At 48.1% G+C, this 142,304-nt stretch overlaps 2 protein-coding genes across 3 annotated transcripts; both read left to right on the top strand.

Moving 5' to 3' along the window:
• The first annotated feature begins 44,384 nt into the window (after positions 1-44,384).
• Positions 44,385-109,996, top strand: SAMD10 (sterile alpha motif domain containing 10). 2 transcript variants are annotated; one of them, XM_060277352.1, is made up of 5 exons: positions 44,385-45,521; positions 85,627-85,811; positions 97,479-97,647; positions 101,027-101,167; positions 102,148-102,381. In XM_060277352.1, the coding sequence occupies exons 1-5, from the start codon at positions 45,410-45,412 to the stop codon at positions 102,168-102,170; spliced, it is 630 nt and encodes a 209-aa protein (XP_060133335.1). In that variant the 5' UTR covers positions 44,385-45,409; the 3' UTR covers positions 102,171-102,381. The 2 variants fall into 2 exon arrangements, with proteins under 2 accessions (XP_060133335.1, XP_034979497.1); XM_035123606.2 differs by lacking the exon at positions 102,148-102,381 and adding an exon at positions 102,399-109,996 and having other exon boundaries at positions 44,391-45,521.
• LOC118089474 (large ribosomal subunit protein eL33-like) lies at positions 90,769-97,439 on the top strand. Its single transcript, XM_060277443.1, is given in 3 exon segments — positions 90,769-90,853; positions 96,538-96,918; positions 97,351-97,439. Coding segments are annotated over 3 exon segments (555 nt in total).
• Positions 109,997-142,304: the final 32,308 nt, after the last annotated feature.

Genomic DNA, 142,304 nt, shown 5'->3' on the forward strand with positions numbered 1-142,304 from the left:
AGGGTTCAATAAAAGTATCCAATTTCATCACTCCCTCGAGTAATCTATTTTGCTGAGCCCATTTCTCTTAAAAAAAAAAAAAAGGCAGTACAATCAAACCTTGGGACTTGAATGTAATTCGTTCCGGAAGACTGTTCAACTTCCAATTGGTTGCAAGAGCATCTTGCACTCAAGCGGAAGCTGCGTTGGGCATTGGAGTTCTGAGGAAAACCGGAACACTTCCGAATTTTCGGCATTCAGGAACTGAATGTTCTGAGGTTTGACTGTATTCATACTTACATCCACTCCCCCACCCCGTCCAGCGTTAACAGAGAGCTGAGGTTTCAGTGAGGAGCAGTTTCCAATGGGGCAGCCAGCAATACAGACACAAGGCTTTATTAAACAGTTGTTGTAGCTGCCCCATAAAAAGAGACAAGAAAACCCGACAGAAAGGTGTTATGAGCTGAGAAACAATACTGGGTCCAGGAAGACTGCACTGCTGGACAGGAACATCCCAGGTGGGGCTGCATGTTTTTCTCTTGGTTTTTTTTTTAAGTTTCTGTTTGCAAATGTGGTCTTTAAATGTGGGCAGTTTACAGTGAAATCTCAGGTCCAACCTACATCTTACAAGGAGCTCTATGCAACTTTCCTCCTGGGTTTTGTTTTTGTTTAAATGAAAACCGGCCTCTGGAGCAGAGGAAGGGGAAGCAGAGATGGGGCACTGTGCCACTTTAAGCTCAGTCACTTGACCTAGCAGTGCAGTGAAACTTACACCAGCTAAAAGGGTGTTGCAAGTCAAACTCTGTTTTAAAGGCCTGTTTCCCTTTTGCCGGGCTTGGCTTGGCTTGGCTCACCAGCAGCAGCTTCACTTCTGAAAGGCGTTTGGAATAGGGGTAACATAGTCCGTCTTAATTTAAGCCAGCATAAGTTCCACCAGCTTCCTATAGAATTACTCTGCCCATATCAAAAAAGACAAAACGGCAGAATAGTTTCATTCCTTCATGGAAGCCGGAAGTCAGATGAACAAGTGTTGCCAGCCCATAGAAAGTCTTGCCATTGGGAAAGTGGGGAACATAATGAAGTTTGCTGTGCAGTTACTCTCAAGGGCACGTTACCTGTTTTGTTCTCCCTGTCTTTCAACTCCCCTTTCTGTCCCCCCCCCCCCGTCTCTGTCTCTCTTTTATTTGAGGCTGTCTCTTACGGTGTCAAGAACTTCTCCATTTGAAATGGACCTTCTGGGAAATGGGAAGCAAACCAATTGAGCAAGCCAAGGTTCCTTAGGACTTAAATCTTCCAGAGGTCTTGGCTTCTTGAGATCACTCAAAAGCTTTTAAGAAAGGAATTAAAAAGCAGCTGTAGGGGAGAAGGAGAGGCTCCCTGTTCCTTAACCCATTGATCTATGGCATTCATCTTCCATCTGCAAATTGATTTTTGTCGAGAGGTGCACACTGATTTGGTGGTGGGACTGATCTTCTCTTCTGCTCTGAGGATTGATTGCTTTTAGCGAGCACCTTGATCCTTGCACATGCACAAATGCACCTGCCCAGCCATCTCCTCACCCCAAGTCCCGATGGAAGAAGAGTGTAGGAAAATATCTGGAAATGTAATTAATCAGGAATGAAGCGATGAGCTGGCAAGACTCACAACAGTAATCTTGGGGGTACTCAATAATTTAAGGAACCGGGTGGAATAGTTTGGCATCCATCTACCAGCCAACAGCCTTGAGATGGTAGATGGGCTTTGCTGTTGAGGGCTACAGGATAAGCTTTTTCAAAACAGCCTTTCAACAAAGCTGAAAAGATCCTTCATATCACAAACACACCCTTTTAGGACAGTGAATGGCAATGTTCAGGCTCACCCAGTTGGAGAGGGAGATGAAGATCCCCATAAATGCACTGACGAGACCCGTTGGTTGAATACAGCACTGCTGATCATTGCCCTGGCTTGGGTGTATATTTTTGGAACCCACCTATTTGTGTGATTGTAAGTTGTTTTAAACTGTTTTTAATATTGCGCTTTAATGTAACCCGCCCTTGGACCTTAGGGTGAAGACCAGGTAATAAGTAGTAATCATTGTGTACTTCCTTTACAAGCAAATCAGGATGAATTCCCAATCAGCAGGTCATCTGGGGGAACACTGAGATCTTTTGAACGTTTTTAATTTGCATAATGAAATTTCTTCCACCTAGTTTTACAAATACATTTTAACATGAGAATCAAAACTGCTGAAAATTCACCTCCACTTCAATGGCAACATTCTCTTTTAATAGTATTTGGGGTGTATGTGGGGTGGTGGGGAGTTTCTAACACACACACACTAGACTCATGTAGTTTTCCTCCGCAATCCACCTTAACCCGCCTTAAGGCTGCTCAGCTAGTACAGAGATGTCCTCTCCACTCCACTAAATTTGTCCTCTTCTTTAATTGCAAATTTCATGCTTTTACAAGTTAAACCCGGAGAGCTCGGGGCCTCTGATAGATGCACAAGAAGCCTGCAGCTGGATTACAATGTGGTTAATCTCCCTAAGCCCCCAAGAAACTGTGAAGCCCTTCATTTGATTGTGCAGTTATTTCCTGAGACAGGTTTCTGGTCCAAAGCAAATGAGAGAGACTGATGGAAGGCTCCCCAGACATCAGACACACACAATCCAGTTATGCATACTTATTTCTTGCTGTTCCTGGGGCCAATAACTATTGCCTCTTCCCCGCCCTGCCCCAACCACAGATCAAACAAATGCAAGGACGACATCATCATTGTCCTCCTCCTCATTTGATGCACCGTATGTGTCTTCCAAGGAAGACATTAGGAAGCAACTCACAGCAATGCAGTTTGCAAGCCCCTTCACATCCAACTGCATAAACCACAACTCAGTGGCAGAACATATGATTTGCACGTAGAAGGCCCCAGGTTCAATCCCTCTTGTCTCCAGGTAGGGCTATGAAAGGCTCCTTCTGGAGACCCTAGGGAGCCAGTGTGGACAGCACTGAGCTACTTCAATGGCATACGGTAGGCTTTCCATCCCTATTATTTCCAGGTAGGACTTGGCATGTCTCCAGTCTGAAACCCTGAAAAATTCTGCCGGTCAGTGTAGACATTGCTGAGCTAGATATACCAATAGTTTAACTCAGTTTAAGGCACCTTTCTATGCCCTATTTGGGGCAGATCTACTCTGAAATGAATGAAGTTTATGCTCCAGGGCCCCTGATCCCAGTGGGGCCCAAAAGCAACTTAATCCACATTGCCTAAGAATTTTGGGTCTGGTAGACCCAACTGGAGTCGCGTGACTCAGATTGATTAATTACCGTATTATTATTTGTATATATTCCAACAGTCCCAAAGTTTGAGAGCCTGGAGCACAGAGGTGTGGTGATCTGCCGTGGAACAACCCCCTTGAAGAAGGTTACAGTGGTTACGCAGACCTCACTGCTGGTTGTGAAGGGGCCCCCATGATAGTTCAAGCTCCAGGGCTCCCAAAATGTAGGTCTGCCCCTGTGCCCTAGACTACTTACGGCCAGAGGTCAAGGGCGAGTGGCAGCCCTTGGTGCAGCCAAGAAGCAAACACATCCTTGCTTTGAATAAAACTGCTGTGATTCCCAGGGGGAGGGCAGGATGCTTTTAAGCTTTCTGCCTGTTTCACACTGTGCTGCAAAGCAGCAGCTTTTTTAAAAAAGGCCGAGGTTGACTGTGATATCACAGGGTCAAGACTTTGGAGTCAAGGCATGGCTTGTTTATCTGGGGCACTACCCACCAGAATGTTGATTTCAGCAAGGCCTTTGACAAGGTGCCCCATGATATTCTTGTAAAGAAGCTGGTAAAATGCGGGCTAGACAATGCTGCCATTCAGTGGATTTGTAACTGGCTTACTGACCGAACCCAAAGGGTGCTCATCAATGGCTCCTTCTCATCCTGGAGAGTAGTGACTAGTGGGGTGCCACAGGGTTCTGTCTTGGGCCCAGTCTTATTCAACATCTTTATCAATGACTTGGATGATGGCCTTGAGGGCATCCTGAGCGAGTTTGCAGACGACACCAAATTGGGAGGGGTGGCTAATACCCCAGAGGACAGGATCACACTTCAAAATGACCTTAACAGATTAGACAACTGGGCCAAAGCAAACAAGATGAATTTTAACAAGGAGAAATGTAAGGTACTACACTTGGCCAAAAAAAATATGAAAGGCACAAATACAGGATGGGTGACACCTGGCTTGAGAGCAGTACATGTGAAAAGGATCTAGGAGTCTTGGTAGACCACAAACTTGACATGAGTCAGCAGTGTGATGCAGCAGCTAAAAAAGCCAATGCAATTCTGGGCTGTATCAATAGGAGTATAGCATCTAGATCTAGGGAAGTAATAGTGCCACTGTATTCTGCTCTGGTCAGACCTCACCTGGAGTACTGTGTCCAGTTCTGGGCACCACAGTTCAAGAAGGATATTGACAAGCTGGAACGTGTCCAGAAGAGGGCAACCAAAATGGTCAAAGGCCTGGAAACGATGCCTTATGAGAAACGGCTTAGGGAGCTGGGTATGTCTAGCTTGGAGAAGAGAAGGTTAAGGGGTGATATGATAGCATAGCCATGTTCAAATATATGAAAGGATGTCATATAGAGGAGGGAGAAAGATTGTTTTCTGCTGCTCCAGAGAAGCGGACACGGACCAATGGATTCAAACTTCAAGAAAGAGGATTCCACCTAAACATTAGGAAGAACTTCCTGACAGTAAGAGCTGTTCGGCAGTGGAATTTGCCTTCTTTGGAGGTCTTTAAGCAGAGGCTTGACAGGCATATGTCAAGAATGCTTTGATGGTGTTTCCTGCTTGGCAGGGGGTTGGACTGGATGGCCCTTGTGGTCTCTTCCAACTCTATGATTCTATACCCACTTGAGTGGCTCTGTTCAAACCCCTCTGTTGTTGTTTAGTCGTTTAGTCGTGTCCGACTCTTCGTGACCCCATGGACCATAGCACGCCAGGCACTCCTGTCTCGCACTGCCTCCCGCAGTTTGGTCAAACTCATGTTCGTAGCTTCGAGAACACTGTCCAACCATCTTGTCCTCTGTCGTCCCCTTCTCCTAGTGCCCTCAATCTTTCCCAACATCAGAGTCTTTTCCAAGGATTCTTCTCTTCTCATGAGGTGGCCAAAGTATTGGAGCCTCAGCTTCACGATCTGTCCTTCCAGGGAGCACTCAGGGCTAATTTCCTTAAGAATGGATAGGTTTGATCTTCTTGCAGTCCATGGGACTCTCAAGAGTCTCCTCCAGCACCATAATTCAAAAGCATCAATTCTTCGGCGATCAGCCTTCTTTATGGTCCAACTCTCACTTCCATACATCACTACTGGGAAAACCATAGCTTTAACTATACGGACCTTTGTCGGCAAGGTGATGTCTCTGCTTTTTAAGATGCTGTCTAGGTTTGTCATTGCTTTTCTCCCAAGAAGCAGGCGTCTTTTAATTTCGTGACTGCTGTCACCATCTGCAGTGATCAAGGAGCCCAAGAAAGTAAAATCTCTCACTGCCTCCATTTCTTCCCCCTCTATTTGCCAGGAGGTGATGGGACCAGTGGCCATGATCTTGGTTTTTTTGATGTTGAGCTTCAGACCATATTTTGCGCTCTCCTTTTTCACCCTCATTAAAAGGTTCTTTAATTCCTCCTCGCTTTCTGCCATCAAGGTTGTGTCATCTGCATATCTGAGGTTGTTGATATTTCTTCCAGCAATCTTAATTCCGGCTTGGGATTCATCTAGTCCAGCCTTTCGCATGATGAATTCTGCATATAAGTTAAATAAGCAGGGAGACAATATACAACCTTGTCGTACTCCTTTCCCAATTTTGAACCAATCAGTTGTTCCATATCCAGTTCTAACTGTAGCTTCTTGTCCCACATAGAGATTTCTCAGGAGACAGATGAGGTGATCAGGCACTCCCATTTCTTTAAGAACTTGCCATAGTTTGCTGTGGTCGACACAGTCAAAGGCTTTTGCATAGTCAATGAAGCAGAAGTAGACGTTTTTCTGGAACTCTCTAGCTTTCTCCATAATCCAGCGCATGTTTGCTATTTGGTCTCTGGTTCCTCTGCCCCTTCGAAATCCAGCTTGCACTTCTGGGAGTTCTCGGTCCACATACTGCCTAAGCCTGCCTTGTAGAATTTTAAGCATAACCTTGCTAGCGTGTGAAATGAGCGCAATTGTGCGGTAGTTGGAGCATTCTTTGGCACTGCCCTTCTTTGGAATCGGGATGTAGACTGATCTTCTCCAATCCTCTGGCCATTGCTGAGTTTTCCAAACTTGCTGGCATATTGGGTGTAGCACCTTAACAGCATCATCTTTTAAAATTTTAAACAGTTCAGCTGGAATATCATCACTTCCACTGGCCTTGTTATTAGCAATGCTTTCTAAGGCCCATTTGACTTCACTCTCCAAGATGTCTGGCTCAAGGCCAGCAACCACACTACCTGAGGTGTACGAGACCTCCATATCTTTCTGGTATAATTCCTCTGTGTATTCTTGCCACCTCTTCTTGATGTCTTCTGCTTCTGTTAGGTCCTTACCACTTTTGTCCTTGATTATGGTAATCTTTGTACGAAATGTTCCTTTCATATTTCCAATTTTCTTGAACAGATCTCTGGTTTTCCCCATTCTATTGTTTTCCTCTATTTCTTTGCATTGCTCATTTAAGAAGACCCTCTTGTCTCTCCTTGCTGTTTTTTGGAAATCTGCATTCAGTTTCCTGTATCTTTCCCTATCTCCCTTGCATTTTGCTTGCCTCCTCTCCTCCGCTGTTTGTAAGGCCTCGTTGGACAGCCATTTTGCTTTCTTGCATTTCCTTTTCCTTGGGATGGTTTTCATTGCTGCCTCCTGTATAATGTTACGAGCCTCCATCCATAGTTCTTCAGGCACTCTGTCCACCAAATCTAAATCCTTAAACCTGTTCCTCACTTCCACTGTGTATTCATAAGGGATTTGATTCAGATTGTATCTTACTGGCCCAGTGGTTTTTCCTACTTTCTTCAGTTTAAGCTGGAATTTTGCTATAAGAAGCTGATGATCTGAGTTACAGTCAGCTCCAGGTCTTGTTTTTGCTGACTGTATAGAGCTTCTCCATCTTTGGCTGCAGAGAATATAATCAATCTGATTTCGATGCTGTCCATTTGGTGATATCCATGTGTAGAGTCGTCTCTTGTGTTGTTGGAATAGAGTGTTTGTGATGACCAGCTTGTTCTCTTGACAGAACTCTATTAGCCTTTGCCCTGCTTCATTTTGAACTCCAAGGCCAAACTTGCCAGTTGTTCCTTTTATCTCTTGATTCCCTACTTTAGCATTCCAGTCCCCTGTAATGAGAAGAACATCCTTCTTTGGTGTCATTTCTAGAAGGTGTTGTAGGTCTTCATAGAATTGGTCAATTTCATTTTCTTCAGCACCGGTAGTTGGTGCATAAACTTGGATTACTGTGATGTTAAAAGGTCTGCCTTGGATTCGTATCGAGATCATTCTGTCATTTTTGAGATTGCATCCCATTACAGCTTTTGCCACTCTTTTGTTGACTATGAGGGCCACTCCATTTCTGCTACAGGATTCTTGCCCACAGTAGTAGATATGATAGTCATCCGAACTGAATTCGCCCATTCCCTTCCATTTTAGTTCACTGATGCCCAGGATGTCGATATTTATTCTTGTCATCTCATTTTTGACCACATCCAGCTTACCTCCACTCATGGTTCTTACATTCCAGGTTCCTATGCAATATTTTTCTTTACAGCATCGGACTTTCCTTTCGCTTCCAGGCATATCCGCAACTGAGCGTCCTTTCGGCTTTGGCCCAGCCGCTTCATCAGCTCTGAATCTACTTGTACTTGTCCTCCGCTCTTCCTCAGTAGCATGTTGGACGCCTTCCGACCTGAGGGGCTCATCTTCCAGCGTCATAACTTTTATATGCCTGTTGTCTTTGTCCATGGAGTTTTCTTGGCAGGGATACTGGAGTGGCTTGCCAGTTCCTTCTCCAGGTGGATCGCGTTTAGTCAAAACTCTCCACTATGACCTGTCCATCTTGGGTGGCCCTGCATGGCATAGCTCATAGCTTCTCTGAGTTATTCAAGCCCCTTCGCCACGACAAGGCATTGATCCATGAATCCCTCACAAAGTTCTTAAAAGTTCATATATCCTGCACTGCAGAAACCCTCCCCTCTGCCGCACTTGAAGCATCACCTATCAGTAGTTTCAGAGGTCTCCTCGTGCCCAGGCTTTCTCTGACCACCTGTCATGGACTGGCAGGATGCCAGGAGTGGTGGGATACACCAGCTTGGGAATCCCCAAGAGAACCCCCGGGGGAAGAAGGCCCAGAGCCCAGGGACTTGGTGGTGGGATCAGGATGAGTGTCAGAGGGAGAAGACTGTCAGAAGCTGAAGAGGCAACAGCACTTGGTGAGCAGGAAAAGGCTGTGGCAGAGGGCAGTTCAGACTCCGAGGCAGAAGCGGAGGCTGGAGAGGAGGGGGCCCAGGAGACAGAGAGGTCAGCTGTTGAAAAAGCCAGGGAGTCTCCCCCTCCTGCTGCGACCAGGCCTGTGCTGTTTTTGGTTTCTTGAATAAAGCGTTAACTTCACAAATGTTGTGTTTTTCTTTGATTGCTGATGTACATTTGACTCCGGGCTCCTGACACCACCATTCCAAAATCTGAGAAGGAATTCAGTTGTTGAGAATTCCAAAAGCAGCTCTGCTTACTGATGTGCTGTAGCAGGTATTTTCAACCTTTTTGGACCCAGAGAGCGCTTTTAACCCAAACATGCATTCGGGGACCCCTTTCAGAATCTTTTACCATATATTTGCATGGTGGTGGTGCTCCTGTTACAATCCACCTTGGGACGCACCAGGGGGTCCCAACCCACCCATTGAAAACTGGTAGACTATAGTTCACACGTTTTGCATTAAAAAAAAGGTCCTCACCATCTCAAGGAAATCCAGGAAAGACCCTTATCAGTACCCCTGGAGAGCTGCTGTCAATATGGACCAGGGTGGAGAACCTCTGGACCACAGGCCAAATTAGGTCTGGGTTTGGTCCCAGTTTGGCCAATGGATTTTATGCAAATGCATGCCCACATCCTTCCACACCTGATGGCCACATGAGACATCAAGTGAAGGGCAGGTGGAGACACAGCTGCCAGTGCCCAACCAGGAGCCTTAAAGTGCCTGTCAAAACAGTCCACCTGTCAGGAGTATGGGCAGGAGTCAGGCTCTGGGGCCTGTAGTGCTTTGCAGGACTGGGGCCTGCCTCAGCTTGTGCTGGAGAAGCAAGGAGTGGCCACTCAGGTGAAGACCTCAGCTTGTGCTGGAGAGGCAAGGAGTGGTCACTCAGGTGAGGCCACTTGATACCTCACTGCACCTGGTGGCAGGAGCTGGGAGGGATAAAAGCTCAGCATTTGCCTTCAGCTCTTGGCCACAGCAACGCTACCCCTGCCTGGTTGCTTCTGGCCTCTCGCTCCTTGGACCCTTGCCTTGCTGACGCCTTGATCCTCGACCCTTGGACCTTTGCCTTGCCGACGCCTTGCTCCTTGACTCCCAGACCTTCGCCTCTGCCTTGCTCCTTGACCCTGCGACTGCCTGCTGCTGGACCCTTAGCCCTGCACCTGTTCCTGCTTCTACATCACCATCTTGCCTCTGGTCCTGACGTCCTCAGTCAGGGCTTCAATCGCCCGCCGACCAGACCGTGACACCACCAAGGATGTGGGAACCCAGGATCGGCTCCACCAGCTGGATCCAGCTCCCTACCTCTGCTGTAGGTTCTGCTGAGCTAGGTAGCTACCTCTTCATGCAGTGCATTTACTACTCCATGCAGTGCATAGCTAACCTATGGGACTCGCTCCCCTAGGAGGCAGGGATGGCCACCAGCTTATATGGCTTTAAGAAAGGGTTGGAGACCAATTCATGATGGAGGAGAGGCTACTAGCCAGGATGCCTATGCTGTGCCTTCAACAGTCAGAGGCAGTAATGTTTCTTCTGAACACCAGTTGCTGGAAACCATAGGAGGGGAGAGGGCTCTTGTGCTTGGGTCCTGCTTCCCATAGGCATCTGGTTGGTCACTATGAGAACAGGATGCTGGACTAGATGGACCATTGGCCTGATCCAGCAGGCTCTTCTTATGTGGACCAACCATCTGGCTCTGTATAAGGTATAGTCCCTTGTTCCTCTTAGCACTTTAAGCTTTTGAGAAGCCTCTGTCTGGCCACTCTTAAAACAGTCGTGCTGGACTGCAAGGTCCTTTGGTCTAATTCAGGGGTCGGCAAACATTTTCAGCAGGGGGCCGGTCCACTGTCCTTCAGACCTTGTGGGGAGCAGGACTATATTTTTAAAGGGGAAAAAATGAACAAATTCCTATGCCCCACAAATAACCCAAAGATGCATAAAGCACACATTCTACTAATGTAAATACACACTGATTCCCAGACCGTCTGTGGGCCGGATTTAGAAGGCAATTGGACCGGATCTGGCCCCCGGGCCTTAGTTTGCCTACCCATGGTCTAATCGGTCTGTGCTCTTCTTTCCTTGTGTACGTTCCTAACAATCAGAGACAGTGCAGCGTTCAGCATAGCCACAGCTGAACCAGCCCGGTCTCTCCTCAACTGGGCAGGTAGGGTATAGAGAAAAACAATTTTTCTTGGACTTCTGAGAATGATTGATTTGCTGTAACCCAGAGGATCAATATGTCAATGGAAGTGATCTACCTGTTATGCCCAGATAAAAGAGGACAGCAGGGTATCAAAGGCAATTTATCTTCCTTCCTTCAGGCTGCCTTGTGGCTGCTCATGGGTGGGAGAGAAAAGGGAGTCGCTGTTTTGATTGCATTTCCGCCTCTGGTTCTTGCTGTAGTCTGATGTACTGATGAAAATATATTTATTGAAGGTAGAGCAACAGGTTCTCCTAGGCTTGCTCTTTCTTTCTTTCTTTCTTTCTTTCTTTCTTTCTTTCTTTCTTTCTTTCTTTCTTTCTTTCTTTCTTTCTTTCTTTCCTTCTTTCCCAAGGATGTTGATTTGGCCAATAGGCTCCATCCATCCTTATCCTCCCTCTGTGTTCAGATTCCTGCATTGCAGTGGGTTGGACTAGATGACCCTCAGGGGTACCTTCCAGCTTTACAGTTCTATGATTCTATGGTTCTGCGTCTGCCCTCATGTCTGGATCCTTATCTTCCCCACTGGTCATCTCTGATGGTCAGGGCTTCGGAAGCCCAGCGCACACCTTTTTAGCAGCTCAGGGCATGGTGCTTCTGAAGCCCCGCTGGTCAGCTGCTCTTATGGAAATCCACCATCGAATCGGTCTTAACTCACTTTTCAGCGTGTAATCTGGGCATGCTCCGAGATATACCTCTGTTGCTGGAGGTGCAGAGGCCCTTGGTGCCTAGGAATGCCTTTTACGAACTCTGGATGGTAAGACAGCTGCAGCCATTCCTGGACCAGGGTAGCTTGACTACACTTGCCCACCACTGGTAACCTCAAAGGTGGATTACTGCTATGTGCAGGACTATCTTTGAAGTTGGTCAACTCAAGGGTTTGCTACCAGCATTTAAGGCCCTGCACAGCTCAGGATACCTGAGAGACTCCCTTATCTCCTTATATCACTGCATTTTGCAGGATAGCCTTTTCCTGAATTCTGTCAAATATGACAGAATTCTGTCAAACAGCTACTCAAAGCAAGATTTCAGTGCAGCTGCCCTTCATTTGTGGAACAGCATCCCTGTTGAAATATGTCAGGTCCGTACTGTTTGTACTTTCCAAAATCAACTGAAGACTTTCTCCTCCACCCCCCAAAATGCCTTTTCAACTGGATGAAGGGTTTTTCTTTTTATGTTTCTGCCTGTATTGGTGTAGTGTGTGTGTGTGTGTGTGTGTTTAGTGGAGGGCTTTAAATCCCATTTCTAGTTGTTTTTTTATGATACTATTGTAAATCACATTGAGACTTCTGTTGAAGATGATTCATAAATATGTATTATTGCTGTACGACTCAACTATTGTTTGGGCAGGCTGCTTCTTCTGAGATGTTGACCTCTGCAATATTTAAGTCGCTTTTGAAGTAGCACTACCCCATGATGCAATGCAGGGCTCTGCTACGCTTGTGCTTGTCCCATGCCTGGAAAGCATGGGTCTGAGCCAGGCTCTCTTGGCATGGGTTCGAATGGTTTTGCCTTTCCCCCCACACTTCCCCCCAGAAAACCCGTTTGCAGGTGAATCAGAGCACATGTCACTCTGGAGAAAAGCTGGTTGACGTTTGCTCTGATTAAGCGGTAAACAGTGGGTTTTCCCCGGGGAAAGCGGCAGGACGAGTGAAAGTGTAGATGAGCCCACAGAGATGGAGAACCTGGTGCCTCCCAGATGTTGGACTCCAAGTCCCATCATCCCTGACCACTGGTCATGCTGGCTGGGGCTAATGGGAATTTCAGTCCAGATCTCCATCCTTGCCAAATGCCTTGCCAAATCCTTGACAAAAGCAATTATGTTTTGTCCTCCAAAGAAGGGTTTCCTCGCTCATGCTTTGTAAGGATTTGGGGGGGGGGGGAAACCAAGATGCGAGGTCTGGATCTGAAAGGTGTTGACACTCCAGCTTTTATTTCTTTCCCATCCAAGCCCCTGTTATGCAATCCTGCTCTTTGAACCTGTTGCCACTCTTTGCCATTTCAAAAGGGCTCCTCCTGCCATTTGAAGTCCTTTCCAGAACTATGAGCTCTGAACTTCAAGTGTGAGCCTGCTGTGGCAAAGATCAGCAGCCTGATTTCATAGGCTCGTAAAAAAGAAGACATTGTGCATTTCACGGTTCCTGCTTCAGAATGATTGTCTTTAAGTGTAAGGAGGGAATGCCCACCACCAAAATGATGGAGGAAGGGAAGAAGCCAAAAACATCAGCTTCTGGCCATAACATCACAGGACTTGTGTTAGAGGAGCTGATGTTCCAATGTGCAGGTCAGCAGGGAGTTACAGAACTGGAAAGGTCTGGGAGAGGGAATCCAGTGTGGAGCAAGGAACAACTAGGAACCAGGAGGAAGGAGCCAGATAGCAGGAACAGACCAGAGGCTTTCAGGCAGATGGTTATAGCGTGACTTTCCAGCACCATGGAGAGCTCCAAGAGAGCGCATGTGTTGCTCAGATGAAGGGCAAAGGCAGGCAACCTGGTCATCTGCAGATGACCCAGAATACAACTCCCATAAGCCCTTGCTAGCTTGGCCAAAAATCAGGGATGATGGGAGTTGTAGTCCAGGACATCTGGAGGGCTCCAGGTTGTCTGCCCCTGTGTTTAAAAATAGCAAGCTTAGGACTGGGCATGATTCTTTTTCAAGAAAAGGCAGCTGTGGGGCCCCTGATCTGGATCAGGTCAGCAATGTGGGGAGGAGGAGTTTAAGCTTAAACCCCTTCCCCTGATCCACTCCCTCCCCCCAAAAAACCCACCCCAAAGCCACTAGTTATTTCCAGCAGTGCTATTTGCAAATAGCTCACCCAAGAGCAAGCAGCAGCTTGGGAGGGGATATGTCTCAATCTGAAACAACTTGCTCTCTCTCCTCCCACTCCCAATGGGTGCTTTTTCTTAAGAGAGAGACATGCCCAGCCCACTGCTAGATATATGAAATTATTGTACCATGTTTGCCCAACGTGCTACAAAGCTAAAAGAAAACCAACACGCTTTTAGTGTTCCTGTGATTGTCCCCCAGGAATGTAGACAAGTTTAAGTCTGAGGAATCTATCTGAAGGACACATTCTGCCTTGTGCTTGTGCCAGTCACTGCCTCTCAGACTGACCTACCTCACAGGGTTGTTGTCTGACTCAGATGAAGAGCCATGCACACCACCTGTAGCTCCTTGGAGAAAAAGCTAGGCTATAAATATTGCAAACAAATAAAATATTAGGAGGAAGTGCTGACAAATTTTCACATGGAGTTTTGTAAAAAGAAATATTATTGCAAACTGATGCAGAAATGTGGCAAACTGAACTGACGTTTGGGAAAAATGAGAAACCGAAAGCAACATAATCTTGAACTCCTAACATGGCTCCCAAACCTCCTGCAGACTCCAGGAAAGTCTCTTTTAATTTTCCTTTAAAAAAATATGCATTCTTCAAAAATTGTAATTTTTAAACAAGCAAAACTCCCCTTAAAAGTTCTTATGCCCAAGCCTTGTTTTGGCCTGCTGTTTTTGCACTCACAAATCCCAGGCTAACCATCATCTCTGCATGGCCAATGCCTGGTCAGTTTTGGACTCTCCTGTTTGGATTCAGCACAGAACATAGTTTTCTTGAGGGCAGCTCTGGAGAAAAAAAAAGCACAAAGAGCTTTCTTTTCATACCAAATCTCATCTCTCCCCAGAGCTGAAAGCGTACCATATCTGCGTGTGTCAGCCTAGAGCAGGAAGGCCTCGGTGGAAATGCTTTCATATCTTCTCCACCAGCAGAGGAAAGAGATGCTAAGAAAGACAGGAGGGATGGAAATCAAGGCTGCCTGGCTCTTTCTTCTCTCTGCTCCTTTCCAGAGAGGCCAGCAGCCTATCCAGGTCAGCAGGGAGCCTGCCAGGCAGTGCTGAGCTCACAAAGTCCATCAAATGCAAAATCATTAGAAGACTCTTCTGCATCACAGAGAAAGCAGGTTCAAGCTGTTGCAGGAACTGCGGAGGTGACCTTACCTGTCTGCAAAGTCCGAGGAGGCTGGGAGGAAATTACAAGAAGCTTCTGTGTGTTTGTTTGTTTGTTTGTTTTTAAATAATTTTTATTAACTTTTTCCAAACAAACAAACAAAACAAAAACAATTTATTTTTATACAATTCATCTTATTATTCACCCATCTCAGTTCATTTTGCTCTGCCGAGCTGTGACTTCCCTCCCTCCCGTCATTCGGCTTTATTTCTCACTCTTATCTCGCAGTTCGTTTTTAACCACATTTTAAATCAGTTTGTAGGATTTATCTCAGTCCTGCAAGTGTCTTTAAACTTCTACAATTCTTCTCTATATAGTCAATGCATTTACTCCATTCCCTTTGGAACTTTGTCTCTCCCTGGTTGCGGATCCCGCAGGTCAACTTTGCTAACTCTGCATAGTCAATCATTTTCGTCTGCCACTCCTGAATCGTTGGTATCTCTTGTAGTTTCCATTTTTGGGCTAGTAGAGTCCTTGCCACGGTTGTGGCATACATAAATAATCTCTGGTCTCCTTTTGCTATCTCCTCTCCCATTAGTCCCAATAGAAAAGCTTCAGTTTTTTTGGGAAAGGTATACCTAAACATCTTTTTCAATTCATTATATATCGTTTCCCAAAATCTTTTTACTTTTTCGCATGTCCACCACATATGATAAAATTCACCATCTTTATCTTGACATAGAAGCTTCTGTGTGTTTGTGCGTATGAGTGTAAAACAGACAGATTGACAAAGTATCTGCCATTGCACATTTGAGACTTGCAGATTGGAGTCCTGACAGCCTTGTTAAATGTGACTGATAATTGGCGATGCTTCTTCTTTCTTCGACCCCCCCCCCCCCCGATTATCATCTTTCTGGCTGGTTAGTATTTCTGCCATCAAAAGGAATCTAGGAGGCCGTATCCCGAGCCAGACTGTCGGTCCCTAGGGTTGCAAGGTCAGGAACATTCAAGACCCTGAGGTTTCAGGGCCCAGTGATGTCAGCTGATGGTCAAGTGGACTTGGTTGGGGGGAAATGGCCTTGTAGGCCAAATTGGGCAACCTCCTAGGCCAGTGATGGCGAACCTATGACATGCGTGTCAGACATGACACGCAGAGCCCTCACTGCTGGCATGCGCCCCATCGGCCCATTCGTGCTGTTGTTGTTGTTGTTGTTGTTGTTGTTTTTCCCATTTGTTCTCCCGCTCCTCCTACAGCTTGTCTCCGCTGGAGCTTGTCTCCACTGTTAAAACCTGGACCCTTTTTTGTTGTTGTTGTTGCTGGTAGCCAGAGATTGGTTTTTAACCCATTCTGTGCTGGTTTTTTTGGCGCTTTGGCAGACTATGTCGGTGCTGTGTGTTAGTTCCAGCAAAGGTATTCGTAATTTATTTCTGTTCTCTTCCCCCCCCCCCAAAAAGCGCAGGAGCTTTGGGGCATCCCCCCCAAAAAAGAAAAGCAACTTTTGCACACACCCCCCCCAAAAACCTCCAAAACTTTGGTCAGCAGCTCCCCCCAGAAAAGCTCAACAACTCTGGGCACTTTGTGATAAATAAGGGGTTTTTGGTTTGGTTTGGTTAAATAATTAGTTTTTTGTTTATTAAATACAGTTATATATTACAATTATACATTTTTGTTATTTAAACTATAAATATCATGAAATTATGGGTTTTTTCTCGAAGTGACACACCACCTGTCACAGTGGCCGGAGTGGACTACTTCAGAGTAACGACGCTACGCAGCTCTGCATTTTATTCTTTTATTGGTGCTGCGTATTTACAGTGCTCAAGTCATTGCTATTTACACGGAGTGATGTTGTCAGTCGGTTTCAGAACCTCCTAATGGCTTTTGGCACGTCTTTCTCCAACACAAAAGCTTTGGCAGACCCATCCTCTTTCCCCTCCTCTTTCTGCGTAATTCCGGAGTTGGGGGGATGGGTCTCCCGCCCTTATTCGCCCCTTCCTGTCCCACCTGGGACCCTGGCTCCTCTACCTTGCCTGAGCCTCGGACACGACTTCCTGCTTCCCCACTGGAATCGGAACTCTCTCTGCTTCCCCCTGTGCTCGGGGATTGGCTTGAACTTAGGAGGGGAGGGACTTCGCGATATCCCCTGTCCCTCACATCCACCCCCCTCCCAAGCTCTCCTTCACCCCTCCCCAGGTCCCCCCCAGGTGTCGGTGACGACTGGAAGCCTAAGAACTCAGTGCTTTCCGAGCCCGTTGGCGTGAACACCTCCCCCCAGTCCTGCAAGCCCCCCCCTTCCGCCTGGGAGGACGGGAATCCCAAAAAGTCTGTGGCGTCAGAGCTGGTGGGGGTAAAAATGTTCTGCCAATCTGCTCCTTCCTCTGACTGGGTGGATCTCGGTGACACCCATACCTCATCCTCTGGTTCCTCAAACTCCGCTTCCCAGCGCCATGGTGAACTGCTCTCCCGTGCTTCCTCCCCCTCCCCCTCCCTTTCCATGTGCCAGGGCTTGGGTCTATGGGGGAAAAGGGCGTGAAATTCTTCTACCAGGAATTCCTCCTGTATCTGAGTGGCTGGGACCCATTCATTCTGGGACGGTGGAGCATCCTCCCATGCCATGAGGTACTCCAGGCCCCCCACCCCCCACCTTGAATCCAGGATGGCTGTGGCCTCATTGAGTTGCTCCCTGCCTTCCCTCTCCCCCCCTCCCTCAGGGGTTTGTTCGCTGTCTCGGAGCCTGCTGCTTTCCCTGTACGGTGACAGCAGCGATCTATGAAACACTGGGTGCACCCTCATGTCCTCTGGCAGTGCCAGCCTGTATGCCACCGGGTTGACCTGTTGCGTGACCGTGAAGGGGCCCAACCTTCTGGGCGCCAGCTTTTTGCATCGCCCTCTGATGGGAAGGCCCTCCGAGGACAACCAAACTTTGTCCCCCACCCTAATGACCTCCCCCGGTCGCCTGTGGCGATCTGCCCCCCTCTTGTACGCTTCCTTGGCTCTCTCCAAGTGTTCTCTGAGCTGCTGGTGCACCGTCTCCAGTTCCTCTGCCCAATCCTCAGCCTGTGGGCCCTCCTCCTCCTCCTCCCCCTCCCTCTCAGGGAAAGATCTGAGGTCACGCCCGTAATTGGCCTTAAAGGGCGACACCCCTGTGGAGACGTGCACCGCATTGTTGTAGGCAAATTCTGCCAGTGGCAGGCGATCCACCCAGTCCGTTTGCCTCTGGCTGACGTAGCATCTCAGGTACTGCTGCAGAATGGCGTTGACCCTCTCCGCCTGTCCATTGGTCTGCGGGTGTCTAGCCGTCGACAAGCTGACCTCCACCTGCAGGAGGTTCATGAGCCGCCGCCAGAACCTGGAAACAAATTGGCGGCCACGATCCGAAATAACCCTTAAGGGTAATCCATGCAGTCTGAATACGTGATCCACAAACAGTTTGGCTGTCTCTTCTGCCGAGACCGCCCTGGCACACGGTATAAAGTGGCACATTTTGGACATGAGGTCCACCACCACCAACACTGCGGTCTTGCCCCTGGAAGAAGGCAGATCTGTGATGAAGTCCATGGACACCACTTCCCACGGCCTGTGTGGCGTGGCTAAGGGCTCCAGCAATCCCGGTGGCGCTGCTCTGACCACCTTTGCCCGCTGGCAGGTGTCACAGCCCCGTACATAGTCTCGAACATCTTCCCGCACCCCTGGCCACCAGAAGTGTCTCATGACTAGGTGAGTGGTTTTGTCCCTCCCAAAATGACCCGCCGTTGGGTTGTCGTGCATCTGCTTGAGGACCGTACGTCTAAGCTGGGTGGTGGGCAGGTACAGTGCACCCTTGTAGAAAAGCAGCCCCCTGCGTTCTGCAAAGTCTTTTGCCTGCTCCCCCCCCTTCTCAGTTCTCTGCAGATGCGGTTGGCAAATTCATCCGCTGCCGTCAGTGCTGTGAGTTCTGCCTCGCTCACCACTGCTGCTCCGCAGGACCATGCTGACGGGGGGAAAATGTGCCTGGGTGCCGGTGGCGCCTCCTCCTCCATGTATTCTGGCTTGCGGGAGAGGGCATCCGCCCTGACATTCTGCTCTCCCGGGATGTAGTGTATGGAGAAGTTGAAGTTCGAGAAGAACTCTGCCCACCGTATCTGCCGCTGGTTGAGCACCCTGGCAGTTCTCCAGAACTCCAGGTTCTTGTGGTCTGTGCACACCTGGATGGGGTGCTTGGCGCCCACCAGGAAGTGTCTCCAGTGCTGGAACGCAGCGTGGATCGCCAGAAGTTCCCGATCAAACACTGTGTAGTTTCGCTCTGGCTGAGTCAATTTCCTGGAGAAGAAGGCACAGGGTCTCCACTCTCGGTTGGCGTCCAGTTGCAACAAAATGGCGCCCACAGCTTTATCAGAAGCATCTGTCTCCACGCGTAGGGGCGCGTCCTGAACCACGTGGAACAGGTTCTGGTCTGAGGCGAACACCCTCTTGAGGCTTTCGAACGCTGCTTGCGCCTCTGGTGTCCACCTGAACTTCTGCTTGCCTCTCAGGCAGTCAGTGATGGGAGCCGTAACGCGAGAGAAGTTCTTGATGAACTTCCTGTAGAAGTTGGCGAAGCCTAGTAGGCGTTGGGCATCTTTGCGAGTCCTGGGGCTGTGCCAGTCCAGGATGGCCTGCACCTTGTCCTTGTCCATCGCCAGCCCCTTGTCTGACAGCTTGTAGCCCAGGAAGTCCACCTTCTTGGTGTGAAACTTGCACTTCTCCAGCTTCACATACAGGTGGTTCTCCTTCAGGCGCTGCAACACCTCCCTGACATCTTTCACGTGCTGCACTGGGTCGTTGGAGTAAATAAGGATGTCATCCAGGAAGACCAAGCATTTCCTGAAGAGGAGGGACCCCAGGACGTGGTGCATGAAGGCCTGGAAGCATGCTGAGCCCCCTTGCAACCCGAAGGGCATCACCAGATATTCAAAAGAGCCCAGAGGCGTGAACATCGTGGTTTTCCATTCATCGCCTTCCCGGATCCTGATCAAGTTGTACGCCCCCCTCAGGTCTAGCTTGGTGAAAATCTTGCCCCTGCGTGCCGCTGTCAGGAGATCATCCACTCTGGGCATGGGGAAAGCCACTGGCTCTGTCACTGAATTCAGCCGTCTAAAATCCACCACAAGACGGCGCTGTTGCGTGTCTTTCTTGTCCACCCAGAAGACTGGGCTGCCCCCTGCTGCCTTGCTTTCTCTGATGAACCCCCGCTTGAGGTTCTTGTCGATGAAAGCGCGCAGATCCTCCAGTTCCTGGTCTGACATGGCGTACAGCTTGGCTGGGGGTATAGTTGCCCCTGGCACCAGGTTGATCTGGCAGTCAAAAGGCCTGTGTGGGGGTAGGTGGTCGGACTCCGCTTCGCTGAAGACCTCCTGCAGGTCCCAGTACGGCTTGGGTATCGCTTCACCCCCTTTGACGTGCATGGTGGCCACCGTGGCTATCGGAGGCCCCTCCCCTGGTTGGTGCTGCATGCAATGTTCCAGGCAAAAGTCCGATCCAAAAGTGATGCATCTCTGGTGCCAACTTATGGAGGGGTCATGGCGCGCCAGCCAGCTCATGCCCAAAACGATGGGGGGGTCTGAGATGGTGGTGACGTTGAATGCCAGTGTCTCTGAGTGCCTTCCAACCGTCATTCTCATGGGGGGGGGTTTGATGCGTGATGGCCCCTCCCAGCAGCTCTCTGCCGTCAATGGTTGCCACGTGCAGATGAAAATCCAGCTGCAGAAGCTGGATCTGGTGCTCTTCTGCAAAGTTTCTCGAGAAGAAGTTCGCTGACGCCCCACTGTCAATTAGGGCGAGGACTGTCAGGGGATAGCCATTTGGAAGCGTGAGCGTCACTTCTAGAACCACTCCTGCTCTGGGAGGGGTGGGCTGGCTCTGCTCCTCTCTGTGCGGGTGGGTGGGCTGGGGCTGTTGTCTGCTGACTGTGCCTGGCTGCCGCCCCTTGTCTCCTGCAGCCAGGCTTTCCCGTTTCCCTGCTGTGGTGCTGCGTCAGTGGGGGAGGGCACAACCGTTCCCGCCTTTCCTTGCCACTCCCTGCGATGTGGGCAGTCTCTGACGAGATGCTGGGGGGAGTTGCAGAGAAAGCAATTCCCACCCCTTCCCTCCTTGCGTCTTGGCGCCGCTGGGGTTTGAAAAGCCCGCGCGCGCGCGCTATCAATCTGCATGGGTTCCTGGTCCTGACTGGCCCCAGGCGTGGCTTGAAAGGGTTGTTGGGGGAGTGGCTTCTCCTGCGACCGTGGGAACCAAGCCCGCTTTGCGCGCGTTGCTTGCTTGGCGCTCCACCGGGATTCCTGTCTCACCCCCACCGCCAGAGCCGCTTTGCTCAGCTGATCCATATTACTGGGCTTTGGACCTCTCGAGAGCTCATCCTTCACCTCCTCATGCAACCCCAAGTAGAACGCCGCTTGCATTGGGGGGGACTCAAGTTCCCACCCCAATCTGTGCACCAGCATGGTGAATTTCGCCCAATACGCGCGAACTGTCATATTTCCTTGGCGTAAATTATGAAGTTCCTCCTTAGTCTGATCCATATGACTATCGGACGAATACATCGTTTTCAAACCTTCTAGAAATAGTTTGACATTCTTCATGCAAGGATTCCTTGTTGCAATTAACGGTCTTAGCCACTCCCTGGCTGCCCCGGTAAGGTGCTCCACAATAAACGCTACCCTGTGCTCATCATCAGGGAACTCATCGTGGTGCAGCTCAAGAGCATACACAATCTCAGTCTCAAAGCCCTGAAATTCCCTCGGGTCTCCATTGAACTTGCTTACTAGGGTCCCGGCTCTCCTTCCTGGCAGCACTTGGACTTGAGGTGCCCCTCCCGCCTTGTTTTTCTCTGCATCCAGCTTGTTTTGGAGGTCTACCGCCACCGCCCTTAATTGCTGCTCTTTTTCCTGAAGCGCTCTCACCTGTTCCGCAAGTTGTAGCCGGTCGTCCTGGACCTTCTTAGTCTCCTCTTTAGCTGCCTTCAATTCCCCCTGCGCCTGCAGCGACAGCTGCTGCAGTTCTTGCTGGGCTTGCTCCGCGATCTGCCGCCATTTCTCCGCCTCTGACACGCTCATCCCGGCAACTCCAAAGTAGCCCAAAAAGGATTAGGAGGTTGCTGTCACAGTGGCCGGAGTGGACTACTTCAGAGTAACGACGCTACGCAGCTCTGCATTTTATTCTTTTATTGGTGCTGCGTATTTACAGTGCTCAAGTCATTGCTATTTACACGGAGTGATGTTGTCAGTCGGTTTCAGAACCTCCTAATGGCTTTTGGCGCGTCTTTCTGCATAGTCAATCATTTTCGTCTGCCACTCCTGAATCGTTGGTATCTCTTGTAGTTTCCATTTTTGGGCTAGTAGAGTCCTTGCCACGGTTGTGGCATACATAAATAATCTCTGGTCTCCTTTTGCTATCTCCTCTCCCATTAGTCCCAATAGAAAAGCTTCAGTTTTTTTGGGAAAGGTATACCTAAACATCTTTTTCAATTCATTATATATCGTTTCCCAAAATCTTTTTACTTTTTCGCATGTCCACCACATATGATAAAATTCACCATCTTTATCTTGACATAGAAGCTTCTGTGTGTTTGTGCGTATGAGTGTAAAACAGACAGATTGACAAAGTATCTGCCATTGCACATTTGAGACTTGCAGATTGGAGTCCTGACAGCCTTGTTAAATGTGACTGATAATTGGCGATGCTTCTTCTTTCTTCGACCCCCCCCCCCCGATTATCATCTTTCTGGCTGGTTAGTATTTCTGCCATCAAAAGGAATCTAGGAGGCCGTATCCCGAGCCAGACTGTCGGTCCCTAGGGTTGCAAGGTCAGGAACATTCAAGACCCTGAGGTTTCAGGGCCCAGTGATGTCAGCTGATGGTCAAGTGGACTTGGTTGGGGGGAAATGGCCTTGTAGGCCAAATTGGGCAACCTCCTAGGCCAGTGATGGCGAACCTATGACATGCGTGTCAGACATGACACGCAGAGCCCTCACTGCTGGCATGCGCCCCATCGGCCCATTCGTGCTGTTGTTGTTGTTGTTGTTGTTGTTGTTTTTCCCATTTGTTCTCCCGCTCCTCCTACAGCTTGTCTCCGCTGGAGCTTGTCTCCACTGTTAAAACCTGGACCCTTTTTTGTTGTTGTTGTTGCTGGTAGCCAGAGATTGGTTTTTAACCCATTCTGTGCTGGTTTTTTTGGCGCTTTGGCAGACTATGTCGGTGCTGTGTGTTAGTTCCAGCAAAGGTATTCGTAATTTATTTCTGTTCTCTTCCCCCCCCAAAAAAAGCGCAGGAGCTTTGGGGCATCCCCCCCAAAAAAGAAAAGCAACTTTTGCACACACACCCCCCAAAAACCTCCAAAACTTTGGTCAGCAGCTCCCCCCAGAAAAGCTCAACAACTCTGGGCACTTTGTGATAAATAAGGGGTTTTTGGTTTGGTTTGGTTAAATAATTAGTTTTTTGTTTATTAAATACAGTTATATATTACAATTATACATTTTTGTTATTTAAACTATAAATATCATGAAATTATGGGTTTTTTCTCGAAGTGACACACCACCTGTCACAGTGGCCGGAGTGGACTACTTCAGAGTAACGACGCTACGCAGCTCTGCATTTTATTCTTTTATTGGTGCTGCGTATTTACAGTGCTCAAGTCATTGCTATTTACACGGAGTGATGTTGTCAGTCGGTTTCAGAACCTCCTAATGGCTTTTGGCGCGTCTTTCTCCAACACAAAAGCTTTGGCAGACCCATCCTCTTTCCCCTCCTCTTTCTGCGTAATTCCGGAGTTGGGGGGATGGGTCTCCCGCCCTTATTCGCCCCTTCCTGTCCCACCTGGGACCCTGGCTCCTCTACCTTGCCTGAGCCTCGGACACGACTTCCTGCTTCCCCACTGGAATCGGAACTCTCTCTGCTTCCCCCTGTGCTCGGGGATTGGCTTGAACTTAGGAGGGGAGGGACTTCGCGATATCCCCTGTCCCTCACACCACCCGAGTTATGCTAGGGTTTTTGGCGAATTTTGACACACCAAGCTCAAAAGGTTGCCCATCACTGTCCTAGGCCAAGGTTGGTCTGCAGGTTGGAGGTTCCCCATCATCTTCATCAATCATCATCATCATCATCATCATCATCATTTATTCCTTGTGCCCTGCCCATCTGAATGGGTTGCCCCAGCCACTCTGGGCAGAATATAATACAGTGAGGCCATTAGAGGGCGCTGTAGAGTGTGATGAAGCTAACAAACAGACTAATAGAGAGGCACATTTATTTATATATTTATTTATTTTTTGTTTAGTCGTTTAGTCATGTCCGACTCTTCGTGACCCCATGGACCATAGCACACCAGGCACTCCTGTCTTGCACTGCCTCCCGCAGTTTGGTCAAACTCATGTTGGTAGCTTCGAGAACACTGTCCAACCATCTCGTCCTCTGTCGTCCCCTTCTCCTAGTGCCCTCAATCTTTCCCAACATCAGGGTCTTTTCCAAGGATTCTTCTCTTCTCATGAGGTGGCCAAAGTATTGGAGCCTCAGCTTCACGATCTGTCCTTCCAGGGAGCACTCGGGGCTGATTTCCTTCAGAATGGAGAGGTTTGATCTTCTTGCAGTCCATGGGACTCTCAAGAGTCTCCTCCAGCACCATGATTCAAAAGCATCAATTCTTTGGCGATCAGCCTTCTTGATGGTCCAGCTCTCACTTCCATACATCACTACTGGGAAAACCATAGCTTTAACTATACGGACCTTTGTCGGCAAGGTGATGTCTCTGCTTTTTAAGATGCTGTCTAGGTTTGTCATTGCTTTTCTCCCAAGAAGCAGGCGTCTTTTAATTTCGTGACTGCTGTCACCATCTGCAGTGATCAAGGAGCCCAATAAAGTAAAATCTCTTTTAATTCATTTCCCCCCAAAAAAGATGCCAGAGTAGTTTACAATAATCGTACATGAAAACCACGCACACACAAAAATCATATAAAAAAGTTAAAACCAGGTAACTATTGTGGAAAGGTTTGTTCTCCATCGCCTGCACAAGCCAGAATTCTTTTCAGCAGGCGTTTAAAAGTCGACACAGAGGACACCTGCCGAATCTGTATTGGCAAAGCGTTCCACAGGACTGCGCTGACAACACCGAAGGCTTGTTGTTGTCAAAGGAGCCTCATCGACTTGGGGAATGTGACCAGCGACATTCCTACAGGCAATCTCAGTGATCAAGCTAGGATGTAATGGTCCAGGTGGCTCCTGAGGTACCCTGGACCTGAGTTGTTCAGGGCTTTGCAAATTAATACAGGCCCCTTGAACCTGGCTCAGTAGCAGATGGGCAGCCAATGCAGATGCGTTAGCAGTGGTGTCACAGGTTCTCAGCCAGATGCCTCCATCAGCAGCCTGGTGGCAGAATTCTGCGCCAGAATTCTGCACCAATATGCAGGCACGGCACGGCACGGGGTGGGGGTGGGGTGGATGAACACAGCCTGAGTGTTCCTAGTTCAGATAAGTGTTTGCCAAGAAGCTCCTCGCAAGATCTCTGGCTGGAGCTGCAGCCTCCTCTTACCAGGGCCATGTGCTCTCTCCCTACGTGCTCTCACACCCTTGATTGCTGAGTCGATAATTAATTTGGCTTTTCTTCAACAGCACGGGTGGGTAGGGATTTGGGGGACGGGGGCCTTGATGCAAAGCAGTTGCTTTGGAGACTGAGGGAAAATGAACTTTAGGTGTAGCATGGGGTGTTATTTTGACTACAGCAGTAAGAAATGTGCGCCTCTTGTCTGATGGGAGCAGGGTTAATACCTCCATATGTTAAAAAATAATTGCGTCAAATGATTCAGAGCAGAGAGGCGATTGATTTGTCAGAAACAACTGGGAATGTTTGGGGTTGGGGGTGCATTTGGGCTGTGTGATTATCAGCCATAACTTCAATTCAAAGCACAGGCAGTCTCTAGCCCAGGGAAACTTTTTCAGCAGGGGGCGGGTCCACTGTCCCTCAGACCTTGGGGGGGGGACTATATTTTGAAAAAATAATGATGAATGAATTCCTATGCCCCACAAATAACCCAGAGATGCAATTTAAATAAAAGCACACATTCTATTTGTGTAAAAACACGCTGAATCCCGGACCATCTGCGGGCCAGATTTAGAAGGTGATTGGGTCAGATCCGGCCCCCGGGCTTTAGTTTGCCTACTCTCTGGATGTTGTTGGACTCCAACTCCCAACAGCCCCAGCTAGCACGGCCAATTGCCAGGGTTGATCCGATTTGTAGTTCAGCAACATTTTAAATATTTTTTTCAAATTTGCCAGTGACACCAAACTGGGACAGGTAGCTAAATGCCACAGAAGACAGAATTCAAGATTACCATAACAGATTGGAGAACTGTACCCAAACTAACAAAATGAATTTCAATAGGGACAAATGTACGGTTCTGCACTTAGGCAGCTGCACAAATTTATAGCCAGCTGCACAATTTAAGATAGGGAACACCTGGCTTTCCTGTAGTACATGTGAAATCTAGGGGTCTTAGTAGACCGCAAGCTTAACACGAGTCAACAGTGTGATGCAGCAGCAGCAAAAAAAGTGGGTGCTATTCTCAGCTGCATCAACAGAAGTATAGTGTCCACAGCAAGAGAAGTAATAGCCCTGCTCTGTTCTGCCTTGGTCAGGCCACACCTGGAATACTGTGGTCCATTCTGGGTGCCACAGTTTAAGAAGGATATTGGCAAGCTGGAACGTATTCAGAGGAGGGCAGCTAAGGTGATCAAGCGTCTGGAAATGAAGACTTCTGAGGAATGGTTGTGGGAGCTGGGTATGTTTAGCATGGAAAAGAGGAAACTGAGAGGAGATCTTCAGACATCTTAAGGGCTCTCACATGGAAGATGAAGCAAGCTTGTTTTCTCTTTCTCTGGAGGGTAGGACCCAAACCTGTGGATTCGAGTTACAAGAAAGGAGATTCTAACTAAACGTCAGAAAGAACTTTCTGACAGTAAGAGCTGTCAGACAATGGAACAGACTGGAGGTTGCGGACTCTCCTTCCTTGGAGGTTTTTAAGCAGAGGTTGTGTGGCCACCTGCCACGGATGCTTTAGTTGAGATTCCTGCATTGCTGGGAGTTGGACTAGATGACCCTTGGGGTCCCTTTCAACTCAACGATTCTATGACTCTATGAACATCTGGAGGGCCACAGGTTCACCACTGCACTGTTGTAGAACTTGGCATTGTTCAGAGGCTCCAGGCCAGTTCCACCCATCCAGGCTGATCATTATGCCCCTCTTAGACAGGAAGGGCTGCAAAAGGCTTCCTGTTTGGTCTGGGACTTTGCCTGAGCAACAAATCCTTCCTGCCTCCAATGTGATTTTTTGGCTTTGCCTCTCAGCTCGGTGCTGACTATTGTTCAAGACTGCTGTGTTATTCTTGAGCCAACTGGAAGCAGGTGTGATTGAGTAAATCAGAATCTTGAGTCTGGGAAGTGCAGGTTTCAGCTGCTGCTGGGTTTCTTGTTACAGTATCTGAAATAGCCGAAAGACCACCTCCGCCCCATGGACTGTCTTGGGTGTTCAGGTCAACAAGGCGGGCTGTTTTAGAAGTTCTTGCCTGCCTTGGAAGTGCAGAGAAATAGTGGCCGCAAGGGGGGGGCATTCTGTGGGGCAGCCCCTAAGCTGTGGAATTCCCTCCCCTTGGAGGTGCACCTCACTCTGCCCCCACTAGTCTGCCCCCACTCATGTTCCTATACATGTTTTCTAAGGTCAGTGCTTTTTCTGGCAGCATGCAGCAGGGATTAGGGAGAGAGGCAGGAGGGCTGCAGGATCCTGCCAGATGTCTCACACCTCATTCCCAAAGCCCAGGAAGCTTCTACCTGGCCTAGCAATGGAGATGCAATGCTCTGGCAGGGTCCGAGAGCCCTCTCTTGCCTGGTGAGTACTGGCACCCTTTTTTCTAGAAAAAAAAAGCACTGTCTAGGGTCGCATCCATACCATATATTTAAAACACATACCGGTAGCTTCTCTCAAATAATCCCAGGAGCTGCAGTTTACTTTTCACAGATCTACAGTTCCCAGCACCCTTAACAAACTTCATTTCCCAAGAGACTTTGAGGGAGGTCATCTACTTAAAAATATGGCCTGGATGTAACCCAGAACTACTTCCGCCTGTTCTTGTACAGTTCCTGCAGTGTGTTCTCGTCTCTTCTGGAAGTGAATATTGTATTTGCTCGGGGAGGACAAAGTTCTGGCCCAAGTCCTGAAATCAGATCCATGTTTTGCAGGAAGACCTAACCAATTTATAGATAGTTTTAGGACTGTAGTTTTAATTGGGGCCCAGACAGAGAATGAGAGAGATGCTCAGTGCTCCAGCCATCATTCATTAGACACCCCTTGCAATCTTTACTTTCTTCCCTTGCCAATGACAACTGAATAGGGATGTTCCTGCTGCCCGCCTTTGGATCGACAAAAGATGAAATATTCATCACCCAGGGATGCAGACTCGGCTGCCAAGCATGATGTGATCTGTTTCTTTATCATGTTGGTGAGCTGTCGGAATCTGTGGAAGGAGCTTTCTTTGCCAGCTTCAGTCCTGGGAAGTGGCGCGAGCAGAAAGGCTATCTTTGTTAAGAAATACAGGACATGCTCCATTATTAAATGAGGTGATGGGTCCTAGGATCCGTGAAGCATCACCCCGACCCCAAAAGTGTCTGCCTTGCCTAGGTGAGCTGAGCACTTGATACTGCTGGTTGTTCTGGAGGAAATGAAATGCACTGTGATGGGAATGGGTGAGCCAACTTGGGAGGCAGTGTTCCTCTGCATACCAGTTGCCCTCATGTCCAGCTTTGGGGGCTTCTCAGAGACACCTGGTTCGCCCCTGCAAGACTGGGGTGCTGGACCTGATTCAGCAAGGATCTTATGTTTATGGGGTGTCTTTTGTACCTTCAGTGTGGCAGGCTGAAAGACCAGTTTCTGGGAGCTTCATTAACTACGAACTCACACATTTGGGATCCCCTCCAAACCCTTTGCAGGGTTTTGTAAGGAGCCATGTTTTGTAGGAGCCCCAGTTTGAGCATCAATTACTCACCTGGGGGTGGACTTTCAAAATGCTGGTTCACTACAAAACCCCTACAAAACAACTACAAAACTTTGGCACTGGTTCGGACTGAATGGGATAATGCTGGGTTTCTGAGGGATACTGTAAGGGGGAGGGATTATAGAGAACCCTCCCCCCTCATCAGAAGCGGCCCAGTCTCCCAGCAGTCATGAGAGCGAGGGGTATGAAGGGGTGAGTCAGGAAACGGAGAGGGAGTGCCAGGGCTCTGGCAACATCAAAGAGCCCCTGCTCCATAGGCAGGAAGAGGGAGGCAGAAAGAGTGGATAGGAATAGGTCAGACAGAAGACCCGTCCCCCCGACGCCGGAATTGAGAAGGAGGAGGAAAGGGAGGCGCTTCTCAGTTCCGAGGCTTTTATGCTGGTCCCGAACGCGGAAGGGGGTAGTGCAGGAATCTGACTCGAGTGGGTAGACATGAAATGAGCAATCCGTTACACTGTAAATAATGTGCACCAATAAAAACGTCTGAAAGACAAGCATGTGGACGGTCGTTACTCAAGAGTAGTCACAACACACCCTGACAGATACCTATAATCCCGGTTTGAGTATCAGTTTAAGGACCACAACAAAACATAGAGTTCATGCTACAAAACGACTGCAAAACAATGGCACAGGTTGAGAGTGAATTGGAGCATGTTGGATTTCTAGGTGTTAACTACAAGCCCCGGTTTTGATATATCAGTTTTTCAGTTTGGAGGCCCTACAGAACACAGGGTTCACACTACAAAACCCCACAAAATGACTACAAAACCCTACAAAAGGGACGTTGGGGTTCGTAGTTAATGAAGCTGTTTCAGAACATGTGGAGGAATTTGCACTCGGCTAGCTTCCCACAAGCGGGGAGTTGTGTGTGTATCAGTGCCTGAGTTTCAAGCAGATAGTCTGCAGGGTCAGGGATGCTAAGCTGAAAAGTCTCCTTCCTCCAACCCATTTAGGTCGGACACAGAAATAGAAAAAGGTCTTCTTTGAGTGGTTTAGAGTTGCATTGGTGGGTGGGAATGCTTCTTGATCTGGGCTGCCTTTGCCCTCCGATATTATCTGGCCAGTCTTTTCTGCCTAGGCTGCCACTTCCGAGTTGGGCATTTAGCCCAGTTGTGAGGCCTGCGACATTGGGAGGGTGGTTGGAATCTGTAAAAAGCAAGTGGAATGGCTGTCCCAAACAGGATGCCCATTGTGTCAGCGGGTGGCAAAGCGACCCTTTTCACCCCACACCCCCTGCCACCTTGCACTCTGCCAATTCCGCCCCCCAGCTTCCTGGTTTTGTCTGCCTGCCATCCGAGGAGAGGGCAAGGGCCTCTTGTGGTCCCTGTTCAGTGCCAAAAGCTGAAAAAGAATTCAGTGGGGTGGGTGATCTCCAGACTGCAAGTAATTCCTTGGACCAGCTTTCCCAAGGCGGAACGTCGTGCCGGAGTAGAGAGACAGAAAAGTTTGTGCGATAAAGAGGTTGTCGAGGGAGCAGCCTGCTTCTGGCATCAGGCTGGTGTTCGGGAGCCAAGATGTGACTCATCAGCATTGGCAGATGAAGGGAAAGCTCCCCAGACAAGCAGAAATGGGAGAAGGCAGCCCTTTGTGAACAAAAAATGACTTTTATCTGTTGATAACACCAGCAGGAAGCTCCCTGCTGTCTAACCCGTTGTATTTCTCTCTTACTTAGAGAGACCTTCCCGCACCTGGTACCCTCCAGATGTTTTGGCTACAAACCCCATTGTCACGGTCCGGTCGACGGGCGATTGAAGCCCTGACTGAGGACGTCAGGACCAGAGGCAAGATGGTGATGTAGAAGCAGGAACAGGTGCAGGGCTGAGGGTCCAGCAGCAGGCAGTCACAGGGTCAAGGAGCAAGGCAGAGGCGAAGGTCTGGGAGTCAAGGAGCAAGGCAGAGGCGAAGGTCTGGGAGTCAAGGAGCAAGGCGTCGGCAAGGCAAAGATCCAAGGGTCGAGGATCAAGGCGTCGGCAAGGCAAGGGTCAAGGATCAAGGCATCAGCAAGGCAAGGGTCCAAGGAGCGAGAGGCCAGAGGCAACCAGGCAGGGGTAGCGTTGCTGTGGCAAATAGCTGAAGGGAAATGCTGAGCTTTTATCCCTCCCAGCTCCTGCCACCAGGTGCAGCGAGGTATCAAGTGGCCTCACCTGAGTGACCACTCCTTGCCTCTCCAGCACAAGCTGAGGTCTTCACCTGAGTGGTCACTCCTTGCTTCTCCAGCACAAGCTGAGGCAGGCCCCAGTCCTGCAAAGCACTACAGGCCCCAGAGCCTGACTCCTGCCCATACTCCTGACACCCATCAGACCCAGCCAGCAAGTCCAGAACCACAAGCTTGGGATGGAAGGCCGACACATAGCAACAATAGTCTACAAAGCGGTTTTTAAAATAGATAATTAAAAAAGAAGTTCTAAAAGCAAAGGAGCTGGTGTGGCTCTACCGACCTCCTGGATCTACCTTGGCCTGTGAAGCCAGCTGACCATATTTGGGCCATGTGATTAACTGACAGTATCTAGAGAGACCAGACTGCTGGTGGTGCAAAGAGGGATAGTGTCAGCAGCAAGCCAGCTGTAAATCACACCATGCAAGTTGGCGTTAACTCTTGATTAGGAAAAACATGATCTGCATAGGAGTGCCAAGCCTAATAAGCACAGCAACCCATCCCCGGTAGGTCCTGCCCCCATGAAGCAGTTGCTGAGACTGAAGGTCCCCACCTACCAACAGTTGCCTAAGGCCCCTCCTCTCCAGGGTTTCCCCCCAGCGATCAGAGACAGTGTCTGCACACAGCCAACCTTTCCTCCACCCTTTTCATACCTCTTCTGGTTCTGGGAGACAAGTGGGGAGGAGAGCTTGTCGCAGCAGGAGGGGTAGACACCCTCGCTTATTCACCAGTCTGATTCACCTCTGCTTCTTGGTCTCTCAGCGCCGACCCTCCTGTTTCAGCTTCTGCTTCTGATTCTGAACCACTCTCTGCCACAGACTCCCTCCAGCAGCTGAACACAAACAGATTTGAATTTTGCAAGTTAAAAGAAAACCCAGTAGTATTCTCTGCTGCTCCAGAGAAGTGGACACGGAGCAATGGATTCAAACTTCAGGAAAGAAGATTCCACCTAAACATTAGGAAGAACTTCCTGACAGTAAGAGCTGTTCGGCAGTGGAATTTGCTACCAAGGAGTGTGGTGGAGTCTCCTTCTTTGGAGGTCTTTAAGCAGAGGCTTGACAGGCATATGTCAAGAATGCTTTGATGGTGTTTCCTGCTTGGCAGGGGGTTGGACTGGATGGCCCTTGTGGTCTCTTCCAACTCTATGATTCTATGATTCTAAAGCAATCAGATACTCAGAAAATACCTGGAGCATCTGTACTCAAAGGCTAGACAGGTGAGTTTAGCTGTCAGCCTAGAACAGTCTCTGGTGCCCTGCAGATAGTTTGAACCACAGGTCCCACCAGCACAGCAGATGGACAAGGATAATGGGATTTGTGGTCCAAAAATCTGAAGTGCACCAGGGCACGAGACTGGGAAAGGTTACCTAGAGGGAGAGATGAGTTAGCCATTTCCCCCCCCCCCCCCCGTGTCTATTTATTTGCATCTCTAACACATACGCAAATCCTGTTCCAGGAGCTTGAATATAAGTCTGGAGGGAAATTTTGTTCCAGAAAGGGAAATTCTTATGCACCCAGAGGGAAATTCGATGAGGAAAATCAATGCACACATCGCTGAAGGGCTATAATGGAACAAGCTGTTTCCTGCTTCTTTGGTTATACAGAGTGAGGCCCAGGGAGAGCAGAGGAATTGATGTGCAATCCAATCTCTCCTTTTGAAGAGGAACCCTAAATTGTAAGGCTGATTTTTCAAATCTGCATGTTTTGCCCCCCTTTTTTTTTGCCTATTCTGTTTTGGCTGCATTTGAGGTTTCTTGGAGCACTGTCATTTGCAAAATTAACTTGCACACAAGAGCTGAGTTTACTAGCCTCAAAAAAGAGGAAAGACATTTTGTAAGTCCAGATCCTCTCTAAGCTTATTAAAACGAGGCTTTGGGAACCGGGGTGATGGGGAGGAGAACATCGCTCCAAGATAGCAGCTTAGATAACCATTGCCAAACCTGAGCTGCACGGCTGGCAATCCTAGAGCGAGAACTTGGCAGGAGCACTGCCTTATGTAGTAAAGATTAGGAAGCCTAGTAACCACTCGTATTCCTGTAATTAAATCCTGCCTAAGAGCCATTATTCCAGAGCATGGGTAGGCAAACTAAGGCCCGGGGGCCAGATCCCGCCCAATTGCCTTCTCAATCTGGTCCATGGATGGTCTGGGAATCAGCGTGTTTTTACATGAGTAGAATGTGTCCTTTTATTTAAAATGCATCTCTGGGTTATTTGTGGGGCATAGGAATTCATTCATTATTATTTTTCAAAATATAGTACTCTGGCTCCCCACAAGGTCTGAGGGACAGTGGACCGGCCCCCTGCTGAAAAAGTTTGCTGACCCCTCTTCCAGAGGAAAGGAACCTGTGGTTCTCCAGATGTTGTTGGACTCCAAATCCCATCACCCCCTGCCAGCATGGCTAATGTTATACCCTCCAACAGGTTGAGGCCAAAAACCGGTACATGAGTCTTCCGGTACTATGCTCCTGCGTGAGTCACATGACATGTGTGAGAGCACAAACCCCAAAATCGTGCTTTTGGGGGCTCTGTGCTCTTGTGTGAGATCTTTTGGGCTCCATGCTCTCACATGAGAGTTCAGTGCCCCAGAACAAGATGTACCTACTTATTTGGGGCAGTTGAAGGGTATGCAATAGTCAGGGATGATGCGAGCCATACGCCAGAAGCACATGGAAACCCATTCCCCATCCCTTCATCATCCCTCAAATATATGAAGCTGCCCGTTTTACTGAGCCAGACGACCTAGCCCTTATCTCCTCCAGCAATGGCTCGCTAGGGTCTCAGGCAGAGACGTTTCCCTCTGGAAGGATCATAGCTGTGGCAGAGCATCTGCTTGGCATGCAGAAGGTCCCAGAGTCAGTCCCCAGCATCTTCAGGAGGTCTGTGATAGTTTCCCTGTCTGAAACCCCAGAGATTTGCTGCCAGTCGCTACAGTCCATATGGAGGCAGGTGGACCAATGGTATAATTTCCTATACTCCCACTGTCTGTTGCTACCAGGTTCTCTGTCTGTCCTGAGTTATCAGGGGCTGAACGAACGCAGGCAGTTTTGCATGTAAAGCAGGGGCTCAGATAGTAAGTCCTGATCTTGTATGGGAAAGCGCAGCCATTTCTAAATCTGCTGCATCTTGACTTCAGGTTGTTGGCTTCTTTTATTGTTGTTGATTTTAGGTGTGAATAATTCATCCCTGCTCGGTTTCCCCCCCATGCCGTTCATGCTTTCGTCAGCTCTCTATCAACTCCATCCTCCACACTCTCCTTTCCTCAAATCTAATTGCTTAGCCTTTTAAACTAGGACCGCAACATTTTCTTTTTCCTATTTGGCCGGCCTTCTTCTTATTGCATTTGATTGTATTACAGTCTGAATTCTGTGCCATACAATGGAAGGCAAAAATATATCCATAATAAAAGAGGCAATAAAAGTAACAATTAAAAATCATACACAATTGCTCTAATTGTTACGGCTGGCAAGCAAATCAATAAGCAATCCTTAAGGACCCTTTGCAATTTTCTAAGTAACACATTTTGAAGCAAGCAAAGCTATTGCACGTTGCCATCTCAAGAGAGGGGTCTGCATCAGACCATTAAGTCCAGACTTTAGCCATCTGCACTATTGACCAGAAGTGAGTGCCACATTCCAACTTCAGGCATGCCCGCAGACTGACTTAATAGCATGACAAAAGTTGATGGTTTGTTTCTGAGACCTTCTGAATGCAGCCTTTGCATTCTTCAGCCGGTCTGACATTTTCCATGAACTTTGGACCGTGAACCCAAAGTTTCATTCTGGTGCATCAACAGTCAATTAATTCAAATCCTTCGGTTTATTGTAGAAGGGGGAAACCCTAACAGTTGCATCATGCCACTATTTGAAAAGCCTGAGGAATAAAGTTGGGCTGGTCTCTCTTCAGGCTTTCTGATTTTCTTGACTCCCATCCAAAATGGGGGTGTGTATGACCCTTCCAAATATTTTTTATGGCCTACCTGTAACACCACCAACCCACCCTGTCCAGTTTTCTCTCTGTATTGGTAAATACCCGGTTTTTTAATTTCATTTACTTATTGCATTTACATTTACCACCTTTCCTTCAATGATCTCAAAGGTACATACCTCTCCCCTTTGCTCTTCTATTCTCACAACAACCCTGTGAGGTAGGCTCTGTTGAGATACTGTACAGTGACTGGCCTGGGGTCATCCCAGCTGATGGGCAGCGACTTCATCCCTTTCTGAGAGTTCAGCTGTGCAATTGAGCTCCCTACGTGAATCTCGTTCAGTCAGCAGATCCAACAGGGTTGACCTCACAAACTATATGTAGGATTTATTATTATTTAATTATTGCATTTATACCCTGCCCTTTTGTACTTCATCTTTGCCTGGTGCTAAAGAAGTCCCTCTTCACTCTGATAGAAGAATCAGAGACCCAGGGTGCATATTTTGATTTAATCCTGTTTCAAATATTAAGGGCATTCAACCTTTAGAAAGATGGGACGCATCACTGAATCGTTTTTATGTATGGCTCCTGTGCGCCTACATTTTATAAGCCCTGTGCTCTCTAGGCAATAAACAAGAAACCCTATCTAACCCCAAAGGCGGCACAAATGGTCATTAAGGATGTTGTTTTAGTCAAGGTTGGAGTGTAAATCCAAACTTATCCTTGAAGCTTCCTGGGAGATAGGAGAGGCAAGGGAAGTGAGATAGAGAAAGGAATGTCAGCAAGCCAGCTGGAGGCCGCTTTGCCAAGGGAACTATTATAAAAAAATGCAACATTTGAGGCCCAAATGGCCTGGGCCGTTGGGGCACTCCCAAGAAAATTGCAGGGAAGAAGATAGCAGTATGGAGCCATAAATGTTCACCATCCCATGACCTGTAACCTTTCTTTATGTATGTAGGATGTTTAAGAATTTTATATTTTGGTGTTTCGGGACCCTTTCTGTGCTGTGGCTATAAAACCCTTGTTCTGAAGCTCCTCGTGGCAGAACATTTTCTTAAACTGCTAGAACAACAATGTTGAGTTGAGCTCTGTCCTATTGCAATAACTAACCGGACACTGGACTTGCTTAAATTCCTCGGGTCCATGTTTTTTATTTAAGGGTAGTGTAGCGATGGGGTGAGCTCCCGTTGCTCAGTCCCAGCTCCTGCCAACCTAGCAGTTCGAAATCACGTCAAAGTGCAAGTAGATAAATAGGTACCGCTACAGTGGGAAGGTAAATGTTGTTTCCGTGTGCTGCTCTGGTTTGCCAGAAGCGGTTTAGTCATGCTGGCCACATGACCTGGAAGCTGTCTGCGGACAAACGCCAGCTCCCTTGTCCTATAGAGTGAGATGAGCACCACAACCCCAAAGTCGTCCGCTAGTGGACCTAACAGTCAGGGGTACCTTTACCTAGAAGCTAAATTCTTGCCACAATTCAAGGCTTCCTTGATGTTGTTATTTAGTCGTTTAGTCGTGTCCAACTCTTCGTGACCCCCATGGACCATAGCACGCCAGGCACTCCTGTCTTGCACTGCCTCCCGCAGTTTGGTCAAACTCATGTTCGTAGCTTTGAGAACACTGTCCAACCATCTCGTCCTCTGTCATCCCCTTCTCCTAGTGCCCTCCATCTTTCCCAACATCAGGGTCTTTTCCAGGGAGTCTTCTCTTCTCATGAGGTGGCCAAAGTATTGGAGCCTCAGCTTCAGGATCTGTCCTTCCAGTGAGCACTCAGGGCTGATTTCCTTCAGAATGGATAGGTTTGATCTTCTTGCAGTCCATGGGACTCTCAAGAGTCTCCTCCAGCACCATAATTCAAAAGCATCATATCATTGCCAATTAGCCTCTGGAAAATCTGCTGTGTAGAACAGTCAATGGGACTGTTTACGTTATGTATTTGACAGTGTAATTTGACGACTGGTCTGGGGTTATTATTATTTTTAAATTCATTTATTTAAATGAATTAAAGAAAGAAGTGCAAAATTTGGAATCCATTCACTGATTTCTGGGGTTGGAGGGTCGTGGGCGGTAATGGGCATCATACCTATTTAATAGACACATTTGGAGCCAGCACCAGATGGAATGAAATCACCAGTTTGTTTGGGCTGCCTGCGTGTTAATTAGACGCACGCTTAAATGTTGCAAAATGTGCGCCCACGTCTTCTCGGCTGTTCCTTCACACATACACATATGCACTCACACATCGCACATAGCGTCGCAGCTTCTTGAGTGTGCGAGGTGTGAAGTGTAATTGAAGGGAAAGAAACAGCCTGGGAAATGCTTCTCCGTGCAAATTGGAAAGTAAACTCCAGAGTGCTTGGGAGAGAGTGCGTTGTCATCCTCGACTGTAGATTTTGATCATATATTTTGCACCTGCTGATCTGCACCGCCGTTTCTTGCATTCAGGTAATAAGCCGCAGCGCCAAAGAGACGTTAGGAGGCTCATCTTTGTTTCAGCTGCTTTTTTTCCTCAAATGATTTAAATAAGCAAACCTGGAAACTTGTCTGAGCAGCTCCTGAATTAACACTTGTGGGAAGTATTCTTTCTCAATTATTGCGCAGGGCTGCTGCAACTCTCTGAAGGCAGGGTGGCCTATTTAGCAAAATCAACTGTGTATTAGGTAAACATTCTTCCTGAAATATTCATTGGTCCCAGGGAGGTACATCAACAGAAGGCCCTCAAGTCACAAGCTACCAACATCTGATTGCTTCTGCATGGGAAGTGGGTGGTCAGATCCGAGCAGCGAAAAACAAAGTGTGTTAGGAAGATGCAAGGGGGGGCCTGCAACAAAATGCTGCAGTCATGTTTCTCCTGTTCAGTTCCCTCCTGCAGGATACTTCATTCCTTTTCTCTCCCCCTGGTTTTCCCAGTGGTGTAGCGTGGTTTGCTGGTGCCTGGGGCGGTCATGAGTGCACCGGGAGAGCAGAACACAGAGGGTCACAGAGCCTGCCACGCCGGCCCTGAGCTGCTGGGATCTGAGCTGAACGATTTGACCCAGCAGAGCCAAGGAAGAGATTTCAAGGGAAATCTGGGCATTATAGCTCTTTGGGAGGAGTTAGGAGACTCCTAACAACTCTCAGGACCCTTAACATGCTACAGTTCCCAGGATTCTTTGGGGGAAACCATGACTGTTAAAGTGGCATGTTTGCACTTCAAATGTCTGGTGCATATGTGGCCTTTTATTTCTATGGACTTATGATAAGTAGGGGAACTAGCACCCGGAGAATGGCTCTGCTCACTTATATTCATCCTGAAAGAGTAAAAATAAGGATGTGCAGGAGACGGGCATCAGATAATGGGGCTGTCTCTGGTAAACAGGAAGAGTTGATCATCTGACCGAAGGGAGAGAAGAAGGCCAGCAAGATACCGTACAATTACACAAGCAAATTGAAGAGGAAAGAGTGCAAACAGATGCTGACCCATTAAGAGCTCATGAGAGAGGGAGATGGGGGGGAGAGAGAGAGAGAGAGAGAGAGAGAGAGAGAGAGAGAGAGAGAGAGAGAGAGAGAGAGAGAGAGAGAGAGAGAGAGATGGAGAGAAAATGTTGGTGAGTTGTCAGAGACCAATCTAGGCACACAACTCTGCATATCATTTACATAACTTTAAACAACCAAGTCTCCACAACAACTGTGGATCATTACCAAGGCCTATTTTTTATGGATTTTTTTTTCAGCTTCCACCCTCAGGAGCCAGGAAATCTGCTAGTGTCAGCTAATAGTTTACTTGGAATAATCGCCATTTGTGGGACAACTCAGAGGAAGAGGAGAGGGCACTCCATTTCCTGCCAGCTGTAATTCTAATAATAACCGTTTTGCCAGCTTCAGCAGTTTGGTTGAGAACTGGAATGCTGGGTGTTTTTCTTTCTCCTCAAGCTGGGCGCTTCAAGGGAGTCTGGGATTTCATGGAAGCAACGAAGTTTCCAAGATTTTGTGGTCGCAGAGAGAAAGCCTGGAAATAGAAACCATCAAGCAGCATCGAATTGTCTCCCTGGGTGTTTTTGCACGTCAGCCTTCTCACACTGGTGAGGAATCGGTGCGATTCGTTGACGACTTCCCTAATCACAGGTTTAAAAATACAAGGTTTTAATGTGCTTGTGGTTGAGGAAGGAAGAATCTGGCTGTTTCCTGAAATAGATAGCTATGTAATTGACATCCAACCAGAAAGGCCCGTTGACTCCCAACCAACTGGAACGCAGGGTTGCATCCAAAGCAGTGCTAACCATGCATTTAAAGCAAAACACTCCACCTAAAAAAACCCCCACAAAAACCCACAACCTAACAGTGCAAGGATTTCTGTTTGTGCAACAGGACTCTCCTCCTGTCCCCCCAATCTGTTCTAGGGGCTCACCAAACCAACTGAAGCACATCTGGGGAGAGGGATAGAAATGTTTAGTAAAATGATAAAATTTACATTTTTGTCCTTGGCCCTGCCCATCCTTGGCATGCGGCCCTTGGAAGGTTGCCCAGAAGGCAGAGTGGCCTTCAGTCTGAAAAATATTTCCCAACCCTGGCCTAGGACTGGTTCATGTAATGGAATGACCTTGCTGCAACAAATTCATGAAGGATAAGGGCTGTCCACTGGCTACAAGTCCTGATTTAGATCAAGGGAAGTAATAGTACCACTGTATTCTGCTCTGGTCAGACCTCACCTGGAGTACTGTGTCCAGTTCTGGGCACCACAGCTCAAGAAGGATACTGACAAGCTGGAACGTGTCCAGAAGAGGGTAACCAAAATGGTCAAAGGCCTGGAAACGATGCCTTATGAGGAATGGCTTAGGGAGCTGGGTATGTTTAGCCTGGAGAAGAGAAGGTTAAGGGGTGATATGATAGCCATGTTCAAATATATAAAAGGATGTCATATAGAGGAGGGTGAAAGGTTGTTTTCTGCTGCTCCAGAGAAGCGGACATGGAGCAATGGATTCAAACTACAAGAAAGAAGATTCCACCTGAACATTGGGAAGAACTTCCTGACAGTAAGAGCTGTTCAGCAGTGGAATTTGCTACCAAGGAGTGTGGTGGAGTCTCCTTCGTTGGAGGTCTTTAAGCAGAGGCTTGACAGGCATATGTCAAGAATGCTTTGATGGTGTTTCCTGCTTGGCAGGGGGTTGGACTGGATGGCCCTTGTGGTCTCTTCCAACTCTATGATTCTATGATTTCATAGAAATTGTAGAGTTGGAAGGAACCCTGAGGGTCATCTGGTCCAGCCCCCTGCAATGCAGGAATCTCAGCTAAAGCGTCCATGACAGATGGCCATCCTACCTGTGCTTAGAAATCTCCAAGGAAGGATAGCCCGCAACTTCCTGATAATGTTCATTCCACTGTCTAACAGCTCTCGCCTTCAGAAAGTTCTTCCTGGTGTTTGCTTGGAATTTCCTTTCTTGTAACTTGAAGCCATTGGTTTCAGTCCAGAGCAGGAGAAAACAAGCTTGTTCCCTCTTCCATGTGACAGCCCTTGAGATATTTGAAAATGGCTATCGCATATCTCTTCTCAGCTTTCTCTTTTCCAGGCTAAACATACCCAGCTCCTTCAACTATTCCTCATAATGCTTGGTTTCCAGACCTTTGATCATCTTGGTTGCAAACCCCTCTGCAAACGTGCCAGATCTCTACATGCTGTAGCTCTGGGATCGGAGGAACTGTGCCTCTGAAGACCAGCTGATGGGGAACAACAGCAGAAGGCCCTTTTCCCCATGCCCTGCTTGTGGACTTTCTGTGGGCAACTGGTTGTTCACTGCAGGAAGCAGGGTGTTGAACTAGATGGGCACCTATGGGTTGAATCCAGCACAACCTACAATTTCTGTTGGTACCTGCATAGGAACCCCCTTGCAAACCTGTGCGCCCTACCTTGGGTCTCAAGACGGAAGAAAGAGAAGTCCTTTAAAGCACATGATTCATTTATTATTACGGTTGAGGACCAGCTCTTAGAAGTAAAATAAAATAAAATAAAAATAAAATAAAAATAAAACGGATCCCTTTGAAAAACAGTTTCCGGGAGCATAACGTATAAAAGTTGCTTTGAACAAGATTTAAAAGAAAATTATTAATTATATAACAGTGCTAAAAGTTTAACCCTTAAAATAGTGGCTGCAGAAAGCTGAGCCTAGCTCGCTCGGGGTGCCATTGAGGAAAAAATCAGACGGGCTGGGAAGAAAGTCTGTGTCTGCATATTTGGGCACAGAATCTGGCGACCGCCCTTTTTAAAGCACATGGTTCCACCGTAAACGAATCCTGGGGACTGTGGTTAAGAATTCCCACCGCCTGTAACAAACTACAGTTCCCAGGATTCTTTGGGGGGGGAGTTGTGTGCTTAAAATATACAGTCATACCATACCTCTGGATACGAATGCTGCCGGTTGCATACAACACGGGTTACGAACGTGCCGAACCCAGAAGTAACGGAACGGGTTACTTCCAGGTTCGGCGGTATGCACAGAGACATCGAATGACGTCATGCGCAGAAGCGCGTTGTGTACTGCTCATGTTGCGAACAGGGCTCCGGAACGGATCCCGTTCGCAACCAGAGGTACCACTGTATGATGTGGCTTTGACCATAGCATTTAATCTGCTTTGCACAGGCAAATCTGGATGAATGGTCAGTAAACAGGTTGTCTAGAGGAGCCATTGGTTTTCCAGGGACTTTGCAGCTTAGTCCTGGCCGCTAGCACCACACCCGTTCCGAGCTGGTCCTGCCTTGACTTTGGGACAAATCCACGGCAGGTCAAATCCACAGCAGAGACCTGCCTGATGAGACATGGGTGGCAAGGGGAATGGGGACAGGAAAATTGTTGCATCTCCTGAAGGTCACCCATGCTAACACCCTCACCTCCTTCCTTGTCAACATCCTCCCCTTGCTGGGCATATCTGCGGTGACTGTTCTGTTGAGCTGGCTAGAACAACCTGTCAAAGCTGATGAGGTTATTCTCCTTCTGTGGCCTGTAGTGTACATTGCATGCTGATAAGATCATTAGCCACGGCCGGGATTCGTTATATTGGATTTCTTATTATGCTGAATTGGATTCATCTTTTTATTTTTATTTTTATCCTGCTCCCCTGGAATAAGCCTGATTAATTTTTTATGGGCCTTTACTGTCTCTCCAGTTATATGGTCAAATGAAAGGGGAGCGGGTTGTGAAACCTGGTGAATTTAAATAGAGTAATGGGAGCTCTTAACACTTTTGTCCCCAAACAATAAATTAAAAAAAGCAAAGCTTACTCCATCCGCTCCAAAATAGGGGGGAAAACTACGTAAAGGTCAATGGCTAGCACTGTCAGCAAAGAGGGTGGCAGCCATACAGAAGGTTGGGATGCATTTCGGAACACTTTAGAGCTGTCTAACTCCAGCGCTGCTGAGCTCAGCTTGAGGGCTTCTCACAGCCATGTGAAAACAAGATGCTGGATTAGATGGGCTTTCTGGGGAGAACACTTATGCTGATATTGCTAAACCAGTGTCAGAAATCCTTGCCTATCTCCCAGTAGACCCCAATCTGCCTTCTCTCCATCCATAACAGAGGACTAGATCTGCTGTGCAGCGTTCGAAATTCGTTAAGTGCCAGGAGCATTTTGCCCCTGATGTCTCCACCGCCTAGAGGTGCATGCCTGGGGACCATCGGATCCTGACTGTTTTCACACACTAATGGCGCATCCTGTAGAATTCTATCTGCGATACTTTATCTGCACAGTCGGAACAAATTTCAGGAACCCCAAAGTCGTATGGAAAAGTACGGGTTTGGAGTTGCTTGGCCCCCAAATGGCAACTCGACATTCCGCTTTGGCAACTATAACCCTGGTTTCAGGAGCCACTTGGCGCCTAGCTCATATATCTGAGTTTCTAACATGCTGCTATGTGTCCACCCTACAGCTTATCAACCCCACACCCCTTGTCTACCAGCAGTCTTATCCTCAGCCAGAAGTGACCCCATGGGGCATGGGTGAAATACCTGAGGGGACATAAGCCGTGGTGTGGGAGGATGTTTGGCACCCTTGACCACACACTACTTTTGCTGTAAAAACAGGACCCCCTTCTTTTTATGTGGGGCCCAAAGATATGAAACAGACACCCTCTTACCATTTTTATGGGTCAAAGAAGCCATAATATGTCACCCACTAAAGTCTATTGCTGCTTTACGGTTTTTCATAGAGGCCTTCTGCAATATTCTTGCATACTGGGAGTCATTGCACTGTATTTTCATCACCCGTGCTCCCGTCCATATGCTCGCTACAAATGGTGTGTTCAATAATCCACAAGTGGAGACATAATAGGTCACTGGAACACTCGGCAGTGACTCTTGTTGCCTGAATAAGTAATCCAGGGCCTTCTTTGTATAGCCCAATTTTTTGCTCTCGGGGTCACTTTAGCAAAGCAGTCCATTAAATCTTAAATCTTCAGGCATACCAGGCCTGACCAAACTTGGCCCTCCAGCTGTTTTGGGACTACAACTCCCACCATCCCTAGTTAACAGGACCAGTGGTCAGGGATGATGGGAATTGTAGTCCCAAAACAGCTGGAGGGCCAAGTTTGGCCATGCCTGCCCCAATATAACCAGACTTCCACAGCTCTAACTGCACTTGTGCAAGCCTGCATCCCTCACAGTGTTTCCTTCCTTCCTTCCTTCCTCCATTAAGGAAGAGCTGTAGTTCAGGGGTAGAGCAATGGCCTTGCATGCAGAAGGCTAGAGCACGAGACTCTTAATCTCAGGATCATGGGTTCAAGCCCCGCCTTGGGCAATAGATTCCTGCATTGCATGGGGTTGGACTAGATGACCTATGTGGTCCATTTCAACCCTACAATTCTATGATTCAATCCCAGGCATCCCCAGGTGATGCTGGGAGAGACTAGGAGAGCTACTGCTGGCCAGTGAAGACAGTCTTGATTAAGATGGGCCAATGGTCTAACTCAGTGCAAGGCAGTTTCCTATGTTCTTCTATTTCCTATGTTCCTCTGTCTTCCCTGCTGTCAAGGCACAGTCTCTCAGCTCCTCAGGAGGCAGCTACTGGCAGTTCCTGGTCTCTCTGACTGCTGTTGTCAAGCACTGCATACATGGATGGCACCCGTCTTATCCCTAACCGACTAGCTAATAGCAACCATTAATCAGGGGGGGGGGCAAGGAAAGCAAAGGACCAAGAGAGGAAGGTTTAAAACAGGCAACTCTAGAAAGACGTTGGCATATGGCTACAAATATATAATAGCTGGTCCCTGTCCTGTGGTGGCTTGAGGCTAAATGACAGGTGAGCTTCCTTCTGATCTCAGAGTATGAGAAGCAGCTTAAGAAAAGACAGTCTGTAGTTTAAAACACCCCCCAAATAGCAATAAAGCCAAGGGCCTTTATTATAGGGCCTTAATAATAATAATAATAATAAACTAAAAGATTAATCAATTCTACCCTCTGGATGCCTACACGGAGCTCCAATAAATTCGATTGGGTTGCTCTCCGAGGTAAGCGTGCATAGAATTACTTGGGAGTAAGCCATTGACCTGGTAGATATGCATTAGTATTGCACTGCAAAAGGCGTTGGATAATAAATAAATAACACTAGGCACGGCTGGCAAAACCAGCCCAACTAGAGGCAGAGCAGGGCGAGGCGGATCGGGGCGTGTGCGCAGTGGGAGCACGTGCGCGCCCAAGCGCAGGGCGACGGCGGAGGGCTCCCCGAGAGCGCCCTTGCGCGGCAACCGGCCAAGCCGAGAGCCCTTCGGGGAAAAGCCAGCGGCGGGATGGGTGGGATCGCGCAGGGAGAGCTGCTGCTGCTGCTCGCCGAAGCTACCCAGGACCCGGCCGGATGGTGCCCACGCTGGCCTGGCGACCGAGAGGTGGCCCGCGAGCCTTGACCTCGCCTCCAGCCATCTCGATCCGCAAACGCCGCCAACGCGCCCTCGCCAGCCGCGTTACGAAGCACTTCCCGGTCGGGCACGCCGTGCGGCTCCCGGCTCCTTTCCCCGGCAGGTTGCAGGCCCGATCCCGGCGGCTCCTGCCTAGCGCGGCTCCTCCTCCTTTCGCAACCTCGCGGAGAGCTTCTTCTCCCTGCTGGAGCCGGGGTCGTGCCTGCTGGGCCCAGCCTAGGCGCCGCTGAAGGGCTCCCGGCGCGCTGGAGACGCGCGCAGCGGCGCTCCAAGGCGCGCCGCCACCACCAGCACCACGCCTCGCCTGCTTGCCGGGCTTTGTCCGGGACTTGCAGGCAGCCGCTGCGTCCGCGGCCCTTCCCCGCCCAGCTCGGGGTGGGAGACCAGCGGCGAAGGCGAAATGATCGCCTTGTTGTTGGACTCTGCCGTGCGCCTTGCTGCGCAACGAGGCAGGGGATGGGCGGCGGCGAGGATGACCTTGCAGGGATGTCGGCGAGGGGCGTGTTTGAGCTTCGTCTTCCTCCGATCCGGCAGCAGCACCAGCGTCGTCGGGTGACTTGAGAGTAGGGGAGAGAGAGAGAGAGAGAGAGGGAGGAAGAGACAAAAGCGAGAAGGGAGGAGGGAAAGAGGAGGAGGCGGATTTGCAGTGATAGGCGGTGCGCAAGGCGAGCGCTGGCCACTTTGCCGAAGTGTCTTGAACGTGGAGAGGAGGAGAGCGCCGGGGTCCGTCCACACGAGCGGCAGCAACGCGGGCTCTTGTCCTGCCCCGCCCAGCCCGGACCTCTTTGCGCGAGACCGCCGATCGTCTGAATCCCGCTGCCCATCCCCGCGCCTCGGGCCGCATGCGCTTGATGTTCGCGGAATTCCGCTCCAAAGGCAACCCCTTGCCGGACACGGGAGGGGGCCATGAACGGGCTCTGGCGATGAACTGCGGCGAGACCAAGGAGATGGAAGGTAAGGAAGCAGTGGGGGTGGCCGTCACGGGGCGCCTGGGCAGCTTTGGATACCTGGCGACCCTCGCCTGTGGCTCTCAGGTGAGCGCGGGGGGGGGGCTCTTTGTTCTGAGTCCGGCTCGAGGGCTTGGCTGATGCCCTCCGTGGCTCTTTTCTAATCATCGCGTGCAAGCTGGGACTCCGGAGGGCGTTTACTCGACCTCCATGCTAAGTTAGGCGCGCACGGCGTGTGGATGAGGAAGAAGAGCATAAGAGATTGAGAAAGGGAGGTGAAGGGCTGGGGATCGCCAGCTATTCTTCCGTCTTGCGGGTGAGGATGAAGGATGAAGGACGAGCATGCCTGAGGCTCTAGATGTGCGTAGGTGACTGGGCAGAAGAGGTGGTATGGGGCTCGGAAGGTGCCCCGATGCTTGCGAGTAGCTTCATGTGCCCGTGTAGGGAATGATTGCACGGACTCTCCCGAGCGGTGGGTTTCTGAAAAGATGTCTGACCTGGTAGCCATCCCCTGCTGTCTAGGTAGGTTGCTGTAGCTTACTCCCATGCTGGCACGGGAAGCACTCTGCACAGGCTCAGTGTTTGACTTCTGATTCCAATGTCAGAAGTGAAAAATGAGGCTCTGTGACTTGGGTGGGTGGGGGGCACTGCTGCTTTTGTGGTGGTGGGTGCTGTCCTGGGCATCTTTAAAGTGAAGAAAATGAAAAGCTGGCATCCCTGGGCATATTTGCATGGGAGTCCGCTTCCTAATTGACTTGTATGGGATGGGACGTGTTTGAGATTGCCAACTGACAGCAGATTTAAGGAGGGAGGTTGCCGCTGGGAATGATTGTATCTCAGGCACAAGGAACACTGTGTTGGGGTGGATGTTTTAATTTCTTTTTTTAAAAAAAAGAGGTTGTGGGGGTTAAGCCTGCTAAGCCACAGTCTCTGGCCTGGGTACCCTCAGATGTTGTGTAGAGGTTATTCAGTGTGGGAGCGACTGCCATTCTGCACATGGTCAGGAGTACTCTTTGCTCTGCAGGTGCTTTTTATATTCCTGAGTTTTGCCAAATTGCTGAAAACCATTCCCAGCCCTTAATAGAGGCTTCGCTTCTAATTAGACCTTCTGTGGAGTGCTGTGAGTTTTCCAAAGCAGAGTACTGTATATACTACCTGTCCAATGTGAGAGCTGTAAAGTGTGATAAAAGAGAGAAACAACAGCTTTGCATCCAGTTAGACCAGCTGTGCTTGATGAGACTGATAGGATTTGAAGTCCAAAATATCTGGAATTCTCCCAGTTGTTGGAAGCACAGGGCAACTAAATAATGTTGCAGCTCATATGCCAGCCATGTTTACTAGGGAGTAACTCCCACTGCTTGCAACAGTACTCATTCACAAGTACGTGCACTGAGCATTGACAGACATTTCCTAAACAAGGAGGCTCCCTTTATACTGAGTGTTGGTCCATCCAGCTCGGTAATTTGTCTCCTTCAGGCGGGAGTTTCTCGCAGCCCTAACTGGAGATGTCATTGGGAATTGAACCTGGGGCATTTGGGTGTGATTCTACCACCAAGCTACAGTTCTTCCAGTAAGCCCCACTGAATTCAGCAGGATTTAATTCTGAGCACACATACATGTTTAGGGACAGATACCCATTGACCTTCCTAAACAAAACCACCCTGGGAGCAAGCCTTGAGGACTGTGTGTAAACAGCATTTCCATGCAATCTTCCAGACTGAATAATTCAGAGTAAATGTGGGCACCCGATTCGGAGACTCACAGGGGCAAGGAGAAGGCGGTAGAGGAGCAATCTCAAGATCCCCACCGTGTTATCCCTCAACATTCTTTAATGACCTTGTCAAGCTCTGAGTGGTGAAAGAGTGGTCTCCGGTTCTCCCCAACCTCTTTCAACTCTTTCAAAAGGAGCAAAATGGGTTTCCAATCAGCGTTTTGCAACTGCGAGGAAGGAGCCTGGGGTGGGAGTTATTCCGCAGTGATTCACAATAACGGCAGTAGTAACGCTGTCACATTTACACGGTGCTTTAAAATGTACAAAGAAGTCCGTGTTCATTCTGGGCTAGCCCAGCACACTATGCAGAACAGGCAGCTACTATATGTGGGGCAAGAGTGCAGGCCCTCTAAACTAATTGGAGAAAATCCTTTGGGGTGAGAGTGGGGGGGGCAGCTGGGGCCCTCCAGATGTTGAGGCACTCCCACTAAGCCCAGCCAGTATGGGCAGAGGTCAGGGCTGGTGGGACTGTACCCCAATATTTTTGACGCCTTGTGGGAAGGATCCAAGGACATACCAGAAATCTAGGCTTCCACAGTTAAAGTGGATTTAAAGCACTCTGTTGCCCTAACACAGTAAATTAACTTTTTGTATTTTGAAAAATGACTTTTGGTGGATAGGAAGCTGGCAGGGAAACACACTGCAAAGGGGTGTGTGTGAATGAATGATTAACAGGAAGATGTAGAAAAGTAAATAAATAAAGCAGGCAGCAAGCGAATCTGAATGAATGCTCACTGTCATATAATTGCCCCATAGGCAGATAAGAATGAATGAGTAAAGCCCACATAAGATTTGGGAAAGCAAGTACTGTAAATGGTTTTCCTGGAGGAGGCCAGACAAAATCTGAAAGGCTGCATGGGCCCCATAATATCCTTCCTGGGCCCTTGGGATGTCATATTGGGGGGTGGGCCAATGAGCCACCCCCATTTCCACTTTCTCGCCTTCTGCATAAGCAAATGGAGCAGAAGTTCCTCCTTTTTGCTCCATTCACTCCGATGGAACTGGAAAAGAGGTACCAGGAGAAGACAGAATTGCTGCTCGCCACTACTTTTGCGCTGGGAGACAGTGTATCATAGTGGTTAGAGCCGAGTTTCAGACTTGGACCAGGGCAATCTGGGGTTGGACCACCCCCCATCTCAGACATGAAACTGAATGGAGTGACTTGTCCTAATCACCCGCCCACCCCGCAGGGTTGTTGTGAGGCTGGATTGGTGGATGGGGAACATACATGCTGCTTCTATATGGGGTTGGGCTAGATGACCCTTGGGATCTGTTAGGGAATTTTATAGGGGGGGGCACCCAAACGAGGCTTCATTTGGGAATCAAGATTGGCACTAATGCCCTCAAGGGGACCCCATTTGATCCTACAACACCACTCTAGTATCGCACCAACACGAACCCCTCAAGATCAAGCCCTGAGTAATAAAGGCTCCCTTTCCTACCCTTTCTCTGTTGCCTGAGACTCTATGTAACCATATTTCTTTATGAATGAATACAGTGTATCTTTATTTCTAAATGAAACCTCCTTTTTGCGACTCTGGCCAAGGGCTCTCAGGGATGCAGGGAACAGCCATAATCCCTTAAGCAAGAGGTCAGGTAGCCAGGGTGGTGCTCCTCTGCATATCCATAATCCATTCAGGTACCATCTCCTGCCATTCCCAACCCTCCGAAGCCAGAGGCAATACACACAACTGGACCCATTGTTTCCCCCCACCAGATACTCAAGGATCCCTTCCCAGATACTTACTGGTACTTGCTTAACAATGTCCTGGGACATCCTTATGCTAATCCTGCTTACCTCCTGTTTACCTGTATGCTAATGCCCCTTGCACCTTCCCCTTTTCTGACGTTTTACCCTGTCACAAGTGATGTATGTATGATGCTTTCGATGTGCATTATGGGATGGTGGTGGGAAGTTTTAAAAGTTCTTGCAGCCCTGTTCACGGTGTTCAGTCTGGCATTGAACCTGCTGCGCAGTAATAAACCTTGCTGTTTGCTCCGGATCATGGCTGGACTCCTTCCTTTTATACTCCGCAACGACCACAGGCCCTTGCCTGATGAGCTGGGTGGCTGAGCATTCTCGCACCCAGAATTTTGCCCTAACAGGATCCCTTACAAATCTATGAATCTTGGAGGAAGGACAGGATACCAATGTAGCGCTTGAGTAAGTTCCGTTGAGCAACACCCTCGTGAATAGACAGGCAGAGGCTGGTTGTTGTTGTCCGTGAGTGCTTGTCTAGGTTGAGATTTGAACCTGGGACTTCTTGGGCCCCTCTGGACCGATGTCTTTTTGTGGACGTATCCGCCCAACATATCATTGACACAATAACGGCACATTAGCTGTGGATTTATCCTTCACCACCCGCATGCCCTTCTGCTTTATTAGTTCTGCAACACTTCTTACCGCATAATTGCTGGAAAGAAAGCCGTATGTCTACCCTGAAACTTTTGCAGATGCAGAGGGCATTGGAAGCAGGTTCACGTATAACTGCCCAGTTAGTGTCACGAGCAGAAATCATCAGGAATGCAGAAGGAAAGGGATCTCTGCAGGGACCCTTTCTTCGGTTACGGCTCAAGCCAGGCACACATGACCTTTCAGGCTGCTCTCCTGTACAAAGCATGTAGCACTTTGGTTCGTTCTTTCCTGGAGTGGTTCACGTGCAATATCTCAGCTGTCGCAGAATTGTAGAGCTGGAAGGGACCCTGAGGATCATCTAGTCCAACCCGCTGCAATGCAGGAATATGCAGCTGCTCCATACGGAGATCGAACCTGCAACCTTGGGGTTATCAGCACCACACTCTGACCAACTGTGCTATCCAGGCATTAGCCCTCACGACAGTCTTGCAAGGAAGGGATAGTTCCGTTGACAAAGCATGAGACTCTTAATCTCAGGGTTGCGGGTTTGAGCCCCACATTGGGCAAAAGATTTCTGCATTGCAGGGGGCTGGACTCGATGACCCTGGGGGGACCCATTCCAACTCTACGATTCTATGATTCTAAAACTTCTTGCTGGTGGTTCATGTAAGGCAGAGGAATGGCGATGACCCTTGGTAGCTTGAGACAAGGGGGGCACCTGTGGGAAGGGATCCTGCTGTAACGAACGAAAGCAACACATCCACATCAAACCAAACCAATATAAATTCGCCTTTCCCCAAATCAAGTCACTAGTCCATTGGATCTGTGAGCCACTTTGGTTTGCTTCTGGGCCAGATGTGTTGGCAGCCGCCCCAATTGTTTAAATAGCAGTGTGCTCTACTTACAACACTAAAGAGGGGGACGACGGTCTCGGTTTGGTATAGGTGCGGGGAATTGTAGCTCTTAAATTGTAGTGCACCGCGCACAGAGCTATAATTCCCAGCACCCTCAACAAACTACAGTTCCCAGGATTCTTTGGGGGAGCCATCTGCTTTATATGGATGGTGTGCACACAGCCATAGTCTAGCGATCTAACCATTGTGACACGCTGCCTCTCTAGCATGGAAGGGGGGCTGGGTAAGCAGGTTGGGGAAGTAACAACTTTGGTCAGCCCCTGCCATCAAAACATTTGCAGCTGTTTTGCTTCAAGTGCTGAAAGCTCTGGGTATTTCTCTCTGCAAGAGCCAGTGTAGTGTAATGGTTAAGAGCGGTGGACTCGTAATCTGGTGAACCGGGTTCGCTTCCCTGCTCCTCCACATGCAGCTGCTGGGTGACCTTGGGCTAGTCACACTTCTCTGAAGTCTCTCAGCCTCACTCACCTCACAGAGCGTTTGTTGTGGGGGAGGAAGGGAAAGGAGGATGTTAGCCGCTTTGAGACTCCTTCTGGTGGTGATAAAGCAGGATCTCAAATCCAAACTCTTCTTCTTCCGCGGTTCATGCCGCTTCCCAGTTGAGCAGGTGCCGATGTCCTTGCATCACATCCTTGCTGTGGTTTATGCTTAGCAGCCCATCCTAGCCTTAAAGGCTGAGGCAGGACAGCCAAGCCCGTGACTCAACTCAGTATTATTCCCATTTTACAGATAAGGAACCGAGACTGTGAGAAAGTGACTCACCCATGCCTCCTAGTGAGATTGCGTCTCGCCAGAGATTTGTGAACTCCAAGATGCTGCTGTAAGATTTGGACCTGGCTGCTAGCCCAGCTGGCTTTAAAAAAAGGCAAGGATTATGTCAAATTCATTGCAACTAAAAATATTTTGAGCAAGTTCAGGCCTGACAGAAGCTGCATTATCTTTTTTGGCAGCTTTTACTTCCAGATAGGCGGGAGCTGTTCTGATTACTTGCTGAAATGCACTTTGCACATGCTCATTTTTATTACTCGCGTATTCCATAGCCAAGCCCCAGAACAATAAGTTCTGGGGCTGAGCATTGGCTCAAGTGTAGCCCCGGAAAAAAAGACTATTGATATAAGGTCTGTATAGTTAAAGCTATGGTTTTCCCAGTAGTGATGTATGGAAGTGAGAGCTGGACCATAAAGAAGGCTGATCGCCGAAGAATGGATGCTTTTGAATTATGGTGCTGGAGGAGACTCTTGAGAGTCCCATGGACTGCAAGAAGATCAAACCTATCCATTCTGAAGGAAATCAGCCCTGAGTGCTCACTGGAAGGACAGATCCTGAAGCTGAGGCTCCAATACTTTGGCCACCTCATGAGAAGAGAAGACTCCCTGTAAAAGACCCTGATGTTGGGAAAGATGGAGGGCACTAGGAGAAGGGGACGACAGAGGACAAGATGGTTGGACAGTGTTTTCGAAGCTACGAACATGAGTCTGACCAAACTGCGGGAGGCAGTGCAAGACAGGAGTGCCTGGCGTGCTATGGTCCATGGGGTCACGAAGAGTCAGACACGACTAAACAACAATAACGTCCCCATCATGTTTTACAATGTAACAGTGATTTGAGTGTCTTACCCCTCAAAAAAGAAAGAAAGAAGGAAGGAAAGGTTGTCATAACAATTACGCGGAGGAGACTGACGCCGGGAGCTGGCGAAGCAAAATGTCGTGGTTGCAAAGTTGTTTCTTTCACATGGCAAGGTGAAGAAAGGGGTCAAGTTGTTCTTTCTGATCACACCTCTGGGCTCAGTCGGCAGACACAGCCCAATTGTTCTCTTTGCAAAAAGAGAGAGAGACCTCAGCCGGGAAGGAAGGCGATCTCAACATGGGCATGTAAGAATAGTCTGAGGACCTGGAGATTCTTTCCACTGTGTGGGCCCAGGGTGGAAATGAAACGTTTCTTCTCCTGCCTCTTTTCCAGTTGATTTGAATGGCCGCTGGAGAGCATTTCTTCCTCTCCTCCCCAACCCAGATCCTCAACACATTGATATAAAGGACTTGTCACCTGCAAAAGGAGCCTAACAAATTCATCATGTGGTTTCCCTCTCCTCCAAACCCTCCTGCCTGGTCCTTCTCTGCTGTGTATGCAAATTCTTTGGGAGATATTCCAAACCACACAGATCAATCAAGTTCATAGTGTTAGTTCATTGAATGGTTTAAAAAGCAGGGGAGGGCCTTTGGATTGCAGGGTGCACTAGCCTTCCTTATCGAGTGAACTCACGGGAGTAAGCCACTTCTCTCTCATCCCTCTCTTGCTCGGTATCATCATCATCATCATCATCATCTCCCTCCAAAACTCTCTCCTTCCACTTGTTTTGATTCTCTCTGGCCCCTTTGAATCAGGCCAGGGGCCAGCAAGCAGGATTTGAACACAGAAGCAGCACTCTTCCTTCCTGTGGTTTCCAGCCCCTGGCATTCAGAAGCATGGCTGCCTCTGACCCAGTGGAGGGCAGAGCATCATCTTCATCTTCATCTTCATCATCATCATCATCATCATCATTTTATCTGTATGCCGCCTTTCCATAGTTAAAACTATCCTCAAGGCGGCTTACAACAGGACAAGGTTTACATAATGACCAGCATAACAAAAGTCATAAACAAGAAATAAAACGCATCGAAAGGTACCCAACCAAAACAATTTCCATATAAATCATAACATCTAATACTAAAAATACAACATTAATATCAATAACCATTTAAAATGACATAGATAAATAGATAAATAAATGGATAAAAAATAAAAACAGTATTAAAAAAGGAGCCCTCTCTGTTGAGCCTGTCGGGCCCTGCCCCAAGCCAGGTGGAGAGAAGCAGTGCAGGGCGCTTTGGATCCCAGCAGGTCAGTCCCGGGCATAGCCATCCTGGCTAGTACCGTGTTTCTCATAAAATAAGACACCATCTTATATTTATTTTTCCTCAAAAAAAACAACACCACGGCTTATTTTCAGGGGGTGTCTTATTTTTTTACATTTATTCAATTATAACTAAGGTGCGCTGAGGCTCCTGCCGGCTTCTGCAGGGTCCCGGGGCTTGGTGCGGTGCGCGCCGAGGCTTCTGCTGGGTGCCGGGGCTTCGCACGCCGCGCGGTGAGGCTCCTGCCCAGTCCTTGCCCTTTGTGCGCTGTGCGCTGAGGCTCCTCCCGGGTCCTGCTGGGTCCCGGGGCTTTGCGCGCCGCACACCGAGGCTCCTACCGGGTCCTGGGGCTTTGCCTCTTTCTGGGTCCTGCTGGGTCGGGGCTTTGCATTGCACTTCTCTGGGTCCTGCTGGGTCGGGGGTCGGCTGCGGCACCGCGCGTGCTGCAGCTCTTGCAGGCTCCTACTCTGTCGGGGCTCCATGTGGCAGCAGTATCCGGTTCCGGTTGCCGACCGGCATCTTCCTTTTCCTCTTCCTGCTTCCATCCAGACCTGCTCCCACCACTACCCGGTACGGCTTATTTTTGGGGTATGTCTTATATTTTTTCAACTCAGGGAAATCCTGCCATGGCTTATTTTGTAGGTATGTCTTATTTTATGAGAAACACAGTAGCTATTGATAGCCTTCTCCTCCATGAATTCGTCCAATCCTCTTTTAAAGCCATCCAAGTTGGTGGCCATCACTGCTTCCAGTGGAAGTGAGTTCCATAGTTAAACTATGCACTGCATGAAAAAGTAATTTCTTTTATCTGCCCTTTCACATCCTTCTCTGTGGCCCTCCGGACTCTCCACAGGCCACACCCCCTTCCTTGAGCACTTCTGAACTGTGATATTAATGCCTCTTGCTCACCTGGGAGGGTGGAGAGATTTATTGGTTGTGCGGGGCGGGCTGTAAAATCCTGTGAATTTTTGAATAGGTGTTGTACAAAGATTTTTTAAAAAGTTATATCCGTTGCTGTGCCCCCCTTTGCACCTGACCCTGGCCAACACCGTGATGCGGGAATATGGCCCTCAGGCCTACAAAAGTTTCCCACCCCTACTTCACAACTGGCCTGAGCTGCAGAAAGGAAAGGATTTTATCGCTGCATCTAAAGCTGTCTTTCTGCAGGAGGAAAGCGACACTTGTTAAATTTGCCAATTAAGAATCCACAGGATGCAGCAAGGTCAAAGGGTCTCGGCTGCAACCACAAGTTGTGTAAGGAAATGGATTTTTCGTAAAGGCACTCCAAGGCTGAGTTTGTTCCCTCCTAAACTTATGTGCCACCTTTGGGGACACAGCCCACCTTGGGCGACTCATGTTGCCGTGAAAACAAAAAATACAATGGTCTCAAATAAGCAAAGCTAACCAAGGCAGCGGCCTTAACAAGGATTAAGAAGTCCAGTTTTTCAGTCTGCATGTGGTGGTGACTCTGTGTGTGTTTGAAGAATGGCAAGTACGGTGCCTGCTGCAAAGTTCTTCTTAGATCCCAGGATTCTACCTGGAAGGGGGAGCAGGAAAGATTGCCACCGACAGAGGAAAAAGGCTCTGTTTTCCTCAGAGGAATAAACGACAGTGACTCAAAGTTAATTTTTTAAAAAGGATAGTAAGGGAAAGGGAAAGGGACCCCTGACCATTAGGTCCAGTCGTGACCGACTCTGGGGATGCGGCGCTCATCTCGTGTTATTGGCCGAGGGAGCCGGCGTACAGCTTCCAGGTCATGTGGCCAGCATGACAATGCCGCTTCTGGCGAACCAGAGCAGCACACGGAAAAGCCGTTTACCTTCCCGCTGTAGCGGTTCCTATTTATCTACTTGCATTTTGACAAGCTTTCGAACTGCTAGGTTGGCAGGAGCTGGGACTGAACAACGGGAGCTCACCCCGTCGCGGGGATTCGAACCGCCGACCTTCTGATCGGCAAGCCCTAGGCTCTGTGGTTTAACCCACAGCACCACCTGGGTCCCTTGCAAAAAAGATACCGGTAGTAGTCAGCATCTAAAACTAGAAATCGTTCTGTGGTCTGCTGCCATCACTTTCAGCAATATTCACGTGGTACAGTGCAGAGTTGGGAGAGAATTTTGGAGGCACTAGCCCTAGCTGGCTAGTTTTCTATATATTGATGCAATATATATATATATTGCATCAATGGAGCATTCATTTGCCTGGACAGTCTGAAGTGCAGATCCGTCAGTGAGGACTAGTCCTAAGACCCAAGCTATATCGTGCCCTTAATTTGGTTTACTTCAGTTCGGAATTAATTCCTATGAGGCACCCCGAAATGATTTTACAATATAACAACACACACACAAAGTTGCATATAGAAAAGCGACTTTTCATAGAATCCTAGAAAGAACCCCGTGTGTCATCTAGTCAAACCCCCTGCAAAGAAAAGGTTTTAACAACAACAGCACATACATAGAATCAGTTAAAATCCAGGACAGATGCCAAGCGGGATAAGGCTTGTTGTGCAAGAGGAGCATCTTCAGCAGGCGCACCGAACTGCCTTGCTCTCTTGCACCCGCGCTGTGCTTGTGGGGTTCCCAGAGGCATCCGGCCATCATCCTCTGTGGGAGACAGATTGCTGGACCAGATGGGCCTTCAGTCTGATCCAGGAGGGCCCTTACGGATGCTGCAGCTCCCATCTCCTTCCGCATCATGTGAGACTCTTAAGACAGGCATCTTCTCCTGCGCTCCATGTATTTATCGTGTTTTTAATATTCTATTGGGAGCCACGCAAAGTGGCTGGGGAAACCTAGCCAGATAGGTGGGATATAAATAATATATTATTATTATTATTATTATTACTACTACTACTATGGCTGTCTACAACAAACATGTTTTTTTTAAAGGCAAGATCAGCCTGAGAATTTTCTGGACCACATAGAATTATGAATATCCTAATGTTTCTATATCCTGCTTTTCCTCCAAGGAACTCAATGTGGCATGTGTGATTCTCCCTCTCTTCATTTTATCATCACAGAAACCCTGTGATATATATATATATATATTACTTGATTTATTAAAATTCAATACAGAAAAAATAAATCATAAATTATATACAACCAAATCATATGTTATTAGAAAGAACTTGACTTCCAAATCACAACACATCACTTATCTTTCCAATTCTCTTTAACTTGCGTCACTTTTTTCCAATTATAATACAACTCTAATACATTTTATATTTTATTTTCCCCTCCTCCTTCTAATTCCCCCCCATGACTACCTAATTTAAACAGACCATCAATTCAGTTCTTATATCCTTTTTCTTAAAATACTCTTCCACCAATCCCCATTCTATTTTGGATTTTTGTATTGAAATGTTTCTAATTAGAAACCCTGTGATATATTTGATGCCGAGACAGTGGCTGGCGAGGTCCTGTGAGGTTCATGGCCATGTGGGAATTTAAATCCTGGTCTCCCGGCTCTTAGTCCCACAGTCTAACCACTACGCCAGTGTCTCTCTGAAGCTCCTTCTTGCATCTCAAGCGAGACGTTGAATTGAACTTCCCCCACCCCTACCTCCCAGAGTCCAGAGGAAACCAAATATATATATACCGTAATTACACTTGCACAATAAACATCACGTCCAGTTTGACTCTTAAGAACCCAACAATCTCTCTTTTGGAAGGAAAGCAGCTCTGCTAATGATGCTCCGAGTTTGTTATCTCTCACGGAAGAGGGATTAAAACCAATATGTCCAGCCGAAGAAAAGAAGTCAGACCACAGCAAGCGTTCCTTCCCGCCTGGTTCTCTGATCAAGTACAGCTAGTACATTAAAAAAAAAAGCTGCTGTGGGGAGGCGCTGGATTCATGTGATTGATTCTCCTTTCCAAAGGAATCCCAGGGGACTCTTGGTTTTCTTTGTTGCCTGTTACTGAAGAACATGCACCTAGCTTGTCGTTCCTGACCACAAATCCATTTCCCCGCCTGGAGATAAATAGCTCGTGGGATCTGGAGGCTAACTGGCCTATTTCCGAAGCACTTTAACATGATATGTTGTGCGAGTTGCACTCAGCAAGGAAGTACGTGTCTCAGCTTTGCGACCCGACCCGATCCTATGTTCGTTTACTCAAGGACTGCTTCTCCCCAGATGAACTGACCCGGACCCTGAGATCATCATCTGAGGCCCTTCTTCACATGCCTCCTCCACAAGGGTGCCGTAGTGTGCCAATAAAAGAATGGGCCTTTTCTGTGGTGGTCCCCCACTTGTGGGATGCTCTCCCCAGGGAGGCATGCCTGGCACCTTCCTTGCATATCTTTAGGTGCGAGATGAAGACATTTCTCTATAACCAGGACTTTGAAAGGAAATAAGCAACTATCCTACTTTTAGAAGACATCTGAAGGCAGCCCTATTTAGGGAAGTTTTTTATGCTTAATGCTGTATTGTGCTTTTAATATTCGATTGGGAGCCGCCCAGAGGGGCTGGGGAAACCCAGCCAGATGGGTGGAGTATAAATTATATTATTATTATTATTATTATTATTATTATTATTATTATTATTAGTGACTAACATTTCATGGCCTTTTAAATGTGCATGTGGGAGGGTTTTTTATTTATTTTTGTTTAATTGTGAATTTTGTGTTCTAATTTTATATTTTTATGTTGTGAAGCACCCTCTGATCTTTGGATGAAGGGTGGTATACAAATTTAATAAATAATAATGTAATGTTTGTTTTGTTTGTTTAGTCGTTTAGTCGTGTCCGACTCTTCGTGACCCCATGGACCATAGCACACCAGGCACTCCTGTCTTGCACTGCCTCCCGCAGTTTGGTCAAACTCATGTTCGTAGCTTCGAGAACACTGTCCAACCATCTCGTCCTCTGTCGTCCCCTTCTCCTAGTGCCCTCAATCTTTCCCAACATCAGGGTCTTTTCCAAGGATTCTTCTCTCCTCATGAGGTGGCCAAAGTATTGGAGCCTCAGCTTCACGATCTGTCCTTCCAGTGAGCACTCAGGGCTGATTTCCTTCAGAATGGATAGGTTTGATCTTCTTGCAGTCCCTGGGACTCTCAAGAGTCTCCTCCAGCACCACAATTCAAAAGCATCAATTCTTCGGCGATCAGCCTTCTTTATGGTCCAGCTCTCACTTCCATACATCACTACTGGGAAAACCATAGCTTTAACTATACGGACCTTTGTTGGCAAGGTGATGTCTCTGCTTTTTAAGATGCTGTCTAGGTTTGTCATTGCTTTTCTCCCAAGAAGCAGGCGTCTTTTAATTTCGTGACTGCTGTCACCATCTGCAGTGATCAAGAAGCCCAAGAAAGTAAAATCTCTCACTGCCTCCATTTCTTCCCCTTCTATTTGCCAGGAGGTGATGGGACCAGTGGCCATGATCTTGGTTTTTTTGATGTTGAGCTTCAGACCATAATTTGCGCTCTCCTCTATAATGTAATACTAATAATGTAATACGGAAAAGTAATTCTCTGTCTCTCTCACACCAATGTTGTTTACTTCATTCCACCCCAATCAGGTGCCTTCCAGATGTTTGGGGAAGCAACTGCCATCAGCCCCAGCCGTGAGACATCTGGATGGCACCAGGTTGCGGAAGACTAGTGCAATGGTTTGATTGCTAGACTAGAACCAGGGAGACCGGGGTTCGAATCCCCGGTCAAGAAGTCCACCTCTCAGCCGAACCTGCCTAACAGGGTGGTTGAGAGGAGGCAGGAGAGAAGAAGAATGGAAGTTGCAACAAGGAACCAAGTGCTGCTCAGTGAGAAACAAGAAGTGCAGGGCTTTCAGCAGATGACTGTAGCAGCTGGCGGATCCTGGAGCTTCCACTGTCACTCAGAGGCTTCCCATTGCTCTCTGCTCCTGTGGTTCCCAGCAGCAGGTATTTAGAAGCACTGAATTTCTTCAGCAGCTGCATCACAGCAAGATATTCAACAGGTGTAGCTTGCTCCTTCACTCCATGCTGCAAAAAGCTTCATCCATTGAGTGTGTATTATGTAGTGCTGTGCCTGTGTCAGGGGCGGAATACCCTCCAATGTGTCCTGGCCAAAAACCGGGACATGCATCTTCTGGATTAGACACCCGCATGAGATCACAGCCGCTAAAAAGGGGCGCTTTGGGGGGGTGAGATCACTTGAGACCCTGGCACCCCAAATAGCTGCCATGCTCTTGCATGAAAAACAGAGGATGTCCTGGTTTCCCCAGGGCATTTGCGGGGTATGGGGTGGTGTGGAGATGCAATCCTTGATGTCAGGGGAAACTTTCCTTTTCAAGATTCTCTTCTCTCCCCTCCTCCTCCTCCTCCTCCTCCTCCTCCTCCTCCTCCGTGGGGCTTGGCAAATTAAAGAACTTTCCTTCATAGGAGCGGTGAAATTGAGTGTTTATGAAGCCATCTTGGGTGCTTTGACCTGAACGCATTTGCAGAAGTGCTGAGTGGTGTTCTGGTAATAAAGGGGCTAATAAATCAAAGAGAGTTGTTTAAAGGCGTTGTTTTCGTTGTTTCCCCACCAACACCTCTAGTTGCTTAATTTATTCATTTTTTGTAGGAAACTCCTGGAGAGCAGCAGCAATAGAGGCTGCGCTGTTGTCTGCTGAAGGTGAGAGGGGAGCCTCGTTGTGGTTTTAATTTTATGGTTCGGAAGTGGTGTTGATTGTGTTGGAAATTAGGCATGGCAGAAAATGCCTGGGGGGCAAAAGTGACAGCTTGGCAAAGTGGGAGCCAAAATGTACATCACCTGGCCAGGAAATCGCAGAAAGGATTCAGTGTGGCTTACTGCCCTTTTCAGTTGTTCTAAGGGCCTAAGTCATGGGTGGGCAAACTAAGGCCCGGATCCGGCCCAAACGCCTTCTAAATACGGCTCGTGGACGGTCCAGGAATCAGCATGTTTTTACATGAGTAGAATGTGTCCTTTTATTTAAAATGCATCTCTGGGTTATTTGTGGGGCATATGAATTCATTCATCCCCCCCCCAATATAGTCCAGCCCCCCCCCCAGGTCTGAGGGACAGTGGACCGGTCCCCTGATGAAACAGTTTGCTGACCCCTGGCCTAAGTCGACAGGTAAATAGGATGGTGAATTTTATCATATGTGGTGGACATGCGAAAAAATCAAAAGATTTTGGGAAATGATATATAATGAACTGAAAAAGATTTTTAAATACACCTTTCCCCAAAAACCGGAAGCTTTTTATTAGGACTTATAGGACAAGAGATAGAGAAAGGAGATCAAGTATTATTTATGTATGCGACAACTGCGGCTAGGACTTTGTTAGCCCCAAAATGGAAAACCTGGGAGTTACCGACGATTGAAGAGTGGCAGACGAAAATGATGGACTATGCGGAATTAGCATAGACTAGCAGGATCCGAAACCAGGGAGAGGCAAGGTTCCAAAAAGATTGGAGTAAATTTTTGGACTATATGGAGAAGAACTGTAGAAGTTTAAAGACACTTGCAGGATTGAAATAAATCCTACGAATTGACTTTTAAGTAGAAGGAATAAAGAAACTGTGGGATAGGAATGGATAAGAAAACCGATTGGGGGGAAGGAGGGAAGTCAAAGCTCGGCAGAGCAAAGAAAATTGTAATAATTGATTAGATGTTAAGATGAATTTTTTTGTGTTTACTATGTTTATGTGTTGTTGTGTTGTGTTTGAAGTTGCATGGTTTGTTTTTGTTTAAATGTGTTTAATTGGAAAATTTAATAAATTGTCTTCTAAGTCGACAGGTAAATAAACGTGGCTTCTGTATTTAGCATGCAGGGTAAGGTCGCTCTTTAACAAAGTGCATAAAAGCATAAGAAGAGCCCATCTATATATATTTTTTCTAGTCTAGCATCCTGTTCTTACAATGGCCAACCAGATGGAAAACCCACAAGCAGGATCTAAGCACAAGAGCATCTCCTCCCTCCATCAGCAACTGATACTCAGAAACAGTGCGGCCTCCAACCGTGGAGGCACAGCAAAGCCATTGCGGCTAGTAGCCCCCGAGAGCCCTCTCCTGTAGGAATTTGCCCAGTCCTCTTTTAAAATCTAGGTTGGCGACCATTCACTGTCTCCAGTGGCGGTGAGTTCCATAGTTTCATTACATGTGTGATGCAAGCAACATAAACTGGGATGGGAGTTATCATCGTCAGAACAGGCTTGCAGAAATAACCTTTTTCCTGTGATGCTGCAGTCCTGAGGGGAGCCAATCACAGAATTGTTGAGTTGGAAGGGGTCCCGAGAGTCATTTAGTCCAACCCCCTGCAATGCAGGAATCTCAACTCAAGCACCCATGACAGATGGCCACCCAACCTCTGCTTTAAAAAAAACCAAGGAAGGAGAGTCCACCACCTCCCTAGGGAGACCGTTCCATTGTCGAACAGCTCTTGTTGTCAGAAAGTTTTCCCCGATGTTTAGTCGGAATCTCCTTTCTTGTAACTTATGAACTGCTTGTAACCGCCTCTGAAGCTAAAATTTTGCTGTGTATTGGGGGGGGGGGGAATCCCAGTGGGTGTCTAAGGCAGATTTCCTCCCAATGCAAAGAGTCAATTTGGCTAGGGGGACCACAACCTCAGGACCACAGCAAGGGGAAGGAAGGAAGGATGAAATTGTGCCTCTACACCTGCAAGGATTCTGATGGTTATCAGCCAGCCACAGACAAACACCCAGTTGATGCTATTTACATTTTGCTTCAAGTGGATACAGTGAACCTGTGCGGGGATGGCGAGGTCCAGTCTCAACCTGTGCACCTTCACTGGGTCAATTTTCACCCATCGGCTGATGGCAGGGGCTGATGGGAGTTCTGGTCCATCAACATTTAGAGGGTACCCTGTTCACTTAAGGAAATCAGCCCTGAGTGCTCACTGGAAGGTCAGATCCTGAAGCTGAGGCTCCAATACTTTGGCCACCTCATGAGAAGAGAAGAATCCTTGGAAAAGACCCTGATGTTGGGAAAGATTAAGGGCACTAGGAGAAGGGGACGACAGAGGACCAGATGGTTGGACAGTGTTCTCGAAGCTACGAACATGAGTTTGACCAAACTGCGGGAGGCAGTGGAAGACAGGAGTGCCTGGCGTGCTCAGGTCCATGGGGTCACGAAGAGTCGGACACGACTAAATGACTAAACAACAACTGTTCGCTGCCCCTGCATTAGAATGTCTGCGGAGAATCCCTCCCTCCACCACACATATAGGGCAGATCCTGCCATCGCAGAGCTGATTTCATCCCTTCCCCTGAGTTGATCGTATTTGTTATTTTAAAATGTCTATGGTGCGTTTCAGGGCAAGAAACCTCCCAAGATGTCCTGCACGTATAAATAAAACGTAAAATGCAAAACTAAAACCTCTTCTTCCAATAAAACTAAGCTGTTAAAACGGCAGTTTAAAATCATTTCACGGCACAACACTCATATAACACCAATTAAGGCAATCTAGAGGAAACCATTTTAAGAGCCGGAGAGGTATAAAGCATGAAATCGTCAAAAATTGCACCCGCTTACAGCATCTCAAAAGACTCTTCTCTGTGGTGTCAGGGCGTTAACGCCCCCTCCCCTTTTTCTCTGTCACGCAGTTTGGTGTTAGGTTGCCAGCTCAGATCTAGACCCAAAAATGGCTCTTGGAGTATAGCTTGAAGGAGAAGGAGAAGGAGAAGGAGAAGGAGAAGGAGAAGAAGAAGAAGAAGAAGAAGAAGAAGAAGAAGAAGAAGAAGAAGAAGAAGAAGAAGAAGAATATTTATATCCTGCCCATCTGGCTGGGTTTTCCCAGCCTCTCTGGGCATAAAACTGTTCATTATAGTTATTATTATTCCATAGAAGACAGAGCTCACAGAATCAAAGAACTGCAGAGTTGGGAGATACTGTACTCCCAAGGATGACCCCAAGGATTTAGCCAAGGATGGCTAAATAATAATAATAATAATAATAATAATAATAATAATAATAATAATAATAATAATTTATTTGTACCCCACCCATCCGGCTGGGTTTCCCCAGCCACTCTGGGCGGCTTCCAACAAAGATTAAAATACATTAAAATGTCACACATTAAAAACTTCCCTAAACAGGGCTGCCTTCAGATGTTTTCTAAATGTCAGGTACAGTGGTACCTCGACTTAAGAATTTAATCCATTCTGAACGGACCTTCGTAAGTCGAAAAATTTGTAAGTCGAAGCCAATGGGGGGAAAAATATTAAAAATTCGTGAGTCGAAAAAATCCTATCTAAACCGCATCCAAAATGGCGGACGGAACTCCATCCGTAACTCGAAACATTCGTTAGTCGAGTTATTCATAAGTCGAGGTACCACTGTAGTTGTTTATCTCTTTGACATCTGATGGGAGGGCATTCCACAGCGTGGGTGCCACTACCGAGAAGGCCCTCTGCCTGGTTCCCTGTAGCTTGGCTTCTTGCAGCGAGGGAACCGCCAGAAGGCCCTCAGCGCTGGACCTTGGTGCCCGGGCAGAACGATGGGGGTGGAGACGCTCCTTCAGGTATACTGGGCCGAGGCCGTTTAGAACTTTAAAGGTCAGCACCAACACTTTGAATTGTGCTCAGAAACGTACTGGGAGCCTATGTAGGTCTTTCAGGACCAGTGTTATATGGTCTCAGCGACAGCTGGTCATCTAACCTCTGTTTAGGAACCTCCAGCGAAGGAGTGTCCACCGCCTTCCGAGTTGCATGGAACAATTCTCATGTATCTAAACCTAACTGATCAATCCATTAATTACCTAAACAAATGGTGATAAATAAACCCCAAAGCATTTTTGCAGCCGGGCCCAGCATCAGCACCCAGCACCTGTGAGTAGCTGTCAGTCACTGGCCCAGCAGGGCAGGCTGTCACTCTGGAGCCAGACATCTGTGTCTACAAACCACTGTTTAAATTTCTCACCGTGCCCCAAAATTATCAGGGACATTGCTGGAAATTTAAAGGGTCACATGATGGCCTGGCACCAGGTAAGCTCATTACTTTGGTGGGTAGAGGGGCGCACCAGTATAAATGGAGGTGCATTAGAAGCCCTTTGCTGTCAAACCTGGAGCCAGCCTCGTTTGCAGCCCTTCAAATTAGGTACATTGCAAAATAATCAAATGAATCTGGAAGCAAATTTGCCCAGATATGTTTCTTCCCCTGATTTATTCCCACATTTCTGCTAGTGTGAAGGAGTCTTTGGCTGTGTTCAGACAGCACTTTATTCTTTGAGGTTTGCTCACCCATAATTCCCAAACTTTATACGATCTTTACTTTATACGATCTTTCACACGACATGAAGGTCTCTTCTGGAAATCTAGCTTACAGTTTAATGCCCATCTCTGTGATCATTGCTTCCCGAAAAAATCCATTCGCAACCACATGAACCTGGAGTTTTGTGCTGCAATTTCCTCACTGTTTCCATTTATTCAGTTATCACATTTACGTCACACCTTTCCTCCCAAGAGCTCAAGGCTCCCCATTTTGTCCTCACAACAGCCACGTGAGGTAGGTTAGGCTGTGGCTGGCCCAAGGCCACCCAGTGAGCTTCATGGCTGAGCCGGGATTTGAACCCTGGTCTTCCAGGTCCCAGTCTGATGCTCTAACCACTGTACCACACTGTGGCTCTCTTTCATGGATCACGCCGTGCGATGAATTTGGGTGTGGTATTGATGGGGGAACAGAGGCACGAATGCTCCTCGAAGGTGACAAAGCTGTCTGCTGTGTCACACTGTGCCTACTGGTACGAATGAAATTTTATGCAGTGTGGAGGTATATCTGCCGGAGAGCCACAGTTCCACAGTGCAACAGACAGGGGCAGAGGAAGGGGGTGCGGTAGGTGCAGGCCGCCCCAGGTGTCACCACTTGGGGTGAAAAAATGCCGGGCGGCACTCATAGAATCATAGAGTTGGAAGAGACCACAAGGGCCATCCAGTCCAACCCCCTGCCGAGCAGGAAACACCATCAAAGCATTCTTGACATATGCCTGTCAAGCCTCTGCTTAAAGACCTCCAAAGAAGGAGACTCCACCACACTCCTTGGTAGCAAATTCCACTGCCGAACAGCTCTTACTGTCAGGAAGTTCTTCCTAATCTTTAGGTGGAATCTTCTTTCTTGTAGTTTGAGAGACGCGGTGGCTTGGGCGCGCTCAGGCTCCACGCTGCCCAAATTGTCTGCCCATTGCCTCCCCCCCCCCAGCTGTAGGGCGGCTGAGTGGGAGGAGGCGGGCAGACTCCGGAGGCCCCGCGGTGCACCCCACCCCATGGGCGGCTCTCCCTCCCCCTGGGTGCGCTGCCCCAGGCGCCCGAGCGGTTTCCTCCGCCGCTGGCAACAGGCAATGCAGCGTAAAAGGAACATCAGAAACCAGGGCAGAGGTGGTAGTATTATAACCAGGAAAGCTACAGCAATCAGCCCCACGTCTGACTGCACCCTCGGAGAGCAGAACTTTAGGGACTCCCATCGGACAGGCGTGTCACGCAGGCAGTAATGAATGTGTCTGCAAGGGTCCTTCAGCCTTGCTCATCTGGGTGTATGAAAGACCCTGGAAATCCCCACTTGACATGGGATTAAGAGGGGCTGAGCTGCGGAAGTGGGCAGCAGATTTAGAAGTCTGGTGGCGTTTGTGGATTAAGCTGTTTTCCAGCCCTTTGCATTCTGCCTTCGTTTTGCATGGCCCGCCTTGAGAGTGAATGAAACCAGCGAGGGGCTGGGGGAGAAAGGGATTATCGGATGGGGCGGACAATGAGGCAGGAGGAGGGGGGGAGCTCCCCTAGCCAGCGGGAGAGTGTTGTGTGTGCACGCAAAGGATGCCAAGCTCTTAATCCCCCTCTTTTAATTACAAGGCCCAGATAGGTAGCTTCCAGGAACTCAGGGGCACGGGAAAGAAGCTGGGGACAGACTGTGGTTTGTGCAAAAAGACGGAAGCAGCAGTCGAGGGAATTGCTTGAAGCGTTGTGAAGAACGGGAAAAGAAAAGAAGGCACTATGCATTCTCTCACACTTTGCCATCTTCCCTTTATCCCTCTTTCTCTCAAGATTTCCGACCCGCCAGCATCTCAGCGGCCCCAACCAATCAGCGTCTGAGTGGCCCAACCATTAAAAGTGTGTTCTACTAACAGAACCATAGCCTAAACAGCCAGCAAATTCCAGATTCTGCAAGCTCCAACTGGAACCTACTAGCAGAGTGCCCAATATATATATATGTATATAATTTTTAAATGGGTAGTGTAATTTGTGAGCTTGGACCCGTCATGCCAAAAAAATGGGCCGAGTCCATCCAAAGTCACATTTGGGCCACCATCTTGATTCAAAATGTCACCCAGCATCCAAGCATCAATGAAGACTTCTGCCCCCAGCTCAGAAACCCTCGTGCCAAATTTGGTGACTATATCTCAGGAGCTGGCCAAACCTATGTCAAAAAATATGGGCATAGTCGCACCAAAATCACATTTCAGTGTGCCATCTTGAAATCAAAATTGCACCCAGCATTGAAACATCAACAAAGACTCTCCCCACCTCCCTATAACCCTCATTCCAAGTTTAGCGATGATATCTTAAGGGGCAACCAAATCCATTGGCCAAGTTGTACCAAAGGCACGTTTTGGGATGGATTAGGGCAAACGAGATGAGGTTAGTTCCAAGGAGGTTGTTGCGGTCGGGAGATTGCCTACTCCACAAGGTGGTCTCCAACTGGCCTTAGGTAGGGTTGCCCTCTCCGTTAAGAGACCAAGTGGGCAGATTGGGACTGCAACTAGACTCTGCGATAACTGGTGGTAGCCAGAAATTCCCTTCACCAGCTTCATAGCAGCCCTGCATGGAGAGATCTGGCCTGTAGACTTTGAAGGCACCCCAAGGGTCAACTAGTCCAAGAATAAGGCAAGAATAATCCATGTTCCGCTCATGCCCAGCTCAGGTTTGTCATTCCCTGTAGGTAGGGCTTCTTCTAAAGACAACCAGGAAACTTAATGCCTGCTGCAAAATGTGGCCATGAAGAGCATTTCTTAAGAGTGGTACCCTATAGATACATTAGAATAACATGCATCTTTATTTAAATCTCTTTTTTCACATTGCAGTTCCCGTTTACAAAAAGGAAGCGGTTCAGGTGGCCACCTCCGCTCCGCACAACCCCGCCCAGCATTTGGTGTAATGAAATCAGGATCCCTGATGGATCGACTGTGCGCTCCCATTTGTTCTGCCACTGTTCCAAACTGGAACCCTTTTGCCCTGGAACGAAACGTTCCCTCCACCCTGAATGGATGTGCAAATTGTATCTCCTGAGTTTGAGGCTCCGCACCCTGTTGTGTCGTATAATGAGAAAGTCTGATCTGGCAAGTTGACCAAAGGCTCTCGAGGCCTGTACTCCTCCATCAAAGTGCGAATCTGTTTACCGTTCCCAAAATCCCTCTTTATGTACGCCTCCATTTCCTTCCATCTGCTCCTGCTGTTGCTCAGCCAGCCTGCTGCTTTTCCATATTTTTAACTAGTCCAAAAATCAGCAGTTAGCTTTAAAAATGAGAGTTCCCCAGCGCTTGGTTACTACTCATGCGATGATACCGATTTATTCGGTAAGGTGCCGATTTTTTTTAAGTACCTGTACAAGGTATATCCATTTCAACACCCTATTTAAAGCACACATGCAAAGAATCCTGTGAACCCTCATTCATCCCTCCTGGAACTACAGTTCTCAGCAGCCATAATGAACCACAATTCCCAGAATTCTTTGGGGGAAGCATTGTTGTCATGTTTCGGCCCTTTCAGTACCCTCAACCTCTTCCCCTATAGCACCGCCAGCTCTCCTTCCGGAGGCTACTGGGGCTGCTTGCTCTACCCGGGGAAGGGTCTGGCTATACCTCTATGGCTAGAACAGGGATTTTAAAACACTTCTTTAACTGGTATCGCTGCCACCACCCGGGGGGTCCACTTAAAGACCACCGGGACAAAGTATACACGTTCTGCCTGGTAGGGGCAAAGCAGCCTAGGACTGGGTTTAGCAGTGCGACCAGGAAGGACCAAAATCCACAAGAAATCTCTTTTAACTATTTATTATAAAATAGCATAACAAAGTATCATGCAACAGTTCTCAAAACAAAGGGAATACAAAGATAAAACAAGAAAGCATAGCTAACTTACAAGTACAAACTTAGAATAAAGTTGATCCAAGACTGCATCTCTCCATCCGGCAAATTGCAGTCAAGAGCCACGCAGACCTCAGTCTTTCTCAGGCTCTTTGAAGATGAGCAGGACAGCAGTACCTTGCTGGGTCATTTTGCAAGACAAAAGAGGACAAAGACCCTCATCTCTAACAGACTTAAATCCCCAAAACCCTTGAGGTGTTCCACGTGGGCTTATGGCTCATTATCCAATCTACGTTAGAGTTGAGGTTTGAATAATCCAATCAAAGAACCTACAACCGTTAGTCTTGTCAATCAAATAGAGGCTACACAGATGTCTTGTGTTTACCCATTAATCAACCTACAGGGCAATTAACGCCTTCAGTTCTCAGAGCACACCGGACAGAGTTTCCTCCCTAATTTCTTATCGCACAGGAATGGGAGATTTCACAGCTGCAAGGTTACACGGGATCAAAAGAACCAGAAATCTTTCTCTTAAAGTTCAGAAGTTTACTTTCCCAGGCCGTTCTCCCTCTCAAGAACCAAAGTCCCATGAATCTTCGCAGTTCCCATAATGCTCTGCACCTGAATCCATGACACCCCCTTCCCTAACGGAAATTTGGGGTCAAGGCGTCCCACATTTCCGCACACCCCTGTAAGGTAGGACACCCAGATAAACCACTTCTCTTTGGGTAAATTGACACTTCACCATTCTCACAGGAAGGTTAATATCTTTAAATCTAGCAACCACACTCTGCACATGCTCTACGTGCTCCTTCCCTTTCGGAACCAACACCACAGGGGAACACCAAGCGCTGGTGCTATGAACTATAACTCCCAATTCAAGCATTTCCTTGATCTCTGCCTCAATGCACTGAGCATGGGCTTCACTCACACGATATGGTCGTGAGGCAATGGGAGCAGCAGTGCCAGTTTCAAAATGATGTTGGGCCAAATGAGTCCGACCTGGTTTTGTACTAAAAACGGACTCAAAGGGCAACAAAACTTCATATAGTTCCTTAGCCTGTTGGGCGTTCAGTGTATGGGATCTTAAGATATCCTCAAGGGAGCCAGCCTGCTTAAACTCCTGCAGCAGGTCCAAAGGCAAATGAGACTCCCCCCCATGCCCTCCAGCAATAGCCAAGACCCTCTTGGAGTCAGGTTCACAATACAATTTCATGGAGTTGGCATGATATTGTCGAGGAGATGGGTGTAGCTCTGGACATTCTACCACATACCTTACAGAGCTAAGTCTCTCTTTAACCACACCTGGTCCACTCCACTTAGGCGACAACTTATGTGGACGTGTGGGTCTCAGTACCAGAACCTTGTCTCCCACCTCAAAACATTTCTCCACAGCTTTCACATCATGTGTGCGGGTATACTCTTTACGTGCTTCTTCCAGGTTGGCTTTAGCTTGATCCCAAATCTCAGCCAACGTCTGGGTCAAAGCCTGAAAATGTTCAGCCACAGAGGGTAATTGGAGGCTATCCTCACTCTGGTCCCACTGCTTTCTAAGCATGGACAGAGGGCTGTTCAGCAATCTCCCATAAACCAATTGATTAGGAGCATACCCCAGACTTGCTTGGTAGGAATCATTATACGTAGCTACCACCAGGGGCAAGTCTTGATCCCAGCTAGACGCATGGATCAATGCACATTTCTTTAACATAGAAGTCAGGGTGGACTGCACCCGCTCCACTAATCCATTCATACGATGTTCATACGCCACAGAAGTGTGGTGATGTATTTCCATTAATTTCAAAACCTGTTGAACCACATCAGACAAAAGATTGGGTCCCAAATCACTCATCAAAACCTGGGGGATCCCCATGGAACAAAAGGCAGTGAACAGAAATTGTACTAGACCTGGGGCTCTGGTATTAGTAAGACTGGCAGCAAAACAATATCTAGTCGCATAATCAATAACCGTGGCTATATATTTTTTCCCCCTGGGGGTCCGAGGCAAAGGACCTACAAAATCTATAGCCCATTTGGCAAAGACTCCCGCTGTTAAGGGAATACTTTGAAGGGTGTGAGGGGGGGTGTCCCGATTGTGCCCCACCCTCTGGCATACATCACAACAGCGTACATACTGTTGGACACTCTGGTACACTTGGGGCCAGTAAAAATATCGGGTAAGGCGTTCCAAAGACTTCTGCACCCCTAAATGCCCAGAAAGCCCTCCTGAGTGTGCCATACTCAAAACCTTTTCCCTCCTGATTTCAGGAACCACAAGCTGCAAAATAGAGTCCCGGTCTGTAACCCTTTTAGGCCAATACTGCCTAAACAAAAGTCCTTCTTTGTAGAGGAAGCGGGCTCTCCTCTCCCCCCTGGGAGTGACGCCGGCCGCTTCCCGACACGACTGCAGTGTAGGATCTTCTTGCTGCTCCTTCGCCAGGCGTGCTGTGTCTCCTAATTCAGCAGTCTCAAGTTCCTCCTCAGCCGAGGAACAGGGGAGGGGGGAACTCCCCCTCTCCACGCTGGATGGTGCTGAAACGGCTGTTGCAGAAGAAAGAGGCACAATATCCCGCCCCCCTTCTTCCCCCTCAAGGCTTGGTTTTTCCAAGCTTCCCATAGCAAAACAATCCCCGCCCTCCATTGGCACGTAAATCCCCACTGGAGAAGGTGTCTCCTCCTCCTCCTTCCAGGTGGCTCCAATGGGCGGATCAGCTGCAGGGTCGCTGGAAGACTGTCGATGCTTGTGAGCCAGGAATGCAAGATCATTGCCCACAAGGGCTGCAACATGGCAATCCTGAGGCTCATGTAGAATGACTAGCTGATTTCCTGAGTAGCCTTGGTACTCCACTTCAACAATAGCCGTTGGGCGGTAAATAGACTCAGTCCCAAACGGAGTGATTTTCAAAGGCTGGGGCTGCACCTGCCCTGGGCGTACTAAGCCTTTAGATACGCTGGTAACATCCGCACCTGTGTCCCGATAGGAACTAACTCTGATATTATTTATCCGGATGGGAGCCATGAAATGCTTCTTAGCCCATTCAGCTGAAGTCTCAGGTTGACTTGGCGCTGGGGATCCGCTGGATCTCGCTGCTTGAGGGGCCGCTGCAACTGGCGGGGGTGTTGGGGTTGCTCCCTGGGGTCGTTCCATCCCTCTCCCCCTTCCCAGCTCAGGACCACACTCCTCCGCTCTTCCCTGGATTCCTGCACGCCGGATCTCCTCATCCCAATCCTCTCCCGGCTGCGCGATTTGGCGCACCGCTGGGGTTGACGTAGCAATTGGGGAACGTCTAGCTAACTGCATCGGACACTGGGCTTTGATGTGCCCTCTTTCGTGACAGAGGAAGCACAGCCCCGAAGAGGGGGTCACCTTTTCCTTCCCTCTGCCTGGAGATGCTCCCCTTTTTCCAAATGCAGGTTTAGAATCGGCAGGCTTTAGTTGCGCTGTAGCTTTAAGAGCCATGCCTGAGCTAGCTGGCCCGGGTGAGCCCGTCCGGGTCCCGCCCCCTCCCATCGGCGGCTTCTGAGCCATGTGCGCCCGATGAGAACGGAATTCCTCCGCCAATCTAGCCGATTCCTGCAGGTTTTGAGGGTGCCTATCAGCAACCAAACTTGCAATCTCAGATGGCAAACTTCTCTGGAATTGTTCTAAGAGCACCAGTTGCCTCAGTTGTTCAAAAGTCTGCACTTTCTCAGCCGCTAACCACAGCCCAAAGTTTTGTTCTAACTTCGCAGCGAATAACTGGAATTTCTCATGCGGCGGCACTTTAACAGCCTTCCTAAACGCCTGCTGATAATGCTGAGAGTCCAACGAAAACCTTTGTTCGACCAATTGCTTATATGTTTCATAACTGAACATCTGCTCTCGTGAGAGTGTCCCCATCAGCTCTTGAAGAGGTCCTTTCACAAGGGACCTGAGGATCGGCATATAGTACCGATATGGAACTGCCATTTCCTCACACGTGGTCTCAAACAGGGTTAAATAGGATAGAACATCCATATTTGGGTCGTGAGTCGGGAAATATTTGAGATTAATGTCCTGGAGACTCAGTTCCCTCTGTCTAGGCACTGCAGCTCTTTGCCAATCACTGTAATACTCTAGAGCAGGAAGAGAGCTGGGGCCTCTTGCTTGTCTGCGCTGAAGTTCTGCTTGGGCAAATCGTAAAGCTTCAGCCCGGGGCATCCTCTCTCTTTCATATGCAGGGGGGGGGCCGCCTCCGCAGTTCCCAAGAATCTTCCAAAGGTTTAACCCCTTGGGGACTGGCTGCTCTAGTTTCCCCACCCGCATAGTGTCTTTCCCTCAGTCTCACACCTTCCATAAATCTCTTAGGCAAAGTTTGATACTCACTTTCCGCCACATATGCCCTCCGGCTCTCAGAAATGCCTTGCGCCTCAAACTCTGGATCTTCTCTTTCGGCGTATGGATAATCTTCCCGGAGCTGAGTCCTCAGTTCCTGATATCCACATCTCTCAGGGCTGGCCGCCGGCATCCCGCTCGTGCGCTGACCCATCTGCTCTGGTCTCTGTTGTGCGTATGGATCCCCCTGGACGTCCTCACGGGCCCATTCTACTCTGCGTGGGGGTGGGGAAGTCATCTCCCGGGATCTCACCACAACCTCTCCGGCAACTGGTCTTGGGTATGGTGCAACTGGTACTTGTTCCACCTCCCGCTGCCGCTGCAAAGGTGGCGTTCCTCTCTCCGCTGTCGGTGAGGCGCGCACACTTAGCCTATCCTGGCTTCCCAGCCCCGCCTCCTCCAGCTGCTGTGTCCACCTTTGATGTGCAGACCGAGGGCTCCTGAACGCTTCCGCGTGCTCCCTCTCAGCTTCTCTGGCTAACTCCTCAGCCCCTCTTAAAGGAGAATACACTCCTGGAACCGGTTGCCTTGGCATAGACCGATCATCTGGTTCCGCAAAACAATACGAAGGGTGGGTGTTGCGTTCCTGCTGCCACTCCTCCGAAGCTTGTAAAATCTCGCTAGGCAAGCCTGCTGCCATTGTCCTAACTCACTAGCAAAATAAAAACGCTTGTACCCCTTTTTTGAGAACTGGATTATAACCAAAGGATTTTGTCCACTTTCTGGCCACAAAGTCGCATCCCACACCGCTGCCAACATGTGATGTTTCGGCCCTTCAGTACCCTCAACCTCTTCCCCTATAGCACCGCCAGCTCTCCTTCCGGAGGCTACTGGGGCTGCTTGCTCTACCCGGGGAAGGGTCTGGCTATACCTCTATGGCTAGAACAGGGATTTTAAAACACTTCTTTAACTGGTATCGCTGCCACCACCCGGGGGGTCCACTTAAAGACCACCGGGACAAAGTATACACGTTCTGCCTGGTAGGGGCAAAGCAGCCTAGGACTGGGTTTAGCAGTGCGACCAGGAAGGACCAAAATCCACAAGAAATCTCTTTTAACTATTTATTATAAAATAGCATAACAAAGTATCATGCAACAGTTCTCAAAACAAAGGGAATACAAAGATAAAACAAGAAAGCATAGCTAACTTACAAGTACAAACTTAGAATAAAGTTGATCCAAGACTGCATCTCTCCATCCGGCAAATTGCAGTCAAGAGCCACGCAGACCTCAGTCTTTCTCAGGCTCTTTGAAGATGAGCAGGACAGCAGTACCTTGCTGGGTCATTTTGCAAGACAAAAGAGGACAAAGACCCTCATCTCTAACAGACTTAAATCCCCAAAACCCTTGAGGTGTTCCACGTGGGCTTATGGCTCATTATCCAATCTACGTTAGAGTTGAGGTTTGAATAATCCAATCAAAGAACCTACAACCGTTAGTCTTGTCAATCAAATAGAGGCTACACAGATGTCTTGTGTTTACCCATTAATCAACCTACAGGGCAATTAACGCCTTCAGTTCTCAGAGCACACCGGACAGAGTTTCCTCCCTAATTTCTTATCGCACAGGAATGGGAGATTTCACAGCTGCAAGGTTACACGGGATCAAAAGAACCAGAAATCTTTCTCTTAAAGTTCAGAAGTTTACTTTCCCAGGCCGTTCTCCCTCTCAAGAACCAAAGTCCCATGAATCTTCGCAGTTCCCATAATGCTCTGCACCTGAATCCATGACAATTGTGCCTTAAATGTATGGTGTGTGCACAGCACAAGTGTACCAGTTTTCATGCACTTTGAGTTGTTGTTGTTGTTTAGTCGTTTAGTCGTGTCCGACTCTTCGTGACCCCATGGACCAGAGCACGCCAGGCACTCCTGTCTTGCACTGCCTCCCGCAGTTTGGTCAAACTCATGTTCGTAGCATCGAGAACACTGTCCAACCATCTTGTCCTCTGCCGTCCCCTTCTCCTTCTGCCCTCAATCTTTCCCAACATCAGGGTCTTTTCCAGGGAGTCTTCTCTTCTCATGAGGTGGCCAAAGTATTAGTGTCAGGAGTATGGGCAGGAGTCAGGCTCTGGGGCCTGTAGTGCCTTGCAGGACTGGGGCCTGCCTCAGCTTATGCTGGGGAAGCAAGGCGTGGCCACACAGGTGAAGACCTCAGCTTGTGCTGGAGAGGCAAGGAGTAGTCACCCAGGTGAGGCCACTTGAGATCTCACTGCACCTGGTGGCAGGAGCTGGGAGGGATAAAAGCCCAGCATTTTCCCTTCAGCTCTTTGCCACAGCAACGCTATCCCTGCCTGGTTGCATCTGGCCTCCTGCTCCTTGGACCCTCGCCTTGTCGACGCCTTGCTCCTCGACCCTTGGACCTTCGCCTTGCTTCCTGTTCCTTGGACCTTCGCCTTGCTTCTTGTTCCTTGAGCTTTCGCCTTGCTTCTTGCCCCATGGACCTTCGTCTCTGCCTTGCTCCTTGACCCTGCAACTGCCTGCTGCTGGACCCTCAGCCCTGCACCTGTTCCTGCTTCTTCGCCACCATCTTGCCTCTGGTCCTGACGCCCGCCGACCGGACCGTGACAATTAGAGCCTCAGCTTCAGGATCTCTCCTTCCAGTGAGCACTCAGGGCTGATTTCCTTCAGAATGGATAGGTTTGATCTTCTAGCAGTCCATGGGACTCTCAAGAGTCTCCTCCAGCACCATAATTCAAAAGCATCAATTCTTCAGCAATCAGCCTTCTTTATGGTCCAGCTCTCACTTCCATACATCAGTACTGGGAAAACCATAGCTTTAACTATACGGACCTTTGTCGGCAAGGTGATGTCTCTGCTTTTTAAGATGCTGCCTAGGTTTGTCATTGCTTTTCTCCCAAGAAACAGGCATCTTTTAATTTCGTGACTACTTTGAGAACTGTGTCCCAATCACACCTCTCAGGTGAGACCATTCTCAAATCATGCAGTGTAGCCATAAACAGTGAATAATCCGAGCCACGCAGGGCAGCAATCTTACAGTTTTGTAAGATATAAGAAGCTGCCGCCTTGGCCCACCTAGCTCAGTGTTGCCTGCACTGACGGGCAGCGCATCTGCAAGGTCTCATACCTTGGATCTTCTGCATGCAAGGGATGCTCCCTGTTGCTGATCTGCTGCAATTCCCTAAGTACTATCTCCGGGGGGGGGGGGCTTTGAGATTCTATTTATGCAGTCCATGATCTGAAAGGTACCGCGCAGCAGAACTTGTGATTTCAAGGGATGCTAAGATGCACTCCTCTCCCAGGAGCTTGCCAGTCAATAACCACACAGTTCAGAGTTGGAGTTAACTCTTTATTAGCAGCAGTGGTGAACGGTGCCACTTGGCTGCCCGGGGCGGCACCCCCTGGGGGCAGGGCGTCGCTCCGCAGTGCACATGCATCGTGATGCCAGGACGGACTGCGCATCTTCACACATGTGAAGTCCGTCCAGGTTGGCACTGCAGAAGATCAAAAATGATTATGAGGCTCTGGGCAGGAAGTTGAAGCAATTAGATGCACAAATTGTCATCTCTTCTGTCCTCCCAGTTGAACGACATGGCCCAGGGAGAGAGGGAAAAATAGGGGAAGTGAACAACTGGCTTCGCAAATGGTGCAAACAGGAACGGTTTGGATTCCTAGATCACGGTCTGCAGTTTCTTGAAGATGGACTTCTGGCAAGTGATGGACTGCACCTCACAAAAGTTGGGAGGAATGTTTTTGCCACAAAACTCAAAAACCTCATCAGGAGGGCTTTAAACTGACTTATGTGGGGGAGGGAGACAGTGGTCCTGAAGGTAGGAGTCTATCAAATGCTGAAGATGATCATCCAAATGTCAAGGACCAAATGGAGCAAGCAGCATGCAGACCTAGTGGTGGGACGAAAATATCCTTAAATAAGAGACATGGGGGAATGATCAACGGTCTTCAATGTCTGTATACTAATGCACAGAGCATGGGAAATAAACAATATGAACTTGAGCTCTTGGTACAGCAAACTAAATATGACATAATAGGCATCACTGAAACCTGGTGGGATGAGTCTCATGACTGGAATGTAGTAATAGAGGGATACAATCTATTTAAGAGAAATAGACCAAACAGGAAAGGAGGAGGAGTAGCTTTATATGTTAGGGATATGTATACCTGTGAAGAGATCCAGGATTTAAAACTTCAAAGCCAAATTGAGAGTATCTGGGTCAAAATTAAGGGAGAGAAAAACAACAGTGATCTCATTGTGGGAGTTTACTATAGATCCCCAAGCCAAACTGAGGACACAGATGATGCCTTCCTGGAACAGATGGCCAAGCATTCCAAAGGAAGTGAGATAGTAGTAATGGGGGATTTCAACTATCCTGATATTTGTTGGATGTCAAACTCAGCCAAGAGCATAAGGTCGAACAGATTCCTCACTGGCCTTGCAGACAACTTCATTGTCCAGAAAGTGGGAGAAGCAACAAGAGGATCAGCCATTTTAGATCTGGTCCTAACCAATAGTGATGACTTGGTTAGTGGGGTAGAAGTGGCAGGATCATTAGGTGGGAGTGACCATGCTCTTCTGGAGTTTATTATCCAGCGGAAAGGAGCAACCAAGCATACTAAGGTCCAAATTCTAGACTTTAAGAAAGCCGACTTCAGAAAACTTAGGGAAACGCTGGGTGAAATCCCATGGACAGTAATACTAAAAGGGAAGGGAGTTCATGATGGTTGGGAGTTTGTTAAAAGGGAGATATTAAAAGCACAACTTCAGGCAATACCAATGAGACGGAAACATGGAAGGTGCCTAAAGAAGCCAGGCTGGCTATCTAAAGAACTTTTGACTGAGTTAATATTTAAAAGGGATATGTACAAAAAATGGAAAAGGGGGGAAATCTCCAGAGAGGAATTCAAACATATAGCCAGCACGTGTAGAGACAAAGTCAGAAAAGCTAAAGCACAGAATGAACTCCGGCTCGCCAGAGAGGTTAAAAGCAACAAAAAGGGCTTTTATGGGTATGTCCGTAGCAAAAGGAAAAACAAGGAAACAGTGGGGTCACTCAGAGGAGAAGATGGTGAAATGCAAACAGGGGACAGAGAAAGGGCAGAACTCCTCAATGCCTTCTTTGCCTCAGTCTTCTCCAAGAAAGAAAACAACGCCCGACCTGAAGAATATGGAGCAGATGATTCAGCAGGGGAAACACAGCCCAGAATAAGTAAGGAGGTAGTACAAGAATACTTGGCTAGTTTAGATGTATTCAAGTCTCCAGGGCCAGATGAACTACATCCAAGAGTATTAAAAGAACTGGCAGAGGTGATTTCAGAACCACTGGCAATAATCTTTGAAAATTCCTGGAGAACAGGCGAAGTTCCAGCAGACTGGAGGAGGGCAAATGTTGTCCCTATTTTCAAAAAGGGGAAAAGAGAGGACCCAAACAATTACCGCCCAGTCAGCCTGACATCAATACCAGGAAAGATTCTAGAGCAGATCATTAAGCAAACAGTCTGTGAGCACCTAGAAAGAAACTCTGTGATCACTAAAAGTCAGCATGGGTTCCTGAAAAATAAGTCATGTCAGACTAATCTGATCTCATTTTTTGACAGAATTACAAGTCTGGTAGATGAAGGGAACGCTGTGGATGTAGCCTATCTTGATTTCAGCAAGGCCTTTGACAAGGTGCCCCATGATATTCTTGTAAAGAAGCTGGTAAAATGTGGGCTAGACAATGCTACCATTCAGTGGATTTGTAGCTGGATTACTGACCGAACCCAAAGGGTGCTCATCAATGGCTCCTCCTCATCCTGGAGAGTAGTGACTAGTGGGGTGCCACAGGGTTCTGTCTTGGGCCCAGTCTTGTTCAACATCTTTATCAATGACTTGGATGATGGGCTTGAGGGAATCCTGAGCAAGTTTGCAGATGACACCAAGTTGGGAGGGGTGGCTAACACCCCAGAGGACAGGATCACACTTCAGAATGACCTTAACAGATTAGACAACTGGGCCAAAGCAAACAAGATGAATTTTAACAAGGAGAAATGTAAAGTACTACACTTGGGCAAAAAAAATGAAAGGCACAAATACAGGATGGGAGACACCTGGCTTGAGAGCAGTACATGTGAAAAGGATCTAGGAGTTTTGGTTGACCACAAACTTGACATGAGTCAGCAGTGTGATGCAGCAGCTAAAAAAGCCAATGCAATTCTGGGCTGCATCAATAGGAGTATAGCATCTAGATCAAGGGAAGTAATAGTACCACTGTATTCTGCTCTGGTCAGACCTCACCTGGAGTATTGTGTCCAGTTCTGGGCACCACAGTTCAAGAAGGATACTGATAAGCTGGAACGTGTCCAGAAGAGGGCAACCAAAATGGTCAAAGGCCTGGAAACGATGCCTTATGAGGAACGGCTTAGGGAGCTGGGTATGTTTAGCCTGGAGAAGAGAAGGTTAAGGGGTGATATGATAACCATGTTCAAATATATAAAAGGATGTCATATAAAGGAGGGAGAAAGGTTGTTTTCTGCTGCTCCAGAGAAGCGGACACGGAGCAACGGATTCAAACTACAAGAAAGAAAATTCCACCTAAACATTAGGAAGAACTTCCTGACAGTAAGAGCTGTTCGGCAGTGGAATTTGCTGCCAAGGAGTGTGGTGGAGTCTCCTTCTTTGGAGGTCTTTAAGCAGAGGCTTGACAGCCATCTGTCAGGAATGCTTTGATGGTGTTTCCTGCTTGGCAGGGGGTTGGACTGGATGGCCCTTGTGGTCTCTTCCAACTCTATGATTCTATGATTCTATGATTCTATGATTCTATGCTGCTCTGCTCGGGCGGCGCGCTCTGAAGCAGAGCACGCTACGGAGCGGGTTGCTGCTGGGCGGCGGCAATGCCAGCAAACCGCAAGCAAGCCGCAGCTCGCGGTTTGCTGGTGCCGCCGCCGCCCGGCAGCAACCCGCTCCGTAGCGCGCACTCTGTTTCTTCCTGCTCGGGCAGAGGAGGCGAGGGGTGGGCCAGGGGCTGGGGGTGCTGCCCCCGTGCGCTGCCCGCCCCCTTTGCCCCTCCCTTGCTACGCACCTGATTACCAGAAGCACAATCTGAGCAGGAGTGTCAGGCCTAATGTGCACAGCAACCCATCTCTGGGCCAGAGGAGTCTTGCTGGATGCAAACGCCCATCCAGATTTGTCTCGGCTGCAAGCATGGAAGGCTGATGTCTGCACATAGATCTTCCTTGCCGCATTGTCTGTGTGCACATGCATGTCTGTTCCACATCCTCTCTGTGCCCTGCAGTCCTTTCTCCGCTTTCATTAACTGTCCAAAGTTAGACCATGAGAAATCGTGAATCGATGCCGGGGAGTGTAGGCTGCCACACCCCTTCTGCCAGAGTGAAGGGGAGGGGAGGCTCCCAAATTCCTCTCTGGGGTGAGCATTTGAAATCCAGCTACAACCTTTCGAATCAAGGGCACTTGCAACCTTTGCGAGGATGCACTAATCCTGCTTTTACAAAGGGCTTGATTAATCTTCTCCTTTTTTGTTGTTTCCAATTTCCATTCCTTTTCCCTTGACCCTTTTTTACTTGCTTATGCCCCTTGGCCAGGTTTATTTCTGTGAAAGGGCAATTGCTCAGGTACCGTAGGTCATATTTACTGTATTTTCCGCCCCTCTGGCTTTGAAGCTACCCTCTTTCAGGGGTGGATTTCACACATCGGCTTCAGTCAAGGGTCTCGCAGCTAGAGAGGCGATGGAATTAGCACACAATAGATCAATGGCTTTTCGGAACACTTTCATTCCTGGAACACACGAGGCAGACTTACACCGGAGCCCCCGTTCCTCAGCTCTCTGATCTGCCTGTTTATTGTAGTGCTCGCTGCTCGTCTTTGCTTGCCAGGATCAACGGCAGCTTAGACAAAGCCGGATGCTTTTTTATCCAGGGAGACAGGCGTGCGAGTCTCATCCAGGGGAGTTTCCTCATTGACACACACCCCTTTCCTTGATCATGGCGGGTTTTGATATTCTGATTGTTAATGCAGGTGGAACAGTCTGATCTGAGGGTGATTCTCTGGGGATGGTATTTGAGAGAGACTGCCATGCTCTCTCTTTCAGAGCATCAAAGACCTACAATATGTCCACATGGTAAATGCACCACTTATGTGTTTTGATGTCTGTTTGTAAAGGCACCATTTTTTAAGATTTGCCTTGAGACAGTCTTTAAACCTCTTTTGTTGACCACCAGCATTACGCTTTCCATTTTTAAGTTTGGAATAGAGTACCGTAGTTGCTTTGGAAGGCGATCATCAGGCATCCGCACAACATGACCAGTCCTACGAAGTTGATGTTGAAGAATCATTGCTTCGACACTGGCGATCTTTGCTTCTTCCAGTACACTGGTATTAGTTCACCTGTCTTCCCAAGTGATGTTTAAAATTCCTCGTCCTCCTAAGTAGTCTTCACAGGGCAGCAGGGACCCACACTCTGTAAAACAGATAGATTCCCTATGATTGGAAGTAAATTATATTTTCGAAAGCGGAGGACCTCGGGGTCTCCTGTTTCCTTAATGTGTTTTCGGCTGGCGCAAATGATGCACAGCTTTTTGCATTGAGGTCAGAGCAGCAGACATCTGAGTGGAGGGACCCACCACAGCCAATTCCCGGCATAAATCTAGGGTGATTGTGTGGTGAATCATTTGTCTGCCTCCGGTGCGAAAGCTGGCTGTTGAGCGCATCTTCCTCCCTGTGGAAAGTGTCTGGAGTGCACAGCCGCCACCGGCCTCACGGTTTAATTGCCTCAGAGTGAATCAGTATCGCCAGTTTGGGGCTTTGTCGGAAGAAAAGGAAATGTGTGTGTGTTTAAAAATAAGATGACATTTAAACCAACATTTGGGTGACTATCTAGGCTGACAGAGAGCAGAAATGGAAAGACCCAAATGATGCTGTGATTTTTGCTCCTGGTGTCTTTTCACACCGCTTTGGAAAAGACAGTGTTGAGAATAAGATTGAGGGGGAAAACTAGGCGTTGTTTTCTCTCTCTCAGTTATTAATATTTTTATTTTAAGTTTTTCTTTTTCCCGTTTGATGCACCTTCAAAGGTGTTGCCGCTTGAGCAATTGAAATAGAGGAAATATTTATATGAGATATAAATACACTGCATAATGCAGCAGGAAAAGCCTGGGAATAAAACCGTCATGGAGGTAAAGGTGGGAAGTCAAACCATGGAGGGAAATATGTATTAAAGTCAGAGTTAATTTGGTTTTTGGTTTTTTAAAAGTGTTGCTGCCATAATGCCAGCAATCTAACGCAATGAAAAAGGACGCTGCCTTAAACATTTTGTAAACTGCTTCAAGCTGTATATAAAATGTATTAAATGAATAAACAAAACTAAGAAGAAGAAGAGTTTGGATTTGATATCCCGCTTTATCACTACCCGAAGGAGTCTCAAAGTGGCTAACAATCTCCTTTCCCTTCCTCCCCCACAACAAACACTCTGTGAGGTGGGTGGGGCTGAGAGACTTCAGAGAAGTCTCCCAGCAGCTGCATGTGGAGGAGCGGAGACTCGAACCCAGTTCCCCAGATTACGAGTCTACCGCTCTTAACCACTACACCACACTGGCTCAGTGGCTAAGTCAAGCCACTGGTCCATTTAGCTCAATATTGTCTACACCAGTGGTTCCCAACCTTTTTTTGGCCGTGCCCCACCTAAGCATCTCTAAAATCCTGCTCCTGCTCTCCCCCCCACCCCCTTTGTAACATGTAACTTTTATTATTCAAAAACTGAACTCCTATTCACGTGGAGGAAGCCTAAAAGGCCTTTAACTTGGTCTGAACAAGCTTCCAAAGAACATGGCATCCATGAAAGGAAAAAAATAAAAGAACAAAAGGACAGTTGAACTACTGAGGAAGAAATCACTAAGAAACTGTTAAAAAATAACAACAATAATATGAAGTGATATGAAAAAATAGCAAATAAAGTTTCAAAACATATGATAGAGAACTGAAATGCATAAATATTAAATGATTTTAATGGAAGCTTTCCCTGTAATTTATATACAGTGGTACCTTGGTTCTCAAACGCCTTGCTACTCAGACAACTTGGAACCCAAACACTGCAAACCCGGAAGTAAGTGTTCTGGTTTGCAAACTTTTTGCGCAAGCCGAACATGCTCTGTTTTGAGTGTTCTGCTTCCATTTTGAGTGCCACACTCAGAGTGTTACGCTGAGGTCTGTCTGTTTTTGCGATTTATTTTGCATTTTTGTTTTTGCGGCTCTTTTTGTTTTGTTTTTGTGACTGTGTGGAACCCAGTTCAGCCACTGATTGATTGTGTGACTGCAGTACATTGTTTATTGCTTACATTTTATGGATCAATGGTCTCGTTAGAGAGTAAAATTCATGTTAAATTGCTCTTTTAGGGGTTGTTTTTCATTGTCTGGAATGGATTACAGTGGTGCCTCACTAGACGAATTTAATTCGTTCCACGGGTCTTTTCTTATAACGAAAAATTCGTCTAGCAAATCCCATAGGAATGCATTGATTTTTTTTTTTTGCCCATAGGAATGCATTAATTGAATTTCAATGCATTCCTATGGGAAACCGCGATTCGCTAGACGAATTTTTCGTAAAATGAATTCGTCTAGTGAGGCAACCTCCACTCGAAAAATCCTTTCGTTAAGCGAAAAATTAGTCTTACAGGGCGTTCGTCTAGCGAGGCACCACTGGAATCCCTTTTGCATTAATTTCTAAGGGAAAGCGCGCCTTGGTTTTGGAATGCTTTGGTTTTGGAACGGACCTCCAGAACGGATTAAGTTTGAGAACCAAGGTACCAGCGTCTGCACATCCAATGCCACGGAACCCGGATGTAAACACTTCCGGGTCCGCGGCGTTCGTAAACGGAGGTAGTCGTAAAACGAGGTTCCACTGTATGTGGGGCAGGGTTTACATGGCCTCCCTGAATATTTTATTCAGGTTGGCACCCCTGGTGTGGATCAGCAGCCGTGTTCCTATGTACATCGAAGTTCCAATTAGGCTGCAGACTTTAAAAATATATTCCGCATATGTTTCTCCTCCATCCGAGAGCCAGTGTGGTATAGTGGTTAAGAGCAGTAGACTTGTAATCTGGGGAACTGGGTTTGCTTCCCCACTCCTCCACATGCAGCTGCTGGGTGACCTTGGTCTAGTCACACTTCTCTAAAGTCTCTCAGCCCCACCCACCTCACAGGGTGTCCTTCGGGTAGTGATAAAGCGGCATAGCAAATCCAAACTCCCTAATAACACTGATGCAAAATATTATTTGCTGCATGCCATGCATAGGGTCCTAGGAGGCAGAAACCACTGACCCAGCTCTGGTTCCGGGCACGTAGCTTCTGTTCCAGCAACCCTGCAGCCCAACTAAAGGCACAGCTCATCCTCTTGAGTTGGGATTTTTTTAATACAAACATCCCCACCCTGCTGCCTGTTTGCACTCCCCTTCAATAAAGCTTTTAATTGCTGGGACACAACGTTTAATTGCATTGCATTTAGATTGCTGGAGGGGAATTGGCAGTCCAGCCTAGCGGAGATCAGAGAGCGCTGTGGCTCGGCTAACCGCAGCATTTGATTCAGCCCTCTCTGCTCCAGCCCGACCGCCGAGACTATATGTATATAGTGAAACGACGCGATGTACATCTGGGAGCAGATGTGTCCAAGTTCAGCGGATTGCGCGCTTGAGTAAATAGGCACAGGCTTGGGCTGCAGCCTGAATCCGTGTTGTTTGACTTGGGTTAGGGAAATATTTAATATACCTTCCAGCTCGGTGGACGTTTGACAACAAAACAGTTTTAAAACGAAAGAAACTGCCAGCAATAATAGCAAGGCCAAAGAGCAGCCCCCAAATGCCACCCCCCCAAAAAAATCCAGGAGGAATAGACACACATAGCTGGGTCATAGGTAATAGAAGGGAACCCAGGGGGTCATCTAGTCCAACCCGTGCAATGCAGGAATCTTTTCCCCAATCCACAACCCCGAGATAAAGAGTCTTGTGCTCTACCAACAGCTGCATACAAGGAGATGCAAGATCCTTCTGATCTGCTTTCTGGAATTTTCCAATGAGGAGGTCACCTGAGACTCCCGAGGCAGAGAATTTTGAGACCTGGATGCCTTAACCAAAAAGGTGCTGTTTGCATCCCCTCTCCCCGAGCCTCCGCGAGAAGGAGGCGCCTGGAGCAGGGCCTCTGTCAGTGACCAAGCATGCAGGGTCTTGTCTGAGGAAACCGTTCTCATAAGGTTCCCTGAGAAATGGGATTGATGGCTGAACCACTCTGGGAGTTGGAGCCCAAAGTGAGGAATGGGGGTCTCCTAACTTCTCTCAGAGCCCTTAGCAAACTATAGCTCCAAGGGGGAAGGGAGCCATGATGGTTAAAAGTTCTATGGTAGCTTGCACCAGGCCCTATCGCTCTCCCTGAGCCTGCCTCACAGGTTCGTTGTGAGGATGAAGGGCAAGGGAACAGCATAGCCCCCCCCAAAAGCTCTAACGAACAAGGGTGGGATAAAAAAAATGCATTTATTTGTGTGCTTGTTTGCTTATGGTTGCGTTTATATCCCACTATTTTCTCCGAGGGTCTCAAGGTACACTGCTCCCCATTCAATCCCCGCGACAACCCTGTGAGGTAGGTTAGGCTGAGAGGCAGTGACTGGCCCAAGGTTGCTCAGTGAGGTTCATGGCCGAGTGAGGAATTTGAACCCTGGCCTCGCAGGTGCCCTAGTCCAACACTCTGAATATGATTTGATCTTGAGGGGACGGGTGTGTTTGTGTAGGGGACGAATGTTGCATTGGGAGAGGATTACTGCCCCCCCCCTTGATGTCCGCAGTTGGTTTTAAGTTCTCACCCTTCTCTGCCCAACAGCCGCCGCCGCTCACTTCAGCTTCTGCCAGAACCTTCTAGAACACACCGTGTCGGCCGAGAACCTCAATTACCGCCTGCAGAGGAACTCTGGCAGCAGCCTGACCTGGCATGACGGGCGAAGCCAGCGGTCGGCGGGAGGGAGGACCGTCAAACTCCTGCAGCAGCCAGGAACGGAAGGCTCCCAGGTATGATGGCAGGCAGGAAGTCTGCAAATGTCGCCGGGATCTACCCCTCAGCAGCAGGTCCGTCTTAAGCATATCCGGCACCGTGGTGCAAAGATCCCTTGGGCACCCCGCCCCCTTTCCCAGAGATGTCAACCTTTTTTAAGTGGGGGACCTTTTTTAAGGGTGTTATTATTTCCTTGAAGGGGGCCTTCCTGCCCTGGCGACTTACCTTCCAAGTTCCGGACTGCAGAATCCGGGACCGGCAGCCATTTGACACAGGGGGAGAAGAACGACTGGGGAGAAAGCAGCCCTTTCTCGCCGGTCGTTCCTCTCCCTCTGCTGCTGAGAGCAAGGTCAGATCCCGGGGAGGGAAGGAGCCCTGCCGGGGTTGCCCATTGGCGCAGCCGCACCATCCGTTCGCCTGTCGGGGGTGCCGATTGGTGCGGCTGCGTGATCCGCCTGCCCACCGGGGCTGCCCATTGGCGCACCCGACCGCCAATTGGCACAGCCGCATGCCCGCCAGTGGTGCTGGCGCTTTCAGATGCTTTGCTGCTCCCTCCTTCCTCTGCCTCTGCACAGAAACGCTGTTTACCTTCCCGCTGGAGCGGTACCTATTTATCTACTTGCACTTTTAGGCGTGATTTCGAACTGCTAGGTTGGCAGGAGTTGGGACAGAGGAATGGGAGCTCACGCCGTCGTGGGGATTCGAACTGCCGACCTTCTGATCAGCAAGCCCAAGTGGCTCAATGGTTTAGACCACAGCGCCACCCGTGTCCCTGAATCACAGAATAAAATCAGGATATAAAACCACAAAATACATAATAAAAATTAAAACAACAACGCAATAGTCCCCCCAACACACATTATGCTAAGTGAGAGCAGTTTTCATGAATGCTTTCTCATCAGAAAGCATCACGCTCATTCCTAAAGACATTGCACTCTCCGCTGACCTTTATTCCAAAGAAACTGAACCTTGAATAAGTGTGGGAACCTCTGGAATCTCTCGCTGCTCAGAGATTGGGGTGGTCTGTAACATGCACCATCCCCCCCCCAAGAATTTTGGGAACTGTAATTTACTCCCCCCCCCCCAGCTACCATTTCCAGGGCCCTTAAGAAACTACACTTCCCAGGGTTCTTTGAGGAAAGCCATATGCTTTAAGGGTGTGGCACGGATTCTTGGAAGCCGTCGTGGCACATCTGCAGCGGCCCAAAGAAAGCCAAGACCAGCCTCCTGCTTTGGGGATTACGGAGGTGGCCTTTCAGTCAGAATTAAGCCCAGAAACCTGCCAAAAACCAGCTCCTTTGTTCCTTTCCTTCTCAAAAACAGAGCTTTTCCTCCCTAACATCCTTCTTTGAATCTCAGTTCTCAGTTCCGTCTTTTGCAGGAGGGGCACTGAAGCAGGGGAGTTGGGGGGTGGGTGGGACGAGGGGCTAGAAATGCAGAACTGGCTGCCTTCGGCCTGGAAGGAAAATACGGGGGGGGGGAGGAAAAAAGAAAAAAGCTTCCTTTTAAACCAACTGAAAAATTGCCTCCAGGTGCCAGTCTCTGCATCTGTTCCATTTATGGGTCACGTTTGAGGCAATGTACGCCAGCTTGGGTTGTGGAGAGAGGGAGGGGGATGAGAGTGGCAAATCTAGACCATTTGCCAATTTGCAAGAAAGAGACTTAGCGTCAAGAATAATGCACAGTTTGCTTTGGTCTGGGGGGAAATTGCTAGTTGCTCTAGGTACCTATTACTCAGAAGCAAGGAGGGTTATTTGGATAACAGTTGCTGTGGGCTCAGCGTCTTTTTTCCCAGGGAGGATGCCGTCACTCTTGGGCGCAGATTTCCTGGGCCAGTTTCCTTTTCTCTCCGGGAATTAAGGCATGCATTTGCTCTGCTCTGCGCATTCGAAAGCCTGCTTTTCATGCTTAAAAACAGAAAAAGATCGGATTCGCTTAAAGACTCTAAAGGTGAGGCCGAGCCAAGGGGTTTCTTTCCCTCCCCAAATATCCCTGACTCAAACAAACAAAACAAAAATGAGCAGAGAACTGGCAAGGGGGCAGAAAAGGGTAACCAAAAGGATCGTGGGGGATGTACGCATTGAACGCTCAAATTGCTATGCCATGCCGGTGCTTGCCTTTGGAGCATGTGCAGAGTGCTTGTGTGCCAATGCCCATGTGATGCCACAAAGGATCATGGGAAGCAAGGAAGTTCAGAGTAGCCTTTTATAAGGAGAGTGCTGTTAGAGGGGAAAGGGTTGTTGTTAATAATAATAATAATAATAATAATAATAATAATAATAATAATAGAATTTATATACCGCTTTATACCCGGAGGTCTGAGGGCGGTTCACAGAAAAGATCAACATAAAAACCACAATATATATAATCAAAATAAAAACAACAACCCAACAACACACCCACCCCATACCTGGTATAGGTGGTGTCCGAACTTTTTTCAAAGAGGGCCAGATTTGATGAAGCAAAGGGCCAACCCAAGTTGTTAACCTTTAGGGTTGAAGCTGTTAAGATTTTTTTAGGATTTTACCCCAGGAAATAAACTGCCACAGGGGCTGCATTAAACCGACCGGCGGGCTGGATTAGGCCCCCGGGACAGACTTTGGACATGCCTGTCCTGAAGGGTAGGGTCAATAATAGAAGCACTTACATGATTGTTGCTGAACTAACCTTGTTAAACTTGTATTCTGATTTTTAGGGAAATATAAATATCTGCACCTGTTGAGAATATTAAGATCCTAAGGGTTAGCAACAATGATATCCCAATACCCTGCGATGCAGAATGTTAAATGCTATATTGCTGCATGGAATGACCCTGGCCCTTTTTTCTCTTCCTTCCCGTACGGTATTACATATAGGTCTATAGTACCATATATGTCTATAATATCATACGGTATTACATATATGTCTATATGAGGTCCAGCGTCAAGGGCCTTCTGGCGGTTCCCTCGCTGCGAGTAGCCACGTTACAGGGAACCAGACAGAAGGCCTTCTCGGTAGTGGCGCCCGCCCTGTGGAACGCCCTCCCACCAGGTATCAAAGAGAAAAACAACTACCAGACTTTTAGAAGACATCTGAAGGCAGCCCTGTTTAGGGAAGCTTTTAATGTTTAACAGACCATTGTATTTTAATATTTTGTTGGAAGCCGCCCAGAGTGGCTGGGAAATAAATAATAAATTTATTATTATTATTATTATTATTATTATTATTATTATTATTTGCTGTTAAGCCACTTGGAGACCTTCAGACGACAAGCAGCTAATAAGCTTAAAAAGCGGTAATGATTTGTTGTTTAGCCGTTTAGTCGTGTCCGACTCTGACCCCATGGACCAGAGCACGCCAGGCACTCCTGTCTTCCACTGCCTCCCACAGTTTGGTCAAACTCATGTTCGTAGCTTCGAGAACACTGTCCAACCATCTCGTCCTCTTTCGTCCCCTTCTCCTTGTGCCCTCCATCTTTCCCAACATCAGGGTCTTTCCAGGGAGTCTTCTCTTCTCATGAGGTGGCCAAAGTATTGGAGCCTCAGCTTCACAATCTGTCCTTCCAGGGAGCACTCAGGGCTGATTTCCTTAAGAATGGATAGGTTTGATCTTCTAGCAGTCCATGGGACTTCGGTGATTAGCCTTCTTTATGGTCCATCTCTCACTTCCATACATCACTATTGGGAAAACCATGACTTTAACTATACAACCTGTACGGACCTAAATGTATGCTGGACCGCTGTTCTCTAACTAAGCCCCGGAAGGATGCGGAAGGAGCAGCCAGTAGCCTCCTGGGTTCCCTCCTAAGGCTGCGCTGAGCCCACGGCCTGTGTTATGGTGATAATCTGCTTACTGACAGATGCATTGCTTGAGTTAAGAATGCACGGGTGGAGAAGCCCGCCCTCTGGTAGGCCACATCCACACTGCACATTTAAGGCACGAGGCTCAAACCCTCCCCCCCCCCCAAGGATCCTGGGAACTGTAGCTTACTGCTGACAGAGCTACGGTTCCCTAGGAGAAGCAGTGTGCTTTAAATGGATGGAAGGCGTGGATGTGGCCGCAGACCAGATTAGTTTCAGAGGAGCACCAGCGTCTTAGACGGCAAGTCACGGCATCTTTCTGCCTCCTTGACCAAGCTCCCCCAAATAGTTTCCACGTCAGAGTTTGCAAGATTGGCGTCTGATTGCCTTTGCAGAGGAAGAACGGGCAGATGCGTTTTCCAGCCTTGTTGCAATCTTGACAACGCAACTGGCAAAGCCTCTGGCTCCCCGCAGGATTGCGCCAGGCCTGACAGAAGCCCTTGCACAGATCCTTAGGAATTATTGGGTTGACCCCCGTGGCCAATCAGCCCTGTGATCAATCGGGCAGGGAATTGACCTCAGTCTCCACTTGCCAGGCTTTTGGCATCTCTGAGGGACAAGCCATTAAGCAGGGCAGCGGGTCTTGAGATGCCTGTTGTGCTAATTGCGTTGGCTCCTTAATTGGGTGTGCTTAATTAGCCAATGTTCACACATGGGGAAGTTGGCGGTGGTGCAATGCATGTCAAGCGCCGCCGACCTTCTGAGCGCTGCCTGATACTTCCAGTCTCTGCTTGGCTTCTGGTTTCCAGGTCCACAAAGTTGCCCTGAGAGACCCATTTTTCATTTATCACCCCTTCTCTGAATGCCTTTGTCCTCTGCTTCTGCTGCTCCTTACACAAGCTTCTATTGCTACTCTGGTGATTTGTTTTCACAACTGTATTGGGGCAGTTAGACCCAAGTCCCATTTTCAATACTCTTTCGACTTCCCTCCCTCCCGCCTCATGGCTTTCAAAATTAACCTTTATTATCATTGCATTTTGTACGTTTTCCAATTCTAATTACAGTAATACCTCCACAAACATCCACCTTGTCTAGCGTCCATTCCGGCGAACGTCCGCAGCAAACCCAGAAGTGCCGTAATGGGTTACTTCCGGGTTTGCTGCTCATGCATGCGCAGAAGTGCAAGCCACTCCACATGCGTGCGCAGACGCGGCGCTTTGCCCTGCATCCTATTCGGCTGGCGGCCGGGGCTCCGGAACGGATCCCAGCCACAAAACGTGGTACAACTGTACACTCATTACAAAATAGCTCAAAATTTAAATAGAAATAGAAAGAAAATTTGTCATTACAAGTCTGCTAGTGGTGTTAATTGCTTACAATAATCTTTGCATTGCACTATAGTGCAAGGGTGCCCCTCCAGGCGGCAGTAATGTGGTTACGCTCCCAGTACGTTTCCGAGCACAATTCAAAGTGTTGTGCTGACCCTTAAAGCCCTAAACAGCCTCAGCCCAGTATACCTGAAGGAGCGTCTCCACCCCCATCGTTCAGCCCAGACACTGAAGACCAGCGCCGAGGGCCTTCTGGCGGTTCCCTCACTGCGAGAAGTGAAGTTACAGGGAGCCAGGCAAGAGGGCCTTCTCGGTGGTGGCGCCCGCCCTGTGGAACGCCTTCCCGTCAGATGTCAAGGCAATAGGCAACTATCTGACTTTTAAAAGACATCTGAAGGCTGCCCTGTTTAGGGAATGTTTAATGCTGTATTGTGTTTTTAATATTCGTTTGGGAGCCGCCCAGAGTGGCTGGGGAATAAATAAAATTTTACTACTACTACTACTACACTGGGGAAGCATCACAGAACCAACCAATAAAGCAGAATGTGTGGACGATCTAGTATAAATCCACCACAAATGCAGCCTTATTGTGTCAATGGGACGATGCATAATATATCTGCCCAAAACTCACCGGTCTGGAGGGGGCTCTAGAAGAGCTGTACTTCAAGGCCTTCTTCCCTCCATGCATCTATCCTAGGGCATTTCCATTTTGTTTCATTTCCTTTAAATTAAGGCTGCCATACGCCCAGGTTTCGCCAGACACATCTGGGAATTGGGCTGCAAAAAGGCGTCCAGGTGGACGTTTGTTGTAACAGCTCAACAACTTCGGCCTGCTTTGGGGGATATGGCAACCCTATTTAAATTGATATTGCAACCTTCCCACTGAAATAGCCTCCAAGGTTTTAGTAGAAAACGACTAAAAATTAAATAGGAGATCCAAATAGCTCCATATGAAATCCAATTTAGAATAATGCATTTTAGACAGTAAATAAATCTGCAGCGTGGTAAAAGGAATGGGGAAGGAGAAAAAAGGGAGAGAACGGAAAGCAAGTCGGCATCATGTTGCAGGTTGGAATTAAAGGCAGATCCTGACCGAAGGCTGCTGTGCTGTGCAGTTATTCACAGAATCCTTCCCCTGAGCCCGATGTCCCTTAACAGCTTGTTGCTGAGAAAAGAAGAGGGGAGGGTTAGGCATGGGACTCCAACGGCCAGAGTTGGCTGCTGTTCAGCTGTCAATGCCACGCTGAAGCCAGCTCTTAATAGCTCTACATTTTCCAGATTTCCAAATCATCCGGAACGTGATGCTTAACGCATCCTAAATGTTGCCTCTTATTAACAAGCTGTGGCTTTTTTCTGCCAGGAAGATTAAAACCAGCACGGCGGCCTCCGCGATCGCTGGGATTCTGTTCCGCAATTATCCAAACTGTGTGGGGGGCATTCCCTAAATTCTGCAGTCTGAATGCCCCACATGTGCTATTGGAATGAATTCAGGACGGACAGTTGAGTTAGAATTGTATCTCGCCCATTCCTACAGGCTCGCCATGGGTTCCTTATCATCTGAAAACAAGGCTAAGGGGGGGGGGGCGGTGTACAATATTTCCAATCTTTTTTAAAAACGTGAAGCTTTGAAGGCTAACATCCCCAGCAGAAACCATCCAATATTAACTCTTTCTCCAAGCATATGAATGGAAGAAGAGCCTTCTGTTTTTTTTTTATAATAATTTTTATTAATTTTATAAAAAGAACACATACAAAGCATACAATATAAACTCTGTCCCTTCATTTTCCCTCCACCCACAGGCCCCCTTCTGCCACCAGTGAGACCCATGGGCATTGGGAAACAAAGGGGTCCATTCCAAGCTGGGTTTAACCTCCCCCCTCCTTCCTCCCCCCTCATCCCCCCCCCTGCCACTGAGAGGATAAAGACGGAGGATCTCTGGGGTTTGGCTTGTCCCCCAGCTATTTCTTCGCTATATTGAAAAAAAGGAAAAAAATAAAAAGAAAAAAGAAAAAAATATAAAAAGGGAGAAAAAAGAGGGGGGGAAAAATAAAAAAATAAAAATATTAGTGGCTTCCACGACTCTCCTCCTCCTGGATTTCCCAACTTCATTACATAGTTATGGCGGGTTTTCTACTCCAATACAAAATCTTATTCTTACAATATTAACACAATCCTCCTCCTTCTTCATGCTGTCCCCCCCTGAGTCCCCCCCCCCTGCCACCGGGGCGGCCCGAGGGGCCCAGCAGTCAAAAGGTTCCATTTTTGTGTCTGGGTTTCCCTCCACCCCTCCCTCTCTCCCCAAAGCACCCCCTGCCACTGGGTACCAAGAGTAAGGAGAGGGAGACAAGCAGTTCTCCACCCAAACAACTTCTGGTCACCAAAGTTACTTAAAAAAAACAAACTCTAAGCATATTTCCTCAGCCATTCTTCTACTCCCTCCAGAAAACTCTTAACCCTAAACTTTTTTAAAAAAATCTCTCCTCCCCCCCCAATGTCCCTCCTCCCAATTGGATCAGCATATCCTTTAACAGGCCAAGACTCCGACAACGTTATTCATAAGCCAAAAGTATACCTTAAACTAAATTTTTACCCCACACCAATTCTATCCCACTTCCACTTCCAGGCCTTTGCTCCCCCCTCTTTCTGCCTTTCCCTCCCTTCACTAACACCATTCAACATTTCAGTCTCTCCAGGAATTTCACTTCCATCAATCTTCTCTGCAAGAAGAGCCTTCTGGATCAGGACAATGGCCTGTACGATCCAGCGCTCCGTTCTCGCAGTGGCCAACCAGGTGTCTGTGGGAAGCTTGCAAGCAGGACCTGAGCACAAGAGCGCTCGATCCATTTGCAATTCCCAGCAAAGATCTACTGCCTCTGGCAGTGGAGGCAGCCATGATGGCTAGCAGCCTTTGACGCTCAAACTGATCCAAGCTCACTGGATTCACAGCTGTGGTTGTTGTTGTTGTTTAGTCGTTTAGTCGTGTCCGACTCTTCGTGACCCCATGGACCAGAGCACGTCAGGCATTCCTGTCTTCCACTGCCTCCTGCAGTTTGGTCAAACTCATGTTGGTAGCTTCAAGAACACTGTCCAGCCATCTCGTCAGAGGTCCCCTTCTCCTTGTGTCCTCCATCTTTCCCAACATCAGGGTCTTTTCCAGGGAGTCTTCTCTTCATGGAGCCTCATCTTCAGTATTGGAGCCTCAGCTTCAGGATCTGTCCTTCCAGTGAGCACTCAGGGCTGATTTCCTTCAGAATGGAGAGGTTTGATCTTCTTGCAGTCCATGGGACTCTCAAGAGTCTCCTCCAGCACCATAATTCAAAAGCATCAATTCTTCGGTGATCAGCCTTCTTTATGGTCCAGCTCTCACTTCCATTCATCACTACTGGGAAAACCATAGCTTTAACTATACGGACTCCTTCATGGATCACTGCCTTGTCTTGTCATGGCGAAGGGGCTTGAATAACTCAGAGAAGCTATGAACTATGCCATGCAGGGCCACCCAAGATGGACAGGTCATAGTGGAGACTTTTGACTAAACGTGATCCACCTGGAGAAGGAACTGGCAAGCCACTCCAGTATTTTGCCAAGAAAACTCCATGGACATGAAAGCTGTGGTTACTGTTCATTAATTTATATATCACTTATTTGCCTGGGTGGCTCCTAAGCAGTTTACAAGTATAAAGTCAAGAACAGATTTAGCTCTTCCTGTGCTTCATGAGACCCCCGGCTAAGCCCAAGGAACTGGATGGCTGACTTGTGAAACATAGAATTCTAAGGGACCCCTAGGTTCATCTAGTCCAGGAGCGTCCAACTTCCAAGAGACTGCAATCTACTCACACAATTAAAATCTGGCAGTGATCTACCCGTTTTGGGGAGGGGGGTTCAGTTAGGGAGGAACATCCTGTTTTGGGGGCGGGTTTCAGGTCAAAGTTGTTGAGCTTTTATTAGGGAGGTTGAGGTCTAAAAAAATGAAAAAAGCCGCTCAGCAATAGATCGCTAAGCAGACAGTCAGCCTCACAGTGATCTAGAGGATGGGGGAGGGGAGGGGCCAGCGATCTACCTAAACCTCCCAGCGATCCTGATTGACCTGTTGGACATCCCTGATCTAAATGTAGTTTGCCTTTCCTTTTGGATTTCCATTATCATGGAACTGAAGGCGGTATTTTGATATCCTAGGACCAAGGAGGAGACAATGGAAAATATATATCTAAGGTGAAGAACCCCATTTCCAAGACGAACAGAGCCTGTGACAGAGGCACCAGAATAAAAAAAAAAAACCCGGAGGAGAAAAGTGGAAACTGGTACCGGGAAGGGTGGGGAGACGGCTAGCGCATTGCAGCCTTGAGCATTTCCCGTAATTGGATTCTTAAGTAGCTGAGCCGCAGACGCCTGGGATGGTTTTACCCAGCGATGCCACAGACACTTTGCTCTGAGGTGGAAGAAGATGCCAAGTGACAGCCCAGCCTGAGCAGCGAGGTGGTACCAGTTGCATAATAGTGAAATGCCAGGGAGGGGAAGCATTCGGAAAAGGCCAGAGGGCTGCCATGTGGGATTGTGGAAAGGGAACGGCGGCTCTGAAATGGCTGGCTCAGGGTTTGGTGGCAGGAGGGCAGGTCAGCGGCCCCAGTGGTCGGCAACTGGCCATGTGGGGGCCAAATATGCCTATGGCCTGAATCTTCTTAAAGCAATTAAATACAAGTACAGTGGAACCTCGGTTGTTGAACGTAATCCGTTCTGGAAGACCGCTTGACTTCCGAAACGTTTGACAACCGAGGCTCAATGGACGATTGGCAAATTCCATTGAGAAAATGGAGAAACACTCCTCGGAAGCTGTTCGACTTCCGAGGCACGTTCAAAAACGGAAGCATTCACTTCCTGCTTCTCAGCATTCAGGTTCCAAATCGTTCGGCTTCTGAGACGCTCGAAAACCGAGGTTCCACTGTAGTAGTTGAAGAGTGGTAGAAGAACTTCTGTATTTTTTGTGTCACCAGTCATAATAATACAGTTCATTCTCTTTTTTATCTTGTATTTTGCGTTTTTCCCCCCCTTGTGATTTTAAGTTGCTAACCGCCCTAAGATCTACAGATGAAGGGCAGGATACAACAAAAAATGTTATTGTTGTTTAGTCATTTAGTCGTGTCTGACTAAACCATAATTCAAAAGCATCAATTCTTCGGCGATCAGCCTTCTTTATGGTCCAACTCTCACTTCCATACATCACTACTGGGAAAACCATAGCTTTAACTATACGGACCTTTGTAGGCAAGGTGCTGTCTCTGCTTTTTAAGAGGCTGTCTAGGTTTGTCATTGCTTTTCTCCCAAGAAGCAGGAGTCTTTTAATTTCGTGACTGCTGTCACCATCTGCAGTGATCATGGAACCCAAGAAAGTAAAATATCTCACTGCCTCCATTTCTGCCCCATCCAATTTGCCAGAAAGTGATGGGACCAGTGGCCATGATTTTAGGTTTTTTGATGTTGAGCTTCAGACCATATTTTGCGCTCTCCTCTTCCACTAAATAAATAAATTCAAGTAAATAAATAGGACCAGGCCAGGCCAGCCAAAGCCACAACATTGATAAAGGGACTCCATTGGGTTTATCACCGCCATCTTGGGCCACTGTTGCTGTGGGAACAGGACTTCAAGATGACACCCTGACTGGCGGACTGTGGTCCACGGCCATTTTCCCTAGCTACAAGCGAGGTCCTCGAAACCAGAGAGAACACGCAGCTCTTCTCAAAACGAAGGGGGTTTATTCCCGTAATTAGACAGAATTCTGTTGGGGCAAGAAATGAGCCTATGTGTACAAAGCAAAAAGAAAAAGACCAACTCCTGGTGACAAACCCAACAGAACCAGAGTAATCTGGGGGAACAGCAACATGGTACGAGCAAAGTTCTGCTCCAACTTACCTGCCAAAGCCATTGGACACAGGATGCTGCATCCATCTAGAGTCAAAATTTGGAGTGAAACTAAAATGACAACTGACAACTCTTACACATTCTACCTGCGCCTCTTGGGCTTGCCAATTGGAAGGCTGGCAGTTCGAATCCCTGCGACGGGGTGAGCTCCTGTTGCTCTGTCCCAGCTCCTGCCAACCTAGCAGTTCGAAAGCACACCAGTGATGGTAGATAAATAGTGGTGGGAAGGCAAACAGTGTTTCTGTGCGCTCTGGCTTCCATCATGGTGTTCCATTGCTCCAAAAGTGGTTTAGTCATGCTGGCCACATGACCCAGAAAGCTGTCTGCGGGCAAACGCCGGCTTCCTCAGCCTGAAAGCGAGATGAGCGCCGTGCCCCATAGTCACCTTAACCGTCCAGGGGTCTTTTCACCTTGCTTTAACTTTACATATTCTACCCTCACAGATACAGGATTGCAGGTTTGGGGAGGGGCAGGGGGTTTCATCCAGACTCATAATATTATCCCTGCTGCAGTTTTCCTGCCCGCTGCCAGGAACCATCATTTGTGCAGCTGCTTGGAAGATCTTGTTTGGGATGCTGAGGGTCCCAGGCACTTGTGACAGCCTGCAGGGGACTTGCTAATGTTTCTCGTCTCTTTCCCCTCTTCCTCAATCCCACCAGGTCCGGACCTATGATCACTACGGCATCTACCACACCAGCCCAACGCTCGGGAGCTTGACCAAGCCGGTGGTGCTTTGGACGCAGCAGGATGTGTGCAGGTGGCTCAAAAAGCACTGCCCGCACAATTATCTCATCTACGTGGAGGCCTTTTCCCATCACGCCATCACAGGTAATCGGGCCCCTCCGGGTTCCCCAAAAAGAGGAGGCTCCCTGGAGGAAAGGGGTGCTCTGTGATGCACACTGGCTGGGATTCATTGTCAGGATAACTACCGCAGAAAAAGTGCTGAGACACGAGATTGTAACAACCATTTGCTGACAAGGAGGGGAAGTTTGGAATAAAGCAGGCTTCCTCAACCTCAGCCCTCCAGATGTTTTTGGCCTACAACTCCCATGATCCCTAGCTAGCAGGACCAGTGGTCAGGGATGATGGGAACTGTAGTCTCAAAACATCTGAAGGGCCGAGGTTGAGGAAGCCTGGAATAAAGCAAGACAAAATATCACGGCAAAGTTGCAAAAGGCAGGTTTAAGCAAGGCTCACAAGGAACCACACAGACAGTGGTTTTCAACCAGTGTGCCATGGCACCTTGGGGTGCCTTGAATGATGGCTGGGGTGCCTCCCTCCTCTGATGCCCTCTCGCATCTCTGCCTCCCAAAGCCTTGCACAGCTGTTTGTTGCAGCAGCCCTGGCTACAAGCGCCCCAGGCGAATGGTGCCTCTGGGGCTGGCCAGGGGGTGCTTCCCAGGCCTCTGTGGGGCACTGTGAAGGAGGCACCTCTTTGGGGCAGGCAGGGCAGCTCCGAGACCAGGGGCGGCAGCTGCGGCTGCCCGGGGGAGTCCCAAGGAGACGGGAGAGGCGGCTCCACAAAGGAGGGGGTTCAAGAAAGGGTGAGAGGCTGAAGGCAAGGGGTGCCATAACTGGGCTCCTGAGTCCCACAGGGGTGCAGTAGAAAGAACATAGTTGGTCAAGGGAGCCGTGGACCCAAAAAGGTTGAAAACCTAGCATAAAAATAATAAGAACTGTATTGTATTGAAGGCTCCTTTAAGCAGCTGGGAACAGGCATGCTTAATGCTGTGGAGCTAAGTTTCTAGGAGAGTGGTCGTATTACAATCTGGCATGCTTCGGCAAACAGTGGATGGATGAGTCGGGGAGCAGCCGATGGGAAGCTCAGGTGGCGCGGGGGGGGGCATATTTTCTCTAGCTTTGGCACCATCTAAAGGTTATTGGATTCTTTGGTCAGAACTTAGCATCTTCACGCCCTTGCCTAGAGGATCGTTCCTTTTGTCACATATGTACAGGTGAGAGCAACAGAGCCGGCGCAGCCATTGGGCAGAGGGAGGCAACCGCTTTTGGCGGCAGAAGCTGAGGGGTGGCAGCAGCACTGCTTCGTTGACTGTTCCTCTCTGTTTGTGGGCAGAAACAGGAGTGCCCTGCACCAGCCAGCAGCCCTCAGGTGTGCCGAGGGATGCTACTGTCCTGTTGTCAGCAATGGACATTTGAGTCATCTCTCGGCCCAGTCACCTTCTGAACGTGAAAGTAGGGGAGCCATCTTGTTGTCCTTTGCCTCAGGCGGCAAAAGGTTTTGGGCCAACTCTGCCAGGCAGCAATAATTGCTCTTTGTGTAGGTACTTGCGGCAGCCTTTCAGTGTGACATCCTTTCTGGGTTTTCCAGGCTGACTGGAAATAGTAGATCCAGGGCGGCTCGATCTGGAGAACAAAAGGATCTTTGCAGAAGAACATGAAGTGGACAAGCAAGCGAAGTTGCTGGATTAATATTTTACAAGCCTCAGGAACGTACTCCCATCTAGCAAGACAGAAAATAGCCAGAGCCAATAATTACTGCACAGACACTGTGTGTGTGTGTGTGTGTGTGTGTGTGTGTGTGTTTGTGCGTTTGTTTAGAACCAAGAAAGGCAGGCAGATCGAACTGCCTGTGTTTCATCACCACCACCTTTGCTTAGAAGAGGGTAACGTATCTGTGTCCTGACTTGGGAGGCAGAGAGGAAGAAAGAGCAGAGAAAGGGAACCAGGTTGTGGTGTTTTCTCCCTGGGAGTCACAAAGGCTGATCCTTGCGTGCCTTGGAGGGCTTGGTGAAACGCTAATGGAACAGCTCGCTCAAGCCCTCGCGTCGGAAATAAAGGAAGCATTAGCAATTGTACCCGCGGGAGAGGTGGACTGAGCGAGTTATAAAATCCCTCCGCTCACAAAGCCTGGGTGGCAGGAGAGGGGGCTGATGGGAAACTCTTGCATTCTAGGGAGGATGCATCAATCTGTTCCAACATTCCACCAGTGCACACAGAGGAGCCTTTGAAATAAAATGTGTCTTGATGCAGGAGGTAGATTGGAGAAACAGAGAAAGACCCTGTTGCGGGAAAGAAATACCTTCCAAGTTGCATGATTTGTAGGGTCAGGGCAGCACAGCATCATTCTACGGCAGGCTTCATTTTATTCATTGCACTTATATTGCACCTTTCCTCCGAGTTGCTCAAGGTGATCCTCCGCCTTCCCATTTTATCTCCACAACAGCCCTGCGAGGCAGGTTAGACAGTGGCTGGCCCAACGTCACCTGGTGCACTTTGCGGATTAGCGGGGATTTGAACCCAGGTCCTGGTCCAGCGTGTGAACCGCTACACCCCCATGATCACAGTTTGAGGGTCTGGGGTTTTTGTTACTTGTTGTTAAATAGCAATCAGTGAGTTGGTGGGGGGGAGGAATCAGGATCAGGACTGTGGGGCATGGGGAGGGGGGAGGTCAGTCCTCCCCCCCCCGCTGTAGCCCAAAAATGAACACTGACTCCTTGAAGCCTCTGTCACAGCAGTCTCCCTCATGCGCCATCTGAAACACCCAGATACATGAATTGCATATCATCCAGTTTGACCTTTTTCACGCTGTAGAAAAACCACCACAAAATTCTGGGACGAGGCTGGGAACATGCTGTTTGAGGGGCTGAAGCTTACATTTTGCAAATCTCTTCAGTGAGGGGGTCTTAAAAGTACATTTTGGGGTGTGAGGAATTCAAATCTGCCATCATTTTAGCGATTGGGAATTTAGCTTGGTAAGATGAAGAAGAGCAGAAACTGCCTTTGGAAAACCAAAGCGTTTCGATTTTACCTTATGAAAATGGCAGGTGATGCTTTATAAAACACAGAGTGTGGCTGCAGGTGCTTGGCGATGGTTTTTAATGATTTCTCTGCCACGGCGCACACATTTTACTTACCGAGCAAAGCTAAACAATCTTGATTTAACCAAAATACCTATTGGGTTCCCAAGTCACTTTTTAGCGCCCCTCACTTTTGGAAGCTGAAAGATTCAACACACCGTATCTGGAACGGTCTGTCTCTGCCTGGCCTGTCAGCAATTCAGGCTGCAAGGGGGAGCTGGGCTGGATCGCTCCCCACTCCAAAAAAATAAAATCCCTCTGCATAGAATCCTGGTGTCAGGGAGGACACCCCACCCCACCCCCCAGAGCTCCTATCTGGCCCTCCCTCCCTCCCTCCCTCCCTCCCTCCCTCCCTCCTCTTCCTCATTGTTCTGCTTTCTCCCCGGCAGGTCGAGCGCTGCTGCGGCTGAATGCAGAGAAGTTGCAGCGCATGGGGATACTCCACGAGTCTCAACGGCAGGAAGTCCTCCAGCAGGTGCTGCAACTGCAGGTGCGCGAGGAAGTCCGCAACCTACAGCTTCTCAGTCAAGGTACGGTGGCCGGGGTTGGGGGGGATGTCCATGAATCACTTCCAATTCCCTGCATTTGAGTTGCCTGCCAGCCTAAAGATGAGTAACCTCTGGAGGTTACTTCTTGTTCCTCCCGGCTAGGTCTGTTTGTCTTGCCCAGGGGTCGGCAACCTAAGGGGTTGTTTAACCGGCCCATGGACCCCCGCTGCCCGCTTGGTAGGTTGGCTCCCATGCCCCACGCTAAACCGGTGTGGAGCAAAGCGGGGACCGCCTCCCGCGGCATCTGCGGGACCGTGAACCGGCCCAAGCCACAAAAACTTTGCCGACGCCTGGTCTTGCCACTGGTAAAGGGCAGGGAAGGGGGGGGTGTTCTGATGGAAGGAAGCAGAAAGAGATATGGATTCCACTTCTCCTCCTCCTGCAAATCTGGGGCTTGTGGGGTGAAGCTTTGAGATTCGGGGCACTTTAAGACTGCTGCTGATTTGGGGTGGGATCCACTCCCGCACCAGCAAATCCACGTTGCACAGTTAAAGCTCTTAGTTGGGCCTATTGCGCAACAAACCTGCTTGCCCCACCCCACCCCCAAAAAAACCTGGACTTTTTGCAATAAGGGAACCTGCTGCAAATTGCACTGGGGAAATGTGAGGTAACAACCGCCAGGCACTTTCGCCAATCTCCTTCATTCCTTTTCTCTTCCTCTTTCCTCCGGGGTTCAGCATCCCCCCCTCACTCCTTCCCTCCAAATGTTGTCTCCTTATGCTTGTCCTAAGCCAGCTTCCTCCCCTCTACATGTCCTGGCAAAGTGTCTTCACCCTCATTTCCAACTTCCAGGCAGGCCCAGGAATGCTGTCCCCAAGCCTTGCTTGAGCCATCGCCCTCCCCAATTCACCCGTTGCCGAGAGTTCCCCCTGTGTCCTCCGCCTCCGATCTCCCTTGACAGCTTTGGTACTTACTCCCTTTTTTCTGTTTCTTTCCTTCGCTCCCAACCTTCCTTCTTCCAGCCTCTTTTGGGAACATCTCCTAACCCCTCCGGCTTGTCCCGGCACGACACTGTGAAGTTGCATCGCTTCTGGGATGCTGTTGGCTTGCGTGGAGCGCAGGTCTGGACACCTCAATTGCATGCTTGGGAAATTAGGAAGGGATCCCAGACTGGCTCCACGGGGGGGGGGGGCGGTATTTGGTGCGCTCTCTCTCCTCCCCCCCAAACACACACCCCTCACTCTTCTCTTTGATTCCTCATTGATCCATGCAGAGACCAGCTGCTCTCTGGCTCAGAACTCATGCCACGCCAAACCACCGCCACTAGGACTTGTCAAACTCAGCCTTGTGGGATCCGATCACAACGCGAAATTGTTTCCTTGATGAAACCAGCAAGGACAGACTTTTGGTTCGCTTTCTCCTGAGAAGGACACGGAAGACTCCTGAATCCGAGGATTTTGCAAATGCTTCACTTGTTTCATTGTACAGGCATCTTGGATCTCACCCAGAGGCTCTCCGTAGCAACCAGGGTGTGTTGGCTGGAGTGATTCAGAGACCATCCTCTAAATTCAGGGTTCCCAGGTTGAACCCTTGCCTTTGCCACAAGCTCACCACCCTCTGACCCCCCACACACACCACCATCTGCAATATGAGGATAAAAATCCTGGCCTACCTTACAGGGCTGTTGGGAGGATAACAACCAGGTGCCCATAGTTTTGAACACTCGTTAACATGCTACGTAAGCACTGTTTATTATTACTACTGCTACATGAGAGTAAAAGCAATTGGGGAGGGTCCTGTGTGTGGGTGTGTTACTGCAAAACTTTGGTTAGATTTTTAATCTGAATGCACAAATGCCCAGACTTGACTTTTAAAAAATAATATGCTTTTAGGGCAATTCCTGCTGCTAATTGCAGTCCAACATTCTGTCTGTCCAACATTCAGACTGTCTCCTCCTTGCAGAGACTGTGATATATTTGGGGAGGGGGGTTGCACAGTATTGAGAAGCCAAGGCTGGATTGAGAGTGATGGCAGCTGATGACTCTACGTCAGACATCCCCAAACTGTGGCCCTCCAGATGTTTTGGCCTACAACTCCCATGATCCCTAGCTAAGAGGACCAGTGGTCAGGGATGATGGGAACTGTAGTCCAAAACATCTGGAGGGCCGAAGTTTGGGGATGCCTGCTCTACGTACTGCCAGACTCTGGCCACGGAAGACCCGATCTCTGTCACTGGTCACCTTGGAAATTGGGGGAGGGGCTGTAGCTCAGTGATAAAGCACCTCTTTAGCATGCAAATGGTCTCAAGTTCATTTCCTGGGGTCTTCAGTTCCCAAGATTTGGGAGCAGTTGTTGGGACAGACCTCCTTGGCTGAGACCCCGGACAGAAACACTGCCCAATACTAAACTTTGCGGACAAATTCTTGGACCTGCTATAAGGCCGCTTCCTAACAACAACCCATATTTCTGGAACGGGGATTTAAATTAAGAGTCGCCCAGTGAAGCTTTAAGTGTTTTAACAAGGTATTCTGTAAAAAAACAAAAAAAGCAAAGCAAAACAACATCAACGAGAGTGAGCAAACACACAGAATCCCTGAAAGGAGGTAAATGTTATTATCATTATCAATACTAATTTATTAAATTTGTATATCGCCCTTCATCCAAAAGATCGCAGAGCGGTTCGCAGCATAAAAATATAAAACGAGAACACAAAATGCATAATGAAGCAAAAACAAAAATAAACCAATAACCCCCAAACACAGTTAAAAGGCTAGAGAACGTTAATCGGCCAAAGGCTAGAGAGATTCCCTGGAGAGAGCATTCCACAAACAGGGAGCCACCGCACAAAAGTCCCTGTTTCCATGTTGCCACACTCCAGACCTCTTGTGGAGGAGGCACGCGAAGAGGGGCCTCCGATGATGATCGCAGGGTCCGGGTCAGTTCAAATGGGGAGAGGGGGTCCTTGAGGTATTGTGGTCCTGAGCTGTTTAATAATGACTTTTGTTAAATAGGCTTTTGACGTTCCCTCTTCCCCCCCCCCAATGCACCCACATCTAATAATGATGCTTGGCATGTGCTGAGTGGTGGTTCACAAGCAGTGTCACAGTCCTCCTTTCAACAGCTGGGGGGGGGACGGGGACTGTGGCCCTGTGTCTTATTTCCTCCAAGCCTGGAGAAGGAGGACACGTCCCCTGAAAAAGGTCAAAGGGTCGTTGGCATAGCTGCCAAGTCTCCCGTTTTTCATGGGAAACCCCCGGATTTTAATCTGTTTCCCGCTGTTATCCTGAATAGAAAAAAATCCCATTTAAATCCCCCGATTTCCTACCTGCAAGGGAGGCTCCTTCTGCGCATGTCTGGGCACCGGAAATCGGGCAGTGCTGGCACCAGAAGTTGATTCTACGCATGTCCAGACATGCGCAGAAGCGACTTCCAGTGCCGCGCCGCTGCTGATCCCGGATTTTTCAACGAGAGACTTGGCAGCTATGGTCGTTGGTCCTTCTAGCAGACTGCTGGATGTAGATGACAGAGACAGAGATGGAGAGAGAGAGAGAGAGAGAGAGAGAGAGAGAGAGAGAGAGAGAGAGAGAGAGAGAGAGAGAGAGAGAGAAGGAGTGTCACAAAGGGAGAAGAAGAGAAAAGGAGACGAGGGAGAGAAGAGAAAGAAAGAAAGGAGGAGAACCCAAATACCTTTGGCTCTGGTTCCATCTCGTACTAGCATACGCCTCAAAGGTATTTTGCCCTAACTACAAACCTTTGCACCTTCTGAACTTGCGTGCACAGCCTCTATGCCCCCTCAACATTAAAAAACCAAGTCTGCACCAAAACACTTGTGATTAGAAAGTGCTGCCCGAGCATCGCTTGGTCCTCCAACACCGCTGCACTCGAGCGCCGAAACTCACTGTGAAAATCCTAGAGGCCAGGGCCACCTTCTGATGCTTCTCCTTTCAGAAACCCCAAGCCCGTTCCGCCAGCCCATCCTTCGCCCAACATGGCGGGGAGTTAGAAAGGGCCAGAAGGAAGCCCCAAACCTCTGAACCGGAGAAGATGCCTTACACGGAGCCAGGCCATTGGCCATCATAGAACTGTAGGGTCGGAAGGGACTATTGAGGGTCATCTAGTCTGACCGCCTGCAATGCAGGAATCTCAACGAGCCGTGTCAGAATCGCCCACTCTGGCAGCTCTGCAGCATCCCTGGTGGGCAAAACTGTCTTCGAGATCTTAACTAAACATCCCCCTCCCCTGGCGGGCAGCTGACCCATTTTTGGGAAACTAGGTAGATTCACCTTGGTGGTTGAGGTGAGAGTTTTTCCCATGGGGGGAAATCTGTAGCTGTATAGATTTGGGTCCATGGCCTTTGGGTCCATTTCAGTAACTGGGCTGAGTTACTCCTCCCTCTCCCCACTCCTTGCACAGACCCACCTGAACACTCTCCCGTCCTTCGCTCGCCTCCGATGCAGCAGACCGTGCTTTCTAAAGACTCTCCCCCGCCAATAAAATGCACAGCTCAGAATGCACCCAGAGCACACGTGAAAATCGATTTAGCTGAACATCAAGAGGCAATGCTTTTGCAATCATTGCGCTGCCCTTGGCAGATTCCTCTTCTTCTGAGGGTGGCCCCAGTCCTTCAATACTCATCCCGTGCACAGTCTATTAAAATTAATAGTGGTACTGTTATCTGCAGGGTATGCCCATTAAAACCCAGCGCAGGCCCATATTTCTCAGCATGTCCATTGCTCCCTTGATGACAAATTATTATCGGTGTTTGAAATTCCTGACCATGCAATGCGATCACAGGGACTAGTAGCACAGAAGGCAGCAAGACTGCTTGGCCTAATGGACCAGCCTCCGATGACGTCATAGCCGGTGCCATTGGCCATGTGGTCTGGGGCTGATGGGAGTTGGAGTCCAGTGACCCCTGGAGGGCCACAGGTTCCCATCTCCTGCGCTTTTTTTGGGGGGGAGACCTCGCAGAGGCAGATTTAGGGCAGGAAGAACAGTTCCACCATGCTGGGCGCGGAGCCCAGGGGGTGCCAAAACTATGAGCAGAATGGAAGGCGAGAAGTGGTTTTTGGCCTCGCAAAGGGCACCGTTGAAATTTGAAAGACCAAAGTCTGTCCCGGTCTACCTTTTCTCTGCCCAGGAGTGTTTCCAAAGTTCGGTTGTACAAGCCATTGCCTGCAAAAGGTGTTCTTCCCAGCCTTGTAACCCACCTCCCATGCAGCTCTTCCTGACCACCCAGCTGTAAAACAATGCTTTTGATTAGCTCCCTGGCAGTCCTCCCCGAGGCGAGCTCATCCCCGTGACAGGCTGGGCAATAAGGTCCCTTATCAAATGTCCAAAGTAATTTCCCTAAGCCGTCTCTCCTCTCCCTCTAAATGGGCAGCAGAGCCTCTGGGGGAACCTGGCCATCTTCGCCCTCCAGCCTGGCTGCTCAGACCCGCTCCTGCAAAAGAATTAGATTGGGGGCAATGGCATTGTCCTCGAAGTTCCAAATTCTGTTTAATCTGTTACACCTCATATAAAAGCTCTTCGGTATTGCATGGTGTGAGGAAGACCGTTTGCTCTGGGCAGGTCCGAACTCTGGCTCGGCCGATTATTTATTTCCTGTACTACTCAATATATTTAAAATATTGCCCAATGACCAATGTAGCCCATTTGCGTCAGGGCCTGGCTTTGACTTAGAACCATAGAACTGGAAGGGATGGTTCACACCAGGGTTCATCTAGTCCAGCCCCCTGCAAGGCAGGAAACTTTTGCCCAGCGTGGGACTCAAACCTGCAACCTTGAGATTAAGACTCTCAAGAGTCAGGTCCATAATCTGTCTGGCTCAGGGCTGCTTTGGTCCCTGGGAGCTGTTATCCACCAAGGCAAATGCAATCCATTAGCTCAGATATCCTGTCTCATTTTGCATCCCCAGCCTGGCAGACACTGCCCCTCAAGAAAAATATGGCGTATTGAGCACCTAGCCCACTCAGAAGCTTAATCTGTATACTTGTGCCCCCCTCCAAGGAGCTCCTGTTGCAGCCACATAAGAACCTTGCGAGGTAGGTCAGGATGAGAGGCAACATGTAGGTCAGGATGAGAGGATATTGACAAGCTGGAACGTGTCCAGAAGAGGGCAACGAAAATGGTCAAAGGCCTGGAAACGATGCCTTATGAGGAACGGCTTAGGGAGCTGGGTATGTTTAGCCTGGAGAAGAGAAGGTTAAGGGGTGATATGATAGCCATGTTCAAATATATAAAAGGATGTCATATAGAGGAGGGTGAAAGGTTGTTTTCTGCTGCTCCAGAGAAGCGGACACGGAGCAATGGATTCAAACTTCAAGAAAGAAGATTCCACCTAAACATTAGGAAGAACTTCCTGACAGTAAGAGCTGTTCGGCAGTGGAATTTGCTACCAAGGAGTGTGGTGGAGTCTCCTTCTTTGGAGGTCTTTAAGCAGAGGCTTGACAGGCATATGTCAAGAATGCTTTGATGGTGTTTCCTGCTCGGCAGGGGGTTGGACTGGATGGCCCTTGTGGTCTCTTCCAACTCTATGATTCTATGATTCTAACAACTGGCCCAAGGTCACCCAGGAAGAGCCTTGGTCTCCCAGGTCCCACTCTGACACATGTCACCATCATGCCATGCTGGCTCCCGCAGGCCGGCAGCTACTCCAGGTTCTTTTTTACCTGGCGACTCCTGGCCTTGAGTCTGGACTTTCTTAGGTGCAAAGCATGTGATCTATCACTGACCGGAGACCCTGGAGTGATGAGCAGAGAAGAACCAGAAGGAGATACAATTGTCAGTTGCCCGTGCCATCAGAAATGAGAACACTGTTGAGCCACAGGAAATGGAGAAGAGAGGATAAAGTAGGGCTGCATTTCTGGTGTTTTCATAAGAGCAAAATGCCTGTCGCTGTGACACACACAGTCTTCGGCAACCTGGCGCCCTCCAGATGCCTCAAACTACAACCCCCATGGTGCAAGTTGTAGCCCCAGGCATCTGGAAGCTGCTGGCAGCTTGGCGAAGACTTGGCCGCAGGATGGCAAGGAACATTCGGGGCATCACATTCGAATGTCCTCTCAAGTTCCTTTTTTCTATAGGAGTGAATGGCATCCATTGGAGACGGTCCAGGCAAACGCTCCAGCCGGGGGTCACCTGCGCTGTTGCAAACTGAGCTTCTGCTGTCGGCATTGCTCGGCCGAGCTCCAGGGTTGGGAACCTCCAGGCCCAGGGGGTCTAACCATATAGAATGCCAGGTGTGGGGCAGGTCAAAACGTGGCTTAGCCAAATGGAGGTTGGCCTGGGGCCCCAATCAGCTGATTGGTGATGCCTCCCAAGCCCTAACTGCTAGGCAAGATGATGCTTTGAAAGGGGCTCCTGTTTGCTGCCTATGGAGTAGCTCCTTTCAATGCTCTTATGAAGGGGCTTCTGAAGACCCCTGTGGGTGAGTGGGTGGGGGTCACTTGTGATTGGCAGGTGGGTGTCCTCCCCCTGCCATGCATGAGTTGTTTGGTTCAGATCCCACCCTCTGGAGCAGCAGAAATCATGCTTGCTCCGTCTTTCACCTGGAGTGTTACAGAAACGGCCTTTGTTGTAGATTCACCAACCGACAGGCCCCCCCTTCCAAGTTTCCAGATATCACCCGGTTCCCTTTGCATTTGCCACATCCCCTCCTCTTTAAAGCAAACCCACTTTCCTAGTTCCAGTCCTTCTGTAGCCCAACAGGCTCCATATGCAAGGAGGAGCTACCAGATGGGTTGATAGAACCCCCCGAGTTTGCAGAACTACAAGAAAAACCCAAGCATCAAGGAGGGGGTGAACTGTAAGGTGGGGGGGGAGAATGCACCCCAAAACCACCCTGAGTGGACAGGATGGAATGGTATGGCCAGATAAAGGGCACGGCTGGCTGAACAAGAGCACTCTACGCTGCAATATTTTGTTGCAGGCCTCAGCCTTTTCAAAGGGCTCATCTGGGCTGCAATGGTGCACACAGGGGATGCCTGGCAGCTGGCTGCATCCCTTCTGTCTCTGGGGGCCTGGGGCCCCGGACAGGTAGCAATCATTAATTACTCCGCTGGGTGGATTTGCCTTACACCGAGGAGACTTTTTTTCGGGCATTTGCACCCCTGAAACCTTGGGGTGTTGCTGACTCAACGAAACATCACCGAGCAGGTCTCAAAGATTCGTGAAAATGCACGCGTCCCCCTGCAGTCTACCCACACATTGATCCCAAGACTGGTGATAAAACAAGACATCATGCAATAAAGTGGGTGGGGTGTGTGTGTCTCTGTGTGTGTGTGTGTGTGTTTCTCTTGAATGTATTTATTGTGTCTCAGAGAATTCGATTCCAGTGAGGTACCCCTGGGCTCATCTGCACTGCAAACGTAAACTGGTTCAATCATCGGGAAACCCTGGGGGTTATAAGTGGGGGCTGGGAATCGCTTAGCACCCTAGATCTGACTTGGCTGCTTTGTGCTGCAGTGGAGAGTGGGGGGGGGGGCCAAAGCAGCAGCAAGGGCAGCATGGTGCACACTCACCGGCGGAGCCAAGCCGGTATGTCTGCCGGCGCATTTGCACCTTGCCAGTCTCGCCCTGCTTCTCCTGCTCGCCTTTCCCCCTATGCAACAGTGGGGGTCGGGTGAGCACTGCCACTTGCTCTCCTCCTGTGCGCTACTGAGCCTTGCCAAACTACAATTCCCGGCTTTTTTGTTTTTGTTTTATTTAAGAGACTCCATGGCACTGAATGAAATGAGCCAACATAGGTTTGTAGTGCAGATCAGGCCACTGAGTTGACCTTTCTCTACTGTGTGTGAGTTTGTGTATATTTCCAATGTCATGTTGGGGGAAGGAAGGGGAAGCATCTGTGTCTACTTTTCGTTTGTTTGTTTCTGGGGGTGGGGGCGGGAAATCGGGGAACTTAGGGGAATGGAACAACAGCTTTTTTGGTTTATTTGGTTGGTTTTTTGTACTCTAAACAAATATCAAAATTAAAAGAAACTGTTCTTTAAAATTAAAAGAAGAAAAAGAAGCCTTGGTTAGTTGGTTATTTCTTCCTGCCTGGTACTCACGCTATTGCAACCTCAGGTCTTGACTACTGCAATGTGGTTTCTGCAGGGCTGCTCTTGATGGCTGGGTTGAAATCTTTGCTGGTGAAGTCAGGTGTGGGATCTGGCAGCCGCAGGTAGATGCCAGGACCCACTGGTGAGATGTCATCTTTCCCTTGCCCCCTGAAGCAGGTAGCTGGTGCCAGAAGCGTCCTTATTTTATTTACATCATTAGTATATAGTCCCCAATTAACAGTGTCTTCTGGGCAGTTAATGCACACACAAAAGCCTTAAGAACAAAACAAACCACAGTTCAAAGCCAGCAACTGCAAAACCTTCATGAGCACACCTGATCAATGATCTGAAAATGCCTAGGGACAGGTAAGTAAGCAGGTGAGTGCTGAAAAAGGTAGCCTGGTCACAAAGGCATTTAAAAGTGAAACCTGCCACTTGGAGTTGGGCCTGGAAATAGACCAGAAGCTCATGCAGATCATTCAAGTGATCTATTCAGCACATGCTCAGCCTCTCAGGTATAATTCCTCAAAGGAGAGAGGTTCCCCTCTCCAGAATATATTCATACATTTTGTTTCACCCACTACCATCTGTAGGATGTGCATGTTTTTTTTGTGGGGGGAATTTAAAAACCTGCCCAGCCTGTTTACCCAAAGAAATAGGGTCAGTGGGGACTGCTTGACCCTTTCCCTCCAGCCATCTTTCTGCTCAAAAGCAGCCCCCTCTGGCAACTGCTTTTCCACCCAAGACAGGAGCCCCTTCCACCACTACCCAAATGGTCCATGGGTGGAAAAGCAGCTGGGGAAGGACAGTCATAACGAGTTCTTCCTACTTGCACTCCCTCTCCTCATATAGGAAACCCTCCTCTAGGGCTGCTAGATGTCTGGGTTTTGCAAAACGGCATCCTGGCGGATTTGAATCCAGTAAAACCCTGATTTATGGCAAGTAGGGTGAACTCTACAAAGAAATGCCAGAAATGAGAGGTTCCCCCCCCAAAAAAAGCTCAACAACTTTTACTCCCCCCCCCCCCAAAAAAATAGCTCAACAACTTTGTCCTGATATTCACTTTTGGGAATGTGGCAATCTTCCCCTCCACTGCTTTTCATTTACAGTCAAACCTCGGTTCCCAAACGGCTCCGTTTTGGAACGTTTCGGCTCCCAAATGCTCCAGTTTTTAACGTTTTTCAGATGCCAAACGTCCAGCGCAGCTTCCGCTTGAGTGCAGGAAGCTCTTGCAGCCAATCAGAATCCGCACCTCGGTTGTCGAACATTTTAGAAGCCGAATGGGCTTCCAGAATGGATTACGTTTGACAACCGTGGTTTGACTGTATTTATTTTTAAACAAGAAGGTCAGGAAGCTGGCGGACATGGCACCATTGCAACACCCAGTTTGGCCACTCGGACTGTGGCCTCATTGGTGGGAGTGACTTGCCTTTCATGGAACTGCCCATCGTTCGTCCTCAGCCGCCTGGATGCAGTCAGCAGGGAGAGCGTGCAATTGCTTCCCTTCAGATAATAGAACTGCATGGCACAGGATGCACGAGACAAATGTTTGTGCCTCCCCAGGGAGTAACTAAAGCACAACCCGCAGTCCTAAAAATGTTCTTTTGGCGCATCGCAGAAACAATGGGCTCCTAATGCAGTAGGATGTTTTATGGGAGCAGAGCTCCGTCTCGTTCTCCTCTTCCATTCCTGCTACCTGGGAGAAGATAGCAGCAACCGGCCACAGTGAGAGGCCATGGAGGATATATGCAGCAAATGGAGAATGGATAGCTGTTTAGGACACTTGGTTTTAACCAGGGGAGAGAGAGAGCCTGGGAGACTGTTCTTTATCTCCCCCAGCCTACGGGCTTCAGGCCACATGCGAGTGTGACTCAGGAGCACCCATATTTCTAGCTGACATGGTTTCTACGCACTGAGTATATAATTCATTTTACTGCACTTGTGGCAGCGAAGGCTCCAACAACCACTGGGAGAACTGGTGTGGTGCATGGAACCTTCACAAACATTCCAGTTTCAAAGCTAACCTTTAAATGTTCCCAGTCCAATTTCTGAGAGGGAAAGAAAAAGTGTCATTTTGGCTGGGATTAAAAGTTCACAGGTTCTTGGGATAAATCAAAGTTTGCCTTTTGGTGACGTCTTGTTTAAATCTTCAGTGCGAGTTGCTAGATGCGTGTCATTGCTCACGTCTCGGTTGCCTTCCGGGGGGGGGGGTTGGAGCAGATGACCCCTTAGGGTCATCCCTTCCAACGCTATAATTTTATGATTATATCACATGTGCTTTGGGCCCTTTGAGCGGCGCATCTTGTAGCCTCTGTGCATCTACACCACAGCATAATTCAACGAGGAGCTTTTCAATTCACAACCTGCACCTGCTGCGGTATATGTTGAACCGCTGTGATAATGTCATAGGAATTTCTTTTTGCTCGTCTAGTGTATCTTCTGTTAAAACAAAACAAAGCATTATTTTTGACCTTCAAATTGGCGGAAGATAGAGGACTGAAGCATGAATGACAGCCTTTAGCAATCTTTAATGGCGGTGGGGGGGGGCCTAGAGAAAAGAGGGGCAGCGATCCTTGGAGAATTGAGTTCTCAGCTTTTCCCTGTTTCTGTTTGTGACTGTGGGGCATGGCGGCAGCGCTAAGGGGTCTTCCTAAGGCTAAGGAATGGGGAGCAAAGTAGGTGATGGGTTGATTGAATGGATCGCGGAGAATTAAAGGGGTGGCAGACAGAGAAAGGTGAAGAAAGGAGGAGGCAAGGTAAGAAGCAGGAGCAAGTGCTAAACCAGACATCGGTCCTAGAGACAGGACGGCCTGTGCATTACAGCATTGGCAGCAAAGGATGGTGGAGGAGAGGGCTGTGGAATACCAGCTGTGGACCACAGAGCCAAATCTTCATTGGGGCATCGCAATGCAAAATGGTCCGTCAAATTTGGGGTCGTGGTGATATCACCAAGCACCAGCATAGCCAGTTCAGAGCAAGGACAATGCTTCCTGCGTCACATGGCCCTCACTCTGTATAGGCAGGAAGGGAGCTGAGTCTAAGTTCTAATGGAGCTTCTGTGCCTTCATGGGTTGGATAGCAGGCAAACGTTGCCTGTTATGGCTTCTATCACTGCAGTGCTTTGACCTGACAACCCTAAGCGGAGGGGCTTACAAAGGCCAAAAAGCAGTGAGGGTGGGTGAACTTCACACATTGATTTGAACCAAGCAGGTGATTCCGTAGCCACAGGCTTGAAATCCTTTTCAAATCGCCTGCTGCCGTATTTCAGTTTGTTCCAGCCTCAAAGACCCATCCCTTGCCCAGATGGGAAGGAAATCTTGTGCTTCCTTGTGCAGAAAACAGATTCGGCTTCATTGAAAGGGGAAAAGGAGAATAAGGGAACAGGGCAAAGGGCCACTGAAATGGCCCACCAAGGACTGTGAAATATGAATTTCATTTCTGCTGCCTTTTGACCTTCTTCCAAAATGCACCCACCACCGGCACAGCCTGGGATTGTTTGAATTAGTTGGCTTCGTAGATTTCATAGATAAAATTCAGCTTCTCCCTGCGGAGCAGCAACGCTCTTAGTCCACATTCTTTCTTTCATTTTCAAGAGTGTGGCTGTGGGATGTCTTGGGGTTTTGCTTGTTTCTTTAATCTTCATTTCTGCATTACAAAAGCACAAGCGTATAAAGCAGGGGTCGGCAACCTAAGGCCCGTGGGCCACAAGCGGCCCACGGGGGTTGTTTAACTGGCCCATGAGCCGCCCCCCCAGCAGAGCCGCCTGCTTGGCGAGTCCCCAACGCGGCACAGGGACTTGCTTCCGCAGCGCTGAAAATCGCGTCTGCGCAGACATCAGAAATTGCGTCTGCGCAGACGCAGATGCCGGAAATCACCGGCGGGCGGGCGCGCTCACGCACGCAATCCAGCCCACGGAGGGATCTCCACTGGAGTGAACCAGCCCAGGCAAGGTAAGCCTTGCCGACCCCTGATATAAAGCATGCAAGATAAAGTCCCATCTCCCCACTCGCCCCAAAATATCCCATGTGTACAATTCAGTTCCCAAAAAGAAAAAGGTAATTAAGAGCAAAGTTCATTTGTTGGAATTTGGATAGTTGCGATTGTTGGTTGTTGTTGTCTAGTCCTACTTTAACCCAGGCATCCCCAAACTCGGCCCTCCAGATGTTTTGGGACTACAACGCCCATCATCCCTGACCACTGGTCCTGTTAGCTAGGGATGATGGGAGTTGTAGTCCCAAAACATCTGGAGGGCCAAGTTTGGGGATTGCCTGTTTTAACCAGAGAAGACCATGAGTTGCTGGTGGGATTGTGCTTCTACTGTCTCTAATGAACTGAATAAACATATACCATGCTTTCTCAGAATAATTTTGACTCTCATGGGATTTTTTTCAAGCTTTGCATTTAAGATTAACGGTCCACTCTGCAGCCGAAGCCTGAATTGGGGGAAAGGAGTACTGTTTAGGGCGGCACCTTATCTACCACCCCAAAAGTAGAAATACCTTACCAAGGTGGTTGGTGGAAAACCCTTCTCAGTAGTGAGAGTCCTGTCTCTGCAAGACTCCCCTGAGCCCAGGGCCGATCCAAGACATTATGCCACCTGAGGCAAACCACAAAATGACATTCCCCCCCTCCCCACCAGGGAAAAAGGGTGAGTAAAGATCTAAATCTGGAACAAGCAGAGAGTAAAAGCTCTACAATAGGATCTGCTGCCCCTGTGGATCTTGCCGCCCGAGGCTGTCACCTAACCTTGCCTCATGGGTGGGCCGGCTCTGGCTGAGCTTTGCCTGGCTCTTTGGGCTGCATCAGGCAAAGACCATTTGGTTTCTCTAGGGCTTAGAAAAGAAATTACCTATAAACCCTAAGTGGATTGCAATTCATGCTATATTTTATCTGCTGTTTTTCATTTGTTTTACTCTGTGCTATTTTTCTTGCATTTTCTTGTGTTTTTCTTGTATATAAATCACAATAATAAATCCTTTTTGAAGGGTGCCATAAAAATGTATTAAACTTCAAACTCTACACTGTTTCCAGGGTTTTAGGAATGAGGTCTTGCCGAACAAGGCCTTGGGTTTGTGATCTGAGACATGAAACACACGTACAACACTTCTGAACCATAGCCCCTGTTTGCCTAGGAAGGAGAACCTCTGGCCCTCCAGATATTATTGGACTTCAGCTCCTGTCAGCCCCAGCAGTATGGTCAATGGTTAGAGATGACAGGAGTTGTGATCAAACAACTCCTGGAGGACCACAGACTCCTCATCCCTGGACTACGTCTTCTGCAACAAGGTGTTGCTTTCAAGTTGGCAACCATTCAACATGATGGGAATCCAGTTTTGGGGATCCTCTTCATGATAGGAGCCCTGGTTTGGTGCACCCGCTGAAGTCCTTAAAAAGGTACAAATTTGATAGCCATGATGGCTATGGTCTGCCTCTGCAGTTGGAGACAGCAATGCTTCAGAATCCCAGTTGCCGGGAACTGGAGAAGGCTCCTGTGTTCGAATCCCTGCTTGCGGATTTCCCACAGGCATCTGATTGGCTCCTGTGAGGAGAGGATTCTGCACTAGCTGGGCCATTGCCCTGATCCAGCAGGCTCTTCTCATGTTCTGACGATGCTGGTACTCGCCAGGTTTCAAGGATGCACACTTAGACATTTGGAGATCAAATGAGGACAAGGGCAAACAGCCGCTGTGTTCCACCATCTCAAATCGCAAGGACTCAGACTCAAATGCTAATAAAGGAGAACCGTAAAACCGGGACTTTAGCATGTGGATGAGTTATTTGCAGCAATTAGCCCCTTCAAACACGCTTGCCAGAAGGGAAGGAGGTGCTCACAGCTTCGGGGATGATTAGAGTTAAGAACAGGTCAGGTCAGGAGCCAGAAAATTGTACCAAGCGGTGGAAGTGAAGCAGCTTGTTTCCGATAACAGAACGGAATCTCAGGTGAGTCAGCAGCGAGAGGGAGAATCTAAAGAGCTGATAAGAGCAGGTGGTGGTTTTGATTGACGGCTGAGAGTGCCTGCAAAGGTCAATGCAAATTTGTAGCATCTGTGTGCGCAAACGCTTAGGCGTATTCCCCATAACGCTGATGCCAAATGAGGACAGAGCTGGGGTTTTAGGCAGCAGGGTTTAAGGCCGCCACTCTGCACGCCTCCCGAGTCCTGTGTAAAGTGGGTGTGCTGACGGTTGAACTGCATTCAGGCCCCATAAAAGTGGTGGCTGTTGGCATCCGCCCGTCTCGGGAGACAATGGAGGAGTGCGCTTTGGGAGTGAAGTCAAGTGGTTGGAAGGTTGCATTGCCTAACGGGGCGGTAGAGACAGAAGCAGGAGAGACATGTTTTGTTGCAGCTGGCCAGTGCCAGATTTACAAATAAGCTAAACAAGCTATAACTTAGGGCTCCACTCTCTTGCCCCCCCCCAAAAAAAAATTAAAGGGAAAAAAACTGGATGTACATTTCCAAAATATAAGATAAAAAACAAACCGACATACAACAGCAGTGTTTTGTGTTGTGTAGGCTCCTATGATGTAAGTCATGGGCCCCACCTGCTAGCCTGCTCCCTAAAATATCCCTGGTTTACTCATTTCTCTATATAGGGTGCCTATATTCTGCATGGACTGGTTGCATGGCAACACGTGCAAATGGCTTTAGATACCTATTAGGTCCATAAATTACCACATAGCATATATTCAACACAAAAAAAACAGCGTCAATTTGTTGTTGACAAAGGACAGCTAGACATTATAAAGGGCCCCATTACCTTCAGTAGCTTAGGGCCTCATCAAACCTAAATCCGGCCCTGGGCGGGGGACAGAGGAAGGCACCCAGCTGTCAAAGGCTCGAGTCAGGTGCACGACAGCAGCAAGAAATAATAAATCTCCCGAGGACAGTGAAATTATTTCCAGGAAATAAAGCGCAGCTCATGGGTAGCAGTCAGCAACTCTTTCTAAGAGGTCTTGCCTCAATGACGCTGTTATGAGGACTGAAAGTCTTGGCCTTCTTCTGTCTGACAGACCTCCAAGTATTTGGAGAGTGCCAAATATGCCAGTCCGCACACAGCCTTCTCCTCCAGGGTTTCCCAAACTTGGGTCTCCAACTGTTTTTGGACTACAGCTCCCATCATCTCTGACCACTGGTCCTGCTCTCTAGGGATGATGGGAGTTGTAGTCCGAAAACAGCTGGAGACCCAAGTTTGGGGAACTCTTCCTAAGCTAAGCATGGCACTTCGAGCTGAAAACAGGACCTTGGTTGTCATCCAGTGGGTACTTCTGAGAATAAGAAGTTACCAAATCTCATGAAAATCGCCTGCTACACTTTCGTTAAGTGAATGTTCAGGATAGACATTGTTTTTGTCAATGTTTTAAAATTCAGCCGACAATCCTTGGCTGAACAAAAAGAAAGCAGAGAATGGTCTCATCCAAACCTTACTGTTTTCAGTTTAGGATTACGTTGGGGGGGGGGCAGTCCTGTGATATCTCTTCACAAGGAAGATAAAGACAAATGCTGTCGTGAACAAGCTGCCAATTATCCAAAGATTTATTCATTTAGATTACAGATCCTCCTGTGTCTCAGGCTCAGGAATGGATAATTGGGCCTGTCAGCCAATTAAAATTTGTGAAGATTAGCCAATAAATCAATTAAGTCAAAAACTGTTTAGTGAGTGGGAAAGGTAACCCTGGCAAGAGATTAGAAGACACTAATTATGTTCAGAATCTGTCCTTGATTTGCTTCCCAACCACATCACAACTTTTCACACTGGATTATTTGGGCCCAATTCATGTATTACTTTTTAAATGTTTCCTTAAACGTAACATGTGAATGCAACAAACACCATGCAGCGCATGTTCATTGGGGAGGTGAACTATTGGCTGCAATTCTCTATTGCAGGGGCAGCCAAAGTCACCACATCTTCCAGATGTTTTCAACTAAAACTCCCAGCATCCTTTGCAATTGTGGCTGGGGCTGATGGAAGTTGTAGCTGAAATCATCCTTGAGGACACCAGGCTGGCTACCCCCCCCCCCTTCAAGGGCAGACCAGGTTTCTTTCTGTGTGAAAAAGCCTCATGAGTTTATTCAGAGGTAATGGCTCGACAGAATGGTAACAGCAGTGAGTAATGAGACCCACAATAACCTGGGCTCTTTTATTTAACTTCGGATTTGTTTTGATGCTATAAAGCTGTGGTTCTCAAACTTTTTTTCCTCTGGGGCACTTTCGGGGGGGGGGGTTTCCTTGTTTGCTGTAACTCTTGAAACTCTGTGAGTGAAGTAGCCACTTGTTTGCGAAGCCAAGTCTCTGTGATTTATTCTAGCCTAAGTATTTTTGTGGAGAACATTTGATTAAAGGCGGATGAGGGCAGATGTCAATCTAAACAACTCGTAATGTGCTCGGGGCAATCGCCTTTGTGCTAATCCAACTACAAGAGAGTAAGAATCACTCTCCAGCAGATCCAAAGCCAGGCAACTGTCCAGGGTCCATGACTGTTAAGAGTGCTATGGTAGCTTGGACCAGGCACTATCACTCTGCCTGAGCCTACCTCACAGGTTTGTTGTGTGGATAAAAGGTGATGGGATAATGTAACCCCGCCCCCAAAGCTCTAAGGAACAAGGGTGGAATATTTATTTGTGTGCTTGTTTGCTTATTGCCACATTTATATCCCACCATTTTATCCAGGCGGCTCAAGGGAGGGTGCCTGGTTCACCCCTCCTCATTTAATCCCCACAACAACCCTGTGAGATGGGTTACGCCAGGCATAGGCAAACTCCAGCCCTCCAGATGTTTGGGACTACAAATCCCATCATCCCTAGCTAACAGGACCAGTGGTCAGGGATGATGGGAATTGTAGCCTCAAAACATCTGGAGGGCAGAGGTTGAGGAAGCCTGCTCTAACCACTGTGCCATGCTGCCTCTCATGGCTACATACTGTGACCTCCCAAACTAATCACAGCTGCTGGTTGTGAAGGAGTATAATGGATCACTTACTCATAAGGATTCCCATGTCTGGTACCAGGTCAGGATGGCCCTGGGACACTCTGTGAGGGTGGAGCCAGATCACCCTTGTCAGAGAGCACTATTTCTTGCAGAAGCCCATCACCCCTTCAGGACAGGAGGTTTGCGTGATAACCCAGACATGCTTGCAGCATTTACTTCTATAATATTAGACCCAGCCTTGCAGCTCCCAGCTAGGGTTGCCAGACTTCAATAGTGGACAGGTCCTCTGTGCCTTTAATTGCCCTGCTCTCTTTTGAGTCTGGAAACCTTAAAGAGAAACCAGCAGACCCTTTGCTTGGAAATTAAACAAAGGGTCTGCTGGTTTCTCTTTAAGGTTTCCAGACTCAAAAGAGAGCAGGGCAATTAAAGGCACAGAGGACCTGTCCACTATTGAGTCTGGCAAGGCTTTCGGGGCAGCTTATGGGGCATTAAAGCACAGGAGCAAATAAATATTAAAACAATTAAAACGCCCTAACCACTGCACACCAACAGAATCCGGGGAAGCAATGAGCTCAGCAAGCATTTCATGTAGCAAATCTCTGTTGAAACATGAAAGTCTGAGACAGCCTCTTAAAAGAAAACCATCAACAGACCACCCGTGGAAACGGCTCTGGTGCCATCTAGAGGGCCTTTGATTTTCCCAAGCCCTTTCGAGTTGTTTTTCGCTCGCAGCCTGGATTTCCTCGCACACAGATGTGTCCTGTCGATGGGTGGTTGGCCTAAAACAGTAACAGGCTGATGCCACACACCTGACAGCGTTCGAGGTGGGAAAAGAGGGTAGCAGGAATCTATTTTGAGAGAGAGAGAGAATGAACAAAAGCTCTTTGCAGGATAATTCAGAGTTCAATCAGCTCAAGGCTCACAACTGTCAGGCAGGGTTCAATCACATGCCAGGTGGAATTCAAACCCACATTTGGGTTGCACACTTAAAGTTGAGTTGTGTGCCTTTGTGGAACAAGCCCATCATCACCCCAGGGCCGGATTTAGGTTTGGTGAGGCCCTAAGCTACTAAAGGTAATGGGGCCCTTTATATGCCCAGCTGTCCTTTGTCAACAACAAATTGCTGCTGTTTTTTTGTGTTGAATATATGCTATATGGTAATTTATGGACCTAATAGGTATCTAAAGCCATTTGCACATAACAAAATGTGTATTTTATCAAAGTAATTGTTGAACTGAAATACAATTAAGAAGAAGTATATTAATAGTGAAATAATTATTAAGCTCTAACTTTGGGAGGGGGGGCCAAGAGAGTGGGGCCCTAAGCTGTATAGCTTGTTTAGCTTATACATAAATCTGGCACTGCACTGCCCCCTCCCAAAATGAGGCTTTTTGCAATAATGAAAGTGATAGGAAAATGCATTGGAAAGTGTGGGATAGCAATTGCTTGTTGCAATATTTTATAACCTCCCCACAAGCGAGGTGGAATGAATCCTCAATAAACTGTAACACCATCATTATGTTTTTCATATTCATATATATAACTATATATAACCCCCTGTGCTGTCAAATATTTGCCATCAGCAAAAAGAAAGGAATTAATTGGTTTATTTGAAGGTTTTTCAATTACAGAAGAGAAATGAATTAACCAAATTTCACACGGTCATTTCAAACATAACATAGGAAAAAGAGATGGCAGAAAGGCTGAATGGTTTGTTTCCTTGTCTCGTCTGTCTTCAGCTTCAAAAAATGTTGGGCAGCGCCCTGTCCTCAAACTACCTTTCCCAGGAAGAGGGTCTATGAATCTGAGACGAATAATTGTGGCAAGAGGCAGTGCCGTGGGGGGGGGCCTGTTGCCCAACACTGGTGAATTTTTGGAGAAAAGCACTAAGATGCATAAATACTATGTTGGGGGGAATTTAAAAAGTCAGATGATAATGTTATATTAAACCAGGCTTCCTCAACCTCGGCCCTCCAGATGTTTTTGGCCTACAACTCCCATGATCCCTAGCTAGCAGGACCAGTGGTCGGGGAAGATGGGAGTAGTAGTCTCAAATCAACTGGAGGAACGAGGTTGAGGAAGCCTGTATTAAACTATATGCCAACTATATGGAGTTTGGCAAAGGGTCAATGTAAATAGACTCTCCACGCCCTTACTTCTGCTAAGAACTGATATTAATTCATTGGAAAGATAATACCATGGCTTCCTTCATTCAGAAGATATGACAACTCTAGCAACGTATGGTTTTCCCAGTAGTGATGTATGGAAGTGAGAGCTGGACCATAAAGAAGGCTGATCGCCGAAGAATTGATGCTTTTGAATTATGGTGCTGGAGGAGACTCTTGAGAGTCCCATGGACTGCAAGAAGATCAAACCTATCCATTCTGAAGGAAATCAGCCCTGAGTGCTCCCTGGAAGGACAGATCGTGAAGCTGAGGCTCCAATACTTTGGCCACCTCATGAGAAGAGAAGAATCCTTGGAAAAGACCCTGATGTTGGGAAAGATTGAGGGCACTAGGAGAAGGGGACGACAGAGGACAAGATGGTTGGACAGTGTTCTTGAAGCTACGAACATGAGTTTGACCATGAAGAGTCGGACACGACTAAACGACTAAACAACAACAACAAGCAACGTATGAACGGATCGCTTTTAGACACAGATTGTGTATGGATAAATACGACATATTTGGAATCCATTCAGGAAAAGTATAATGTCATTTACTGGATTAATTGTATCACTTATATATTTATATACTGTTTGAAGACTCGTACTGTATTGGTTATTTTTCCTCTTTCTTTTCTTTTTTTTCTTTTTAAATGTTCTTTTATTCATATTTTCACTTTAAAAATGTGGACTTTTAAAGAGGCAGCTGATGGTCAAGAATACTGTATTGTTTTTTTCTAAAAACCCTGGATGTCAATCAGAGAGTCATTTGTAATATATGCAGCAACAGAAAGACATCATGCACTGATCTAAGAACGAGAGTGGGAAGCCAGGTTTTTTTGGAAAAATCGTATAGGATTAATTTTAACCTTGCAATGATTTGTAATAAATTTGGAAAACCAATAAAAATTAATTGGCAAAAAGTGGAATTATTGTGGTTAGGAAACTGGTGGGGAAGTGCATTTAAAGGTGTGGGATAAATTGCCAATTAATGGGAATACGTATAACCGTCAGGCAAGCCAATCAAGATGAACATTTATTGTCGTAGATTAGAACAACACCTCCCCCCCCCAAAAAAACCCAAATCAATAGTATAGCATCTAGATCAAGGGAAGTAATAGTACCACTGTATTCTGCTCTGGTCAGACCTCACCTGGAGTACTGTGTCCAGTTCTGGGCACCACAGTTCAAGAAGGATACTGACAAGCTGGAACGTGTCCAGAAGAGGGCAACCAAAATGGTTAAAGGCCTGGAAACGATGCCTTATGAGGAACGGCTTAGGGAGCTGGGTATGTTTAGCCTGGAGAAGAGAAGGTTAAGGGGTGATATGATAGCCATGTTCAAATATATAAAAGGATGTCATATAGAGGAGGGAGAAAGGTTGTTTTCTGCTGCTCCAGAGAAGCGGACACGGAGCAATAGATTCAAACTACAAGAAAGAATATTCCACCTAAACATTAGGAAGAACTTCCTGACAGTAAGAGCTGTTCGGCAGTGGAATTTGCTACCAAGGAATGTGGTGGAGTCTCCTTCTTTGGAGGTCTTTAAGCAGAGGCTTGACAGGCCTATGTCAAGAATGCTTCGGTGGTGTTTCCTGCTTGGCAGGGGGTTGGACTGGATGGCCCTTGTGGTCTCTTCCAACTCTATGATTCTAGAACATATGCTCAATAAAGACATCCTCAAAGCTCAGGGTAAGCAAAACACAATAAACTGGTCATCTGGAATAGCCCTAAGTAAGATAAGGACTGGAAACATTTAAAATATTTCTTAAAAGCACTTTTCAGTTGAACATCCCTTTCCTGCCACCAGAGGGCCCTGTGGAGCAACTGGAAAAGGATTTGGGTGGTCCTGGAAGGGAGCGATTTTTTAGACCAATCCTGTCCTGTTGCAAGTGCTTGCAGCTGCCTCCAAGACCCGTTTCTTCAATTACCTTGCAAAAACAGAAGAAACGGAGCATCTCTCTGTGTGTGCCTTTTGCTCCTTAAGCCCCTCTGCTGCTGCTGCTTCTGCTGCTAACGAATATTTCTCCGTGCCCTTTCCTTGCTGTTAGCGCCTGGCCACTTCCAGCAGCCTCCCCCAGCACAGCTGCCCCCCCCCGCCTCCCTGCCAGCGGCGTTCCAGGCCCTTCCCCAAAACAAACACACCAGACAATGAAACCCGGATTAATAGGCTTCAGATGTAGGGGAGATTAGAAACAGGCAACAATGGAAATGGCCCATTTAAGAAGAAAGCAAGAAAGGAAATAAAACTAATGTAGCCTAAGGCAGTTCCAGGGGATGGATGGGTGGGTTGGAGTGGGAGCTGGAGAAACACAAGGAGGAGAAAGTTTAGCCTTCAGATCGCACAGCAGGTTCAGGTTGCAAGAGATAGACCTTTGCATCTTTGCATCCTTCAAGCTAGGGGGTAGCTGCATGGGCGTAGGCAGGAGGGAAGGAGGGGGCAGTTGCCCCCCCCTAGAAGCAGGGCTGCTGGCCAGCCTGCCCCACTGCCCCCCGCCGCCCGGTGCCGTCTCCCTTCTCCCTGGCTGGCTGTGGGGCGGGTGGAGGGAAAGCCCCAGAGCCGCGCAAAGCATTTGGCTGGCTTTCCCTCCGCCCGCCCCGCAGCCAGCCAGGGAGAAAGGAGACGTCCCTTCTAGCCGGTTGGCTGTGGGGCGGGTGGAGGGAAAGCCAGCCAAACGCTTTGCGTGGCTCTGGGGCTTTCCCTCCACCCGCCCCACAGCCAGCCGGCTAGAAGGAACGTCTCCCTTCTCCCTTGCTGGCTGTGGGGCAGGTGGAGGGAAAGCCACCTTTCGACCTGTCGATCGCGGAGGGGGAGGAGGGGGTCAGAGCAGCCCGATTTCAGGCTGATCCTAGGGCCCCCTCGCCCCTGAACTACCATGGCTTTCCTTGCCCCACTGTGGCCCCTCCCCCGTGCCTTGGCCCTGCCCCTTGCCCCCCTAATTTTGATCCTGGCCACGCCCCTGGGTAGCTGTTAAAAATTATGGTAATCACCTGCAACACACACAGCCAGGAATATCTAAAAGCCTGTCTTCTTGCAGCAGAGGAGGAGGGCGTTTGAAAGCAGCCGACGCAAGGCTTTCCAATTTGCAAGGCTATTGCGCCCAAACGGGCAGGTAATTTGAGCAGTTAATTACGACAACGGTAAAGGGCAAATTATGGGATGGGTGCAGGAGAGTGGCGGCAGTCAGTAGGGACGGAGGAGGAATTCAGGATGCATTCAAAGCCAAATCTTTCAAATTCATGCATTCAGGAACACCGAATCTTGTTAACCCAAGGATCCAAATTTCAGGAAGCACCAAACTCTCTCTCTCTGCTTTCCCCCTGATTCAAACTGTTCTTTCTCTATCCCCCTTAGCCCTGCTGGGTGTCACATTCCAAAGGCAGGGAGAAAGAAAGATTTCTAGGCCATCGGGGAAAACATTCCCACATCATTAAGGCGCATTAAGGCTCTTTTGTCCAAATCCCTGGCCACTCCTCAGCCGCCTAGATCCAGTGAGCATGACTGCCAAACTCACAGCACAACCCATATTGTGGGTCAAACAGCCTCTCTGTGCAGCAGCAGCAGCAGGTAAATAGACCTGAAGTTCAACTATATTTCACTAACATTTCTGGTCCGATCAATCTCAGCTCATTGCTAATGAACTAAAAGCAGTGCCTTGAATGGACCAGTTGTCATTTGGAGGCTAGATTGATAATATAATTAAGATTCCCTCAAAGGCCCTTTGTTTTCGCCTTGTTAATTAAGCTGATGCTGGTGAATGGTGAGGGGGGGGGACCCAAGCAGAATACAGCTCATGCCACCTCCTGGCAAATTAAAAGGATCATGATTTCCTCCCCAGCTCACTTATCACTTTGTGGACTTCATTCGTGGGAACAGACGGCTGTTTATGTCCAAGATGCTATTTATAGACTGCCTTTCAATTGTTCTCGGTGTGTGCTTTGCAACATAAAAAGGTTTGACGATAACAACACCCTGAAAGATGCAAAAAATGAAAGCCACATCCATCTGCCTTGGGAGACAATGGGGGAGTGCGCCTTCAGGAGTAAAGTCAAACCGTTTGAGAGTCACAACACCTGCTGTGACTGTAGAGACTGATAGGGGAGAGACATGTTTTGTTGCAGCTGGGGCAGAGGAAGCCGTCCGGTTGTGCTGGAAGAAATCTGCTGGAATGAGAAAGTTGAAACCTCTTAGAAGGAACTGCATGGCCCAGCTGGGTAATATGCAAAAGGCTGGGTGGAAGTACTGGAAAAAGAAAGGGACTGTTTGTTTGAATGTTTAAGGAAGAAGCTGTCATCTTCAACTAAGAAAAACTAAGCCCATGCTTGGATAAGCATGTAAATATTTTGCATACATTCTTCTTTAGCTATATGTTCTGCAAATAAAAACTTTTGGATATTCTAACAACTATTTCGACATTGTTTTAATTCCATTAAAAGTGTTCAGCATTGCACATGATTTGGCTTCCTGGCTGCAATTTAGCTACTATGCCATCACAGAAGTGCCCAGACAGCAGGTACTTGTCTGTGTGACTTTGAAAAGGATGGAACAACAGGTAAATTTCAAGCCAAGGACTAGGAAAGGGTGTGGGAATGAGCTTCAACTTGACAGTTTTCTAATGCCGTATCTGTTAGGGGTGGAGGGTTAGTTAATTGGCATCTAATATAAGTGAGCTTCCTTAATTGAAATGTACTGAGGCACGGCTAATTCCTTCATCACAAAGGTTTGCATCCCATTTGACTCCCCGGTTTTAAAGGCTTCCGCATGCCCACACTGTTCAGAGAGCGCTTCGATCTTTGACCTGCTCTGACAACCTTCGCAAATGCTGAGCAAGCTCAGCAAGCGAAGAAGTGTGAGCCCTCCGGTCGCAGCTCCCAAGCACTGCGCAACCTTCTAGATCCTTGAGCCTGTGGGTGGCAGGCGCCACTGAAAGATAGCAGGTTGTCAACAGTGCAATCCTGACCACTTGTGCTCAGAATCAAGTCCTGTTCAGCTCAAGGGGGTTTACTCCCAGGCAAGTGAGCAAGGGACGTGGGTGGCACTGTGGTCTAAACCACTGAGCCTCTTGGGCTTGCCGATCAGAAGGCTGGCGGTTCGAATCCCAGGGACAGGGTGAGCTCCCATTGCTCTGTCCCAGCTCCTGCCAACCTAGCAGTTCGAAAGCACATCAAAGTGCAAGTAGATAAATACATAGGTACGGCTCCGGCAGGAAGGTAAACAGCGTTTCTGTGCATTCTGGTTTCCATCACGGTGTCCCGTTGTGCCAGAAGCCGTTTAGTCATCCCGGAAAACTGTTTATGGACAAACGCCAGTTCCCTCGACCTGAAAGCGAGATGAGCAAAGTCACCTTTGATTGGACTTAAACGTCCAGGGGTCCTTTAACAGCCTTAGTTTGGGATGTACCAAAAAGGCCACATCTCCGCGGTACCTTACATCGAGAAGGTTGCATCCTCAGTTCCTGACATTTCCTGGTAGGGTTGGGGAGAGGAGAGTGCAAAATTTGGTCTGAAGCTCAACATCAAAAAAGCCAAGATCATGGCCACTGGTCCCATCACTTCCTGGCAAATAGAAGGGGAAGAAATGGAGGCAGTGAGAGATTTTACTTTCTTGGGTTCCATGATCACTGCAGATGGTGACAGCAGTCACGAAATTAAAAGACGCATGCTTCTTGAAAGAAAAGCAATGACAAACCTAGACAGCATCTTAAAAAGCAGAGACATCACCTTGCCTACAAAGGTCCGTATATTTAAAGCTATGGTTTTCCCAGTAGTGATGTATGGAAGTGAGAGCTGGACCATAAAGAAGGCTGATCGCCAAAGAATTGATGCTTTTGAATTATGGTGCTGGAGGAGATTCTTGAGAGTCCCATGGACTGCAAGAAGATCAAACCTATCCATTCTGAAGGAAATCAGCCCTGAGTGCTCACTGGAAGGACAGATCCTGAAGCTGAGACTCCAGTTACTTTGGCCACCTCATGAGAAGAGAAGACTCCCTGGAAAAGACCCTGATGTTGGGAAAGATTGAGGGCACAAGGAGAAGGGGACGACAGAGGACGAGATGGTTGGACAGTGTTCTCGAAGCCACCAACATGAGTCTGACCAAACTGCGGGAGGCAGTGGAAGACAGGAGTGCCTGGCGTGCTATGGTCCATGGGGTCACAAAGAGTCTGAAATGACTAAACATCAATAATGCCATTTCTGCTGGTGTATTTGGCTTCTGTTTTTTATATTTCTCAGTATGAATCATTAGCAAATAGTCTGCATGTATATTGGACTGGCCTATTAATAAACGTATGACGGCTTAGTTTAAATGTTGTCGATACCTTGCAATTTTCAGGGATCTATCTTGAAATGGTGCTTCAATTAATTATTATTATTTGCTGTGCTCTTTAAAAAAAATTTATGCTTTTCAGGTTCATACATTTTACTAATTTTACAATCATTTTAACATTTCAAAACTTGACTTCCTTCTCCCTCTTTCTGTGGTTCCTTAAATGTATTTTTAATATCATCTGCATATCCAAATTAACTTAATTTGCTCATTTTTTCATCTACTTTAAATACATACTCTTATAAAACTGCAGGTCATTACAATAATCCTGCCAATGTTCTTATCTGTAAATATTCAATAAACCATTTCCATTCTTCTATTATTATTATTTTTTAAAAGTTTGTTATCTTGATTTCTTACTCTTCCGGTAAGTTTCATCATTTCTACATATTCCATAAGTTTCTGCATCCATTCTTCCTTTTCTGGGACTTCTACTTCTTTCCTTTTTTGGACGAGTAACATTGTTGCTGCTGTAGTAGCAGACATGAATAAATTTCTATACAGTTTAGTTAGTTCTGTCCCTATAATTCCCAAAATTGGGAACTGGGCTTCATTTAATTTCAATTTTACTGGTGTTGCCATGAGCTGCGTTGAGCAGGATTAGCCGGGGGAGAGTGGCACGCAAAAAAACCAATGGCGAGGATGCTGTTGGGGCCCATGATAGCACCCTGTGGGCGGGACAGGGCTGGATAAGGAAGCAGATCAGATCATCTTGCATACTTTAGATTTTGAGGAAGTCCAAGTTGACAGAGAGGAGCTGCCAAACGCCTCTCGCAGGGGGGAAGCCCACTATGCATTTGAAAGCAGCAGGCCAAGTTTACTGCCCCATAAATCTTGATTAGATGCCGGCATTTTCCTCCCCCCACTTTAGAGCGGCCAGGGGTTGATTTACGGCAGCAGCTGTGCGGCTGTTGAAGGGGGACCCAACCACAATTTATCCTAACAGCTTGGGGGGTGATTCATTTACAGGAGGGAGACAGGTCGTTCGTTTCCCAACAATTATCCATGGAGAGGGCAGGGCAGGCTAACCTCCCCACCCGCCTCCCATAAGTCATCCCTCCCCTCTCCATAGGCAGCGCACGCGTGCCAACACTCAGGGTGGTCAGCGCTGGCCAAGCGAGCTCCCAGGGCGTGCAGAAAACTGCTTGTCGGCATTTGGGAACATCCAATTGTAGTGTGTTCTCATGGACCCCCCTGTTATGCAAAGGAGAGCTACAGCATCCCTGGGTCCAGGGCAGCTTTGCAAAGGCAGTTTCTGCATAATGAAAGAGTAGAGGAGTCATGCGCTGTGGACACATGCCATTTCATTCTAGAATCAGTGGAGATGGGAGTACATGCCCCCCCCACACACATAGTCAGTGCTGGATTTACATATAAGCTAAACAAGCTATACCCTAGGACCCCACTCTCTTTCGGGGGGCCCCAAAAAATTGAAAGGAAAAAACCTAGATGTACATTTCCAAAATATAACAATTACAGTACTTTGATAAAATACATATTTTGTTATGTGCAAATGGCTTTAGATACCTATTAGGTCCATAAATTACCATACTGTATAACATATATTTGACAATTTGTTGTTGACAAAGGACAGCTGGACATATAAAGGGCCCCATTACCTTCAGTAGCGAAGGTGTGACCATTATGCTCATTTGCCTTCAGTAGCAGTAAAGTTCTGCTGGATGAAATACAATTGCCTCTCATCTATTTTTGGGGGGAATCCTGCAACATGTTTAAGTTTTTACTCTGCTAACTATACGTTGGAGTTTTACTCTGGATCAATATTGAGTTGAATTTCCACAACATTTATTACTGCCCGCAAACAAGTTAAAAAGCACAGGTCTCAATAATCTTGGGAGACTCCAGTTTTCTACAGCTCTCAATTTGGAGAGCAGTCCGCTTATTCCTATCTGCTTCCAGCTACTTAACCCATTCCTGATCCACTAGAGGACCTCTCCTCTTATTCCACGGCTGCTAAGATTACTCAGAAGTCTTTGGTGAGGTACCTGTTAGGATCTCTTATACACGATCCTGGCAGAGACACATGCCCGGCTGGCATGTTCCCTCCCTCCTGGTCTATCGTTCAGGAGCTTCAAAAGCTTTCTTCAGCCCGAACATCACAGCGACTGATGCCAACTGACATCAGCACACTTACCGATCCGCAGAGTTTGCGCAATTGCGTAACAGACCTCGGCAACTCAGCATTTGGCCAATCTATTTTATTTACATATAAACACACACGAAGCACTGCAACATAGCTCCTCTCTCTCTCTCTGGCATCAGACAGCAAAGAGAATGAACAAAGGACAATAGTCCCACTTCACGAAACACAGTAACACAAACATCCTGTTTCTGTCACGTCCCACTCTGTGGAATGAAAACATATACCATCATGTGATAAACAACAATCCCATGACAGCAGACACGGGGAATGAATCTTCCAACATTACCTCGTCAAACGCTTTTCAAAATTTCAAGTACACTCTGTCAGCAGGATTGCTTCGGTTTATATGCTTGTTGACACCCTAAGAACTCAAATAGGTTTTTGAAGCAGGGCTTGCCCTTCCAAAAGCCATGCTGACTGCTACAGCAAGACTTCTTCCTCTGCATACTTAGTTATTTTATCTCTAACAATACTTTCCATCAATTTTTCTGGGACAGACATTAACCCAACTGGCCTGTAATTTCCAGGATGACCACCCCAGATCTTTCTCTTTTTTTTAATAATTGGAGTTACGTTGGTTAGTTTCCATTCCTTAGGTATGAAGGCTAATTTCAGGGAGAAAAGCCACTCTACAAATCCAAAATCCATTCTATTGCAGCAGAGTTAATGGTTCAGAAAGGGCCTGTTCACAGCCTGTTGGGTATTAACATGCATTTGAGAATTATTCACTGTACAACTAACTACCTTCCTACCAAATAAGGAAACAGAAGAGTCTCTGCTTTTTAAAAAATACACACATTCCAAAATTGGGTTCCACACCTATTGTGACTGTAAACAGATCTCTTAAATGGTGAGCTTAGTCTTACCACCCATCTGAATTTGACACCCCTGCGCCGGGTATCCTGGACTCAGTCTCTTTGGGCCTGCTAGGAATGCTCAAAAGAAATATTATGGTACATGTTGTTGGGTGTTTTCCTCTGTTTGTGTGCATGTGCATACGTTCTATGTTTGAATTTAAATCTAATTGCTCCGAGGCAAGCAAAAAGTTACTTTATTATCTAGCAATGCATGCATCTTCAAGAGATGTTCCCTCCATCTTATCCGCTCCTGCAACAGAGATGGGGGATGCGAGACAGATCTCAATGGATTTTATTTTTCTTGCATAGCTGAATCAAAGCTCTTCTGAGCTCAGCCTGGCACCCGTGCATTAAAAATGCTAATCTAGAAGCTCTGTGAGCATGTTAAGAGCTTTAGCCTAGTTACCTGTTTTGCATGAGCCAGTTTCAAAGTCTCGAGTCTTCAGTAATTTGGGTCACCTGCTAAGGTATTGCTGTTTCGGGAGTGGTTGAAAGAAACCCATTTAGGATGGTGAGCCATCCCATCCTTGGCACAAGGAAGAGCAAGAATTCGGAGCATATGTCAATTCGAGGAAGAGGTTAGGGATAAAGACCTGAAGGCACAGTCTCTTGAAATAAAGATACAAACACAGACAGACTGCCAATTTTCAGGTGGGCTTAAATCACACACCTTGCAGCAAATTCAAGTTACATAACTGAAGTTCCTTGAGGAGGGAGCTGTCAGAAGCTTCTACATACCCTCCAACATTCCTCAGATGAAAATAGGGACATTTCTCACTCCACCCCAACTGACCCCCATTGATTCCACCATTTTTGTTGCCCCCCCCCCGGCAGAGCATTTCCTATCGGAAAAAGGGCAAATGCCACCATCCCTACACCAATGGGATTCAGCACACGTGCCCTCCAATTTCCTGAGAAAACTCTTAATCCCAATTTTAGGGACATGAGTGGCGCTGTGGTCTAAACCACTGAGCCTCTTGGGCTTGCCGATGGGAAGGTCGGCGGTTCAAATCCTCGCAACGGGGTGAGCTCCCGTTTCTCTGTCCCAGTTCCTGCCAACCTAGCAGTTCGAAAGCACGTCAAAGTGCAAGTAGATAAATAGGTACCGCTCTGGCGGGAAGGTAAACGACATTTCTGAGCGTTCTGGTTTCCGTCACGGTGTCCTGTTGTGCCAGAAGCGGTTTAGGCCTGTTGGCCACATGACCTGGAAAGCTGCCTGTGAACAAACGCCGGCTCCCTTGGCCTGAAAAGCGAAATGAGCGCTGCAACCCCATAGTCCCCTTTGACTGGACTTAACTGTCCAGGGGTCCTTTACCTTTTTACCTTGATCCCAATTTTATTTTATTCTTTGGGGGATTTACAAAAAGAAAAGCACAGACAAATAAATAAAATTCAGAGAGAGGCAATGTTACAAGAAAGAAGATTCCACCTAAACATTAGGAAGAACTTCCGGACCGTAAGAGCTGTTCAGCAGTGGAATTTGCTACCAAGGAGTGTGGTGGAGTCTCCTTCTTTGGAGGTCTTTAAGCAGAGGCTTGACAAGCATATGTCAATAATGTTTTGATGGTGTTTCCTGCTTGGCAGGGGGTTGGACTGGATGGCCCTTGTGGTCTCTTCCAACTCTATGATTCTATAATGTTAGGCGTGGATGCACAAAACATATATTTGTTTTAATCAAGGCTCCTTGCACTCTGCTCCCTCTTTCTTCCCACCCAGAGAGGCCCATCCCTCTGCCTGCCCCCCCCCCAGAGCTGTCACATCAGCCAGGGCTGGGCTCAAAGCCTCTCCTCCTTCTCCCCTGCTAGGAGCTGCCCAAGGGAGGAGGCCGCCAGTGGCAGACACGGAGAGGCCTTGGAGAGGCAACGAGATGCTCCCTTGCAGCCGCTGCTAGTTGGGACAAGCGCTGGCTCGTCCCTGAGCTCGGCAGCAGCAGCACTGCTGGGGGAACAGGGACATTCCAGGATCAAATCAGAAGCCGGGATGGCTTTCATAGTCCCAGGACTGTCCCTGGAAAATCGTGGCACTTGGAGGGAGGGAGTGCTTCTAGCATCCTTGCGCCCGAGAACATTCCTCAGTCCACCTTGCAGGGTTGTTGTGAGAATAAAGGAGAGGAGGGCACATCCATCAGATTATATTTGGAAGAAGACCAGGATTGAAATGGAAGTAGTTACAATAAACACCAGCGGTCTTTGGGGGATGGCAGAGGAAACAGCATTGCCACCCCATGGGGGTGACTGTTGAGTAGAGGTACATTGTGTTGTTTGCATATCCTGGTTTCCAAAACTGTTTCTGCACAAGATCAACGCTCTCTCCCCTCCTCTTTCCTTTTGGGCTTCTCCACTTCTCCTCTGACCCTCCCGCCCACGTTCTAGGGCCCTGCCTCTGTGATTCTTAGCAGCAGCAGCTGTTCCAACTAGAGAAAAGTTTGCTTCTTCAAAGACGACCCCTCCTCCTTCCTCCACCCCCTTCCCCCACCCCAGTGCCATTCCCATTGTGGACTGAGAAAAAAAGCAACTGCAACGGAATTTGGCAGGATATATTTGCCGTCTCTCTACTAGGGGGCTTGTGCCTGGCTGCTGTCCTCACTGATTTGCACAGCCTGGCCTCCTCCGTTCCTGCCTCCCCTCTCACGGACGGTCAGTCTGCCTGCTATGTGGCCTTGTTTGCCACTGTGCATGTGTGTGACAAGTAGCAGCGCCTTAAGAGCACCAGTGAGAGTCCGAGGGTCCCCACCAGCCCTGATCTTGGCGTTGTGGGTGTGTGGTAAACAAAACCTGCCCTTATTCCCTTATGGGGTACCCAAGAGCCCATATAGAGTCCTTTGTAGGTTCTCCATCAGTAGGAGAAAATAACAGAGGCCAACCACAGAATATTGAGAAGCAAAGCAGCTAGTAAGCCTGATCTTTATTGAACTGTTGCAACAGGGTGTTCCCTCACAGGCAGGAGAGAGGAGGAGGACCCAGAACAAAGGTGTGGTTGCCCTTATGTAGAATTTTCAAATTGCCCACCCTCAAACTCCAGACCACCCCCCCAGAAACATCATACATACATCATCACAGAAGGGGTGTAGCCCAGGACCAACTCCCCCAATACATCATACATACATCACAGGGGGTGGTCTAAACAGGGCCGTCTTAAGCATATCTGGCACCGTGGTGCAAAGATCCCTCCGGCGCCCCCCCCTTTCTCCCTTTCTCTCCTGACCAGCTTCCCCCGCAGATTGAAGGGCGCGTTGTGGCGACACCGGCGCCTCCCCCTGGGGGCCATGGAAGGACCCCGCACCGGGCGTCCCCTGCCCCGACCCAGCGCCCTCCCGTTCGCCCCGCTGGCTCCGCCCCGGAGGCCTGTCGGTGGGGCGGCCGGTGACCTTCCCGCCCTGACCCAGCCCCAGTCTCTGCCTGCCTGTCTCCCTCGCTCTGTCCCTCCATGGGCACGAAGAGCAGGGGGAGACTGAGCCATGATCCACCTTCTCCCTCAGGCCTGGCCTCATCAGCAGTGTGCTTGCACGGCAGGGGGCACAGATGTGCTGGGTCCGGCGGGCCGCTTCTCTTCCCGCTGCAGCCCAGCCCAGGCAGGCGGGCGGGCGGGCGGCAGGCGGTCAGGAGGGACATGGCTGACAATGTTCGGCGCCCCTTCTGTGCCCCTGCTGGGCGAGCGCCGTGGCGCAACGCTCCACTCAGCCTTGTCCTGAAGATGGGCCTGGGTCTAAAACAGAATCCTGAGTGTGTTGTTTATCTCCTGTCTGGCAGGTTACCTGCTTGCATTATCCGGGGCCTGGCCACTCTTTTGTTATTATAACTACTCAATTCCAGAATCCAGGTCACAGACAGGTCCCAGGCTCACCCCATTCACACCTTAAATGTGCCCTTAAGGCAGGATCTGTGAGCACAGAGACAATGGGGAGGTTTTTTCATTTCCTCCCTCCTTTCAGAGAAACATTTGGTCAGTTTGGGAGAGTCAAAATGGTTTCAGGACTTGTTGCATGTGTTTGCTTGGAACATTTATGAGCATTTATTATACACAGGTGAAACTCAGAAAATTAGGATATCGTCGAAACGTGCATTTATTTCAGTAATGGAACTTTTTATTTTTATTTTTACAAATGCCTTCTTTTGGAAATTCCACAGTAATAAAACAATAATACTAAAAATACATTGCTATTACATTTCATTAATTATTTGCCTAATGACAAATAATTACAATTACAACAAATAAAGGCTTGACATATCTTGTTTTGCATGTCATGCATCTATCTCATATATAAGTTTCACCTTTTCAGTTGTGTTACTGAAATAAATTCACTTTTCGACGACATTCTAAGTTTCACCTGTATATGTTGTTGTTTAGTCGTTTAGTCGTGTCCGACTCTTCGTGACCCCATGGACCAGAGCACGCCAGGCACTCCTGTCTTGCACTGCCTCCCGCAGTTTGGTCAAACTCATGTTTGTAGCTTCGAGAACACTGTCCAACCATCTTGTCCTCTGTCGTCCCCTTCTCCTAGTGCCCTCAATCTTTCCCAACATCAGGGTCTTTTCCAAGGATTCTTCTCTTCTCATGAGGTGGCCAAAGTATTGGAGCCTCAGCTTCACGATCTGTCCTTCCAGGGAGCACTCAGGGCTGATTTCCTTAAGAATGGATAGGTTTGATCTTCTTGCAGTCCATGGGACTCTCAAGAGTCTCCTCCAGCACCATAATTCAAAAGCATCAATTCTTCGGCGATCATCACCTGTATATATAAGACCTTAAATTTTTTATTACAGGTGCATGTGTGTGTCCCGCTTGCAGTCCCACCAACGGGTGTGGCCGGTCAATTGGGACCCTGGAAGAAGAAGAAGAAGAAGAAGAAGAAGAAGAAGAAGAAGAAGAAGAAGAAGAAGAAGAAGAAGAGGAGGAGGAGGAGGAGGAGGAGGAGGAGGAGGAGGAGGAGGAGGAGGAGGAGGAGGAGGAGGAGGAGGAGGAGGAGGAGGAGGAGGGGGAGTTTGGATTTGATATCCCTGGTTCCCCAGATTATGAGTCTACCGCTCTTAACCACTACACCACACTGGCTCCACACTGGAGCAAGGCTTTCTCTGTAATGGCACCCAGTCGTGGAACACTCACCCCTCGGAGGCATGGACGGCTACAACACTGATGTACTCCTTCCATCCTAAGTTTGCAGCCTGGTTTTTCAGCCTCTGTCTGAATTGGTTGTTGGCATCCGTCTGCCTCAGGAGACAATGGAGGAGTGCCCCTTTGCGGGTGAGGTCAAACTGTTGGAGACTTACAGCACCTGCTGTGCCTATAGAGACGGATGCAGGAGAGACATGTTTCATTGCAGCCGGGGCAGATGAAGGTGCCCAGTTGTGCTGCTGCAGGCACACTGTGGCTTTTCTTCTCTCTGTGCTCCTCCCAGAGGCCATTTCTCCTCTGGTCACTGCTATGGATGCACAACCTGAGTGTCTGTCTCCAGGCACTGCGCTTGTCCGCAAGGGATTCCCACACAGCAGGCTTAACGTTGCCAACCTTTTCAGCACTGGCCCTGACTTGGTGGAACGCTCTGTCACAAGAGACCAGGGCCCTGCGGGATTTGACATCTTTCCGCAGGGTCTGCAAGACGGAGGTGTTCCGCCTGGCCTTCGGCTTGGACTCACATTGACCCCTTATATGGGATTTGGTATACCAATTTTCCCTTGGCTTTTTTGCTGGCCCATGGATAGCTGGCTCGGGTGAGTATCTGATGTTTCCTCCCTTTATGGTCTTGATTTATGGGCTAATACTAAAATGAGGCTGCATTTTAAGCCTTATTTTAAGTCTTATTTTAATTAACTGTTGTTTTTTTCTATTACGTTTTATTGTAATATATATAGCTGCCCTGAGGAGGAATTAAAGAACCTTTTAATGAGGGTGAAAGAGGAGAGCTCAAAATATGGTCTGAAGCTCAACATCAAAAAAACCAAGATCATGGCCACTGGTCCCAACACCTCCTGGCAAATAGAAGGGGAAGAAATGGAGGCAGTGAGAGATTTTACTTTCTTGGGCTCCTTGATCACTGCAGATGGTGACAGCAGTCACGAAATTAAAAGACGCCTGCTTCTTGGGAGAAAAGCAATGACAAACCTAGACAGCATCTTAAAAAGCAGAGACATCACCTTGCCTACAAAGGTCCGTATAGTTAAAGCTATGGTTTTCCCAGTAGTGATGTATGGAAGTGACAGCTGGACCATAAAGAAGGCTGATCGTCGAAGAATTGATGCTTTTGAATTATGGTGCTGGAGAAGACTCTTGAGAGTCCCATGGACTGCAAGAAGATCAAACCTATCCATTCTGAAGGAAATCAGCCCTGAGTGCTCACTGGAAGGACAGATCCTGAAGCTGAGGCTCCAATACTTTGGCCACCTCATGAGAAGAGAAGAATTCTTGGAAAAGACCCTGATGTTGGGAAAGATGGAGGGCACTATGAGAAGGGGACGACAGAGGACGAGATGGCTGGACAGGGTTCTCGAAGCTACCAACATGAGTTTGACCAAACTGCGGGAGGCAGTGGAAGACAGGAGTGCCTGGCATGCTATGGTCCATGGGGTCACGAAGAGTCAGACACGACTAAACGACTAAACAACAACAGCAGCTGCCCTGAGCCCGGCTCTGGCCGGGGAGGGTGGGGTATAAATAAATATTATTATTATCATTATCATTATTATTATGTCATGTTTGCAGGGTTGGTCTGCCAACTGGCCTGGTGCCAGAAGCCCACTCTCCATAGAGCACATCCTTGAAGTTCCTGCCATCTTCCATTCTGTGGACAGGACCAAGCCAGCATAGACGTCGCTGAGACAGGAGTGCGAACGTGCTGGGAATGTGGGCCTGGAAGAGAACTTCTTTGTCCGAGACTCTGTCCTGCCAACGGGATGTCCAAAATCTTCCTGGGAAGGCATTGAGGCTTTGCTTCTGGCCGTTGTAAGTTGCCCATGACTCACTTCCATAAAGCAGCATGTTCAACACTCAAGCTTAGCCGGCCTTCATCTCGGTATTGGACGTTAACCACAGTAATCTGCTAGGATTGCTGCAATTTTATTGGTAGTTTTACTCAGTTGTTAACCCATCCGAAAACAAATGTTGTAAAGCTGGCTATAAATCTGTCAAATAAATAATAAATTAAGCATTTCCACACATGCACACTGCACAATCTGGACAGAGTCTCCCCCTCCCTCCCTATACCTTATTTTTTTTGGGGGGGGGGGAGAATACAAACTATTAAGAACAATCTGGACATGCAAACTTGTTTCAACCTTTGGAGCGTATATATTAGGAACACACTGAAGGCATTAGGAAAGATGGCTTAGCAGGCAATTTGCACTGAATGTGTGGGCTTGTCTTTGGAAGAAACCTCGGTGATTGTGGTTGCATCCTGATGGCTTCCTCTTGAAAGACTCCTACGTTTGGACATAATTGGTCCAACCATAATTGGTCCAACCAACCAATCATCATCATCATATATTTATATCCCGCTTTCCCCCCTGACTTACAGATGAAAATAAAGGTAAAGGTAAAGGGACCCCTGACCATTAGGTCCAGTCGTGACCGACTCTGGGGTTGCGCGCTCATCTCGCATTATTGGCCGAGGGAGCCGGCGTATAGCTTCCAGGTCATGTGGCCAGCATGACAAAGCCGCTTCTGGCAAACCAGAGCAGCACATGGAAACGCCGTTTACCTTCCCGCTGTAGCGGTTCCTATTTATCTACTTGCATTTTGACGTGCTTTCGAACTGCTAGGTTGGCAGGAGCTGGGACCAAGCAACGGGAGCTCACCCCGTCACAGGGATTCGAACCGCCGACCTTCTGATCAGCAAGCCCTAGGCTCAGTGGTTTAACCACAGCGCCACCTGATGAAAATAAGAACCTGATGAAAATAAGAACCGCTAAAAACATAGAAAAAAATCATTTAATACTGATAGCATTAAAACCATCTATCTTTCTATACATAATCTATGAAATGCATACACTGTGAGATGAGCCATTGGCCTGGCCCATCGGGCCTCTTCTTCTATATATCTAATTTTTAAATTAAATTTTCTGTTTTACAATTTAAAATACTCCTTTGAACATCCTTAAGATATCAATGACTTCCCTTCTTCTCTTTCCATGGTTCATTTTGCATATCATAAATCCCTGCATATTTTACAAAAACTAAACCATTCAGTATTCCATGATTGCATCCATCAAAACTTATTTACACTGTTGAATTCATCTTAAGGCTGCCAACGTTTTCAGGTGTACACAATTTCCCCCCATATATTCGATGAATGTTTTCCAATCTTCTCTAAACGTATGTTCTTCTTGTTCTCTTATTCTATATGTTAAGTCTGCAAGCTGCGCATATTCTGTCAGCTTAAGTTGCCATTCTTCTTTGGTTGGGACCTCGCTCTTTTTCCATTTGGGGGCTAACAAAACACGGGCTGCAGTAGTAGCATACGTAAATAACCTTTTTTTACACCTGTTTTTTCTTCCTCTTCTTCTGTTCTTAGGTAGTGATGTGATTGTGCAATGGCAGCCCTGCACTTCCAAGTGCAATAAATTGATCCTATTTTGAAAGGGGGAGGGAAGGCCTTCCTTATTTTTAATGTCTGATTTTAGCAGTAATTTTAATGTATGTTTTATGCAAACTGCTCAGAGGTATTGATGATTATGTGGTGCATAAACAAAAAATAAACCGAATTAAGATGCTTAGCCATCTAATTGGATACGATACAGTCACCATGTTCGTCCATTTTCTGTTCATTCAATATGGGGGATTTTTTCCACTGCCTCGGAAACTCCCACTGAACTTTCACACACACACACACACACACACACACAATTCTCCAGAGGATTCCCTTGGGGATAAAAACATCAATGTGCCATAGGGAGGAGACATCTGCCATAAGGGGGGAGGGGAGCAGGCGGAGGATTAAGCCTGATGAACAAACCTAAATGAACCTATGTGCATCCTCTGGATGGAACAAACTGAGTTAATGGAAGGGATGTTGCAATCTTTGCCATTGCTGTAGTATAAATGAAAAGCCGAAGGAAGGTGACTTGAGCACTCTCCTCCTTCAGAGCTAGGTGGAAGCGGGCAAGCCACCTTCTCACGTAGGGGGGAAATATTGTGTCAAGATATAAAACCCATGCCTAGCCAAACGTTGGGAGTCCAATTCGCATCGGCCCCAGGGAGTGTGGCCAGTGGTCAGGGATGATGGGAGTTGTAGTTTAGCAGGATCTGCTGGGGTACATGTGAGCCACTCATTATGCACACCAAAGGGGCAATTGGGGGGGGGGTCCTCAATTCTATGGTGTGGCTTATGCCTCAATAAACATCTTAGCACGGCTTTTTTTCACACAGAACTCACCAGTTCTGGCACCTTTTTTATTTTTAAAGTTATTTATACTTTTCAGGTTTATACATTTCACTAATTTTACAATCATTTTGACATTTCAAAACTTGACTTCCTTCCCCCTCCTTCTACGCTTCCTTAAATTTAGTCTTAATATCATCTGCATATCCAGATTAACTTAATTTGCTCTTCTTTAAATATATACTCTTATGAAACTGCAGGTTGTTACAATGATCCTGCCAATGTTCCTACCTGTTTGCAATTTATCTGTAAATATTCAGTAAACCATTTCCATTCTTTTATTTAAAAAAGTATGCCATCTTGATTTCTTATTCTTCCGGTAAGTTTTGCCATTTGTGCATGTTCCATACGTTTTTGTATCCATTCTTCCTTTGCCGAGACTTCTGCTTCTTTTCCATTTTGGGGCAAGTAACATTCTTGCCGCTGTAGCAGCATAACTTCCAGCACACTTCTCATGTGGGTGCCATTGCCATTATAAGTGAACAAGGGATGTGTCAATGCTGAGTCCTGGCACCTCATTTTCTAGAAAAAAATAGCACTGCATCTTGGTCTGCAAGGTACCACAAAACTTTTGCTCTGTTGTTGGCCGCAGTCTGTCCAGAGGAGAACAGATCACGCCTCTGGTAGTAAAACCAAACAGCACTGAAACCTCCCTGGGGTGCAAGCCTGGGCAGTGTGCATGGAGGTCCTGGGTTGCCCAAACAACAAGAGCCCCCCTCTCGGCCTCGCTGGTGTGGTCCAAAGGAAAGCAGAGCAATACTTTGGCACCAGCTTGGCTGCAGGAGTTGCCGGAAGGAGGTGTACAAGGCGCCATCTATCCACTCCAGATTTCTGTACGGCTTATTCCTTAGCCTTTTCTTCTCCTGAAGATATCCTGCAAGGCAGCAGAGGTTTAGGATCAGAGTTTTCCTTCTCTTAGATGGGCTCCCTTCCCAGGTGGACGAGCCCCATTTGTATTGGATAATAATATATATGATAAAAATAATATTGGAGAAAACTGGGTATTGAAACTTGCTTAATCTAAATCATATATCCCAGTTTATAGCGGCCCTTTAAAGTACGCTTCACGCAGAGTATGCGCAGTCAGAAGTTGACCTGGCTAAGAAAACACCACCAAGAGCGTAGGGTATTATCTCCCTTATATGAAACCCCTTACTAGCTGCACACTTTTAAAAGTATGCAGATGAAAATACAAACGGTTGGGTTTCTTTAACTGAAAAACAAACTGACTCTAAAGAGACTTTAAACTAAATATAAATGCTTTCTCCCACATTCCAAACCTCCCACAAACCTCCCATTAAACTACCCGAGAATTAACAGCATTCTAGCATTATAACTAAGCAATCATAGTAAGATTCAACTAAGGAATCTCTTAAACTGAGAACAACTGAGAGAGTGATCTACTTAGAGATGAATCAAACTGAAAGAACTAATTAAGAGATACAGAAGGCTTTCTGGCAGAGCCTTATATACAAGAAGCAGAGCCCACGCCTGTGAGCAATTAACAGAAACACCGGCACCTGTTTCTCTTAAACAGACAGTATTTACATACTGTCTGTAACTTGACTATTCAAAAAATCCAGCAGCAGAGGTTTAGGATCAGAGTTTTCCTTCTCTTAGATGGGCTCCCTTCCCAGGTGGACGAGCCCCATTTGCCCCTCAGTTCCCTCTATAGAAACCGCCTTTCTGACCTTGGACCCACTTTTGGTCTCATCTGCTCAGTCCGCCAGAGCCTGTCTTTGCATGCAGAGGAAGTCTCTAACTCACCAAGGGTTTGAGACACATCACCTGCCCTCACCTGGTCGATGCCATTTCCCAGGACTGTGGCCGCTGTTGCATGCTGACAGCTTCTCAGAGCCACAGGTGGGAGCGGAGTGTAGAGTGGGGAGAAACTACCCCAGAAGGAGCACAATGTATCCTCCACCAGAGGTACTTTCCCTCCCCCATAACATCCCATGCACCCCAATGAGAGTTTAGGAGCAGGATTGGATGGGATACACCCATTCTGCACAACCAAGGGGTAACGGCCCCCCTCTTAATTCTTAATTTATCTTAATCTTCAAGGTGCCACAAAACTTTTTTTGTGGTTCCAGGCCACAGCTCAGCAGGAGTGTGTGTGTGTGCTGCTTATATATATATGGGTTGGAGAACCTGTGGCTCCAGGTAGTTGTTGGACTCCAACTCCCATCAGCCCCTGCCAAATGACCAATGGTCAGGGATGATGGGAGTTGAAGTCCGGTGACAGAGGGCTCCATCTGCCCCCATCCCTACTTCATAAGGTGCTGCAAGACACCCCAGTACCGCAATAGAGATCTGCATGGCAGTGCAGAA

The sequence above is a fragment of the Zootoca vivipara genome, chromosome 7 (genome assembly GCF_963506605.1).
Source record: "Zootoca vivipara chromosome 7, rZooViv1.1, whole genome shotgun sequence".
Taxonomy (NCBI): Eukaryota; Metazoa; Chordata; class Lepidosauria; order Squamata; family Lacertidae; genus Zootoca; species Zootoca vivipara.

What these genes read in the sequence shown, in the direction of transcription:
- SAMD10 (XM_035123606.2), top strand. Translation starts at nt 45,410, where the DNA reads ATGCGCTTGATGTTCGCGGAATTCCGCTCCAAAGGCAACCCCTTGCCG. An exon ending in TTCCCATCACGCCATCACAG is followed by an intron (nt 97,648 to 101,026) that starts GTAATCGGGCCC and finishes TCTCCCCGGCAG; the next exon opens with GTCGAGCGCTGCTGCGGCTG. An exon ending in CCTACAGCTTCTCAGTCAAG is followed by an intron (nt 101,168 to 102,398) that starts GTACGGTGGCCG and finishes TGATCCATGCAG; the next exon opens with AGACCAGCTGCTCTCTGGCT.